This window comes from Alnus glutinosa, chromosome 9, assembly GCF_958979055.1.
Source record: "Alnus glutinosa chromosome 9, dhAlnGlut1.1, whole genome shotgun sequence".
NCBI lineage: Eukaryota > Viridiplantae > Streptophyta > Magnoliopsida > Fagales > Betulaceae > Alnus > Alnus glutinosa.
Window position 1 is genome coordinate 9,205,150 of NC_084894.1, and position 142,442 is coordinate 9,347,591.

The 142,442-nt window shown below is 37.1% G+C and overlaps 12 protein-coding genes across 15 annotated transcripts; 7 read left to right on the top strand and 5 right to left on the bottom strand.

Annotated features, from left to right (window-relative positions):
- The first annotated feature begins 6,486 nt into the window (after nt 1–6,486).
- LOC133876739 (uncharacterized) lies at nt 6,487–9,593 on the top strand. The gene is made up of 5 exons (XM_062314987.1): nt 6,487–7,815; nt 7,925–8,887; nt 8,991–9,095; nt 9,166–9,243; nt 9,321–9,593. The coding sequence occupies exons 1-5, from the start codon at nt 6,487–6,489 to the stop codon at nt 9,591–9,593; spliced, it is 2,748 nt and encodes a 915-aa protein (XP_062170971.1).
- Nucleotides 9,594–10,298: 705 nt separating this feature from the next.
- LOC133877198 (uncharacterized) lies at nt 10,299–11,959 on the bottom strand. The gene is made up of 2 exons (XM_062315452.1): nt 11,501–11,959; nt 10,299–10,647 (listed from the first exon to the last, which is right to left on the bottom strand). Exons 1-2 carry the CDS (start codon nt 11,630–11,632, stop codon nt 10,354–10,356), a joined length of 426 nt encoding a protein of 141 aa, XP_062171436.1. The 5' UTR covers nt 11,633–11,959; the 3' UTR covers nt 10,299–10,353.
- A 6,100-nt stretch (nt 11,960–18,059) lies between these two features.
- LOC133878295 (uncharacterized protein At1g08160-like) lies at nt 18,060–18,907 on the top strand. The gene has a single exon (XM_062316828.1). It carries the CDS (start codon nt 18,070–18,072, stop codon nt 18,679–18,681), a length of 612 nt encoding a protein of 203 aa, XP_062172812.1. The 5' UTR covers nt 18,060–18,069; the 3' UTR covers nt 18,682–18,907.
- Nucleotides 18,908–22,757: 3,850 nt separating this feature from the next.
- LOC133877644 (eukaryotic translation initiation factor 3 subunit I-like) lies at nt 22,758–36,900 on the bottom strand. The gene is made up of 8 exons (XM_062316033.1): nt 36,532–36,900; nt 36,214–36,429; nt 33,880–34,007; nt 33,483–33,602; nt 33,280–33,369; nt 27,252–27,338; nt 27,075–27,154; nt 22,758–23,056 (listed from the first exon to the last, which is right to left on the bottom strand). Exons 1-8 carry the CDS (start codon nt 36,713–36,715, stop codon nt 22,981–22,983), a joined length of 981 nt encoding a protein of 326 aa, XP_062172017.1. The 5' UTR covers nt 36,716–36,900; the 3' UTR covers nt 22,758–22,980.
- Nucleotides 36,901–47,115: 10,215 nt separating this feature from the next.
- Nucleotides 47,116–56,400, top strand: LOC133877724 (uncharacterized). The gene is made up of 18 exons (XM_062316106.1): nt 47,116–48,418; nt 48,507–48,593; nt 48,682–48,886; nt 48,980–49,088; nt 51,764–51,856; nt 51,974–52,055; nt 52,139–52,198; nt 52,278–52,330; nt 52,587–52,753; nt 53,835–54,045; nt 54,433–54,487; nt 54,589–54,645; nt 54,744–54,992; nt 55,287–55,351; nt 55,473–55,529; nt 55,609–55,702; nt 55,778–55,918; nt 56,002–56,400. Exons 1-18 carry the CDS (start codon nt 47,423–47,425, stop codon nt 56,080–56,082), a joined length of 2,862 nt encoding a protein of 953 aa, XP_062172090.1. The 5' UTR covers nt 47,116–47,422; the 3' UTR covers nt 56,083–56,400.
- A 314-nt stretch (nt 56,401–56,714) lies between these two features.
- LOC133877785 (cyclin-dependent kinases regulatory subunit 1) lies at nt 56,715–57,613 on the top strand. The gene is made up of 3 exons (XM_062316198.1): nt 56,715–57,025; nt 57,116–57,176; nt 57,298–57,613. The coding sequence occupies exons 1-3, from the start codon at nt 56,973–56,975 to the stop codon at nt 57,439–57,441; spliced, it is 258 nt and encodes an 85-aa protein (XP_062172182.1). The 5' UTR covers nt 56,715–56,972; the 3' UTR covers nt 57,442–57,613.
- A 2,932-nt stretch (nt 57,614–60,545) lies between these two features.
- Nucleotides 60,546–62,290, top strand: LOC133878324 (uncharacterized). Its single transcript, XM_062316853.1, has 3 exons — nt 60,546–60,703; nt 61,828–61,941; nt 62,029–62,290. The coding sequence occupies exons 2-3, from the start codon at nt 61,859–61,861 to the stop codon at nt 62,153–62,155; spliced, it is 210 nt and encodes a 69-aa protein (XP_062172837.1). The 5' UTR covers nt 60,546–60,703; nt 61,828–61,858; the 3' UTR covers nt 62,156–62,290.
- Nucleotides 62,291–63,612: 1,322 nt separating this feature from the next.
- Nucleotides 63,613–70,388, top strand: LOC133878644 (pheophorbide a oxygenase, chloroplastic). The gene is made up of 7 exons (XM_062317218.1): nt 63,613–64,261; nt 64,628–64,863; nt 65,025–65,151; nt 65,961–66,097; nt 67,823–67,982; nt 69,242–69,520; nt 69,820–70,388. The coding sequence occupies exons 1-7, from the start codon at nt 63,818–63,820 to the stop codon at nt 70,072–70,074; spliced, it is 1,638 nt and encodes a 545-aa protein (XP_062173202.1). The 5' UTR covers nt 63,613–63,817; the 3' UTR covers nt 70,075–70,388.
- Nucleotides 70,389–70,405: 17 nt separating this feature from the next.
- Nucleotides 70,406–71,173, bottom strand: LOC133878645 (uncharacterized). Its single transcript, XM_062317220.1, has 2 exons — nt 70,798–71,173; nt 70,406–70,679 (listed from the first exon to the last, which is right to left on the bottom strand). The coding sequence occupies exons 1-2, from the start codon at nt 70,847–70,849 to the stop codon at nt 70,408–70,410; spliced, it is 324 nt and encodes a 107-aa protein (XP_062173204.1). The 5' UTR covers nt 70,850–71,173; the 3' UTR covers nt 70,406–70,407.
- A 5,082-nt stretch (nt 71,174–76,255) lies between these two features.
- On the bottom strand, nt 76,256–79,294 carry LOC133878161 (pentatricopeptide repeat-containing protein At1g71210, mitochondrial). Its single transcript, XM_062316669.1, has one exon. The coding sequence runs from the start codon at nt 79,092–79,094 to the stop codon at nt 76,443–76,445; it is 2,652 nt and encodes an 883-aa protein (XP_062172653.1). The 5' UTR covers nt 79,095–79,294; the 3' UTR covers nt 76,256–76,442.
- A 1,509-nt stretch (nt 79,295–80,803) lies between these two features.
- On the bottom strand, nt 80,804–84,168 carry LOC133878578 (RINT1-like protein MAG2L). 2 transcript variants are annotated; one of them, XM_062317146.1, is made up of 4 exons: nt 83,837–84,168; nt 83,650–83,736; nt 82,948–83,042; nt 80,804–82,831 (listed from the first exon to the last, which is right to left on the bottom strand). In XM_062317146.1, exons 1-4 carry the CDS (start codon nt 84,129–84,131, stop codon nt 80,852–80,854), a joined length of 2,457 nt encoding a protein of 818 aa, XP_062173130.1. In that variant the 5' UTR covers nt 84,132–84,168; the 3' UTR covers nt 80,804–80,851. The 2 variants fall into 2 exon arrangements, with proteins under 2 accessions (XP_062173130.1, XP_062173131.1); XM_062317147.1 differs by having other exon boundaries at nt 82,897–83,042.
- Nucleotides 84,169–120,375: 36,207 nt separating this feature from the next.
- On the top strand, nt 120,376–135,285 carry LOC133877356 (transcription factor GAMYB-like). 3 transcript variants are annotated; one of them, XM_062315627.1, is made up of 5 exons: nt 120,376–121,146; nt 122,495–122,861; nt 132,329–133,319; nt 133,413–133,550; nt 134,951–135,285. In XM_062315627.1, exons 2-5 carry the CDS (start codon nt 122,502–122,504, stop codon nt 134,977–134,979), a joined length of 1,518 nt encoding a protein of 505 aa, XP_062171611.1. In that variant the 5' UTR covers nt 120,376–121,146; nt 122,495–122,501; the 3' UTR covers nt 134,980–135,285. The 3 variants fall into 3 exon arrangements, with proteins under 3 accessions (XP_062171611.1, XP_062171609.1, XP_062171610.1); XM_062315625.1 differs by lacking the exon at nt 134,951–135,285 and having other exon boundaries at nt 120,377–121,146; nt 133,413–133,867; XM_062315626.1 differs by lacking the exons at nt 120,376–121,146; nt 134,951–135,285 and adding an exon at nt 121,194–121,544 and having other exon boundaries at nt 133,413–133,867.
- The last annotated feature ends 7,157 nt before the right edge of the window (nt 135,286–142,442 follow it).

Below are 142,442 nucleotides of genomic sequence, written 5' to 3' on the forward strand. Positions count from 1 at the left end.
TGGAGTTTAGTCATAGTGAAGCCAAACCAAAAATCTCATTACATGCCATTATTGGCAGTGTCCATCCTAAGACTATGAGGATAGTGGGGAGGGTAAAAATCAGAATCTGGTTATACTCATTGATAGTGGGAGTACTCATAATTTTCTAGATTCTTCAGGGTAAAGAAAACTAGATTGTTACTTAACAGAAAATGTCAGATCTGTGTGAAGGTAGTTAATGGGGAGGAAGTACTAAGCGAAAGCAAGTGTAGTGAAGTTAAAATACAACTCAAATATATGTCTTTTAGAGTGGATGCTTATGTAATCATATTAGCTGGATGTGATATGGTTGCAGGTATATATTCAATGGTTAGTAACTCTTGGTTCGATTGTGTGGAATTTTAAAGCTTTAACTATGGAATTTACCATTGCCAAAGAAAATTTTCTATTACAAGGGCTGGTTGCCCCAACTTGTGGGAGGAAACTAAATTTCTTACTTCTAAATTAGAAGGGAAAAAAGGGTTATTGTTAGGGTTGAGCATGGGGCGGGGATTGGGTTTTTTTGCCCCCGCCCCGCAGAGGTGCGGGTTCCCCAAAGGGAACCCGCACCCCGCAAATTACCCCCTGCACCCGCACGGGGCGGGTGGGGATAGGGCAGGGTTACGGGGCGGGGATCCCCGCGGGTATGTGTCCGTACATCTTTGGCGACCTCAGGCAAGGTCAACGCTGGAGGAGAAGGAAGAGACACGGTAGCCGGTGGAGAAGAAGTAGAAGAGGAGGAGAGAGCAATTTCCATGGAGGATTTGGAGGAAGAGTGATGTAACTCTCCGTAGCATTTGGAACAGAGGTTCATGGTGGTCGTGCTGCCGAAGAAGCCCCAGTTGTTAGCGCAGAGCCGGTGCCCTACGGGAGCTTCGCATCTGTGCTCTTCCGCCATCAGATCTCTTCTCTCGAGCTGGTGACTTGGTGAGGCGACGACTAGCGAGCTGGCTAGTGGCAGGGCTGCGGCGCTCAGGGCAGGGCAGGGCAGGGCTGGACCGACTTGTGACTGGGTCCTGGGCTAGTGGCGCTCGCCGCTCAGGGAGTTGTCTGTGGCTGGGTGGGTGCCTGGGTCAGTGAGACTGTGAGGGAGTGAGGGACGAGGGTCACCTGCGGCGCTTAGGGAGTTAGAAGATAAGTCATAAGTGTACTGTGTAGCCATGTAGGGTTTTGTTTTTCGTGTTTTTCGCCCCCTTTTTTTTTTTTTTTTTTTCTTCAAAACCTACGGGGCGGGGACCCGCAAAAATTTAAGGGTCCCCCCCGCACCGCGCGGGGGGCCAAAAAAAGCCCCATAACCCGCACCATGGGTGCGGGTTTTGGGCTCTGCGGGGCGGGTTGGGGCGGTTTCTGTGGGGCGGTGCGGGTTTTGCGGGGATTTGCTCACCCCTAGTTATTGTTACAGCTTTTGGAGAATGTAGGAGATTCTGCAGAGGTCTTTGTTGACACAAAATTAGTACAAATTTTGGGAGATTTTGGGGACATTTTTGCTGAACCTACGGGTCTACCTCATTGTAGGTCACATGACCATGCTATTGTGTTAAAATCTGATGCACAACCAATGTATGTTCGAACCTACTTTTACCCCTATATTCAGAAGGAGAAAATTGAGAGAATTGTTCGAGAGTTACTTGAATCAGGGGTTATTAAACCATCTCAAAGCCCCTTTTCCTTTTCCATTTTACTGGTCCGAAAAGCTAATGGATCGTGGCATATGTGTATGGATTACCGTGCCTTAACCAAGGAGACAATAAAGGATAAATTTCCTATTCCGGTAATTGATGAACTCCTGGATGAGTTGCATGGCTCTAGAGTGTTTTCTAAGCTTGATTTACGATCCGGTTATCATCAAATACATGTCAAACCAGAAGATATTCCTAAGGTAACATTTAGGACACATGAGGGACACTACGAGTTTTTAGTCAGCCCTTTGGCTTAACAAATGCTCCATCAACTTTCCAAAGTTTGATGAATGACATATTTCGGCCTTACTCAAGAAAATTTATTTTTGTGTTCTTTGATGATATTTTGGTGCATAGTCAAAATCTGCAAGAACACTTACAACATCTCAAGCTCACTTTAGACGTGCTGAGGGCACATCAGATATTTGCTAAAAAGAGTAAATGGAAGTTTGGTTGTGCTGAGATCGATTACTTGGGGCATCTCATTTCAGCCAAATGAGTCAAAGTTGATGGGAAAAAGTTGATTGCTATGGTGGAATGGCCAAGACCTAAGTCCTTAAAGGCTTTGCGGGGTTTCTTCGGTCTTACAGGGTACTACCACAATTTTTTCAAGGGATATGGCTCCATTGCAACCCCCTTAACATATTTATTAAAGAATAATGCTTTTCATTGGAGTGAAAGGGTTGAAGAAGCTTTTACAGAGCTTAAAAGGGTTGTGACAAATCCTCCAATGCTAATTCTACCAGACTTTGGTAAACCCTTTCTGATTGAATATGGTACTTCAAGCCACGGTATTGGAGCAGTTTTAATGCAACAACAAAGACCGATAGCCTTTTTCAGCCGCAGTGGCTACCATTAGCAAAATATGTTATAACACTTCCTTTCATCATTCTACCAGAATAACTCTATTTGAAGCTATCTATGGCTACTTACCTCCCCGACTGCTTACCTACATGATGGGGACTACGCAGTTGGCTATGGTTGAGACTCAATTTCACTCTTGTGATGAAATCTTGAAGCTTTTACTGGAAAACATTCACAAGAGTCAGAATTGGATGAAGAAATATGCCGATCTGAAACGTACAGAATGCCATTTTAAATAAGGGGAGTAGGTTTACTTACGTTTGCAACCCTACCGACAACTCTCGGTAGCTTGTCTCCTCGCTTCTATGGCTCTTTCCAAATTCTTCAAAAGGTGGGTACAGTGGCGTATCGTCTGGATCTACCAATGGGATCACTCATCCACCCTGTTTTTCATGTTTCTTAGTCGAAGCTCAAGTTGGGTAGGTCTGTTGAAGCGATTTTCCCAACTTCCTCCCGTCAACGATCACGGTGTCATTCAACCTGAACCTAAACAGATTTTAGACTGTCGCTCTCGAGGGGTCCATGATCGCGCTGTGGAGGAACTTTTGGTTCGTTGGCAGGGACAACTCACCGAGGAGGCGTCATGGGAGCCTTTCCATCGTCTGAAAGCATCTTACCCACACCTTGTGGGCAAGGTGTTCTGAATGGAAGAGGTATTGTCATAGGTCTGATTAAAGAGAACCATATCTGGATGTAGAGCAACACGCGTGAGCTTGGGGAAGAGCATAAGCCTTTTCGTGTAACGAGGAGAATGCTGTCTTGAGCCAAGCAATTCACAGCTAGCAGATTATTCTAGAAGCCAAGCAATTACACAACTGGTAGACTATTCTAGAAGGACGCATGGGTATATCTGAAGCAAGTAGAAATAATTCAATCACATGGGCTTTTTTAGTTTGTTATAACTGAATGGGCTTTGATAGTTTGTTATAACTTAAATGAGCTGTCAAAGCTATTGAGCTAACCACTTGGGCTGAGCTGGTATACAAGTGGGCTATAGAATAAAAGGCCCAATCTATTTTGTATTTTGATTCATTCAGCCAATTGTATTCTCATTAGTACGATTAGCTTAGCAGATATAATTCTAGAGAAGTTTAGATCAAACTCGAATTGATCTGTAAGGGTGTAATCAGTCTTTCTGTTATACAATTCACTCATTTTAAGTCTCTATTTCTTACAAATTCATCATAAATACCTAACTCAATAACATACTTGTTACAGGCCATGGCTTGCCCAAAACTGTTAGAAAACCCTAAGCCCTCTTAGAAAAAATGAAACAATAAATAAATAAATCTTTCTTGATCCTTAAAAAATTGGGGTAATTACCTTTTCCCCCCATGAACTACCGGCCAGTGTCATTTTGCCCCCACGAACTACCCCTTCGACCAAAATAGAGCATCCAACTACCAATTTGACACCGTTTGCCCCCTTCCGTCAGTCAGACCCGTTATGTCCGACGGTCAACTGCTCACGTGCATGTCAAGTGCCGTCTACCCCATTTTTATTCCGAAAATGCCCTCCGGTACGATTAAAGGCGAGAATACCCTTATTAGCGTGGAATACCTCAAATGCCCTTGAATTTTGTTTCATTCTACCCTAATCTGCGCCGCACACTTCACTATTTTCGGATTCAAACCACACTTCACTTTGAACACTGAAAACCCTAGAACTCAATCCTCATGCAATCTTCAAACATCAAAATCAGCCTATAACAACTACCAATCTGCTACAAGTAACTCTGTTTGTTGGAGATTTTCGGAATTGTAAGTACTTTTTATTTAATTTGTTTGTTTTCATTGTCTCTGATCAATGACCTGTTGCTTTGTTATTGTTGATTTCTTTTTGTTGTTATTTGTTGGTAGTACCCGATAGATTTGCTACTTGGGATTTGGTTTTATTTGTTTAGGGTTTCCTCTTTGCCTTAAGTGGTCCCGCAGTGGTCGGCCCTTTGTCGGTCAGTGGTTCTTTTTTTTTTTTTTTGTTCGGAAGTGGCCCCCTTTGTTACTTTGTTCCCCTTTGTGTGTTAAAGTTCACCAATTTTCCCCTGAAGTGGTCCCCTTTGTTCCCCATTTGTTTGTTGTGTGTGTTTTGAAATTGTTTAAGGTTTTTTTTTTTCGATGAATAAAAACTTTATAAAGCACAATCTCAACATCCAACAAACACTCCAGTGAAGACTGGAAGCACTCCTGCACTACTCCTCAACGAAACACAACTAATAAAGCAACAAGCTACTACACACAACCAAAACAACAGAACAGAAAACAAACACTGCAGCAACCACAAACACCAGAATCAAATATCAAAACCAGAAAACCTCCGGGAACTTCATCTAGTACATCCGAATTATTGAAATATAACTAAAGATATTAATCATTTGACTCTACAAATTACAATTTATGTAAAATGTAAAATAATTTCATATGTAGGGTTTATATATACTTTTGAATTAATTGAATTAATAAATACTGTTATAAAAATATGTGAAAATAGGCTCTGCCCTATCAATCTTGACAGGGCAACGATCATCATACTTTATTTATCATTTAATTTACTTTGGTATTTCATACATTACATATTTGATTTAGCGCATCTTAGGGTGCATCTTAGGGTGCATCTTAGGGTGCATCACAATACTCAAGAGTCTCGTTATATTTTCAAATTCTCTTAGAAAAAATTTATCAATAGAAAACATTCAGAAAACATAAAGTTTTAAAATCGCATTATCAAAACCATCTTCTACTTAGTGACTAAAGCATCCCTACAAGCCAACCAACAAATAAATGAATGCCGAGGAATGGCTAAAGAAAACCAAACCAAATTCAGTGTTGGTTAAAATAATTGATCATCTACAACAGCCAAAGCATAAAATTTCATGCATTGGAGAAACTACTGTAAATATAACTATCTACAACAGCCCAACCTTCTTTTTTACCAAGGTTCTTTTTCTTCAACAATTCATGTGCCTGAAAGAGCAACAAATATGCAAATTCTTAAATGGACAATCTAGCACTCATGAACTTCAAAATCAAAACTGCATTTAAATTGAACAGGAAGACATTACCATGTTTATCCAGTTCAAATAAGATATTAGCAAGCCTCAGCATAAACCAAATAATATATATATATATATATATATATATATATATATATATATATATATATATATATATATATATATATATATAGAGAGAGAGAGAGAGAGAGAGAGAGAGTTCTTTAAAGGAGCGACACTGTTCAAAATCTGAAAATTCAACAAAAACATAATAAGCATTCTATTTGTACCAAATGCAGTAAGTTGAGGAAAACACAAGACAAAGACTCATATGCCTTGAAAAACCAAGTAAACGCAAATCCCCTCAGGCTCATCCAACACAAGCACTAGGCATAGGCATATAGGATCATACATGCAAATATTTGCCTTCACTGAAGTGTATGTGTGTGTGTTCTTGTGGCTTCACTTGGCATTAGAGAAAGTACTATTTTCCGAATAATTTCAAGTCACTAATCAACAAAGTAGTTTGACTTCATTGTTCAGAAGTGACCGTGAAACTCTTTGTTAAAAAGTTTATGACCTATAAACTTCTAAGTTTTCGAAATAAAATTTAAAATTTAAAACTCAATTCAGTGTTTGTATGTTTTATGTGCAGTGTCAATCAATCCTATCACTTGAACAATGGCAAACAACGATGTCATTTTTAGGGTTCATTACGGGGGCCGGTTTGATCGGCGATACAAATGCACCTATGTTGGAGGGCAAATAGGGTTGTATGAAGAGTCGTATGACCTAGATTGTTTGTCTTTTTTTGAGATCGAAAGAGTAGCTGAAAAATTTGGATACGAACCAGGTGACCTGGTGTACTATCGAATACCCGGAAGAGAATTAGATGATGGGTTGGTTTTATTAACATCTGATGAGGATGTCTCCAGAATGGCCGATGTCTTATTAGGCCATACACTTGTATTACTGTACACGGTGTCTTTTGCAGATGCTGGTGCTGAAGTAGGGGCAAATGAGGGTGAGGGTAAGGGTGAAGATATTGTGGAAAGTGGTAATGAGGAAAGGAGGTTGAAGGTTGTAAATGATCCATACTGGCATGCATTGATGAGTGACGATGACGATGCATGGGATGGGGCTGATGAACCAGAAGCTGGTGGTTCAAAACGTGATGATGATTATAGTCCTCATTTTGATGATGAGGGTGATACTGATGAGGAGGATGGTGGTCATGGGGAGGGTAGCCATGAAAAGGCAGCTGATGTTGGTGGTTTAAGTGGTTCGGCTACTATGTTGGATGATGAGGAAGAGGATGAGGTATCCTCTAACTTAGCTAGAAGTGATATCCTCATAACTCCCCCTAAAAGTGATGAGGAGTATGAGGCGAGTAGTTGGCCTAAGTGTGTTACTAGGGTTTCCCAGTTTCAGGATGTGGACATGGAAGACCCACATTTGGATGTTGGCATGTCATTTGAATCTGCTGCTCAATTCAGGAAAGCTGTGAGAGAATACAATTTGTTTAGGGGTAAGGATGTTGTGTTCACAAAAAATGATGGGGATCGGGTTATTGGAGTTTGTAAGAGTAGGCCCAAGGGTTGTCCTTGGAGAGTTTATGGTTCACTGGTTACGGGTGAGAGAACTTTTATGCTTAAGTCACTGAACCCTAAACACCAGTGTACACGATGTTACAAGTCTTCGATTGTAACGTCTAGATGGATTGCAGACAGAATGACCCACAAATTTAGGACACAGCCAAACTATCCAATTGCAGCTCTCTTTGATGATGTAAAAAGGAAATGGAATGTGGATGTTACTCCTAGACAACTGTACAGGGCCAGGGTTAAGGCGAAAGAACAGGTAGAAGGTAAGCACAAGGAACAGTACAAGCGGCTATGGGATTATTGTGCAACAGTAAGACAAATGAATAGAGGGAGTACACTGTTGATGAAAGTTGAAAGGCCTACGTTAGACGTCCCACCTACTTTTCAAAGGTTGTATATGTCTTTGGCAGCATGCAAGGAGGGTTTTAAAAGGGCTTGTAGGCCCGTGATAGGTGTTGACGGCTGTTTCCTTAAGGGACATTTCGGGGGGCAATTGTTGGTTGCTGTGGGAAGAGATCCAAACGACAATATTTATCCGATTGCACTGGCTGTGGTTGAAGCTGAAACCAAGGATAGTTGGTCCTGGTTTCTAGAGACTCTAGTGGGGGACCTTGGTCCAAATGGCTGTACTGGGTGGACATTCATTTCTGACAGACAGAAGGTATATTAAAATATTGTCTTTTCATACATTTTCACTTGTGCATTTACTTTCATTGACTCAAATCTCTCTTTATTTATTTTTAATTTGTCTTCTATTGTTCTTTGCCTAGGGGTTGATACCAAGCTTCGAGGAGGTCCTACCAAGTGCACCGCATCGCATATGTATCCGACACTTATATGCAAACTTTAGGGGTGATGGGCACAAAGGATTGGTGCTAAAAGACAAGCTGTGGAAAGCAGCTGCTGCATATAATTTTTATGGGTATCAAAGGGAAATGGAGGCGCTGAGGAAATTGAGTCCAGCTGCCCATGCTTATTTGGAGAAGATTGACCCCCGTACCTGGGCTAGGGCTTTCTTTGACACCACCCCAAAGTGCGACTTGATCATGAACAACTTATGCGAGTGCTTCAACTCGTACATCATCCATGCCCGAGACAAGCCAATCATTACCATGCTGGAGATGATTAGGAAGAAGTTGATGATGCGATACCAGAAGAAGAGGCAAGGAATAAGGGAGTATGTCGGGGAATGGTGCCCGAAGATATTGGCAAAGTTAGACCAATGTGGAAAGGATGCTGCGGAATGTACTTCAACTTATGCTGGGGATGGAATCTATGAAGTGTTGTGCAGTTATGGCACATTTGTGGTTAGCTTGACGGACCGTGTTTGTGGGTGCAGGCAGTGGGATATGACTGGCATTCCATGCCCACATGCCATCTCAGCCATTTTATATCATTCTGCCAAACCTGAACAGTACCTGCATCCGTATTACAGTGTTGAGAATTACAAAATGGCTTATGACCCAATGATATACCCAGTGCCAAGTGAGGACCAATGGGTCAGAACCGGGCAAGATGAGGTTCACCCACCCGTTATTAGAGCTACCCCAGGCCGGCCCAAGAAGCTCCGGAGAAGGGGTCCAGATGAGCCAAGAAACCCACATTGCATGAGGAAGGGTGGTGTAAGCATGAGATGCTCGAAGTGCAGGACAGTTGGCCATAATGCTAGGACTTGCCCTAGGAGGAAGAGGAAGTCCACTCCAAGCACTGCAACAGAGTTGAACTTAGATGATGTAAGTACATATATCTTAAATACCACTTTTTATTTTTTTATAACAAAAGACAATTGCCAACTTTGTTAATAATTTTCCTAACCTTGGTTGTTTTGTGTCGCAGATTCCTTCTCACCCAATTGCTGATGATTCACAGCCTACGGAATCATCTACAGCTGCACAACCTGTTTCACAGCCCAAAAAGAGAGTTCCACCTACTACTGTTGATGTAGGTATCAGTAACATTTGTTATTACAAATATATATGTGTTATTTCTAATGACGATGTTACATATGTAGCCTACTTCAACGAAAAGGAGTAAGACAATGGCTCCCTCAATGCATACTCGGGCATCACAAAGAGCAAATTCCACAGCTGTAAGTAAATACAGCTTTCCACCCTATACTTTATATGTAAATAGACTTTGAATTACTAATAAGAGTGTGTTGCACAGGCAAAATCTGTTGCTGCAAGGCCTATTAGGAGGTCTGGTAGGTTGATGGCAGCATTTAAGGAGCCCGATCCCAACAAAGAGATACCCACTATTGACCTAACATGTGATGATTCACAACCAGCAGTATGCACTCGGGAACCGGCCAGGGCACTCGGAGTTGTCATTCGAGAACCAGTAAGGAAGCCAGCAAGAGTGGTGGTACCAACAGTGGAGAAGGGTATACGAAGAATGGAAGCTAAAAACAAAGGGAAAAAACCAATATGGCAGCCTTGATGTGTTTTTATAAACTGTTGTTGGAAATATGATAGTCGACTATGTTGGTTTGTAGTTGGAAATATGATAGTCGACTATGTTGGTTTGTAGTTGGAAACTGTGTTTCGTTTGTTGTTGATAGGAACAGTTTCTTGATGTTGTAGTGGGAAATATGGACTATGTTGGTTTGATGTTGTTGGAAACAACTTGTTTAGGTTTGAAGGAAAATATGCAGGAACAATACTATGTTTTCTGATTTGTATGTTGGAACCTATTTGTTCAGGTTCCAAAACAGTGTAGTTGGAAACAATTTGGTTTGTTGTTGATAGGAACAATTTTTTGATGTTGTAGTGGGAAATATGGACTATGTTGGTTTGATGTTGTTGGAAACAACTTGTTTAGGTTTGAAGGAAAATATGCAGGAACAATGCTATGTTTTCTGATTTGAAATTATGCAAAAATACCAAAATGTTATGTTGATGATGCCAAAATGCAAAGTTGTACAGGAAACTATTTGTTCAAGTTTCGTATGTTGGAAGTATAGGTCAGTATTTTAGCATATGTACAAGGAATAATGAATCAAATTGGGGTTGTCAAAAAGCTATTTTGATGATACCAAATTTCATGCCAGGAAATTATACACATTTTTTACATTTTCGAAAAGAGGGAGACAAACATTACAAGTACACTACACATTACGAAGTTTACGAATACACTAGTTACAAGGTTTCAAAGTTACAAATACACTAATCATTACAAACATATTAGTCATTACAATTTTTCAAGGTAGCTGTTTGTAGGACATATGTCCTTGACTGACACCATACAAGTTGCCCCAAAACACAGCTAAGAAGACAACAAAAAAAACCCAAGAAAATGCCAAAATTCGGCTATTTGTCTTTGCAATTTTCACTTGCATGTCATATCGAATTGCTTTGATCTCTAGCTTGGCCTTCAATTCTACAACTTCCTTGTTCAGCATAGCGTGCCTGTGTTGCACACGAGTCAATGCTCGTCTAGCATGTTCACACATTTCAGAATCTTTCCATTGGAAGAATCCGCAAGACCGACCAACCTATTCAATTAGAGGTCTCATGAACAAAGTTAGTTTTTCAACGTTAAAAAAAGTTCAATGGAAGGCCAAGTATAATTAAGAGTTGATACCACTTTACTTACTAACATAATTATATTATAGGGGTAATTAATGTGGAAACAAGCATACAATGCAATTATGATACATATAGAAATGATGTACATATTAATCTGGCTCTTTTGGAATTTAAGCATGATCATATCTATAAATTAAAAAAATAGAAATCTAACATACATGACTAAGCTCACTGACCTCTTCTCTTTCGATTTGTTAAGATACAGTACATGCATATCACAAAAAGTGGTGCTTTCAATTTGCTTATCATTTAACCAAACCAAATACAACATAATGCTACTGAAATTATTTACAATGCCAAATAGTGGTGTCATTATTGCTAAAGTCCTCAGCAAATGACGAGAAGAAAGATATTAATGCTCTGATTTCATGAATTATCTAAGAGGTATTCATCATGCAATCATTGTCCGAACACAACTAAATAATAACCAATACCTCATTTCAGGATAATTTAACCAAAAACCACTCGAGCAAAAGAAAGAAAAAACGACCCATTGTCTTCAGTTACCCATTGTCCGAAAACAATAACCCCAAAACAGTTCAGGCAAAAAAAAAACACCTCATTGTCCAAAAACAGGAAACCAAGGAACAAAAAAAAAAATAAAATAAAATAAAATAAAAAAAATCCTAAGACAATAATCTAAGATCTAACTTTCAAACCCTAAAAAAATTACCCATTATCTATAAAATATAAGAGAATAAGCAGACGAAGAAGAGGTACTACACATTATTTACAGATCCATTAAAAAAAAAATCTTACCTCATAGTTCACACAACCGTAGAACAAGCGGCCGAAATTTTCATCGGTAAAGGAAGTCTTCAAAGGTGCAGGTACTCCACACCGGCAGATGGGCTCTCCGGATGTTGCTTCGCTCTTCCATGAACAAGACATTGAAGCTCTTCAAGGACGACTCTTTCAGCGGGCTACTGCTTTGAAGTTGAAGTGGAACACCAAAGAAAATGACGTGAAAGAAGCTTCTGTTGCTTAGTTTGAATTGTTTTGTTTTGTTTTTCTTTTTTTCTTTTCATAAGCTTTAATCTACTGTACCGGAGGGCATTTTCGGAATAAAAATGGGGTAGACGGCACTTGACATGCACGTGAGCAGTTGACCGTCGGACATAACGGGTCTGACTGACGGAAGGGGGCAAACGGTGTCAAATTGGTAGTTGGATGCTCTATTTTGGTCGAAGGGGTAGTTCGTGGGGGCAAAATGACACTGGCCGGTAGTTCATGGGGGGAAAAGGTAATTACCCCTAAAAAATTTATATAGAGACATGCTATTTCTTTGACTCTTATTCATCTTTTGCCTAACTTTTTTTTAAATTTAGCATTGAATTTGTGAGTCTTACATATTCAATTGTAGATTTGAAAGAAATATGGATGTAGTTTGACAAAATATGGTCATAAACAAAGAAAAATAGCATTTCTGATTTAAAATATCTCTTACTCCAATTCCTTCAAAATATGAAGGTTAAGTTGAGAAATGAACAAATATTGGAAAAAAAAAAAAAAAAAAGTAAATAAGAGAATGTTAAATCTGTTGAAGTGCATGTGCATTTATTGAAAAAGTAGTAACTAAAGTAAAGAATTGTGGTTTTTAAATATCTAAAAAATGAGAAATTCTATTTTTTTCTTCTCATGTCCATCTCTCGTCCAACTCCATTCATACTTTTTTAAAAATTTATCATTGTATATTTTTTTTCAAATTTATCAATATTGGATCTCTAGGACTCACGTACATGTTTCGATAAAATACATGTTTCGGTTTGAATTTGGTTTACCTCATGTAGTTGTGTGGATGTAGGCCATAGGCCAAACCGGCCACTTTAATTCTATATCTCTCTTCCTTGTTCTCATCTCTTTCCTAGGTTATTTGATCTTATAATCCCAACTCATGCTCTGAAACCCAAATCCAAGAAAGAAAATTTCACTAGATTTATATCTTAGCTGATTATATCCACATTGGCAGTATAGCAGGAGATTTCTTATTAGCTAGCCAGCTACAGGAGGTAAGTTGAATCCGGTTTGGGTTTCTTAATAAAGAGAACACCTTTGCCAAAGCATCCAAAGGGATTATGAGAGATTGAAAGGTATTCTAGGCTAGTTTGGCAACTCTCACTTTTCTCTAAAAAAAAAAAAACTTCAAAACATTCTAACTTTTTTCACATTTTATAGCACATTAATCATTTTTTTTTTTTACTATTCAAACAAAAAAATCCACTACAAAACATAATGTTTTCACTTTTCCTTACAAAAAAAATCAATATTTTTTTTTCTACTTTATATCACATCAATCACTTCTGATTACTATTAAGAGAAAATGAAAACTTTACTTATAACCCATAATCTTTCATCACTTTAAGGTACTTAAACTTTAAAAAGTGTCAATTTATGGTATCCATCTTTCAATTTTTTTTTAAATTTCAACCCTACGTTAAAATTTTATGTTAAATCCTATCAAAATTCTCAAAATAACCATGTGTTTATTTTTAAAAAAAATATATAAAATTTGTCAAATATTCAGACATAGGTATTTTTGCAAATTCCATTAAAATCTGACTAACACCTAAAATCCTAGCAATTTTTTTCCCCTAAAAGAAATTATGGGTATTTGGAAATTTTGATAGGATTTAATGGAAAATTCTAAAGGGTTGAAATTGAAAAAAAAATAAAAAATTGAAAGATCGATACCCTACTTTTAAAAGTTTGGGTATCTTTCTTCAAAAGTGATTAAAGATAAGAGGTTATAAGTGAAGTTTTTCTCCCTTAAAAAAAATATTTACCTCAAAAGGTTTTATCAAACACATCCAGAGTCTATACTTTACATAAATCAATCGAGTGGAGGCAACCATCACTACAAAAATTATGTCAAATTGCCACGTGCATTTTGACACGTGTACGGCACTGTACACGTGTCAAAATGTTTGCCACGAGTATTTTGACACGCGTAAGACGCGTGTCAGATGTGTAAGACTCTAATTGCACATTTTGACACGTGTATTGCAAATACACGTGTCAAACGGTTTGACACGTGTATTGAAATACACGTGTCAAACCGTTTTGACACGTGTATTTGCAATATTCGTGTCAAAACGGTTTGACACGTGTATTTCAATACACGTGTCAAAACGTTTTTTTTTTAAAAAAAAAATTAAAATTGAATTTTTAAAACTTAAATTTGGAATTTTTTTTCAATTTAATTTTGTTATTGTTTATTTAAATTTATTTGGGTTAATAAATTTTTTGTTTTTTTTTTTCCAAATTTTATTATTTTCGACGACAAAAATACAAAAAAAAACAACCGGGAAAAAACATAGAGAGAGAGAGAGACGTAGAGATCCAGAGAGAGAGGGAGGCAGAGAGAGATAGGGAGAGAGAGAGAGAGACATAGAGATACTGAGAGAGAGATAGGGAGAGATACACAGAGAGAGAGAGGGAGAGAGAGAGAGAGAGAGAGAGGTAGAGAGAGAGAGAGAGAAAGAGATACAGAGGAAGAGAGAGAGAAAGAGATAGAGAGGAAGAGAGAGATAGAGAGAGAGAGAGAGACCGAACCGAGCAGAGAGAGCTGGAGAGAGGGCGGCTCACCGGCGGGAAGGGCGGATGCGCGGTGGCCGGAAGCTGGCCGCTGCGGCTGTGACGGAGAGGGAGAGAGAGAGAGAGAGAGAGGTAGAGAGAGAGAGACCGAGAACCGAGCAGAGAAAGGTGGAGAGAGGGCGTCTCACCGGCGGGAAGGGCTGATGCGCGGTGGCCGGAAGCTGGCCGGCGCGGCTGTGACGGAGAGGGAGAGAGAGAGAGATAACTCAGATCGAAAATGGGTCTGCGATTTCCGATCTATATATATATATATATTTAATCTATTATTATATTATTATATTATTTGAATTTTAAAAATTTTATATATATATATACACATATAAAAGCGGGAAAAAACACATATAACCGGGAGAAAACACATATACACGTTCTGGCCAAACAATTGGGCACGTGTACTCAGTACACGTGCCCAATTCGGGACGTGTATTTAAATACACGTCCCCAATTGTTAAAATTCTATTTAATAAAAAAAATTAAATTTGAAAAAAATAACAGTTTGACACGCGTATTTAATACGCATGTCTAATTGTTGAAATTCTATTTAATAAAAAAAAATTATATTTGGAAAAAAAAATAACAGTTTGACACGTGTATTTAATACACGTGTCCAATTGGACACGTGTATTAAATACACGTGTCAAACTGGACGCGTGTATTTAATACGCGTGTCTAATTGTTGAAATTCTATTTAATAAAAAAAAAATTATATTTGGAAAAAAAATAACAGTTTGACACGTGTATTTAATACACGTGTCCAATTGGACACGTGTATTAAATACACGTGTCAAACTGGACACGTGTATTTAATACGCGTGTCTAATTGTTGAAATTCTATTTAATAAAAAAAAAAAATTATATTTGGAAAAAAATAACAGTTTGACACGTGTATTTAATACACGTGTCCAATTGGACACGTGTATTAAATACACGTGTCCAATTGGACACGTGTATTAAATACACGTGTCAAATTGGACGCGTGTATTTAATACGCGTGTCTAATTGTTGAAATTCTATTTAATTAAAAAAAAATTATATTTGGAAAAAATAACAGTTTGACACGTGTATTTAATACACGTGTCCAATTGGACACGTGTATTAAATACACGTGTCAAATTGGACGCGTGTATTTAATACGCGTGTCCAATTGTTGAAATTCTATTTAATTAAAAAAAATTATATTTGATAAAAAAACAGTTTGACACGTGTATTTAATACACGTGTCCAATTGGACACGCGTATTAAATACACGTGTCAATTTGTGACGGCTGTACAATTAGACACGTGTCTCAAACGACACGTGTCAAATTGGACGCGTGTCTACAGTAACGGGTACTGTAGACACGCGTCAAAATGCTTGTATTTTTGTAGTGGCATACAAATCCAAAAATACTGGTGTTGGTGCAAGGACCTACAACCTCGGCACTGTCTTCCGGAAAGAAGCTCTACAAGAGAAAGAAAGGGTTGGAAGGATTCACCGATGAAATTTGATGAGCCCATTCTGACGCTTAAGTCAGTTAATATTATATACGACGAATATGTATTTTTATAAAGTTTATCTAAGGTTTAGATTGTTTACCTACTAGGCTCACTTATTGTAAACTTTATTTTTGATACATGAAAAATGAAGGTATTATGAAAGAGACCGACGAATTGAAATATGTTCAAGACCCCACTTTCCTGCGTAGAGGCAATCTACATGAATATATGGATGTTTTCGGGCTTAAAAACAAATTAGGTGTTGCTATTAAAGTCCCTCTGAGATTTCAAAAAGAAGAAAAAGAAAAAACCATTTTGGAGACTTTCACCATTAGATTACATTGTATCCTCTCTTATAGAGACGTACAAGTTGGCCATGCATTGTATTAAAAACTTTTGTGCCCTAACTTGAATAGAAGAAGAAATGTTTGAATTTATTTTTTTGTATATTTTTTGTCTATCTCTATACAAGATATGTGCAAATCTATCATTAAATTTGTAAGACCATGTGTGAATTCTACATATTCAATGGTAGATTTGTAAAAGAAATGTACAAGAGAATGACACCACACATATCTCAAATAGAAGTACAAGAAAATCTCTTGAATAAAGAATCATTGATATTATTATATTATCAAATACTGAGTTAGCAAAATTGAAGGAATTGATTGTGTTATATATATGGAGAGAATTGCCTAAGGAATTCACTAAGAGTACGTTAATATACATGTTTAGACATCATTCCAACTCAAAAATTTAAGTTAATGAGTTTGGATCCAGATATGTATATTAACTACTTTGTTTATTTATTTTTTCAATGAGTAGTGATTCACTACCACCTAAATATACAACTTTTCACCACCTTGTCTATGTGGCAAGGTAGTCCCCCACCTTAATTTATTTTTAAAAAAAAAAAAAAAATCAAAAAGTAGTGGGGGACCACCTTGCCACATAAGCAAGGTGGTAAAAAGTTGTATATTTGGGTGGCATTGAATCATTATTCTTTTCGTTTTCCTATATATGGGACTATATAACACATATAAGTCTTGAATTTATATACGGATTTTTAAGTAAACGTATTAACATATATTAAATAGACCGGTTCAATTTTCTTTAAAAGACTGGTTCAATACTTAAATGACCGGTTTAATCACTAAAAAGCATAGGTTCATGCCACGTGTCATCATTCTATGTCATTTTAAGGAAGAAGTCCTTCAAACATTTTTTTTCATAAACATAAAAAATAATTTGAATCACGTAAATTTGTGTTTTTTTTTTTTTTAATCGGAATATTTAGAGTTTTTTTATTTATTTACTAGAAAAGCGCATCTTTCACATGGGTCGAGTAAAGCTTGGGCTTTCGCCCGTAGATGTGGCCCCAAATAATTGTTTGCCCTCAAGGTGGCAGGTGCATGTTACGTGCGTGCATACGTAATGTGTGATAAGAAACTAACAAGAAATATAGATTTGTACGATTTTCGATGAATCTTATATCTCTTATGAGCAATTAGAGGTATACTCTCAACTCTTACAAATACAAGATTTGATAATTTACTTAATTCATTAATTTTATTCAATAACAACGCAGTATTTAAATAACTAAATACAATAGAAATAGACCGAGTCCCACATGAAAAACTCACGACTCAACAATTTAACATGTTGTGAACAAGACTCCTAAAAGAGATAAAACTTAATCTTACCAAAATAAAAACATAAAATAATAAATAAATATAAAAGATTCACACCCAATAACTGAGACCTACTTAACCCAACAATGAAATTATAACATGCATAAGATTATAATAAAACAAATAATGACTATCTCGTAACAAATGCCAGACCTTAATTAGATCTGATGCTTTACGAGGCATTAGGACCAAGCGACTTACTACTTGGATCAACCCCTTTCGGTTATGTGTTTAATCAGTTTATTGTTTTCACTATCTATTTTATTAATTTTCTCTCTAATTCTAACTCATCCTTAATCTCTCTTCCTCTCCATCCATTCGTACATGCATGCAGCTAGCTGTATATATGCATATATATGTTATTCAGTGGATCTAACAACGTCCAAGTTTGAAGAAAAGAACAATACAACTCGAACCTGAATCTTTTTAGATATCTTGAGTTGCATGCAAGAAAACAAAAAGACAAAGGTGTTCCGGCAACAAAGAAAAAGGCAAATTAAAAAGCATTCTCTAATCTCTATATTAATTACTTCACACGAACAAGGTACGTAGTACTCTTCAACTCCAATGGCTAATACAGCGTCTAACCCGAGTCAGCCCGCCGGAGCCGCCCGGCCAGGACACTCCAAGCTGCTTCGACTCATTGCTATGGTCTTGCTATCCCTAGTTGTCCTTGTGGGTATAGCCGTGCTCATCACATGGCTAGTGATCCGGCCAAGACGGCTCGTCTACACTGTTGAAGATGGTTCGATCCATAATTTCAACATGAACAACAACCACCTCAACGCCTCCTTCGACTTTGTCGTACGGTCGTATAATCCCAACTCTAGAGTCTCTGTATACTACGACGCAATAGAAGCGTCGGTGAGATACGAGGATCAAACGGTGGCGTATAGCGTGGTTGATCCTTTCTTACAACCCCATCGGAATGTGACCCGTTTGGAGGTGAAGCTCACGGCTCAGTACGTGGCACTGATGGGGTCGGCATCTCGGGACCTGAGGCGCGAGAAATGGGCGGGGGAGATTGAATTTGCCGTTTTTCTCAAGGCAAAGATACGGTTTAAGGTGGGATCGTTCAAGTCTAAACATCGTACTCTGAGGATTTGGTGTTCTCCTGTAATGGTGCCTACCAGTCCCTCCAAGAAGTTTGAAAGGACATACTGTGACCCAGAAATTTGAGCGGCATTGATGTTTCTGTGACTCATCTTGTAACTTTAATTTTCTCTGTTGTTTTTGAATTTTTTTTTTGCCGAGATTGTCAAACGCCGATTTATTTTATTTCTTTTTTCCTTTTTTTTTTCTTTTTTTTTGATTCTGGGTGTTTGTGTGATCATTGTTGCATATTTGCATTGAATCGTTTGATTGTAATACATTTTTCTTTATTATTATAAACTTTTGGCAGCCCCGTGTGTAATTTTGGAAAACTCTACTTATAACTTCTGATCTTTTATCATTTTTAAAATTAGGGTATCCATCTTTCAATTTTATTTTTTTTTCAATTTCAACTCTCTGTTAGAATTTTCCATTAAACTCTATCAAAATTCTCAAAATTTTTAGGGAAAAATAAAAATTCAGGGATTTAGATATTGGTCAGAATTTAACAGAATTTAGAAAAATACCTATGCCTGAATCTTTAAAATTTTTTATAAATTAAAAAATATAAATAAATAAACTGAAATTTTGATAGAATTTAACAGAAAATTCTAACGAATGGTTGAAATTAAAAACAAATTGAAATATGGATATCCTAAATTGACATTTTTTAAAGATAAATACCCTAATTACAAAAGTGATGAAAAATCAAAAATTATAAGTAAAATTCTTCCGTATACTTTTCTTTTCTATTTGCATTTTTAGCTAAAATGCTAATAAAAAGACCGATCATATATGAATAGTTCATGAACATGAACGCAAAATTATTTTATTGTTTCTCTCCTTTCTCTCTATCATGAACCCACTTTCGGAATCCAAATTTTCTTGGTTGTTGGCGGAGAGGCATTTGCATTAAAATATATAAATATAGTAAAAAAAAAAGTTCAGATAAATCATTGCAGATGTTCTACGCTCCAAAGACCAATGATGCTTGCTATTCTGTTAGAACCACTGCTCTTACTTCTTGTGACATGCATCATCACAACATCTATATGTGAAATATGTTGTCACCATGGTCCTCATTATTGCTAAAGTGTCCCACATCATTAAGATTTTTTTTACCTGAGCACTTTATAGGCTATGATGTTCCCTCATATCTCAAGGCGTCTTTTGAGAGTGTCAATTGGCCTATGGACTTTTCATATGGTATCAGAGCCACAGATTTCTTGCTATAATGTGCATTTCCCTCCCGTTTTTGTCCACATGTTTGGCCATTAGTTGCCACACGAGAGAATGCGTGTTAAAACGTCCCACATCACTAAGATTTCCTTCACCTGGGCACTTTATAATTATCATGGTGTTCCCTTCTCTCTCAAGACATCTTTTGAGAGTGTCAATGAGGCTATGGACTTTTCATAATTATCAACAACCTATGTGCCGTGTAAACTTAAGGTCCTTTTGAGTTTGCAATTTAAAAATAGCGGTTTTGAAAATATGTTTTTTAAAAACACGGTTAAGCGTTTAACAAAATTACAGTTTGACTTTTAAAATTGCAATTTAACCTTTAAAATTTTACGTTTTTAAAAAATCATCTCACATGTAATTTGAAAATGCAAATTTTATGCTTTTTCAAATTACAATTTTTTTTTTTTTTAAAACACAATCTCAAACTATTCATGTATTACAATTGAGTAATGTTTCTTACACAACATTTGCACACACTTTATACAAAAATGCTGACGTAGAAATTAAATAACAATTAACAAACTTAACCAAGAAAAAAATGAAAATCATTTTCACGTCAGCGTTGTTGTACAACATGTGTACAAATGGTGTGTATGAAACATTACTCATTGTGATTTGTTTTAAAATCGTATTTTTTGTATAAGAAAACGCGTGACCCTGACTAGTTATGATTCTCTAGAATTTTTAGAATAATTATTCGAACAAGGTGTTCTTAAAAACTCAACTATTGTTTTTAATTAAATAATTTATATTTTCTATCTCAACACGCAACTAAGTAAAATACACAAAATTTAACCATTTATTTACAAACAATTGATTAAGATTTTAAAAATCCGTTTATCGAGTCATCTTAAAATTAAACCTAAAAGATTCTAATCCAGCCCATCGGCCTGTATACAATCATATCAAGTGATTGCTTTAGTGCTTTTCAATTTTAAAACCAATTAAGAGGGAAAAGAAAAAGAAAAAAAAAAACAAAAACAAAAAGAGATAAAAGAAGAAGTAACTTGTAATAGGGGTTTGGTATGCCTTAGAGGAAGAGCAAGAACAACCGAGGAGAATGTGTTTGAAATTAAGAAGATAAATATACGAGAAACCATTTCTTATGTTTAACAAGTTTTTAACCTGAACTGCCTAGGGAATAAAAAATTTAAATAAATAAAGGATTATTCACGAGCTGAATCTCTTACATGGATCTGAAAAACTATACATACTTCATTAGAAGGACAAGGATCCTCTCCATTTAGTTAAATGGAGAGGGTATAGTTGTCTTTTCACATTTTTACAGAATGTGAAAAGACAACTATACTCTCATTTTTACACTAAATGGAGAGGATTCTCTCCATTTCAAATGGAGAGGATTCAAATTCTTCGTTTTAGAAAGGGCGCCCGCGGGAGCTCGCGCCAAAAAGGTGTGGAGTAACGTCTCACTTTGAAGAGTATACTCCACACTCTACTCCAAACCACATTTATATTCAGTGTGTGCAATTAGTTTGTAGGGGGTGTGGAAAAAGCTTGCAACAGTGTGCGAGTGAAAATGAACCCAAAATCTCTCTTATTTTTTGAGTATGTGAGACACTTAGACTACAGATATTATGGGTGTCGCTCTAGTAGTGTGCTCCACTGCTTGAAAAGAAAATATTGGAGATTCAAAAGCTAAAGCGCGTGAAAAAAATCAGTAAGTTCCAATTTTGGTGCAAGAAAGATATCAAATTTTTATTTCACTCGTATATTTTTCTAACATTAGTATCATAGTATGTTAGTTGTTCTCATGTGTGTATTTGTTTTTTTTTTCTTTTCTTTTCTTTGGAAAAATAGTGGCTCTTAAGTGCATGCACGGTCAACCTAGCCTCCCCTCCGCCCTTTCTGGTGGTTGTTCACGTGCACCACAAGCATCGTCGTGTCGCGCTAGCGCACCACCACATAGCGCGTTGCATGAACTACCACAACAGCACTGTGCACAGTAGTAGCACTAAAGTGTCGCGTGCACACCACACTACTACACAGGCATTGTGATGCTGCAATGAGACCGAGGGGCTGAGATACAACGGAGGAGGAGCGCGAAGGTTATTGGAGATGTGGCATGTCATCGCAATGAGCAACGATGAACAAAGGATCTACCACTATAATCCACGACAAATTTGTTGCAGCGCACAATGGCTATCACCACTTGCGCCACAAAGCGCTACAACAAGATGTGCAAAGGAGCTGCAACCTCATGCGATCGTCGCATGTGTCGAATGCGACCTTCTTTGAGGTCTCCTTGCTGAGCTAGCAGTGGAAATACGCGAACGATTTAAAAAATAAAAAATAATAATAATAATAATAATAATAATAATAATATATATATAAAAAAAATTAAAAAAAATTAAAAAAAAAAAAAAAAATTAAAAAAAAAAAAAAAAAAAGTTTCTAATGAACCCATTTGGGCAGTGAATGAATTATTCAAATATTCTTAACATCTTTTTCTTGAGTAAATATTGGGCAGAGAATGAATTATTCAAATTGCTTGCAAGTTTGTGGTGGGAGATACAAACAAGTAATGCTATAAACTATTTTTTATATCTTCTTTTTATCTTTTCAAAGTTAATGTGACTTTTAAAATCACTTTTAACTTTGAGATAAGCCACTATTGAATTACTCGATATATACCAAAATGAGAAGAACAGGCTCTTTACCAATCCTCGGCGAAATAAAAGTTAATCGCATATGCTTTGTTTCAAAATCCCCTTCCCAGCATATTAGAATGGATGTAATGCCTGTAATGTTCTAATAATAACTCCACACATACCCTAACTAGTTTGTTTGTATGTTTGTTTTATTGTTTTTAACCCCCTTTTGTTGCTGAAGCACACATAAATTATAAAGCTGCCGCTCCAAAATAACACCTTTTTTTTATACCATTAATTAAGATAAGATTGAGATACATCACAGCACTTCATTCTCATGTAGATAGAATATTACATCTTCTACAAAACTGTTTTGAAACAAGCAAAATATTAAGCATTGTTTCATCCAACACCCACCCTAAAAATAAAAATAAAAAAAGAAATGACTGGTGAACATGGAAAATAAATTAAAGTCTACTTTCAATCCGCTCCAAAGCTCGATTATAACTTTAATATATGCTCCACTCCAAATCTAGATCTTGATGTGGAAGTAATCGGGGTCAAAATGATGTAACCGTACATAACCATCTTCACCTCCGCTTGAGAAACTACAAATTGAAAAATCATTTCATTTAAACACTACATTTTTCCTCCAATTTTGGTCAAAATCAGATCACTAATAGGAGAAATAGAATGTGCCTTGATTCAAACAGAACAAATTGAATACGACTGATTTAAACAAAATGATTACAGAAAAGCAGCAAAAATAGGAAATGAGCATAATAAGCCAATTAAAAAGCAAATAGATTAATGCATGCCAATCCACTTCTTTTTTTAAAAATATATTAACTCCTTCCTTCACTAAAGATCCTAAACCACCATCACACAAATACTGTCTCTCCACCTTAAAGATGCCAATACAACCAGGAAAACAGTTAGTACTACTTCAAAATAATCTCCACCAGCCTAAGTTACACCCCAATTTAAGACAAGAGACTTATATTTGTGCAAATAACCCAAAGGCTCCTAGACCTGATACATTTACCAGAGCACCTATATAAACATAACCTATCGCTATTATCATAAGTTTCCACCCAAATATCTCTGCATTTTATACATATTTAAGGTAAAATACAATTGTGGTGCTTCAGCATTAGATAATGTTTCAATTTGGTCCTAATCTTCCAATTGCAGCAATGTCACCCTTCAAGTTTAAGCACTTTCTTTTTTTTGGATGAAAGAGTAATTTCATTAACCAACAAAGAATACAATCACCCTCTAGCAAATCAGCTAGAGCCCCAGGATGCACAACCACCATCCTGAACACAGAACAACAGTAAAGGAAAAGAAACACCTTTACAGACACAACAAACAAAAAGCCCAGCACCTAGCTTCTGAAAGAAGAGCTATACAAATTCTATATGCAAAACGCTAACAGTGACTTTACTGCTATACACTAAACAGTAACTCTATCAAAACCTCAGCTAACAGGAACTCTGCACAAGGAATTTACTTCCAGCATTCGCAGTTTGAAGTACAGCAAAACTGCTCCTCCGCACAAACAAACTGGCAAACTGAAAATAAGCACATTCCACAAGAGGAAAAATCCTAAACCAGAAAAACTCCCACTACTCAAAGCCAACTTCATCTGCCACCAAATATCCTATCCGACAGACCCCAGCTGCAACATAGCTCTTCATTTTCTCTACTTCTCAGTAATCCACCATTAGACATGATCCTCATTCTTAACTTCCCAACTAATTGTCTGAATTAGTTTCTCCTCAGTTTGTAAATGATTCCCATGCCTAATGTTATTTCTCTCCCTCCAAAGATCAAAAACTGAAGCACTCAACAAAGTTTGATCAAAACAGCTCTTAAACTTGCCTTTCCAGTCCTTTACACCTCTCTCAACAATAACATCCCAGTCACTTGGAGGATCAACAATCAAACACTTCCTTAAGTTCTCCAGCCAGACTCTCTTTCAGAAACTACATTCAAAAAATAGGCAACTTCTCCCTTCAATACAACTTCTACAAAAAACACAAAGCACATTACCTCCAAAGCCCCAACTGAGCAATCTCACTCCTGGGGCGAGACTATCATGAGCTGCCGACCACAAGATCAAGGCCTGCCTGGGAATTGCCAAAGAGTACCATATTAACCTCCACCAACTAGCAGTATGCTGTTTATGCCAAATGACATTCCAAGTATCAGCACAATTATAGACCCCTTTTTTTGAAACACTCCATGTAGAGGCTGATCCATATCACCATTACTCACCATTGGCAATTTACTTTGAATCTTAACAAGATCATCAGACCTTGCCGCCTGCCAATACCAACTATTATTTCTGAGAACACTAGACAATTTTGCATCTAGTTTACTACCTGCATCATAGATGACTCGATGACCATAGGTTTCATGAAGAACCCAATCTGGATGCCAATAATCAAGCCATAGGAAAATATTCTCACCATTCCCTACATTAAACAATATGAATTGTCTAGCAATACCACACAAGTTTAGGAGTTTCCTCCAACTCCAAAACACCCTTGACAGATTTTCAGTTGCCAAAAGCTTTTACCTTTTAGCAAGCACTCTTTCACCCATGCCACCCACAAGGAACCAGCCTAGCAAAAAGGTTCCAAATATGCCTTAACATGGAAGCCTTACATTTCATCATTGTCTATATCCATTTAAACTCAGCTAACAGAAGTAGACACATGCAAGCGATGTAAATTAATGTAAGGAAATGTATGCTTTGTAGCATGTAATCCTTCTTAGTGATTATAGAGCTCAGAGCTTATGTTTGTGGCAGATTTTGGCAAGTTAATTTTTTAGGTATTATTAATTGATTATTTATCCCGTGGGTTCAAGGGAATCCTTTATCCCCCCCTGCTGTTTGTTTTTGTGACGGAGGCTCTAGGTAGAATGTTATCTGTTGTGGTTAGTGGGGGGTTGCTGGATGGTTTCTCAGTGGGCAATGATGCTTTCTCTCATCTTTTGTTTACTGATGATACTCTGATCTTTTGTGATGCTCTTCCTACTCATTTGCGAAGCTTATTCCTGTACTTTGAAGCTGCGACGGGCTTAAAGGTAAATTTGGCCAAATCATAATTGGTTCATGTGGGGAATGTTACACAGGTGGGACCGAATTCTAGGTTGTGGGGTCTCCACTCCGCCAATCAAGTGTCTTGGTTTACCATTGGGGGCCTCCTACAAGGCTAAGCATATCTGGGACAACGTTATTGAAAAGCTAGAATATCAGTTAGCTATTCGAAAAATGATGTATTTGTCTAAGGGTGGCAGGTTACCCTCATCAAGAGTACCATCGCTAATCTGCCTACGTATTACATGTCTCTCTTCCCTCTTCCGGCGAGTGTTGCTAACCGCATAGAGAAAGATCCAACGTGCTTTTTTGTGGGGTGGGTTAGGTGAAGAGTTCAAATATCACCTTGTGAGTTGGTCCAAGGTTTGTTCACCGATCTCTTAGGGAGAGTTGTGGCACTATGGGCTTGAGAGAGAAGCTTGGTGGAGAATAGCAGTACACTCTAAATATGGTAATTTATGGGAAGGGTGGTGTTCTCTTGGGCTTGTAGGAACCTTTGGGGTGGGGTTGTAGAAGAATATCAAGAAAGGGTGGGAAAACTTTTCTAGCTTTACTAGATTTGAGATGGGGGGTGGTTCCAGGATCAGCTTTTGGCTTGACCAGTGGTGTGGGGAAGTGCCTCTAAAGGTAGCTTTTCTAGTTTTATATGGTCTCGCTTGCGAAAGACGCCTCTATTGTGGCTAAATTGGAGTTTCTGGGCAGCTCCAACCGGTGGAATGTGAATTTTGCTATAGCAACGCATAATTGGGAGGTGGATGTCTTTGCTTCTTTTCTCCAGGTGTTGCATTCAGTTAGAATGAGAAGAGGATGTGAAGATCAACTGTGGTGGGCTCCATCCAAAAGAGGAGTGTTCAAGGTCAAATCTTTCTATAGCTCTCTGGCTTCTCCTGAAGGTAGCCGCTTCCCTTGGAAGAATGTATAGCGGACTTGAGCTCATTCGAGAGTGGTCTTTTTTGTTTGGTCGGCAGTTCTAGGAAAGATCCTCACTTTGAATAATCTCAGGAGGCGGCACATAATTGTGATGGACATATGTTGCATGGGCAAGAGGAATGGGGAATCTATTGACCACCTGTTGGTGGTCCTCTGACAGACCAATGAGTGTTGCGGTGAGGAAAATGATGCCTACGTGCCTCTTTTGGTGTTTGTGGAGGAAAATGAATGATAGAAACTTTGAGGACATGGAGAAGATACTGGGGTAAATTTTATCCTTGTTCTACGAAACGTTGTATTTATGGATGACAGCGTATGTGTCTCCTCTGTCGATTAGTTATAGTAACTTCATTATTCGTTTTGCTTTTTTTAGTTAGACAGTTCATTTTGTATACTTCATATGTACTTAAGGACGCCTTACAATTTCAATAAGATTGGTTTATCACTTATCAAAAAAAAAATGATTATTTATGAAAAAATTTATTCTGATTTTTCATTATAAATGGTTGAGTATGGAGAAGCCTTTAATCAGCAATAATTTAGAAAACCTAATTTGCTAAAAAAAGAAAAGAAAAGAAAAACTATACCTTTTCCCATCGGGGTTGAATGCCAGAGCATTTATTGGTCCAAAATGCCCTTTCACACCTCCAATTTCTTCTTGAAGAATCTATCATATGAAAATGAGAGCACATCATATACTGAAGAGACTAAACAGCCACAAACGGTTATATTATTAGAGAACTTAAATGAAAATATGATTTTACCTTATCAAAGAATTTAGCCTCAAATTTTCCAGCACGATGATCAGTAGTTGTGACATTCGATGCATCCTGACCACCTCCAAGCACCACCTAAGAAAGCATAAAGCAATGAAATTGATTAGATGATGTAAATGCATAAATAAGAAATATAAACCAATCAAACCAAATTGTATAAGAACATATCACCAAGATATCTTCGATCTATCAGATTAAATTAATCTCATAATTTGTCTGTAATATATACTTCACTGCGAGAAACATTTTGTAACACTCACAGTCATGTGCCTCCCCTCCCCACTCAAATAAAAAGCGCAAAAGTACACCTTTTTAATGTGAGTGGGTGTTTAACCTTAACAACAACCTAGACTAGGTCAATGATTCTTCCCTACACATCAAATGACAAAGATCCTTCACCTCGAGGGTACCACAAAATCATTTCTATCTACATAGTTAAAGGTTTTTAACCCAAAGTCAATAAATTCACGACCTCAGAAGAGAGAACCTTAAGAGCGATCTTAAAGAACAACGAAACTACTTCCATGCTCAAAGTGACATGATTTAACCTAAGTTGAAAGTTCAAGATCTTATTTTCAAATTTCCCCACATTAAATTTATGTTTGTCACCAATAACATAGAAATAGCGCTAAATCCCCCATTGAAATACTAACTAATGAAAGGTCCAACCATACTCCAAAGCCTTAACACAACTTGAACACTTGGCCTGAACAATTAGGGAATATTAATTTTGAAAGGAAGTTGTCACGATTGCTTGGTGGTTTAAGCTGACTTCAAGCTATCAATGTTGTAATAGCCTTGCTACCGATACCACATACTCGTGGTGAACTGTTGAAGGACGTGCATATTACATCAAACTAGAGTAGTTGAACCACGATAGTCCTCAAACAACAAGAAACTTTATAACTGATAGAACATAGGAATTATGGAAGTTGAAACCGTGCTCTTTACCGAGCATTCATTGATCATATATAGAGTTTGATTACAGAGTTTAAGCTAAACACTAACTCTAGTCTAGCAACCGGTTTCTACCTCTAAATACATTCAAACTATAACACTTGGCATCTTTATCTAGTTATGAGACTATTGCATTAGGACTCTATAACATGTCTCGGCTTTTGGATAGAATTAGAGAACTTCTTAGTAGAGTCCCGGTTGGACACCTCCACAGAGTGAGCTGCACAAGACTCCTGCTGAGACTTTGAGTCTTGTGCGAGAGGTGTTCTAATACCCTCCCGCAAGCTCAACGGGGGAGATCGCACGTTGAGCTTGAAACAGAGTTGTTGAAACTTGGCCGAAACAAGTGGTTTTGTAAGGACATCGGCAAGCTGATCGGAGCTAGGAACAAACCGAACCACCAATGACTTATCAGCAACGCGATCTCGAACAAAGTGGAAATCAATTTCCACATGCTTGGTACGCGCATGGAATACCGGATTAACGGACATGTAGGTGGCACCAATATTATCACACCAAAGAGTTGGGGGTGAGGAGGTCCGAACACCAAGTTCTTGAAGGAGTGCCTGGATCCATAAGAGTTCAGCTGTGGTGTTTGCAACAGCCTTATACTCGGCTTCTGTAGAGGACCGAGAGACAGTGTGTTGTTTGCGGGAGCTCCAAGATACCAAATTTGAACCAAGAAAAACACAATATGCACCGGTCGAATGACGATCGTCTGGACATCCAACCCAATCAGCATCCGAGTAAGCTTGAAGAACATTGGAAGATGAGCGATGAAGAAGAAGTCCATGAGACAGTGTATACTGCAAGTATCTGAGAATTCTTTTAACGGCCTGCCAATGTGGTTTAAGTGGTCGATGCATGAATTGGCACACGCGGTTTACAGCAAAGCTTAAGTCTGCTCTTGTGAGAGATAGATACTGTAGGGAGCCGACTATACTGCGATAGAGAGACGGATCTTCCATTGGGTCCCCTGAAAAGGCAGAGAGGACAGATGAGGAAGCCATTGGAGAAGTAATAGGCTTTGCTTCATGCATGTTTGTCTTCTTTAAAAGATCCATAATGTAGCGCCTTTGAGAGAGAAGAAGACCTGAGTTCAGTTTGTGAACTTCAACACCAAGAAAATAGTGTAAATCACCCAAATCCTTAACTGCAAATTCAGCATTAAGGAGGTGAAGCAAGTCCGGGATGGCAGCTGGATCTGAAGCTGTGATGATGATGTCATCAACGTAAATAAGCAGGAATACGGTGACTGACTGTGTTTTGTAGAGAAAAAGAGACGAGTCGGCCTTGGACCCGACAAAACCAAGTTGGATGAGCTTTGTACTTAACCTGGAAAACCAGGCTCTAGGCGCCTGTTTGAGGCCATATATAGCCTTGTGAAGCTTGCACACATGATGAGGAAAGTTAGGATTGGTAAATCCCGGTGGCTGAACCATATGAACCTCCTCGGACAAAAGACCATGAAGAAAAGCATTTTGTATATCGATCTGTTTCATTGACCAACCAGCAGAATATGCAAGGGACAGCACTGTTCGGATCGTAGTGGGCTTAACAACTGGACTATAAGTTTCTCCATAGTCCACACCTGCTTGTTGATGGAATCCTTTGGCTACCAGCCGAGCTTTGTGTCTCTCAATGGAACCATCAGCCTTCCTTTTCAGTTTGAACACCCATTTGCAACCTACTGAATTTTGGGAGCCATGTGGAGGTACAAGAGACCATGTCTGGTTATGTAGAAGAGCATTAAACTCAAGTTGCATTGCATTTCTCCATTCTGGAATATTTACAGCATTTGAGAAACAGGTCGGTTCCTGAGTGGCTGAGGCATGTTGTGTTAATAAACCCCGAGGAGCAGGGTATCGGACAGTGCCATCTGTGAGCTGTCGTGGCTGAACTATATTGTTCATAGACCTGGTATGCATGGGATGTACTCGGGCAGGAGGAGTTTCCTCATAGGAACTGGAACAAGAGCCGTGTGGTTCTGCAAAATTGGAAGAAGAAGGTGGTGGTGCAGGAGGTTGTGTTGAAGATGGAGCGGGTGGAGGGACAAGAATAGGAGGAAAATTAGGAGCTTGAACAGAAGTGGAATTAGGAGGAGTTGCAGAATCTTGAGAAGCATAAGGAAATCGGGATTCATGGAAGATGACATCCCGAGAGATGTAAACTCGGCCAGATTCTATGTGAAGGCATTTATAGCCTTTGTGATGTTGACTGTATCCAAGAAAAACGCATTCTGTGGAGCGTTGGGAGAATTTATGAGTGTTGTAGGGTCTGAGATTTGGAAAACACGCGCACCCAAAAACTTTAAGAAACTTGTAATCAGGGACTTGATGAAATAGTTTTTCAAATGGGGACTAATTATTGAGCAATGGAGTTGGCATTCGGTTGATGAGATAACAGGAGGTAAGGCAAGCATCCTCCCAGAATTTTTGAGGGAGCGAACTCTCGGCCAGTAGGGCTAGAGTGGTGTCAATTAAGTGGCGATGCTTGCGTTCGGCACACCCTTGCTGTTGGTGTGTATGAGGGCAAGAGATACGATGTGTGATGCCTTGAGATTGAAAATAAGAGTGAAGATTACGATATTCACCCCCCCAGATAGAACATAGGAATTATGGAAGTTGAAACCGTGCTCTTTACCGAGCATTCATTGATCATATATAGAGTTTGATTACAGAGTTTAAGCTAAACACTAACTCTAGTCTAGCAACCGGTTTCTACCTCTAAATACATTCAAACTATAACACTTGGCATCTTTATCTAGTTATGAGACTATTGCATTAGGACTCTATAACATGTCTCGGCTTTTGGATAGAATTAGAGAACTTCTTAGTAGAGTCCCGGTTGGACACCTCCACAGAGTGAGCTGCACAAGACTCCTGCTGAGACTTTGAGTCTTGTGCGAGAGGTGTTCTAATAATAACAATCCTTATATTATTGATAGGTAAACACAATCATGTTCTCATATAGGATCGAACCTCTTGACTTCACCACCCAACTTTTTTTTGTGGGGTCAGAAAATGCCATTTGGTCCAAACACCATTGATGACTTCACATAACTACAAGTCATCAATAGTCTTTGCACCTAATACGGGTACGTGAGTGCATGTACTATCAAAAAACTTTGTGAAGTCATCCCTCTATATGAATGTTGTGAAAGTCATCAATGGTCAAATTCCAACCACTAAAACTTTTGTGAAATTTTGTGTCAAAAAGACTTGCACTCACTCATTAAACTAATCTTTTTTGTGTTCGAACCCTTGAAGATGTAAGGTGCTATGGTGCTATGGTGCTATGTATCATTCTGCCTGACCAAAAAAACATGACAAGTGGGTACAATCGTAAGCGTTCCCCTTGAGATTCAACTTCTTAAACTCAACCTAGACCACTAAATGACAAAAATCCTTTGCCTTCATGATGCCATCTCCTTTTCTCTTTCTCTTCGCACAGCTACTCAAAGGAGAGGGAGACGAGGTGGTTGTTGACTTCCAACCCTACCCATCATGAAGACGTCATCCAGTCCCATGTCATCAACCGACTGAAGACTTTACCAGAAAGCTAAGGACTTTCACAACCCACCATCCAAAACCACCCAATTGCTTTATCCAAGTTCCAATTCCATTCAAAACTTTCAAATTCCAGCCCAATTTCATTCAAAACTTCCAAATTCCAGCCCAATCAAACCACGTTCAAAATAAGCGCTACTTCATATTTCTTCTTCCTTTTTTCTTTTTTTGACGAAGAGGAACCTCTCCAAATGCAGGGCCACTTCGTGTACCAACCCCTATCAGGTAAACTTCGGACCCGTGCAAAGCGCCCTCTCCACACGGATCGGGTAATACTCCGGTTTCACCGGCAGGCTAGCCCCAAGGAATTGTTTGCACCCAAGGAGATTCGAACTTTAGACCTCATGGGACTACCACAAAGACCAATGCCCTTAACACTTAAGCCAACATAATTTACCTACTTATAAACCACAAGTATAGTATGGGAATATAAAATCAGTAGATTATATAATACTATTCATATCTGAATTTCAAATTACCAAACTTGAGCATGCATTTAACAGTCCATTGAAAAATAAAATATAAAAACCAAGGAGCATAATAAGTGATAGGGGTATTAATGCAGCAAAATAAAGTGCTTTCCTAAGATTAAAGTCATGAAAGAATGAGTGGTAAAGAGATACATTCATTGTTCCTCAATCAGCAAACCATAATAAAGTTCACATTTATTGAAGGATTAATACAATGACCCACATGCCTAAGTGGAATATTGACACTTGCACTCACATCACAATTCAATATAATATTCACGCAGGTATCTAAAGAGTACGAGAACATATGTGACCAATGTTTCTATGACCAACATTAAGGTGTTCCATCTAATGAATCCTTAATAATTTCTCTAAACATTTCATCATTTGAGTTTAGATCTTAAATCCTCAACTACATTTTTTGGGAAAGCAGCAGGTTCTAGGATTGAAGTAGCAACAGCATTGATTTACATTTCCAAGAAAACTTTGTGAGGTAAGCAAGCAATATCACTGGTTCAAATGACACTGCTATTTGGCTTCACGAATACATGACAACATTAAATATTACTCCCTCTATCCCATTTTGTCACTTAAAAGCAGGCTTTACAGAGACAAAGCATTTCACATACAAGAAAAACTTCTTAATTTCCCAAATTACCCATGTTTTCCATATTATTTGGCTTTTATTCCAAAAAAGTACAGGCAATATGGGAAAACCTTAAACTAATGGATACTCTCCGTAGTAAGTCGACAAACAACTTCTAAAATCGTAGAGAAAAATATGAGACTAACAAAATAGGACTGGGGGAGCATACTTAGGATAATGTTCTCCTCTTTGATTGGTTTTTAACAAATATCTCTCTTGTAATTTAGTTATACTTGACAATCTTTCAAGCTAAATCTTATGATTCCACATTTAAGTTATTCATTGTCTATGTACAATTATCATACATAAAAAACTGCAATCAAAACATACTAGATCAAGAGTGCAAAAGTTTGCCTTTAAAAAACAATACATACATGATCAAGAAGTGGAGACATTGCAACTGCATTGACTGGACGTTCGGTCAAGTACGTCTTGATAAGTGTCAAAGTTCGGCTGTCCCAAAGCTAAATATTCACAAAACAAATAAGAACAGGTAGAAATATATATATATATATATATATTTGATAATAAACAATACGACTGAAAGAATGGAATAAATGGATTGTGAGATCAGTACTTTAGCAGATTTATCAAGCGAACCAGTGAGGAAATGAGAACCATCTGCAGATTTTGTAAGTGCAGTAATTGTTTTTTTGTGGCCAGATTCCTTGTCTGACTCTTTAAGCAGTTTTCCTGTCTGCATGTTTGATTAAAAAGAAAAGAAAAGAAAAGACAAAAAAAAAAAACAAAACAAATTTAAATGCTAATCAGTCAATCAGTAAACTTCAGAGAAGAATGATGACCAAAATGGAGTAACTGAAGAGTAGCAAGAGCAAATTAAAACTTAAGTTACCCAAAGAATAGTAGAATACCATAGAGCCATAAATAGTGAAATGCTAACCGTAACCAAAGCACCACTAAAACAATTTCTTTGAAGATAACAAGGCAACCATAAAATTAATACAGCCACTTACCTCGGAATCCCATATCCGAACCACAGCATCTTCTCCAGCGCTTATGATGGTCCTGTTCAAAGGACCCCAAACAGCTCTATTAATTCTTCCCTGAGGGCCCTTGATGGTAAGAACAGATTCACCAGTCTCTGCAAAATGAATGATTGATGATTTTAAGTCGGCATAAAGCTCATTTGAGATATTAAAGCTTCCAAAGATCTTACGATACAGAAACACATAACATTCTTCTAACACCTTTATTCAAAGCAAGACAGCTAAAGAGTCAAGGCATCTACGATTGCAAGACCAAACTTTTATAGTATGAAAACGCAAGGGTACGGAAAACAGCTACAACCAGGATATATCAATTAAAAACACAACACAAATGCAGAGAACAAAATTAAAAAAAAAAAAAAAAAGAGAGATTCTCCAATTTGTTTGATATAAGGGCCAGTTCTGAAACCTAAAACAAGTGAACGCAAAGAAACAAATTAAGCAATCAGGAAATATCATACTGCAAGTTATTCAGGTAAGCAATGAACAATGACAACGTTGCCCGCTCATCTAGGCCCCTTCTGACTGATGCCCAACAGATAAAGTAGTACTATGAGTACTACTATGGTTACATCCGGGTATGGAGTTCTAGCCTCCAGTTACCCCCTACCTTGTTTGGTCAGGAAAATACTTACGGATAAAAGTGTGAAAAAAATCATAACTTTTATTAACTGGCAACAAGACGATACAGGTGAGTGCATGATACTGGAAACAGTGCCCATTACTCAAACTGTTGATTCCTGCAATTTTTGGAATTTAGTCCCCCTACTCCCCCATTTTGGTTTTAAGAAGCAGTAAGTTAAAGGAAAAGAGACTGCATAAAAGTGGTTTCTTTTCTTCATAAATTTGAGGGAACCACATGGAATAACAATGTCTTGCTCAGCAGTGCAAGTAGGCCAAGTTTTTCATTTTGGGGCCTTAAAGAAACCTCATTGAAAACTAATCATTTCAACTTTTTTTCCTGATTGTTTAATATCATAATGCATCACTTGAATGGATCTCTCACAAAAGAAGATTTAGAGAAAATGAAGTAAAGGCAAGTCTTGAGATTCTGAAATGAATGTTAAATAAGCATATTAAAAGATATTATTTGCCATAGGATACGGCACTGTTTCAATACCTTGTGCTTGCTTCCATTCATTCTGGGAGTATTTTTGTTTGCTGGGTAATTCCATGCGGTTCACTGAACTAAAATTTTTACCATTTTGGGTGTAAAGGATCCCTTTTTAGGGTTGTGAACTACAGGTTACCTTGACTGGTGCTAAGTCCTTTTGCTTGTAGGCATGCAAAGGTCTATTTACAGTAAATTGCACATCATCACAAGTGCACTAGTTAAATAGAAAAATCATAAAGAACTGGAACTACACTCTTTCCTATTTTATACTGTAATCATGTACATAAAACTTCTATACATAGTGGGTTGCTGGTCTCTTTTTTATTTTATTGTTTTTCAATTCAATTTTTGACTTGTAATGGATAGTTGCCTGTTTTGTATCAAAAATATACTATCAAGGAAAAATCAAAATACTTGTGATGTAGATTTTGAAGCTTCCCAAGAGCTTTCACAAACTACACTCACAGCACCCTCTAACCAAACTCAAACTAATTAAACATCTTTTACACACTACTTATTTGGCAGAGAAAATCCTTTCCTTCTACACTGAGGAAATTCAAATAAGCACGTCAAAATAGGAACTTGAGTCAGCTTCCAACAACTTCAAATCTTCAATATGCGGAGAGCTCATAAATGGCATTTGGTAATTGGTTGGGAACTAAAGAGATGCTGTCGGTAAGGAATTCCAAAAAATACTAAAACGTGTAGGAAAATCAAAGCAGCGGTTAATCTAAGACTTACCAAATGCAATTCTCCTAAACTAGAATCTAATATCCTACATATCAAGAAGTATCCACGAACTACTCACATATATTCCTCAATAAATAACAACTATCACCCGGTTGATACACAAAACATATGCCAACAGCACATTATTTTTTTTTTTTTTTTGAATGAATGAATGAAATTTTTTATAACACAAAGATTACAAAATCCCTCCAGCAGGAAACCTGCTGGAACACAAGTTGCTTAAAAGCAACTCACAACAACAACATATAAAGCTATAGAGACAAATCTCAATATACAACCGGTTCCTAAATTTTACATTATTCCAAAAACATGGATTTTATTGGTAAAATAAACTAATGTTGATTTTATTGGTAAAACAAACTGACATGGACTCGACAAACAACAACAATTAGACCTTTCGAGCATAAATTCAAGAAACGAAGCATAATAAAGCTTACGGTCAGCGGGGTCTCGGGCGAGAATTTTAACGTGAATCGCAGAAGGCGAGTCCATGAAGGGATCGGTGGTAATGACGGCGAGCTTATCCCCGACGGCGAGGTCCACAGCCCTAGCCGGAGAACCGAAATTAAAGGAGTATAATTGCTCCCCCGACTGAACTGACCACAGCTTCGCCGTCTGATCTGCGCTCCCTGTAATCAGCCTCATTGAATCCCCTATATTTCAAAACCAAAAAAAAAAAAAAAACATCTTATTACAGAAAACCAAAGAACACGCGGTGAATGAATCAGAGAGCGAGCGAGAGAGAAAGGACTTGCTTGAGACGTCGCAGCACCAGACTGCGCCGTTGTGGCCGCGGTAGGTGCCGAGGCGCTCGCCATTGTCGGCAAACCAGACGGTGGGGTCGTGGTCCTTCCCACACGAGAATAGGAGGTCCCCGTCCCGGTTGTACTTCAAGAATGTCAACGGCCTTTCATGGCCTTTCATCAAAATCGGCCTCATCTTTCACGCAGAGTTCCAAAGATGAGAACCTAGGGTTTTTGAAGGTCGATGCAGTCGGTTTCGCAGGTGGAGGATACTTGAAGCTCAGAAGGTTTCCGAAGGTTTTTGGATTTAAATGTGATGTAGCCGGTTTTGATTTGCTTCACAAGTGGGCTGCGCATCCAATTTGAAGCCTGCTTTTTTAACACAAAAGGCCAGTGAAGGTGAAACGCCCTAAAGTTAAATAACAATATGGGGACATGTTAGATATTCATTTTTAATTATCTTATACACATTGTTTAAAAATAAATAAAATTATCTTTTACACAACATTATATAACGAAGTCATGATTGCTTCAGGACAATCGTTTTATCGTAGTTTCATCTCCTATTGTTTTATAGTTTTTATGCTCTAGTTTTATTCATATTATAAATGAGATCAGTACTATTTTTTAAAAAAAAAATTAAATTAAATTCATCATTAAATTTGTAGAACTTACAATGAAAAACAAGATGTATAGGGAATAAATTTATATTATTTTTCAATTATATTTACTTAACTTAAAGTATTACTCATAGCGTTATCGATTAATTAACTAGTAATTATCTGGTTTCACTACATTATATTAATATTCGGCGTATACTAAAGTTAAATTGATCTAATATTAACAATAAACCTTCGAAACATAATAAGTGTTAAGAATAATTCTACTCCAAGTTGAATTGGGATAGGCATCTCAAACCAAATCAAACTCTAGGCACTCCAAGTTTAAGTAATAGTAGTAAACCCAAATCAGGTCCACCTTTTTGCTTATAAATAAGCTCATACTCAGGTATAAACGATATAATGAATATTTTATGTATAAAACATATTTTTCTCTCATAAGCTAATTTAGGCATCGGAGCGAGACCCTCGGAAGGGTCTCTTAATTTTAGGTTTTTTACAGTATTCTTTGGAAGCGTGAAGAACATCGAAAAACGTGTAGTTCACGCCGTACCGGAAACTGTCCCAGCAATAAATATCGTCAATTATAGACTCAGAGCTTCCAAACAAACTTTACAACTACAACTAACACAACATGTCAAAATGAGTAATTCAATTGGCATATTCATTCGAGTGAACTTTTCACTTTACCTCCCGAAAATAATATAATCTGCAAAATACCAAGGTGTTTTACAGTGGAATATAAATATAACAACATAAGCCAACGACATTGTAAGCAAATTATTACAAAACCAATTATGTACCGAACCTTAATTGATAGTACATAACTTTGAAATATTATACGTGAGTTTTAACAAAAACAACGTGTATTGCATCCATTATTATGCCATAAAAATGTAGTTTATTTTGAATAAGTGATGAGACATAATTCCGATAACAATTACTGATATTTTAATGATATATATATATATATTCCATCTAAGCATAGTTATCCTCCTTATGGTATATCAAATCTCTTAACCCATTATTGGTAGGGTTGACGATGTTCTGAGTGACCTGTAAACAACATCAGTACCCCGGATATTGCCGCATACTGTCATATACTAGCAGTCTGACTAAATCCGACATCGGGTGGCTCATGATACTAGCAAAGTCATAATCATAACCTCATCTATATATAGTGCGCCTATCACAAAACAACCATTAGATTCAAGTACAAACATAAAATTAATATCTACAACCATAGGGTCTAGTCCATATAATAGTAAGTTCATGATCATAATACCGCACGTACCAGTGTACCATATCATACGATACAAATATTGTCTATTTACTTTAAGAAAATCATATATATATACATTTATCAATTTGAAGCAGTCTAAACATGTTATAAACTTAATAAGCCCATGACATATTATTTTGAAAAGTAAAGCATACTCAGTCCTCTAACATATCGCATGTTAAAGTAAACTCAGTTTTGTAAGCATTTACTTTCCTCAAACGCTCATCCACAATCTCAGACATCTTGAACTCTCATTACTGTGAAACATACCATAATATTAAACAAAATAATAACAAAAGTTCCAACCTATGCTCGAAAAAGCCCTAATAACGCACTAAGTAGTCTAACCTATCATCAAAATCCTGATTAATCATTTATGGTCGCTAGCAAACATTCGGTATCGAGGTCGAGCGTTTAATCAGCAAGGTGAACATTATGTCAAATACATTGAACGTTCGATAAGTATCGTAATGCATGAAAAATTCAAAAATCCTACACATACCACATTCAAGGTTAACCAAAGCTCATAAATAACTTTATAAACGCATGTTAAACCAAACAACTTTAAAGTTCATGAAAAATGAGAGCTAATTTATCAATTTTTTAGAAAACTATTCATTTTAAGAAAGATAAAGTATGAACATATAATGGCATGCTTGAAGCTTATGTTTTGGTAAATCACTTTGACAAAACACCAATAATATAAAATAATAATAATAAAAAACAAATTTAAGGTTTAAGGTTTACCTTAATGATGATGGAACAACACCAAAATCACTTCATTCTCTCTCTATAATTTTTATCTCTCAAGGATTGGGCGGCTGAGATAAGACAAATTTCCTCCAAACTGTGTTGGAGGAAATTTCCTTCAACTTACTCCAATAAATGCCAAGTGTCATCTGACATGTAAGAACTACATATTGTATTTAACATCCTTAACATCAATTAACTCTCATTCTACTAACGTCTTCCAAAAATGTAGGAGTCCAAGAGTCACTACAGCAACATCTTTCTACTCACTTCTATCTTTCTCACATGTTACGAAAATTTAAACTTTTCTACTTCTTTATTCGAACCATCACATTCTACACATACTGCTGAAAGCTTCATGCTTAGTTCATTACTAGAGCGTGAACTTTCATGGTATTTTCTAAAGATTATATTCTTTAGTCTAAAATTCGAAGAAGTCCTTGGAAACAACATCCCACTAACCTATAAATTAGCATGATATTTTCCCTGCCATATGTATAAGAATCGATTAGTAAAACTAGGTAGTTTTTTTCCAATTTTTTTTTTGCCATGGTTCGCATTAGACATAAATCATATAGAAGTAAAATCAAAATCTATACCCACTACGCTCCAACCCAGTAGTTATCCCTTTCCCTTGTGTTCCACCGAATCCCTCCATGCTTCCAAAAGCATAGAAACACCACAGATGAGATAATCTGATTGTTCACCTATGGACAACTCAATAGTGTCCACTGATGAGAGTAAATGTAGTACTCTAAATCTGAATGCCACATAACTGAAGCTTGGGCTTCCTGAATCTCAGTCCCCTTAAAGAGATCCAGAACTCTGCTAGCTAAGCTGAACTCAACTCAACGAGAAAACCCTCTTCCCCTTGCATCCTCTGAATGATGGTCACTACTCTTCGTCGCAGAAGACTGCTGATTCGGGTGGTAAAAGGATTCTTGGATGCTATGGATGGATTCTTTGAGGTGAAAATATTGTTTTGGATCTAGTTATGATTGCATAGCTATCTTTGGTGTCGGGAAAATATCGGGAAACATGTGAGAAAGATAGAAGGGAGAAGAAAGGCGTTGCTGTTGTGGCTCTTACATTTTGGGGAGACGTTAGTGGAAGGGGAAGTTAACAGTTGTTAAGAATGTTAAATAAAACATTTGCTTCACACTTGTTAATGACACTTGGCATTTATTAGAGTGGGTTGGAGGAAATTGCGTGAGGAATGAGGTCTAAAGGTCGTGAGTGTGCTTTTATAGGCGTGGGTTGGAGTAAATAAGGATGAATGTTGTGGATAATAAATTAAAATTGCTTTTTAGGCATGGTCAAAAGTTCGGTGTACTATTGGACTAGGGCCAACTTTAGCCTTAGGTGGATCAGACGGCTGCCTAAGGCCCCCAATTAAAATACATTAATGGAGGTTTATTTAAAAAAATAAAAATAAAAATGAAGGCCTTAATTATTGTCAATATTCTTTAATTATGGTAAAAAAGAAATTAAGAAATACATTAATATCATTGAATGAGATATGCATTATTATTATTATTTTTAATTAAGGCACAAAATTATGTAAACAAGTAATTAAGAAATGCATTAATTTTTGCTATCTCTCTTATATGTGTTGCTTCAGTATACTCACAGTGTTAAAAAATAATGCATTTATAATTGGAGTCCAACGTTCAAAATACAATGGAAAAAAAAAAAATTAAAAAGATGGAAAGTCTCTAAATACTCTCTTTATAAGTTTTTCATTTTTTTTATCTTAATTTTCCTATTCAAGTCCAATTTAAATTTGAATTCATCTCTTTTTCTCCAATTTCATTATTTCCCAATAACTTACTATTCAAGTCATTCAAATCATTTCATATCTGATCAGTGATATATATTAAAAAAAAAATGTTAGTTATCAAAAACTTAATCAATCAATCAATTACATTAAGTTTTTTTATTCGATTTTAGGAAATATTTTTACACTAATTTGTCTTTCATTGTGCAGGTTAAAAATATTAGATAATCATATCATAAAGATTAAAGAGAATTTGAAACACTTTATTTGAATAAGGTTTTATTGTTCTATTTTAAGATTTATTTTATTCTAGTCATAACATGTATTTTATTATTATTATAAATCGTGTTTATTAAATTTGTGAATATTTTTACTTATAGATGTTTACTAAAAAGTATGCTTCTATATAAGAAAAGCTTAAAACATTAAAAATAGAAAATAGAAAATAAAAGAAAGAAAGAAAAAGAAAAAAAAATGTAGAAAAATTAATTGAATCTAAAAAATGATCTCTAAATAAATTTGTTATTATCAATAAACAAAATATAAATGATAATTTAGTTGAAAACTTATAAATGATCAGGAAATTCATCAAAAAGAGTTATAAGATAATGAAAGAATTCAACAAAAATATGACATTGAAAATAATGATAATGAAGTTCAAATATGCAATATAACAATTATTGATGAGGAAGTTAAGGAAAATTTTGAAGAAAATAAAAATATTAATGATGTATCTCATTCTATTGTTACAAATATTTATGGCACAGGTCTATGGGTGTACAAGCGGGGTGATTATTAACCGCTAATAACCGACAACAACCGAAATCGGATAATCGTATTACCGCAACCAGATAACCGGATAATCGCATAGGGATTATTCGGTTGCGATTTTGGTTACCAGTTATAGGGATTTATAAATCCAGTTAATAACCAGGTAACCGGTAACCAACTTTTTAATATATATAATTAAAACCTAATTCTAGCCTCTAGGTTTAATTTTCTTCGCTTTTCATCGCACTGCTCCCCACTTTCTCTTCTTTTACACCGCCCTCCCTACTTTCTCTTATTTCCTTCATATTTTCGTCATTCTCACTCCTTCAAATTGGTCCATATTAAAATTGTTGATTTTAATATGGATTTATTTTATACTTTTATGGTTTAGCTTTAGTCTGTTGTAAGAAACGTGTACAGTTGTGTTTCATGAACTTCAACAATTAATTTAAGTCAAACTGTTGAAAACCTTTTATAGGACAAATAAGCATTCACTTGATTCATAAATGCTTGTAGATGTTGTTGTTGAGCAGATAATGATATGAGCTAAGGGACTTCACCAGGCCTTGCTTGTTGTCCACCATGCCAAAAGTAAATTATATCAAAGCATCATAACTATTAATTCTAGCATGTTGAGGCTAAAGCACCATGCAGTGCTATGATTTGACTTGAAGGAACTACGTATGTTGACAACTTAAGTGTGCGAACTCAAATGCAAGTTGTCAAAAAGTAGTAATTCTTGGAAGTCCAAAAAAATAAAATTAAGAAAAATCTATCATAGATGATTTAATTGAATGACGCAAATATAATATATAACGGAAATAACAATTAAAAGAAATCGCTAAGGCATTGGGGTTTTACTTTTAACAAAATTATAATATTTATTTCGCAACTCATGTGATAATTGAAAAATAGATCAGTGAATACTAAAAGAAAATATCATCAAAATATTAATTTTAAAATTGATTGATTTTATTACGCGAAATTGGTTATTTGATTTGCAGGGAATTCAAAGCATTCACTGTACCCGTAGTTAATAATGAATCAATGAATTTTGCAGAACAAAAACCTTTTTCTAATAATAAATCATGCAGTCAATTAAAAATATCATAAATTAAAAACCATAAAAAAGTTGAGAAATAAATACTACAATCTTATTAAAAGTTTCACCCCTAACCTCAATTAGAGATTTAGCTAGACATGATTATGTAAATAAATTTTATTGTTAAAATCATAAACATCATGCTAACAAAATAAAATAACTAAGAAGAAAATAAAAAACAAATCTTGAACCGTCACCGCTGTCTTATTCGATCTGGAGCTGAACGTCTTCTTATCTTTTTTTGCAATTTTCGGCTCTCCAACCTTCTCCACAACGTCTCCTATTTATAGAGATGTTCTCTTCAACTTTTGTGTGTCCAACAGCTAAAGAGATGTGATTCTCGTGCAAGTGTGGAGCAACCATTATCCTCATCTTTTCATTTGCACAATTCATGCATGTTGGAGTCTTCATGCATCTAGGAGACTAGGACTCTAAAATACATACTTCAATTCAATTTTGGCCTTTTGTTCTCATTTCTTGTGTAGACTTCATTTGTCTTTGACTCTACTTCTTTTCTTTAATACTTTTGTCTTTTACTCAACTTCATTTTCACAATCTTCTTCTACTTTATCTGAACAAGTCTTCTTGGTCTCCTTTTGCTTTATTATCTCTTTTTATAATTCCTACAAAAGCACAAACTCTTGCATTAATATATCATTTAAGCTTAAGATTAATAATTAAACAATATTCCATAACTAATCCTAGTGGACGAGTTATAGTCTCGTGAGGTTTTGTTGGCAATTTACTTACTAAGTCATGTACTTACGTGATTATTTTCACCTGTAAATGGTTTTACAAACTATGTAACGACCCACCCCCAACGATGCAATATTTTTCGCTTTTGACTCCTTGGAACCAGACTTCCCAATAGGTCTCTCATCCAGTACTACTCTCATAGAAGTACGCTTAATTGTGAAGTTCTAGTAGGGTCATGACCATCATGGCTTTAAAACGCGCTATATCAAGAAGGGTGCTAATATACATATAAGCACATACCCATTCTCATACACAGACGATATAGGATGTCACAATCACCCTCTCTTGGGACCCATCGTCATTACTGGCGACTCTCATGAGATTATCCCATTTTTGGCGTCCCAGCGAGTGCCTACTGGCGACGTTCATGGGCTTGGGCATGCTCCTTCCATCTCAGGTTTGGCACTAGCTCTGATACCATTTCAAACGACACACCTCCAACGACACAATATTGTTCGCTTTTGGCTCCCCCAAACCAGACTTCTCAAGAGGTCACCTATCTTGGTGCTACTCTCGCAGAAGTATGCTTAACTACAGAATTCTGATATGATCATGACCATTACATTTTTAAAACGAGTTGTGTCAAGAAGGGTACGGATATACATATAAGCACATCCCAATTCCCATACCCAGACGATGTGGGACGTCACATTTGTAACAACCTAGCCCAACAACACAATATTGTCCGCTTTTGGCTCTTTCGAGCCAGACTTCTCAGGAGGTCACCCATCTTGGTACTACTCTCACAAAAGCATGTTTAACTGTAGAGTTCTGATAGATTCATGGCCATCATTGTTTTAAAGCGCATTGTGTCAAGAAGGGTGGGAATATACATATAAGCACATAACCATTCTCATATCCAGGCGATGTGGGATGTCACAATCACCCCCTTTTAGGATCAAGCGTCCCCGCTGGCGACCCTCATGGGATTACCTCATTTTTGGGGTCCCAGTGAGTGCCCGCTAACGACCTTCATAAGCTAGTGCACGCTCCTTCCATCTCAGGCTGGACAATAACTTTGATTCCATTTGTAACGACCCACCCCAACGACACAATATTGTCCGCTTTTGGCTCAACCGAACAAGACTGCCCAAGAGGTCACCTATACTGGTACTGATATCGAAGAAGCACGCTTAACCGTGAAGTTCTAATAGGTTAATGGTTATCACGACTTTAAAACGCGTTGTGTCAAGAATGATGCGTTTATACATTTAAGCATATCCCTGTTCCCATGCGACGTGGGACGTCACAATCATTTTATTTTGGGACCTATCGTCCATGCTGGTGATCCTCACGGGATCACCCAATTCTTGGCGTCCCAGCGAGTGCATACTAGCGACCTTAATAGGTTTGTGCACGCTCCTTCTATCTCATGCTGGACAATGACTCTAATACTATTTGTAATGATCCACTCCAAATGACACAATATTGTCTGCTTTTGACTCTCCCGAACCAGACTTCGTATGAGGTCACCCATCCTGGTATTACTCTCGTTGAAGCACGCTTAACTAAAGAGTTTTGATAAGTTTATGGCCATCACGGCTTTAAAGCGCGTTGATTTTGGCTGCCCCCATGGGGCAAAACCCAAATTTTTATTTTATTTTATTTTATTTCTTTTGGCCTATTGGGGTTAGTCGAACCACACCCATGGGGTTTGTTCGTCTACACCTAGATTGCCCGTAGGGGGTGGTTTCAATCACCCCATGCCCAAACGATCGTGGCACAGGGGTGGTTTTGGCCACCCATATTTTGCCATTTAAGGGTGGCCGAACAACCTCAAGGGCCTATATTAGCCGTGGGGGTAGTTCAACCACCCCCATTGGCCAAAATGGGGGTGGCCATCCACCCCATTGGCCCTTGAGCAACCCCTTCAGATTTTTTATTTTTTGTGTTTTTGTTTATTTTTTAATATTATTAATATTTCCTTAATTTTTTTTTTAATAAAATATATGACACATAGCAAAGATATTATATGAATATAATAAAAAAGTTGTATTTTTGGCACAATTTGATAGTTTTATGCGTTATTTTAGCATATTTAAAAATTTAGGGACTATTTTAAATTCGATTGTTAGTTAATGAGCTTTTTTATATTTTTTACCTTAGATTATCTATGTTAGAGGTATTTTTTTAATTGTTTATACCTTTAAATCCAGTTAATTAACTAATCTGCCCCCAACGGCCGGGGCATTACAAATTTACGATTATACAGCAAGTCATTTATGGAAAGCGAACGTATTATTATGATTGAATGATTGATGTACCTAACTTCATTTACGACTTTGCTTTAGTGATGGTTTATGATTGTCCCAAACCCTTTGAAATTAGGAGGAATAAATGAGGGTTGCAACGGTAATAAACTAAAAGTCCAAACCTCCACGTGAAAATGACAAAAAATGTAATTGTTCATGGCTACAGTAATTGCAATGTTCTTTTCGTTAATGGTTTTTAATTGGAGTACTTAATTTGAAGTGTTTGAGAGGAATTTTTTTTATTTTTTATTTTTTATTATTTTTTTTTATCCTTTTTACGGTTAAGAGTTAAAGTTGATATTTTGAAGTATGTATAAACTCATTATTATCATATATTTTAAAAAATATAAAATCATACACAATTAAATATATTAATTTTAAATTCAATAATAAAATGGAGATGATTCTTATCTTTTTTAAGTTTTAGACTATTTTGTGTTTTAAATTATTTATTAATGTTTTTATTTTTTATTGGCCTAATCCTAAAAGGTGTTTGTTTTAAATGAAAAAAAGGAGTATTTTATGTTTTTAATTATTTGTTAATATTTTTATTTTTAAAAAAAAATAAAAAAAGAAAAAATTTTAAAAAATCACCAAAACTAGCATCCGGATTTTAAAATAGTCATCTAAATTTTAAAGTGCTTTAAAATGATCTATCAAACTACTAATATGTGTAAAAAATGCCATTTTTTTTATTATATTCTTATAATACTCATATTCTCTTTAAAAAAAAAATTAAAATAAATAAATAAATGCATAATCAATCTATGTGGTTGACTTGAATTTTAAATCGCTCATTGTGAAATAAAAAATAAGTCAAAAGTTTTTAGGGTAGGCAAAAATTAATAATTTAGTCATTGTAGATAAATTTTTTCATAAAAGTTTTTTAATTTTTTTTAATTTTTTAATTTCTAATTAATTTTTTTTTTAATTTTTAATTTTTAATTTTTAATTTTTAATTTCTTTAACCTTTTTTAGTTTTATATTAATATATTTTTTTTAAAATTTCTTTATTTGTTTGTTTAAAAAATAGTTATTATTATTTTTTATTTTAATTTTTAAGAGAGAGTATTATACGAATATACTAAAAATAGTGACATTTTTTTTTTCACACTATGATAATTTGAAGGGTCATGTTAACAAACTTGAAAATTCAAAAACTATTTTAAAATTAGTTCAAAGAGCTTTTTTTTTTTTTTTTTTTTTTTTTTTTTTTTAATAAAAAAACTGTCGTAAAATATATTGCGAAATAAGCCCTTTTGTTTTGAAGACAAAAAATAACAAAAAATAAAACGAAAAAGCGTCATGCTCTCTCCCGACTCCCGAGTCTTCTTCTCGTTAAAGAAACTGACCTGTACCGTCTTTTCCTATTCTCTCCTCAACCAATTTGTTCGTTTTCTTTCTCGGAACCCTAATAGGTTTTCCGTTTTCCTATCTCTCACGCAAAACCACAATACCTCCATGTTTGCTCTCTAATTTAAGCTTTTCCACAGCAGGATTCGACCTTTCTTTTCCTTTTTTACGTTATTGAATTCGAATTTCAAGCTCAGCGAATCAGAAATTGCCACGGTTTGAATCGATTCGTGCTGGTCCATGGCGAATGGTACGGATTCTGAGGAGTTCGTGTTGTTGTCTCGGGTGCGGGCGGGTCACAAGCGCGAGTTCGCCTTCGCCCTGAAGGCCCAATCCGAGATCTGCGGGTCTCTGGGTCGGACACGGTCCAAGAAGAACCGGAATGAGGTACTGGCGACCTATTCCAGGAAGAGATTCAAGCGCTCAGATGCGAAGGAGGCCAACAACGATGCCGTACCGGTCCAGAAGAAGGCCAACAACGATGTCGTACCGGTCCAGAAGAAGGCCAACAACTATGCCGTATCGGTCCAGAAGAAGGCCAAGGATTCGGAGGATGCGATGAGCGAAGAGGAGGCCAAGAGCGACGTGGTGGACCTCGTGAGCGACGACGAGCCGAAGAGCCTGGCCGGTGAATCCGAATTGGTCTGCAAGAGGGTGTCCAAGGACGACGCGTCGTTGCCAGTTTTGGACGAGGAATTGAGGAGCGGAGTGGTAGAAATGACGGGGAATGTGTTGAAGGAAGAAGAGGAATCAAAGGAGGATTCGGCTGCAGTCGCGTTAACCCACGAAAGCGAGCGGAATGAGGATCAAGAGAAGAGGAGCAAGCCGGGAATGGTTAAAACAAATGAGAATTTGGTGAAAGATGAGAGGAATGAAGGTAATTCGGTCAATGACGATGGTAAGGCCGGAGATAGAGTGGTGGAGAGGCCTCCCAGGCGGTTTACGCGGTCGGTGTTGAAGCTGAGGGTGGAGGAAAAATGTGCGGTGGAAGAGAGTAATAAGAAGGTATCGGTGTTGAAGCCGAGAGTGGAGGAAAAATGTGCGGTGGAAGAAAGTAATAAGAAGGTGGGTGCCGATATTGATATTGATACCGGAGTGCGTAGCCCATCGGTTGTTACTATGCCGGTTGAGACAGTGAAAATGTTGAATTATAAGAAGTTTCCGCACAAGTTGAAAGATTTGCTTGAGACGGGCATTCTCGAGGGAATGCCAGTGAAGTACGTCCGGGGTGCCAAGGTATTACTTTTGATATTGCTTGTTAGTTGATAGTACTGTCAATGGCAATGTGTATGAGGTAAATTCATTATGTGTCTGTGTATTGTAGGCTAGAGTCCCTGGAGAGACCGGGCTGCAAGGTGTGATTAAAGGTTCTGGGATATTGTGCTTTTGCGGCAAATGCAAAGGAGTTGAAGTGGGTATTGGATCTTCTTATTTCAGATGACCCGTTATCATTGTTCTATGAGTAATTTTTTCTGTGTTTATTTTTATGTTGAATGTAGGTTGTTACCCCTTCATTGTTTGAGTTGCATGCGGGCAGTGCAAATAAACGTCCACCTGAGTATGTTTTCCTGGAGAATGGGAGCACTCTCCGTGATGTCATGAATGCGTGTGTAAAGGCTTCGTTGGACTCGCGGGAAGAGTTTGTCCGAAATGCCATCGGTTGTTCCACTCTAAGGAAGTCTACCATCTGTCTGAAATGCCGAGGTTTCTTTTACATAATTTTTATATGTTATAATGTTTATCTGCATGTATATATGCAAAGGAAATGTGACATTTTGGCTGTTTAATGCATTACAGCACGCCGTCCTGAAGCTGACAATGGGAATTCAATGCTGCTATGTAAATCATGCGTGGAGTTGAGAGAGTCTCAAGCTAGCCCTGCTCAAACTGCTGTAGCTCGTGATAGGTACACGTTGTTAGAGTTTATTTCCTGCTGTCGTGGTTATATGTTTTATGTCACCTGAGTGACCTTTCTGGCATGCTAGGTAGATTTTGTTTGTAACATAGCCTAAACCGGTTAGTTATCTTGAACTATAGAGTTCGTTGTGATCATAGTGTGGAACATTTTATCACATATTAAATTAACATACTATTTACTAATTACATGTATTATACCATCAGTAGAAAAATGTATGAAATGAAGCCTACTGGTTTACCAATTAGCAGATACATATACATAGGAAGGATTGAGTTCAAACATTATCCTTAGGGCCATTATGGAGTTGTGGCTGCATTTTGAAATTACAAGTATAGGTTCTGCCCTGAGCCTTGGCACAAGTGGTTTAGGTGTAGAGTGGTGATGAGATAGGCGTTAAGTTCAAATGGATTTCGGTATGTCTAAGGCTCGGTTAAATTTGCATGATTTGGGGTTTGCCATAGTTAATAATACTGAGGCAAGGTGCATGAATTGCTTATTTCTCAATTTTTTTTTGATAAGTAATAAACTGCTCTTATTAAAAGCGTAAGGCACCTCTAAGTACTCTAGAAGTATACAAGAGAAAGCACCTAACTAGAAAGCGAAAAACGAACAAGAAAATCTTTTTTTTTTGATAGGTAAGAGATCAATTTTATTAGAAAAGCGTAAGGCGCCCCTTGGTACACTGGAAATATACAAGGAAAACACCTAACTAGAAATAGAAAAGCGAGTGAGAAAGTCAGAAAAAGAAATAAACAAAAGATGTACATAAGCCGAAGTCCAACAAGAAAATCGCGAAAACTAAGCGACAAAGGGGACACAAAAGCCATCGTCCAAAGATACAAAGTATGAAAAATAGACAAGGCCATTAGGTTGTAGGGTTGTATGCCTTGGGGGTTCTTGTGGGTTGTTCACTGGTGCTCTTTCGGTTTTTCTTGGTTTTTTTGGGTGCGTTGTTTGGGTTCTTTTGTGGGTTGTCTTTTGGGTGTTATTTTGGTTTCTAGGTTTTGTCTTGGGGGCTTTTTGTTAGGTTTTTGTTCGGGTATTTTCGGGTCAGCTTTGGCTCTCCTGTGTACGTAGGGGTGCCTTGCGCTTTTATTTCTATAAAATTTTACTTATAAAAAAAAAAAGTATGAAAAAAAGAAGTTAAAATATCCTCCAAGAACCTCTCCAAATCTTCGAAATACTTATTATTTCTTTTATTTCAAACACACCAAAGAAGGCATGTTGGCACCATCTTCCAAATCGCAGCAACAAACAAACAAGTCAATGGCTCTCCTAGGCAAAACCCAAGACAAACCAAAACGAGTAAAGAGAGCACTCCAATTAGTGTAAGCCACGTCGTAGTGAAGAAGAAGATTATCCACCGATTCCCCGTTTCGCTTGCACATGCAACATCTATCAATCAAAATAACACGCCTCTTCTTGAGGTTGTCCATTGTAAGGATCTTATCTAGAACCGCCAACCACTCAAAGTAAGCTGCCAGCAAAGGAGCTTGAGTCCGCCACACACTCTTCCAAGGAAAGTGACTCCCCACAGAGCAAGCCAGAGAGCTAAAGAAAGACCCGACCTTGAACAACTTATTTCTCAAATTACCAGGCTAATTATGTACTTTCCTTTAACAACCATTGAAAAAGAAGACGATGAACCCTAGTAGGTGGGGAGGACACAAGAGAAACACAACTAGATTCTTTCCTACAAAAAAAAAAAAAGAAAAAAAGAAAAAAAAGAAGAAGAAAGAAACACAACTAGCCTTCATTATGTTGGGCAGTGCTTTGAAGGCAAGCATGGGACTACTAGGTTGCTTTTTGGTAAGGTTTTGTTGTCCTCTTGCAAGTCCTAGTGAGAGTATATTATTTTGAACTTTACCTTCATTGTGGTTCAACAAATTTGGTTATAGTATTGACTTAAAACAGAATTGAATGCACTTTGCTTGATTAAACGTGCAAGCGGTTGTGTTCATGTTGGTATTTTTCGCATGAAATTGTGGCACTTGCCTTTGGTACATAATACTATTGTCGTACTAGTAGTTATGGGGCATGAAGATTGTTGTGATCTTACCTATAATTCTGTAACAGGTTTCTATTATGTAAATTTACAGTTGTATGTGCTGTCATGAGTGGAACAAAAATGAAATTTATTCAGTTTTTCTCATTTTACATACATATGTTTGCTTCATGCAAAAAGTTGTTGTTTGCAGTGCGTTCACAAGTACACAGACTACCAAGGAAAACATAGCAAATATCTAAATACATGAATGTGTAGGGTGTGACGTGTGATTTGTTTTTTTCTGCAAAATAAAATGTTTAGAGCGTGGAGTGTGGCTCCACTTTTTTCCTGTGCGGGTCATTTGGCACTCAAGACTTTCAATGGTATTGTGCTCAATCAGAACACCCTAAAAGTCTATGTCTTTACAATCTTTGTATGATTGGATGACCGTTCTAGGCAGCTCTAATGCTTTTTCGTTTCCAGATTTTCTTGCCCTTTGAATTTTAAATTGTAAATTTAGGTGGAATTTTTGTACACCTACTGTTACTTTATTTTTTGGGTATTCTTTTATATAATATCCTTTATTTATGGTAAAAAAAGAGAGATTTTATTTCCCCAACTTTTTTAAAAAAAAATCAAGGATACTAAAATTTTGGTTTTATTTGGATTATTTTAGATCACCAAAGCCAGTCTTGGTTCCAAAGTCATCTGAGAGTGTTTTAAAGTGTAGCTCATCTCGAAGTAAGAGTCAAGGAAGATTGACAAGAAAGTAAGTGTTTTTCTAATAATATATTATTCTTTTCAATGTCATATTGAGTCTTTTGCTGTTTCATAATGATTCTGATCACACCTCTAACTTTCAACTTTCTCCCACATTCTTTTATAGAGATCTACGCTTGCATAAGTTAGTTTTTGAGGAAGATGTGTTGCCAGATGGGACCGAAGTAGCATATTATTCTCGTGGACAGGTTATAGCAATAAAAATGACTAAACCAATTGTTTTGTTTAATTAATTGGTTGTCTTTTCTGAGTAGTGATTTGTTGTGTGCAGAAATTGTTAGTCGGTTACAAAAAGGGATTTGGAATCTTTTGTACTTGCTGTGACTCTGAGGTACATTTACTTCTGCTGGAATTAATGTTCTGTTTGAATATCCTGTTAGCTATTGATTTCATTTACATTTACCGAGCAGGTTAGCCCCTCACAGTTTGAAGCTCATGCTGGTTGGGCATCACGTCGCAAGCCGTAAGTGTTTCAAAACATTTGGGTGGTTGGGGTCAAATTATGTGGTATTGGCTTCACAGTGTTCCTGCAATTGATGTCCAAAATCAATTGTTTTTTATTTTTTTTCTAAATGGCATGATTCAGTTAGCAAGACCTCTGTGGGCCAGGTCCACCCAAACTCTCGGGAGGATTTTTGGAACTTAACAAGAAATAAGTTGTATTAGCTTTCCTCTTTTGTTTCTTTCTTCATTTAAATTGGGGTTGTTTTGTTTTGCAGTTACCTACACATTTACACGTCTAATGGAGTGTCTCTCCATGAGTTGTCTATATCCTTGTCCAAAGGTCGTAAATTGTCTACCAATGAAAATGATGACCTCTGCTCCATCTGTCAAGATGGAGGGGATCTTTTGTGCTGTGATGGATGTCCACGGGCTTTTCACATAGGTGTGTTTTTGTTTTTCTTGAATAAGTTCTGTTCTTGAAACCTTCTTTTTTTTCCTGGTTGTGAAGGTCCAATTACTCAGACATTTTTTTTGCAATTATTTTCTGAAACTCAGGGTTATTTCATGGAAAATTGTAAGAAGAGACGTTGTTTATTGAGCCAAAAAAAGAAGATAAAAGTTACATTATAAGAGATATTGCAATGAAAAAAAGCAGATTAGCTACTGGTATTTTTTTGAATGTCAAGAGATTGCAAGATTGGAAAGATAAACTTAGATGTCCTTAGCCATCGCTAGGTGCACTATTCACAATCAATGGCAGATTCTGTTAATTAAGACAGCTTAACATAATTCTGCATTTTTTTTTTTTTGAGAAAGGATTTATTGCAAGCAACTCTATAGGAGCATAAAGGGTATAAAAGGAGAATAACAATCCCCCCCCAGTATTATTTTTGTCCACTTTTTTGCTCTTCTCGTGTCTCTTCCACTCTTACTGTATCTTTGGGCTTCTCATTCAGTTCCTAAAGTCATTGAGTAGGGGAAATAGTTGGAGAGACACAGCTCCAATCACATTTGGTTTATACTACCTTGTAGTTTTCATGTATTAACTATATATTGTATCTAAGAAAGCAGGAGAAACATTTCACACATTTGGTGTATGTTCTTATACTAAGATGTGATAAACAACTAAGGTAGGTTCATTAACTTCCAACTCTTTGATATGTGGGATGCACTGGGAAATTTTTTTTAAAAAAATGATTAACTTACTGCCGACCTATCAAAAAACAATTAATAACTTACTACCTACCTATCAAAAATAAATTATTAACTTACTGCCTTATGCACTGCTATTCCCACCCCCCCCCCCCCCTCCCCCTGTTTCCTTGTTCCTGTTGCCTATATATACATGCAAAATTGTTGTCTTTATGTGTATATCGTGTTTTTAATTGCAAATAAATGTATTGTGAATTTCTTTGTTTTCCTTTTTTTTTAAACAAAAGAAATTTGGTTAATTTTGTCGTACAGCTTCCTTCAATCTGCTTGATTTTTCCATTCATGATGTTAGTTATTTTGGCCAATTGCAGAGTGTGTTCCTTTACCAAATATTCCCACTGGTACTTGGTACTGTAGATATTGCCAGAATGTGTTCCAAAAAGAAAAATCCGTGGAGCGTAACGCTAATGCTGTAGCAGCTGGAAGGGTTGCTGGAGTTGATCCTATAGAACAGATAACCAAGCGATGCATTCGTATTGTCAAGACTCCAGAGGTTGACTTTGGCGGATGTGCATTGTGCAGGTTCTATAGTCACTATTCTTGCCATCAAAGTTTCTATATATTAGATGCTTCATTATTTTCTTCTGGCCATAAATTTTTTTGTGTATGAATCCAAAAAAAATTAGCTCTGCATCTAAGACCAAATTGTAGCTATACCTGATGATATTATGTCATCTCGTCCGGAATTGAACCTTAAGGCCCTTTCAGCGATTACTCCTTGTCGCATGTATTGCTGATGGACTAGTGTGTGATGTAACTGGGGCCTTATTTGCTTGCTGCTGTGCATCAGGATTTTTTTTTGACTTTATATATATGGTGTTCATTGGTGTTTATTTTTTGTTGTACTAATTTTAAATTTACAAGGTCAGCTTAACATTTTTTAATCGTTGTTGCTCTTTATGCTTGCAGAGGCCATGATTTCAGCAAAAGTTTTGGTCCTCGCACGGTTATTTTCTGTGACCAGGTAGTTTATATTCAGATCATGTTGTCAAATCTTAATTTTGAAATGCTTTGCATTTCTAGTTTGTTTATTTACATACCTAATTGTGTGCACTGTTCCTTCAGTGTGAAAAGGAATATCATGTTGGCTGTTTGAAGGATCACAATATGGAAGACCTTAAGGTGAGAATTATTTTGGGTTATATTTTGCAGTTCTATTGCAACCAGAGTATCTTTGCTGTTTATTTGATCTGCAAATGTTGACAAGATTTATTCACCAGGAATTGCCAAAAGGGAAGTGGTTTTGTTGCACAGATTGCAACAGAATTCATTCTGCTTTGGAGAATTTGGTAGTTCGTGGAGAGCAGAAGCTTCCGGAGCCACTTCTGAATGTTGTAAGAAAGAAGCATGAAGAAAAAGTGTCAGACAGTGAGGGTAAAGTTGATATAAGATGGAGGGTTCTTAATTGGAAATTGGCCTCTTCTTATGAAACTAGACAGTTGCTTTCAAAGGCTGTTGCCATTTTCCATGTGAGTGGAGTGATTATCCATTGCTATACTTGTGGTTTTCCATTACATGTGAAAAAAAATTATGATTTTCCATTATAGTGAGCACCTGGAAGGTCAAATGATATGAAGTCAGTTTTGACAATGAGATAACTTGTTACATCATTTATTTTTTGGGTACAACATATGCATATTCTCACATAGCATTGACGCATTGGTTATGCCTTACGTGCTTTTAATTGTCTGATATCTTTATCTTGAAGGAGATGTCATTAATTAAAATACTCGTTTGGTTTTCTATTCATTTTTGTGCTCTAGGAACGTTTTGATCCTATAGTTGATTCCGCTTCAGGCCGCGACTTTATTCCATCAATGCTTTATGGGTGAGCAATTCTCTCTGTCACACACACACACACACACACACATATTCTACAACCCTGCTTGCTTTCCTTGTGTTATAATTATTTAGCACCTTGTTGAATTTTATTTTAAATGTTTTTGCAGAAGGAATATCCGGGGCCAAGACTTTGGTGGGGTTTATTGTGCAGTACTAACTGTCAAGTAAGACTTATGGCTCTCTGTGTTTTACCAATGTTGTAGAATAAATTTATTATTCTGATAATTGTTCCTTATAATGCAGTGAATCAGTGGTGTCAGCTGGAATGTTTCGTATATTTGGGAAGGAAGTGGCAGAGCTTCCTCTAGTAGCAACAGATACTGATTATCAAGGACAGGTAATTTTAATCTACTGGGATTTTTACTTTTGGGATGGTGGCACCTATTCTAAGTTGATGATGTTGTTATTGTAGGGTTACTTCCAGTCTTTGTTTTCTTGCATTGAGAGGCTCCTTAACTCTTTGAATGTGAGAAACCTTGTGCTACCTGCCGCTGATGAAGCAGAGTCAATATGGACAAATAAATTTGGTTTTAACAAATTAACCCTAGATGAGGTGCGTGTTTGCGTTTGTTCACATATTCTGTTTGGGAGCACAAACAACTTAAAGCTTGACGTGTGCGCCTTTTTATGTTGCAGCTTAATGAGTTCAAGAAACATTACCATATGGTGATTTTCCAAGGAACCTCAGTGCTGCAGAAGTTAGTGCCTGCATGTTGAATTGTTGGTGCTTAGGTGTTGGAACTTGGAAGTAGCTGGAGAATTTTGTGAACTGGAGAAGGCGCACTATTTTGGCAGAGCCTTTTTATTCAAAATGTATAGGGTGTTTGCGATTTTGGTGTACAGAAAGTAGACATTATACCCATCCTACGAGTTGATATATTCTTTTTGTAGCACAGATATGAGAGAAGAGAGATCTACTGTAGAAAATTAGAGCAGGTTTTTGGAACAACTTTCCAAAATTTTGAAATATAAAATATATGTAAACTTGGAAGGATGTGCTCAATAGTAGTAGTCTTGCCATGCTTGTTTTCGGAATGGAATCCCATAATTGAAAGTAGAAAGTAGTACATTTCATAGGTGAGTGTTAGTAAAAGCGACCGGATTGAATTTGGAACGTTGAAAAAATTATTTTTACACCCGATCCTTGGCGACCAAAATTACATAAATGCCCTTTCATGCAAAATATGAGAAAATATTGCTGAAACTTTTTGGTCGGTGCAAAAGAAAAGGGGCAGTATCATATATTTAATCACTGCAAAATTTTCAAATGTATTCTGATTATATAGCCGTTGCGCAACCAAATTCTTTTCTTATAAGTAACGGTATCTACTATCTAGAGTCCTAGACCCATCATCAAACTTGAAAAGCGGGGAAAATTCAAAATTTTGAAATTTACAAAAAGGCACAGAATCTCCGTCAAACATCCTCCTTTAGGAAGCAAATTTACATTCTGCCCCCCCCGAGAAAAGTTCCCCTATTGTGCCGTTCTCGCCTTCTCGGTGCACTTGTCAAATACTCTCTGCGTGAAATAATTCCATTTACCCTATCATTGAATTGGCGTCTTTTGAGTCAAATCGAGTTGCGAAGGATAACGCAGCGAGAGAGAGATGGGTCAGATCCAATACTCCGACAAGTACTTCGACGACACCTACGAGTACCGGTAACCATTTTCTTTTTCACAGATTTTCTTTTTCCCCTTTCGTTTGTTCAATATGGTGAATTTTTTTTTTGTCTCTGGTTGTCCTTTCAGCCATGTGGTGCTCCCTCCTGAAGTGGCGAAACAGCTTCCCAAGAATCGGCTCCTCTCTGAAGTATGCAATTAGGGTTTCTGATATTTTTCACCTTTTTTTTGAAATTTAGTGAACCTATTCTTTGCGTCTTGGTATACATGGATTGGATTTCTGAATAGTTTAAGCGATGATTTTGATTCAGAATGAATGGCGTGCGATCGGGGTTCAGCAGAGCCGTGGGTGGGTCCACTATGCGATTCATCGCCCCGAGCCACACATCATGCTCTTCAGGAGGCCTCTGAACTATCAGCAGCAGCAGGAGAACCAGGCCCAGCTTGCCAAGTGATATCCATCATCCCAAACAAATTTGCTCTTAAATTTCTACAAGTGAAATGAATGATTTCTAGTTGACTTTGTGTCTGTTGTATTTGTTAATTCTCCTGTTTGGGGAATTTTATACTCGTCATCTGTGCTGCTGCAGAGATATATGTTAGTTTACCTCTGGTGTGCTTCTTTGATGTTGTGGATTTAGTTTCGATGGTGGGTTTTTGTGCTCATTGTGGTTCTGGTCTTTCTCTTGTTGGAGATCACAAAATTAGGATACTTTTTTAGTTTAGATTGATGATTTTGGGATCATTTCGTTGCTGATATAATGTTTAATCGGGTAGAGACTTTGCTGTTTGGTGTTTGTCCTCATGGTCATAGTTTCTATGGATAAGATAATCCATATTGGATTCTTAGGGCACGTTCCATATGGATAATAGACCATTATAATGGAATGGTTATTCTTGTGGAATACACGTTCTTTTGTTTGGTTGCACATCATTCCTTGAATGCTCATCGAAGGCGGTGCGATCATGTTCTGTTAGGGTGGCCAGTTACCCATATAAGTTTAAGATGTTTTATTTTAAAAAATTATAAATCGAGAGTATATTAAATTTTTTGATTCAATACCAATGAGAGGGTAATGAAAGAATAAGAATGATCATTTCATTCTAACCTTGTAAATTCCCCGTAATAGTCATTCCTATTATTAAAGGAATCATCATTCTGTGTGCTACACACATGCCCTTCAAATTCTTTTGGTATTGTTTGTTGTGTAACTTGTGTTTGATTACTCAATTGAGACAATTCTGCCTATATTACATTTATGTGCTTGATCCACCACACCAGTTATATGCTGTAACCGTGAGATTGGCTCTGATAGAAGCTAAATTTGATGTTTCTAATTGTGACCAAAGTTGAATTCGTGAACCAGAAAACTGCATCTTTATGGATATTTAATTTTTCCTCAGCTGTTGGAAATTGGGGGTTTCGGCTGGGGCTATCACTGTAACAATAAATTGAAGGGTAAATGATTGCTGCTCAAGCCAACTCTGGACTATTTCACGGTTTTCTTGACTTCTGGACAACAATATTGATACCAACTTGCATCTATTATACCAATTAGGATTGATAATTTTTTACATAATTTGTGAATTTGATACAAACCTAAAACGAAATTAGTGAGTTTGAGTTGAAGGGTCTAATCATTTAATTAAATGGGTTGGGTTACAATTAATCTATATAGTCTTGTACTCATATTTCAACATGATTCAAACTTATGTGTGAACACAATTTGTCACTCCTAGTTCTAATTATACAATGGGATGCTCTTTTTTTCCTTGGGCGAGTGAGATGGATAAATTTTAAATCTAAGAGTTCACCAAGGGTATTTGCAGAAAATGAAAATGTTGGAAGAGTGAAGGATTATGGACTTTTTATCATTTGAATTTCGAGGTGTCAAAAAGGATTAAGATTGGAGGAATATTGCTCAGTTTTCTAGAAGCTCCATGGAGCCTATGGATAGGTACTTTGGTTATTTGTTATAATTCTAAATGTCTTAAGTATACTTTAGCCATGTGTATATAAGTTCTTAAATACATTTCCTTCACAAATCAATTTTTAATGGTGAGCTTTATTTCAAGTTTGTATCATTTGCTATTATAGCATTCGAGTATGAGATTGAATGAATTACGACTTTATGGCTGAGTCTTAGAGGGGGTGATTTATAGGCTGAATTAAAATGTCTTGGTATTATGTATGAGTATAATGTTAAGTTATTGAATACTAACAGATGAGTAAAGCCACAAAAAGAGAAATAGTTATTATCGGGTTAGTATCGATAAAGTGGGCTGTTGTAGACATCGATTGGAGAGCGTGATAATATGTTATGATTTTAAGTCTCCTACATAACTTAAGTGCGATCTTAATCTCGTGTATATTAACTTTTGGACACACTTTCTTTGTAAGCCAATTTTTAAAAGTGAATTATATATGAGGTTTGTATCAATAATCATGGTATGTTTAGTAGGCAAAATAGAAAGCTAATGTCTTGTTTTCTCAATTTTGTGCTTTTTTTTTTTTTTTTTTGTTTGAAAAACTTCACTTATCACCGAAGTGTTAAGGGTCTTCCAATTGTAACTTCGAATTATCAAAATTTACAATATCAGTATTCCATGTTTCAACATCTTTTAATTTCATCATTCTATTAAGATTTTATGTTAAATCCTATTGGAGGATACCAAAATGATCAAAATAAATTTGTTTGATTTAACCCTAAACTATAATGGTAAGGGTGAAATTAAAAAAAATTAAAACATGGGATATTGACATTACAAATTTTGATAATTTGAGATTAAGATTGTAAAACCCGTACACTTTGGGGAGTAAGTGAAATTTTTCCTCCTTTTATTTTTTATTTTTTATTTAAATATTTTTTAATAGAAACAGCACATTAAATTACTTGTAGTTAATCTAAAAATAAATTGTTATTTTGAGAAAGTAAACAAATATGTCGTTTACTTTTGGGGATTAAAATCAGCCTATAACACGTTACACGATTTATTCTTTGTGCCATCCATAAAAGGGGTGCGTTGGCATTACGATTTTGTAGATAAAAGAAATATAATTTTAAATTAAATTATAAAAAATAAATTATTTGGAATTACGTTTTTTTAAAAAAATTATAATTCGAAAATATAGAAAATTTGTTTTTTTCAAATTACAAGCAATGAGATTTTTTTAAAAAAAATGCACAATTTTAAAGATTAAATTGCGATATGCTAAACGATTAACTACATTTTTAAAAGTCATGTTTTCAAATTGTATATTTTTAAATCGCACATTTTGAAATCGTAAACCCAAATAGATTATAAGAGCCATAAAAGAAAAGTTTCTAAGGGATAGTTCAATCAGCCGGAGGCCACGCCTTATAAAGAGGAGGTCATTATTTCGAATCCCCCTTCTCCTCTTATTTGAACATGTAAAATAAAAAAAAAAAAAAAAAAAAAAATAAAAGAAGAAAAGAAGAAAAAAAAAGGAAAAAAGAAAAAGAAAAAAAAGAGAGAGGGTGTAGTGAGTCTGTGACTGTTGTCATGCCTCTAGCACGCGCGATCCAGTTGCCCAATTTTTTTTTATCTTTTTTCATATAAATTTGGTGATTACTGATTATCATACTTCCCGAGTCTGGCCGATCCGACTCAGAACTAGCAGAGCCTCAACTCGCCGAGCATCTCAACCGGTCGAAGTGACTCAAAAATTTTCGGAGCTCATATAATTCACATGAGGTAACTCATTCGTGATTTAATATGCTTAGTGCGGTGTCGTTTCCCGTTAGGGTTTATCAGATTCGTTCAACTCTCTGAAATTTTACCTTTTCATTTCCAAATTGAAGAGCGTATTGCGTGTTTAAAATTAGGGTTTGTTGATTAAATGATTTTCCTTTATCAATTGAAAATATGCTCAGTGCTATTTCGTTCTATGATTTTTGTTCTTAGTGCCATCATTTTTTCGAAGTTAGTTTTTTTTTTGTTAAGTCGTAATTGTTGCGGCGAGAATTTTTGTTGGGATAATTTTTTTTTTCTTGGAGGAGGTATAATCTGTGGGTGTTTTAGCTCATATAGTTTGAATTAGATTCTTTGCTGATTTTCATAATGTTATTGTATCTTAGTCTTCTGGTCTCCTTGCAGCAATTTGATATTGATCATGTTCAATGATTTTCTAGATTAGAGAGGTTCTCTGGAATTAATGCGGGTAGTAGAACACTATAATTAGCGACTAATTTTTGGAAAAAATCCTGCAACAAGCAACATAATGCTGCCACATGTATTGGCCCTTGGTGCAGACTATCAGCTGGATCATCACGTTAGCTCATTACACATTCTAGCGCTATAAATTTTAGTGCTTTCTCTTCTTTCTTTGCCTAGTGATCTTGGTTAAAGCTGAAGATTTATGCACACATTATTTCTCAGAAGTTAGAATCTTCATAAGCAGGGGCAGGGATTGCATGTCAGAGAAAAGCCAGTAATGGGTTGCTGTTGTATATGTCTTGACTCTTTGGAAATACTATTTAGTTGACTGCTATACGACTGCCATACAACTTGATGATGTGGCAGTGAAATTTAGTTCTTGATTTTTATTTTTTACAAGCTCGTATTGATCCAAAGGTTAATTTTTAGTGCCACGTCATTTCAATTGTATGATAGTCGTATAATAGTTTACTAAATAATATTACTCATATGTCTTACGTATACAATTTTTTACTGTTATACATTTTATAGCATGCTATGCAGTCTAATTGAAGACCCAGCTTTCTTATCTGTGGCATTGTTTTGTATTTGTTTGATTAGGAAGTTTGTTTGGTGGATGCATTAGTTGTAACAGAGATTTAATTTCCTGGTCATTTTTTCAGGTCATACTTTTAATTTGCTATAGTAACCTCCATGTCGAGAACACGCAATATCTTTGTTGCCACTGGCTTAGTAGCTTTTGCAGGTGCAGGCTTGGCATTTCCCTTTTACATGGCGTAAGTAAACTGCTATTTTTAAGGTATATACTGTGCAGGTTTGTATTCTATTGCGTCAGTTGGAATAACATGGTTTCTATTATTCAGATCATCAAGAAAGCCTGTTATTGACCCATCAAAGCCACTGCCACCACAGGCAACTTTCCGAGGGCCGTATATAAACACTGGCTCGCGTGATGTTGGACCTGACCATCGAACTTACCCGAAGAAATGATTTATATTGTGAAGGTACTCCAGTGTATGAGATTTCCTTTGTATTTGGGACTGATAGGGGAAAAGATATATGTATGAGATAGACCATCTTCTGATATAGATTTTATGCTTCAATTTGAACACAAAATAAATTTCATTTGTTTTTCTCCCAACGAGGGACAAATAAAGGTTCAAGCCCTCAACAGGGCTGGCTGATTGGGTGCTGCAATGTTGTTCCCTGTTCCTGCTGGAAACAAAAGTTTGGCTTGTGGACTTGTGGTATATCTGTCTGTTGTGTGGGTTAATCACCAAAACATTTGTTTCTAGCCAAACTTTCTTGATGTTCCTGCTGCAATGTTGTTCCATGTTCCTGCTAGAAACAAAAGTTTGGCTTGTGGACTTGTGGTATATCTGTCTGTTGATATACAACATTGCAGCACCCAATCAGCCAACCCCTGTTGAGGGCTTGAACCTTTTTTTGTCCCTCGTTCGATTTTGATCAAATTTGTGTATGAAGTTAAGATCGATCATACTAAGTGGTGAAACATGACCGAGGGTTTTATTTTGCTCAGTTCAATGGAACCAACCTTTTTAAGTTGGACTTTTCAGCAGCCCTACAATGCAAGACTGGGGAAACAAGAAAAAAAGGGGGGGAAAACTGGAAAAGTATTAAGCCGTTAATGATTCCAGACTGGAGCCAAATAAAAATGCAATCACAACCCAGTTTGGAGAAAATTTGTGTACGTAAGAAGCCTTATCCATGACCATGAGACAACTTTTTTAAGGATCCACAATGAGAAGAAAATTATGGCAAAAAGCCATGAAAATGCCTCTGCGTGGCAATTCGCTCTCGTTTTTTTTCTTTGGGCGGCAACAGTTTCTGCAATCGAGCTCGTGCAAAACTTGACGTGGTGAAAGAAATCCAATAACGGCTTTGCCCTAAATGCCACTGGGGTTAGAGGACTAGTACAGAGCATAGATTTCCAATTCCTTGTGGGCAATTTTGTCATTTAATTGATCTTCCTAGTAGCAACGTCCCTCAAAATTGTGGACGTCATATTTTGCTGCCAAAACCTAATTGCTTACGAAGATAAGCCAATGAGATTTGGACAACTATTAAGAAAATGACATTCAAACAAGCGATTTTTAAAAGTGAGAAAATAAAACATGGATATGATGAAAAAATAAATCTTATTTTTCTTCAACTTTTTCTTCGGAATTTACGAGCAATGCTAGAAGGTTTTTTTTTTTTTTTTCATTATTATTATTAAATTTATAATTAATCATTACTAAATTTCAATTAAATAGTAATTTTAGAAGACATTTCATTTCATTTCATTTTTTAGGGACGCCGGGAGAGTTTTAGAATTACTAAGAATTTACCGTTAAGCTCCTTTTGGCCGTGCCGTCGCCACGTGTTGCTAACGATGTTGAGTGTGGACGACTCCCTTGGGACTCAGTTTCACTTCTGGAAGAAGCCCAAAGAGACACAGCTCTCTCTCTCTCTCTCTCTCTCTCTCTCTCTCACGCGCGCGCACACACAGACAAGTACACAGCCATTTCAAACTTGCACGCAAAGCTCTAGACCAGCCTCCAAGAGCAAAAGCAGCGCAACCCTCTCTCTCTCTCTCTCTCTCTCTCTCTCTCTCTGTGTGTGATAAAGTTTTGAAAGAATCCAATAGCAATGGCAGCGCTACTCCTGGCCTCTGCTTCTGCTTCAATTGTTACATTATCATCACCGTCATCACCGACCAATAAAGCCCTCAAGACCACCGCCCTTCCCTTCATCTCCACCAATAATACCCCAAGCCTCTCTTCAAGAAAATCACCCAGTAGAAATCTTTCTCTTCCACGTGTAGCTGCTCCTCCAGCTACACCAACGTCTTATGAGAATCAAGAAGAAGAAGAAGAAGAAGTTGTGGATGAGCACGGTGAGGAAAGCTCGTCTAGTTCCAAGTTCTCTTGGAGGGATCACTGGTACCCTGTTTCGTTGATTGAAGATTTGGACCCTCGCTTCCCAACCCCATTTCAGCTTCTGGGTAGAGATCTCGTGCTCTGGTTCGACAGGGCTACCCGTGAATGGGTTGCTCTCGACGACAAATGCCCCCACCGCCTCGCCCCTTTATCTGTAACTTTTTTTTTTTTCTTTTCTCCTTACTTTTTACGCTCCAATTGAAGTCGGGATCTCTTTGTTTGCTAAGAAAATTGAGGAAAATTTGAACAGGGAAACGATGTTTTGAAGCTCACCCTTTATTCGGTTTTTGACAAATGAATGAATAAAATAAATAAATAAATATTTATTTTATTCATTGCCAAATGGAGGGTTTTTATTTTTTATTTTTTTTAGAAGGAAATCGTGCTTGATTGGGTCCCGCAGTAATAGAATATGTAAAATTCAGTGATTGAATGAATTCTTGTAAAATTTCAACAAACGAGTGAGGAATTGGGTTCTGGAAGGGTTTTTATGATCCTAATAAGTTTAAATGGTTTGTAGGAAGGGCGGATTGATGAAGGCGGCAACTTGCAGTGTTCATACCACGGTTGGTCATTTGATGGGCGCGGATCTTGTGTTAGAATCCCTCAGGCTTCACCCGAAGGTCCTGAAGCTCGTGCTCTTCAGTCTCCGAGAGCGTGCGCTACAAGGCTTCCTACAATGCAGTCTCAAGGCCTGCTCTTTGTTTGGCCGGATAAGAATGGCTTGGAAAGAGCTCGTGCTACCAAGCCTCCCAGGTCATTGATTCACTTTAATTATACAGTTTCTTTATAATATTTTATGTTCATCTAGTCATTGAAGTTGATGATAGGGGTTCATAATGATATCTTTAATCTTCATAGTTGTTGGATATAATTCGTTGTAATGAATATTTTGATAAACTTGTGATGTTATGTAGGCTGCCAGATGACTTTGATAAACCTGAGTTTTCATCAGTGACGATTCAGCGGGATCTGTTCTATGGCTATGATACCCTCATGGAGAATGTCTCTGATCCTTCCCACATTGATTTTGCTCATCACAAGGTATATACGTTTAATTTAATAAAATATTGGTCGTTTGTTGCACATATTAGTGGATGACTTTATGTGGCTTGGGAAATGTTAAATTGCAATGCTGCCCTTTGCAAGTGTTTGTGTCCATTCCGATGCTTTGCCATTTTAAAAATCAAATATTAATGAAAAAAAGTATGATCAAACCTGACTCTCATCGTGGATATGTGCTTTTAATGAACTGACTGTTCATGAAATAGCAATGATGAAACAAAGGTAACAGCTTGGCTGTATTTGGATGAGTGATCATGGTTAAGCTTCTCTTTATCCTAATATTACTGCAGACAACAAGGCTATCTAGATGGAACCTTTTTTGCTTCTAATTCTTTTTAAAGCCTGAACAGTAAGTCAACTCTGGTTGTAAGGGCAGAAATCAATTGGCTTATTGTTGGAAGTTGTATGTGCCTGTGGTAAATCTGACGCTCTATACTTAAGCTCATCAGTCTGAGTTATGACTCTGTATATATGTGGGATTGTTGCTTTCTTACTTGATCGCTTTGTGCTTTTCTTCTTGATCAATGGTTCATGAGTTTTTGAAAATACCAGCACTTCTATGGTTGGCAATCTTCTTCGACATGAATATTGTAGTGGAACTAGTTAGATAAGGAACGGTGGTAGATGTTTGCACTTGTTGTATTGGATAAGTGTTTTTCTTTTCTTGGTAGATTTACTCATACACCCAAGGGGACTTGGACCCTAGACATCATCCACCACCCCATTCTTAGCCATTGGCTATAATGGAAGGACTTTCCATGTTGCTTAAAGGATAAGTTGCTCTACAGGTTACAGGAAGGAGAGATAGAGCCAAGCCTTTGCCTTTTAAGTTAGAGTCTAGTGGTCACTGGGGCTTTGCTGGAGCGAATGATGGGAACCCACGGATCACTGCTGAGTTTATTGCACCTTGTTATTATATCAATAAGTAAGTTCATCAGTCTTACTTAAGCAGTCAAAGCTGCATAGATCTTGGATGTGACTACATACTTCTCATACTTGATAGTGTTTGTTTGTGTGATACTAACAGAATCTCATGCCTATGATTCTTGTATGTCGTCGCATAGGAATCTTGAGCAGCTTCTTAGTTTCATTATACAAGTTTTAAGCATCACTAACACGTATTTGAGAAAAGAAATATGTGAGCTTTAAGCATCAAGGGAGGATTCTTCAACACAGATGAATGTCAATACCTCAAGACTACCCATAAAGGCTTGCTGTTAAAGTTTGATATAAATATGTTCCTTTTGTCCCATTAGTAAGCATTGGACCTATTGTTCCCCTCCTTTGTGGCCAGCTAAAAGAGTGTGGGTTCTTCTTCTTTCTTTCTTTATTTTTTTTCCTCTCTCAATCATGTTGAAAATATATGTAGAACTAGTGTGTGGCCGACCACTCTATAATAGGGAATTTGTAGAATTAGGGAAGGAACCTAAAGGAGACACAAATCCTAGATCTAGTAAGCATGCAGTTTCTGTTTATCTTATAACCCCTTCGAAGTCCTGTTAATTCTAAATTATTCTACTATAAAATTATAAGTATACTCTAGGATTTATGTAATTACAAAAGAGCTCATTATTCTACTAGAAGCCTGTAAATAGACTCTTTCGTGAGATATCCATATATGGGATAAGGTACTTTAATTTACTGTCAACTTTATCCAATTCTATCTTAATCCTTTAGTCCCAATTTAATTACATAATCATCATGAACACTTCCCATCAAAGAAATGAATCTTTAAGAGTATTTACTTTTGTAAAAAATTTTTGCTAAAATTAACAAGTTTGAACTTAAATGATCAATTCCATTAAATCACCTCAAGGAGATATCTATATCACTCTTCGAAACTATAGAGTCCATATTGAGTATAAGTATTCCAACGATCCCCAATGTTAGTTACTAAATATACCGAGATATTGACTATGCAAGATTTCACTCGTTGGAAAATCAAAGCAATTAGAACTGCACTAACATACTAACTAGAAGTTTCCACTTCAATGGCCAAAACAAGCCATTCTATCACATAATAGTTTATATATTATAGCCTTATCAGATAAAATGTCTAAATATATCTCTGACTATGAACTCAAGTTTAAAAGTTATAAAGAATTTGTAATTTAGATCTTGTGTGCATGAGTTACACTCAATACACCTAAACTACATACAATATAATTTGGGGACTTCAATTTATCTTACAAATTATAACTTTTCAAATAAAATATTATTATTCTCTAAATAAAACAGTTTTTTTTTTTTTTTTTAAAATAATGTCAAGTTCTAGATTGGCTTTTAGGGCAGTGATTGTAACACCTATAGGCTACACGACAAGACATAGCCTGGGAGTTGATCCCAGGTCCTGACATCAAGAGGCTTAGTAGCTAAGCCAAGTGGAACCTTCTGTTTGAGATCAATATGAGATGCACTAGAGGAGTTTTTGTATTCTTTTGTGTATCCCTAATTCATGACCCCATGCAAAGTCTATTTAGAGGACTAAGTTGTTCTGATACCTAGTCAAGTTAAAATCTATAATATAGTTTCTTGCCCTATTGAAATCAGTTTCCCGGGATATCATTTTCTATTCCTAGATTCTAGAGAATTGTTATATTTCTTTTACACATATCTGAATCCTAACCATGCTTGCATTGATTTTTTACAGAATAGAAATAGACACAAAGCTTCCTATAGTTGGTGATCAAAGATGGATAATATGGATTTGTTCCTTCAATGTGCCAATGGCACCTGGGAAGACCCGATCTATTGTTTGTAGTGCTAGAAACTTCTTCCAGTTCACGATGCCGGGGCCTGCCTGGTGGCAGGTAAGAACTCTTTGAGCAGTCTTCTTATGTAACTTATAATTTGACAGCAGTAAGATGTGTATTCTGATGATTTCTCTCTTTTAGTTATGATCTGACTATAGCTTGCTATTTTCTCATGTAAATTATGAAAATTGCTTCTTATCAATTTTAGCAAACTTTGTATGTTTCATCATGTCCTCTTCTGAAAAAAATTAAACCTCGGCTGGTTCTTGTTTTAGAGTTGCTTCTTGTGGTATAGACACCTCCTTTCAATCAGGTCAATTTTGAATGATAAGATATGGCTAACATTATCTGGGAAGTGACTCAAGAGCTCTGCTCCCATATTATGAGGTTTAAGCTGATCAATTTGTCTTTTACTCCATCTAAAATGCTGACCAAGAATAATTTTCTTTATAAGATGAAGGGGGGTGCTTATAGAATTTCCTTACTCTTGACTGATGAATTTCCTTACTTCTTTAGCTCTAGCTTTTATAAGGATGTGCAGGCTTAGCCCAAAAACAAATAATAATAATAATAATAATAAAAAAAAAATAAAATAAAATTAAATTAAAGGATGTGTAGGTGAAATACAGTATGGTTTGCTTGATTTAGCTTTGTGATTGCCTCCCAACGGTGGAGGATAAAAGGTTGCTGTTGTTTCTTGGACATCTTCCAAAGGCATGTCCATGATTTCCAATATTCATGGATACGAGATACTACTAGATATATTGAGTCCTTATTTCATATATATTCACCTGTTTCTTCTTTTTCTTTTTTTCTTTTTCTTTTTCTTTTTATTTTTAATTTTTAATTTTTTTAATTTTTTTAAAATTTAAAATTTTTAATGTTTGTTTGATGCATGAAATCAGCTTTACTTGAGAAGGATCTTTTGGTGCTAAGCATATGAGGTTATATCTGCCATTATATTTCTAGGAGTCAACTATCCACGCACCCACATACATCCACACACACACACACGCCGTTGTGCACATAGAAGCAAATTTGTGTTGGGATGTGCAGTTCTTTAGATTTAGTTAGTTGTGTACGTCTGCATTAAAATTTCAAGCAGCTCATCTTACTTTCTTTCATTCCCCATTGTTTGCTTATTTTTCAACTTCAAGTTATTCATTTTAACGAAAATTCCATTTGTTTAATAACTGAGTAATGCTAAATCTTGCCTTCAAAGTGAGTTTGAAATCAATATCTGATTTTTCTTTTCCTTTTTGAATATGATTTTATCCTTGTATATTGAGTTGCTCTCATGTATGTGGTGGTGTTAGGTGGTTCCTAGATGGCATGAGCATTGGACTTCAAATAAGGTGTACGATGGTGACATGATTGTCCTTCAGGGTCAAGAGAAGGTCTTTCTTTCAAAGACAATGGAGGGTTCTTCTGATGTTAATAAGCAGTATACAAACATCACATTTACACCTACCCAAGCAGATTGCTTTGTCTTGGCATTTCGAAATTGGCTGAGACGACACGGCAACAGCCAGCCTGAGTGGTTTGGCATGAGCAACCAACAACCTATACCATCAACAGTTCTATCAAAACGTCAGGTGTGAGAAGCTTATTGTCACTGACCCTCTTGTCATTTCCTTTTTTTTTTTTTTTTTTTTTTTTTTAAAAAAAAAAAGTTCTGAAGAACAAGAAAATAGACATATTTCTGAAAGTACATGAAATAGTTTCAAAACATACACGCACAAATACATATATGCATATGTATTGTATTATATGTTTTATAATGTCCCCTTAATCCCACCAATAAAAAGAATATCGTAACATGTCAGCACATCCTACAGGATACATTGATGTTGTTACTGATTTGTTAGTTTTCTGTTTTCATTGTAATGCGCAGATGTTGGATAGATTCGAGCAGCACACTCTCAAGTGTTCGTCGTGTAGAAGAGCTTATACATCATTCCAGGCATTGCAGAAGTTTCTAATTGGTGCAACGGTGCTTTTCTGTGCGACAGTCGGGATTCCTTCCGATATAAAATTACGGATTTTCTTGGCCGGGCTTGCACTTGTTAGTGCTGGCTTGGCTTTTGCTTCGCACGAACTACAAAAGAACTTTGTGTTCGTCGATTATGTACACGCTGAAATTGATTAGAAAGAAAGAAAGATGATGCTCGGGCAGAGTCTGAAACTGTTTGCTAATACACATTTATAGGCATTAGAAACTACTTTTGAATCAATCTTTGTCCAAACGTTGAGAATTTAAACAGATTATATGCCCAAATTGTACAGAGAACTTATATATAGTTCAAGTTCATAGGTATTATATTATACATTGATGCATCAATCTCAAGATTTCTGATTGGACCTCAAACATGTTAAAAGTTAGTTGGCAGTTGGGCAAGCTAGGATGTGGTAGCACTTATATTGGTCATATCATATATTCCACATGCAAAAGATCTTTATTGATGCGTTTTAAGCATTGGTCTTACACAGTACTAGTGTCATTGATAAATATAGCAGCAGGAGGTTTGGGACATCTTGGAGGACCAATTGGGTTGCAAGGGGCTCCATTCTTAAACACACAAATACATTCATCGAATGGAATTCCTCCACCGGCAGGGCGGCAGAATACCGAGATTATCCCGTAACCCCGGTAACAAGGACGACATGTCTCAAGGCATGCTCTGGTATCAGGACAACCACCGCCAATTACTGCTAGTTGACATTTGGCATTCACAGTTGGAACCATTGTTTTCACTGCAAATTAATACCAACAAAACAAATTAATTAATTAATTAATTAAGCCGTACATACATATGTATGTATATATATAAACAAAATAAAAAAAAAATACCCCTCAGTTAATCAAGCATACCTGAGATGAATATGAGTAGCAGCAAGTAAAAGGAAGCACATAACTTGGCCATCTTTGTCCTTCACAACTGCAAAAAGCTTTTGGACTTGGCCTTCCTGCATGCGGTTGGGTATTTATATTCATATTCGTGGACTTAATTTGTTTCCTTAACCGGATCAGTACTAGATTGTGTTTCCTTAAAAAAAGGGAATATTCCTTAACCGGATCAGTACTAGATTGTGTTTCCTTAATGGGAATATTGCCCCTATTATTTGTCACATCTATAACCTAAGGAGGATCCACATTTGTTTTTTAGTTAAATTATTCAAATTCTTTTACTTACGAGAATTTTTTTTTGCATTTTGGCGTTTATCTCGCGTACATCTTCGCTGAGTTGGCATGCTCCATCCACTCTTAATTAAAAAAAAGAAAGAAAAGAAAAGAAGAGAAATGTATGGTTTCTATCTTTTGTTACCTCTTGTCCAATAGTAGATGGAGTATGCCAACTCAGCAAAAATATACGGGAGATAAATGTCAGAATACAAAGAAACATTTCTTCTAACTTTAACATTTATCATTTTTAGAAAAAAAATAAAAAATTCATAATACTTGTTTAATTCATTGTATCTCACACGCTATCAAGATCTTCTAAAATTCTGAAGTACTCTATTTATGTCAAATCTGAATAATTGTTTTCAAATTGAATAGCATTTATTATTAAAAGTAAGAGATGGCAAAAATTCATGAATGTATTTTCCTCATGTTAGGAGACATCCTAATCACAAATAGGAGTAGTGATACATAAAACCAATCCTACCTGGTATTGATACGCCTTTTGCCCTTTATGGGATTGCATGTACTTGGAAATTAAAAAAGATCAACACCAAGAATTTAATTGCTCCTTCTGGTGTCTTAATTTTATTTTATAGAAATAAACTGTTTGGTTCGAAACTTTTTTAATATTCTAATCGGGTTTTATTTAAAAACTCGGAAACCCACGTCCAATCTGAATAAAAACCCGAATAAAACCCAGATTTAAATATTCAAATGTCAATATACAAATGTCATGATTATTTCATTCATTATCAACATTAATTTTCATAACACCAATCATTATACATAATTTTTCATATAATCTAATCATTCCCTACCATTTAAAAACATATTTTTTTTCCGATCTCAAAAATTTTAGGGATAATTACACTACTGGTCCTAAGGGTATGCCATAATTACAAATCATTCTCTATGGTTTAAAAAGTTCATAGAATGTCCTTGTGGTAAACTATAATTACAAATCGATCTCTGAAGTCAAATTCTGTTAAAAAATTTGACAGATTCTGTTAAATGTCAAGTCAGCGCCACATCAAACCAATAAGATGACGACATGTATCCATATGAATAAAAAATTATAAATTTATTAAAAATAAATAAATAAACTTATTTTTTTTGCCAACCTTTCCCTTTTTTGTTTTTTGTTTTTTTTTTTTTTTTAAAATAATTTTTTTTATTTATTTTTTAATAAATTTATATATTTTTTATTAAGATGGACGTGTCACCATCTTATTGGTTTGATGTGGCGCTGACGTGACATTTAACAAAATCTATCAAAATTTTAAATGAAATTTAACTCTAGGAATCGATTTGTAATTATAGTTTACCACAAGGATCTTCCATGAACTTTTTAAACCATAGGGAATGATTCGTGATTATGACATATCCCAGGGACCAGTGGTGCAATTATTCTAAAATTTAACACCAATCATTATACACAACTTTTCATGCAATCCAATCATTTCCAATAACTTCTTATCATTAAAAAACACTTTTTTTCAATCTAAAAAAATTCAACACCCAAACACAAATTTATAAAGAATTTGAATTCTATTCAACATCCAAACACATTTTTATTGTCTCGAAATTCGCAAACAGATTCAGAATATTATTCTTATTCAAAAATCCAACACCCAAACGGATTTTCGTAAAATGTTTTTGAAATCAAATTATCAACCAACCCATGTTCAATTTATTTTATATCGGATTCATGCCTAATTGTTCTATCTTCTGATTATGAGAGTTTATTTTCTGCTTAGTTGAGTTAAAAAAAATGTCTTTGGAATAAGTAATATAATGCTAGGTGAATCTCTGAAACCTTAGCGTTTCCCATTAATTTTCTCTAATTCTATTTTTATTTAGTTAATTTAATTTTAGTTTACCATCTCTCTATTGCTCTACTTTTTAATGAAAAAACAACAAAATCAATTCAATTTACTTTTTTGCATAATAACATGAATTTTATTTAATATCCACCGTTCCCTATAAATCGACCTCATATTTACCGAGAATTTATTACTTGTGAAAGTCTGCACTTGAGTTTGCATTCTTTTTGACGCAGCACCTTGGCTCACCAAACAACATATGCAAATGATGCACTAGAACGTACCCTTCCCTTTGCATATGTTCCAAACGGTAACAATTCTATAAGGAAGGAATTATATCCACCAATTTATTGACATGCTCATCTAAGACTTGCGCGAATCCAGTCGATAAGGGCGAGGAGCTGTTGGAGACAATATTTGAAGGAATGAATTCACAAAGATGCGCCACTTTCTATATGGGTCCCCCTTCACCTTCGACACTTGCCTAGTTGAGCCCGCTTGTCCGTTAAAAGACGAAAAACCTCTATGAAAGGTAAAGTGGTCCACGTCACAAATACACAAGCTCTCACACATCTCTTGCTTTCATCTTGTTCATACGCCCTTTCAAATTCACTCTCGCTAATTTATTGTCACTAGTCACTAGTCAAAGTATGATATAAAATTATTCATTCTCACCAAAATTATGTAAACTTTGTAGATCTTTAATTTGACCCATTTAATACATGAGTGTGTATGCAAATTTTGAATTTAAGACTTCTAACTATTTTCTTTCAATTGATAACAAAAATGACTTTAAAAATACTATTCTGCCCTTCTTGTTTTTAAATATTTTTATTTTTTCTTTTTAAAAAAATAAAAATAAACAAGGTGACCATGAGCCACCCCTTAGTTGGGCAAGCCACAAGTTGGGACACACACGGAGCTAAAAAAATTGTTCGTAGGGAGCAAGATTAAAAGATGGAGTTAAACAAAAATTATTTAAAAATATTAAAGATCATAACTAACGAAATAAATAAACTATTCAAAAAAAAAAAATGTAATTATCACTTAAAACATATAAATTAACTTAAAATTTATTTGTTCGTGCCTAACATTAATTTATTCAATTCTCCTCGACGAGTTTTCATATTTTGAAATCGTTGTATGATTTCTACAATGCTAATAATTTAGAGATTACGTTCATGATTGGCTCATTGCTCTTAATACTCCTTTAATGATTTTTATTAGTTCAGCCTACTTTCTTCTCCTTCTTTTTTTTTTTTTTTTTGTTACCAATTCTTTTTTCCTGGCCTAACAGCATTCCTAGTTGCCCTATCAAATAACTTTTTAGCTATTTTGGTGATGCAATTTGATGAAAACACACAAAAATCACTCTCAGCAACCTCACTACTTTAACCATGGTGAATACTGTTCACTCACCAAATCATTAAAAGACTATAAAAATTGTCATTTATCTCTTTTTTTTCTCACACGAATCAGTTAGTACAACACCACTTTTTTCCGTTCTTTCTTCCATTTTCTTCTCCCAACTCTCACGCACCATTTTCTTTCTCCCAACTCCTACTTCCAGGATTCCTATGCCTTTGCTTTCACCTACAAAAATTGATTCTGAAATAGCAGTCCTTCCATCCGGAGTTGTGGAATTTCAACAGATTTGAAGGCTCACATTTATCATTCAAATAAGATCTATTCAACTTTCGCAATTCGGCAACTTTCCAAACTATCTCTATATGTTCATTTTGATTCAACTGTCTGTTTTTGTTGCTCGGAAAATCACAAGTAAGCCCCATTACCGTTTCTCCTTGGAGCCATTCTTGAGTTGTGGGTTATTTGTTAGAATGATTGTCTGAAGTGCTGTTTTCTTAATGACCAAAGACCTAGGATTTTTTGTGGCAATAGGGAAAGAATAAAGAAATCTGAAAAAATATTATTTTTAAGGATGCTGAGAGTTCTTTAAAAAAATGGCTCACCAAAATAGAAAAAAATGATTTTTAACTATTTTGACTAATAAAATTTGGTAAGACTACTAAGAAGACTCACATTAGCTTAACATGCGTGCTCAATAGAAGACTTTAGAAGTCTATCAATGCCTATCACTAAGAGGGAGTCGGCATTAAAACACGACAGTAGCTAACGACACTCATGCCAGTTGCCAGTTGAGCCCTCGGTGGAACTGAATGGTCTGTTTCTCAAATTAATTTGACGTATAACATGTTTTCCACCTGCTCGAGATATCAAGATATCTCCTTTTATAATGTCTTACTAATAAGCCTGACCCAAAAAGAAAATGGTTAAACACGCCTATAGTCCCTGAGTTTTAGAAACTTTATTTTTTAGTTATTGAGTTTCAATTCGCATCACAGATGATACCTCAATTTTGCGAAAAAACCGAATTAGTACCTCGATTAAGTTTTCCGTCCAAAAACTAACGGTCCGCCATGTGAGGGTTGACATATGTCACAATATAACAAATTACAAAAAAAAAAAAAAAAAAAAAAAAATCATTAAAATTAATTATAAAATTAAAAAAATATTAAAAAAAAAAAATTGAAGCGTTTTTGCCCTTAGGGTGGCCGGACCACCCCAATGGGCCAAAACCCTTGATTTTTTTTTTTTTAATTATTATTTCTACCATGGGGTGGCCGAACCACCCCCCATGGGCCACGAGGGTGGTTCGACCATCCCCAAACTGGCCGGCCTGGGGGTGGCCGAACCTACAACACATGTCAATCTTCAGGGGTTGACACGTGGCGGGCCGTTAGCTTTTGGACGGAAAACTTAACCGAGGTACTAATTCGGTCTTTTTCCAAAATTGAGGTATCATCTGTGATGCAAATTGAAACTCAATGGCTAAAAAATAAGGTTTCCAAAACTTAAGGACCAGAGGTGCATTTAACCTAAAAGAAAAAACAACCAAGCCTCTTTATAAAAAAAAATAAATAAAAATTAAAAATCAAATTAGTTTGCCAAATACTGCATCAGGAGGCCCTTTTCCTAATTATGTTGAAATTATTACTTTATTAGTAGGAAAGACATAATGATAGTTTCATAACATTGTTGCTATTTATTTGAATAAAAAATGAGTATTAGTCTTATATTTAAAATCTTTGTAAACTCATATATTAAATTGGTTAAATTAAAAATTAAGGTTTAAAATGTAAAATCCGAAAAAGCACACAGAGTTCTCAAAATATATATATATATTTTCTCATCTTTAAAATCAAGTAGCTACAGGATACTATTTGTAAAAATATAAAGGGATTATTAACAGTTGGTGAGATGCTCCCACTGAAGTGCATGTCCATATGGATATGAGATATGAGGATATCAAATAGAGCCTTAGGCCCTTATAAATAGAATTCTAAGCCAGCTTCTGATCAATAGAACATGAAGAGGTATCTTCTTAGTTTTAGTGACCTTATTCTTTCTAATCACCGCTTCAATCATAATGAGATTTTAGTTTTAAAGCAACAAAACAAATATGGCAAAACTGGTAGACGAAAATACTCACTAAATGAATTGCAGGGTACGCTCGGATGGATCAAACCCTCTTCGGAACATCTCTTCTACCCACCTCTTAGCCTCAGCTTTCCTCCCATGTTTGAAAAAGCCATGCACTAAGGTGTCATAAGTCCATCGATTAGGTTCATACCCTTTCTGACACATTCGATTGAACAACTCACAAGCAAGGTCCATCTCCCTCATGCATAGCCTTCTCAACAACATATTGTATGTGTATGTGTCAAGCGGGAAGCACTTTTCAACCACTTCTTCCAAGTTCTCAATGTCTTGGCTAACTCTAACTCGGCCAGAAAATGCACCAACCAGCAGCCCAAGAATTGAAGTACGAGAAGATTTATTATCCTGCACCTCCCTCCAACGAACCCAAGTGTCATAAAGCTCTCGGCTCTTCAAAGAGTGCAGCAAAAGTACATTGCCCATAAAAGAAGTTATCTGGCGCCCAACTTTCTCCAATTCATCAATAAGATTTATCACCGTATCATACTCTCCACTAGAGCACAACAGCTTTATGAGATACTCGTAAGATTCAGCGCTTGGAACCACTCCATTATTCCTCATTTCCCTCATGAAATCCAATGCAATATTCACCTTGTTCACTTTGCAGAGACCAACAATCATGGAATTGGTTATTTTTCTCCCAATCCTTCTTCTCTGGCGCAAATCAGTGAAGAAATTCAAAGCATCTGCAATTCTTTCACTCCTTATATAACTCTGCAACATAAGAATGTCAGAACTCACATTGGGCTCAATCCCACTTCTCCTCATCATCTCAAATACTTCTCTAGCCAGCTCAGGCTTTTTGGCATGCCCAGCTCCATCAATAAAGAAGTTGTAAATCTGACAATTGGGTTCGTGATGAGACAACTGCATCTCCAACAAATTAAGAAACTGCTTTTCCGGATTTTCCATATCACACAGACAATGAATAACAGCTCTGAACAAGGCTCGAGTCGGGATGTAACCCTTTTCTTGCATCTCAATAAGAAGCCTAGCTGCAATATCTCCCCTGTTCGACTTGTTAAAACCGTGTATCAAGTTAAAGTAAGTATTCTTTTTACTAACTTTATTTATTCTGTTGAGTTCCCCGTGTATCAAATACCCATCTTCTACCCTCCTACCCCTACACAAAGCAGATATAAACTTGTCGTATGTGGAAGTGCTTGGCATAACATTCCTCTCCAAGGCAACAAGGACCAAGTCCTTCATCTTATCAAGCTTTCCTTCTCTGCACAAAGCATCTGCAAGTATAGAAAACGTTTTTCTACCAGGGAAATAACCTTGGTCAATAGAATTCTTCAACACGGAATACGCTTCATCAATGCTTCCATCACCACACAGAGTATTGATCAAATAGTTATAAGCCATGCAATTAGGAGAGAGCGAAAATTCAGACCTCAATTTGTACAACTCAAGCGCAACATCCACCATCCCAGCTTTACAAAAAAAACACAATGCAGCATTCATGGTGACCTTGTCAGGGCATATCTGACCCTCCTTCATTTCCATCAGCAAATCGCACAACTCCTCGAGCCGGTTCTCCCTCAAAAGCCGACATATCAAAACATTGTACCGGAACACTTCAGGAACATACCCTTCCAATGACTTCTTGCTCCGCAGGAACTCCAAAGCTTCGCTCAACCTCCCAGCCTGAGCAAGATCCCTTATCCACACTCCATACGCTTGCTCCATTGGCACCATCCCCGACTCCTGAAACTCCTCCACCAACTTCCCTGCTTTCTCGAACATATTATTCTTACAAAATGCATCCAAGAGCACGCTCACTACATGGCCATTCGTATCCCGTCCTTGACTCACCAACCCGCGCAAGAAAGCTTCAGCCTCGTCCAACCGATTCTGCTTCCAGTAACACTTCACCTTAATCGAATGCGTGATCTCACTCTCCAAACCCCTCATCTGAATCTGCTTGAGAATGACCTCAACCGCGTCGAAACAACTCTCCTCCACCAAAGCATTCAAAAGCACGTGATAAGCAAAAGAATCCAAGTCAAGACCTTGAAACCGCATTTTAGCAAACAGTTGGAGCGCAACTTCGGGCTTACCCGCAACAGCATAACCCATCACTAAAGTGTCGTGGAAGCGAACCCTGTGAAGGTAGCGTTGCCTCCTGTAGTTATCGAGGAAGTCCAGCATGAGGGACATGAGCTCGGCCTTGGAGAGGATCTTCAATATGGCGTTGAAGGTGGCGCGGGTGTGGTAGAAGCCCGGCTGGCGGCCAGCCCAGTCGAAGAACTTGATGCAGGCGAGCACGTCTTTGCCGTAGCTCAGAACCTCCAACACGAAGGCCTCGGAGAGGCGCAGGCCGAGCTGAGAGAGCGTGAGGTCGGCGGCGCGGCTCGAGGCCAAGTCGTCGTCGACCTGGGTGCCTAAGATGGCGAAGATTTGATCCAAAAGGACGTTGTCGCGGCGCTTGAACCAGTCCTTGAAGGAGGAGACCAAAAGATCGGGGGAAGCATGTAGGAATGGATTGCTGTTGGTTGAGGCCGAGGAAAACGATGCTGCGTAGTAATAATACAAATGGGGATGTAGGGACAAGGAAGAGGTTGTCGGAGAGGTGGAGATTAGGATAACAATTGGGGAGAGCAAGGCCCTAGATTTTGCTACATGTTTCAGTGAAAGCATTCTTGGGGATTTCGGATTTGGATTTAGATTTCCAACTACCAAAGTTGTAGAGGTCTATGCTTATTGCTATTATTAATCTAATTTTTGTTGTTAATAAGCTTGGCTTGCTTGATCGTCTTCTTCTTCATCAGGCAGCAGAAGAAGAAGAAGAAGAAGACACTGATTCTGAATTCCTCATACTGATGATAACATAACCCATATGGGTATCCAAACAAAGTGAATTGGTAATGAAATATGGTCGGATAGGTTTAAAGCGTTTAAGTAAATGGATCGGGTTAATATTCATTTATATAATTTTATATTTATATTTTAATATAATTTGAATTCGACACATAATATTAAGACTTGTAATTTTTTATACGATCCATGAGCTCAACAAGAACTCAATAAAAAGTTAACAAATTAAGAATTGAATGTCTAATCCATTTATCTCATATTTTGACACGATGTGAACTTGTAACGTAAACATGAATTGTTACCTTTAAAAGACGGGAACAATTATATACAATACATGTGAAAGATAAATTCTAAACTTACAAAAATTGGAGGCGGCTGGTAGAGGAATAAAGAAGAAAAAGAATTGCATAATGTATAATTCTTGGAACATCAATCGTTATTTAAATAATCAATTTTTTTTTTTAATTCTATTTTGTATTTTTAAAATTATAATAACACATAATAATAAATACTAATGTTGTAGATATCAAATTAATAAAAATAATGCACACTAAGTAATATAATCTTCACTATTTAATACGAAAAACAATGATTATATACCATAAAATACATAGGACTTCTAGAATTCAAAGAATTCTAATTAGGAAAAGTTCACACTCCCTCAAACTACGACCTAATTGATAATGTCCTCCTAAATTTTAGATTGTAACATAAAATTGTCAATGTCCTTCAAGGCCAAAAAAATACTCTTAATAAAAATAAAAATTTCTAAAAAAAACTATTTTATTATTATTATTATTATTTTTAGTTTTTCTTTTTTATTTTTGAATTTATAGGTGTATTTTGTCTTATTGAAAAAAAAAATATTAGGTCATTTTTATCTTTTTGTTGGCCTTTAGAGACATTGATAATTTTTAATAATTTGAAAAGACATTGTCGCAATTAGGTAATAGTTTGAAAGAATATGTAAATTTTTCTCATTCTAATTCTCTGGGGGAGGTGACATTGTCCAAGGGGAAGGATGTTTGGACCACTTAATTAATTGTATGATTAAGGTTAAAAATATATTCTAATATATACTTGAGGGGTTCCATATGATGGCCAATTTAGCTGCGCAATAATTTTAGGAATTTGGGGCCAACTCACCTGCTTTATAATTTTATTGCCCCATCCATGCCACCAAAAAAATAATTGGTGATTCTGTCTTTCTGTTTGTATTGCTTCACCTTGGTTATCCACCCCCACCAGTGATAGCAAAGCCTCGAGTGATGGGTGAAAAAACTATCTACTCCAACTCAGTTTATCATCTTTCAACATCACCTCCCTCTTCTCCACACTAACATCTTATTCTTTCTTTGCATGCTCATCTGTTGGTGGAATGAATCTCCATTACCAGTTCATAAACAGTAAAAATCATAATGGGAGGAGTATCTCAAGTTTACTGTGATCTTTTTGTATACCATTTGATTCAGATGCATTCAAACAAGCATTGGTAAATTTAATAATAATATAAAGAAAGTACCAACCAAATCTAACTACAACAAGCTCGAAGGAAAATAGATAAATAATCCTTGTGAATATCAAGTTCCAAACTTCCTGTTCCTCAAAAGTTTATCAACTTGATCAAAAGGGAGGTGGGAAATTCCATGAACATGCAAGCATTTCATTCCATTTTCACCAGTGGATAAAACCACCCGCAAATGCCTTACCTCTCCCTTGTTCATATTTAACAGCTTAAGAGTCTCTTTAATACATGGGAAAAATGCTTGGGGCCGAGCACAAAACGGCTGAAAAATACATAACAATGCTTGCATATCAGTTTCAAACTGACTCACCCCACAGTCAGAAAATTGAATCTTACTTGTGAGACTGCTGCAAGAAACGAAATGGTCAAGCCCTTCAGCAACACTTCTCCATAAATCCAAGAAGTCTCTTGGATTGAGACTCGTTTTCAAAACATTCAGCTGACTTCTAAGAACGTCTAATGCTTCAACAAAATCAGTTGATACAGGTAGATCCATGGTTGCCGATAATCTAACTGGAGTTAAAGCTGCTAGCTCTTGCTCAAAATTTTCCTTATTTTGGACATATTCCAAGGAAAGATTCTCAAATTCGCGAAGAATAACAGCAATTATCTCCATAAGCCAATTGGTCTCAAACTCAGATAAGTTTTCTATTTCTTCTACAAAGAAGCAACTGTTGTCAATACTTTCATCTTTGTCATGATGATTAGAATCATTTTCAGCAATTCTCATCTCGAGAATCTCCACATCATCACTCCATTCTTGCAGTTTTGATTCCACGTATCTGGCAGCATTAATTAATCCGCATAATCTGATCAATGCATCATCATTAGAATATTCAGGAGGGAATTCGGTCCTCTGGAACCGCAAAAGGAGTACTTCAAAAAAGTACCAGAGGAATTTGACTGCAGCTGATCTGATAAATTGTAGACGTGGTAATGTGGCTGGCAGAGTTTGACATCGCTCAATCAATTCCCATGAAATTTTAAGGGCAGATTCTGCAATGGATGGAGCTTTATGGTCTTCTCTAGTAGAAAGAAGATATTGCTCAGTGTTTGTATTGATGTGCAATGCAGATCCATGTTTGTTATCAATTATCCAAGCTCTCTCATCTTTCAGTTCTGCTTTTAGCTTCTTACAAGCAACCCTGAGCTCTATCTTTGCCCAAATCTTTAGCCAATCAGGCCTATCACAGAATATCATTAATACTGACATGCCTCTTGAAAGCCCTTCATACTTTTCAGACTCTGCCAGGAAGAGACATGTTTCCAAATTTACAAGCGATTGCATCCGTTTATCAAAAGCAACTATGAGGTCTATCAGATGAAGCCATGAAGTCATAACTTCAGATTTCATATGTATTTCCCTGTATCTTTCAGCAAGACCAGAGAAAATGTTCTTTGCTAAAAACCCAGACAGCATTTGGATCATTGCAGAAAGCCAAGCTTCTTTAGCACTACAACTTACCAATCTTGCTCTATCAATCAAAGGCTGCAACACATCATCCACTCCCACGATAAAATCCCGTGTAACTTTATACACAAGAGCAAAGATAAACTCAGGCTGATCAACCCATTTCGCAAAGTGGTACTCCATCCGGGATGCAATAGGAGATACCAATTCATCAATGGCCCAGAGCTGCATATTGTACTCCTTTCTTCCTAAAAGATTAAACTGTCGCTCTTCCCTTTGTTTCTGCAGATGCTGTAAAGCGCAAAGAGCGACAAAGCTATGAGAATAACTCTCTCTTTTGTCTCCTTGCATCAGACCTAGAGGGTTAGGGATGCCAGATATTTGTATGCTTTCGGTTTTAGATGTCAAAAGTTTTGGTGGCCAACCAAGGGAAGCAAGAACAGCTCGGTGATCTGCAAAAACTTGTGGCCTGAGAGCACCCAAAATTTTATCTACTCTAGCATCAACAGATTTCAAAAGATTACACCACTGAGGCTGGAATTTCCCAATGTTGATCAATAATTTTTCAATATCATTCATGGCTTTTATGGCTTGAAGCAACTTCTCTTGCTTTGGTCCAGAGTCCTGCATTCCAAAAACATATTCATGTTCAACATTTTGGGACCCATCAACCAATCTACCATTTGAACATGCAAGCAGGAGTGGCGAAACCATTTAGAAGCAATTGATGAATTTGAAACCTTTGCTGAGAACAAAGTCCCGGAATGCCGATTCATGACGCGGAAAACAGCATCTTCAAGATCCCCAACCAGAGCTTCCAATCGTAGAGCAGTCTCTGAAATATTTATGAAGATAAGCTTCGCTACTGAAGAAATACATGATGATAAAGAGAAAATGAAAGGAAATAAAGAAACAGAGACAAAGTATTTACGGGTGATTCAGTGTTAGACACTGACTACATTTTTGCTCTTATTGCTTGATTTACAGTACAAATTAAGAATTGAGATAGGTGAAAAAATACGAGTATCATACGTGAAGACAAAATCAAATATGATTACCTAAAGTATAGGAGATGATATTTCAATCATATATTCTAAAAGCATCTCGCTCGGTAACCCCAAAAAAAAAGAAACAAAATTTGGGCAAATGAATTAGACAACAAAATCAATCACGATGAACATGTTTTGTCCGACAGGTATGCATGGCAAGAAAGAAAGACATACACCATTTACTAAGAAGAAAAGAGGTGGAAGTAAAGACATTAAACGTCTCTGTCTTCGCCTCTGTCTCATGACGCATACCCACAATTTCAAATTTGAAACCCATAAATAATCTAGCATCATAATCGTTTGGAATTACGGGATTTGACAAAGTTGATCACATTCATTCCCACAAAAACAGCACTTTATCTTTCAAATAGATACATAAAATTCATAACTCACCAACATAATTGTGAATACCCTCTATTTGCCTTACTTTCTTAGCAAGCTGAGGCAGCTCTTCAGCCCATACCTTGGAACCCACCCCATCTACAATCCCAAAAAAAAAAAAATTAGACCCAATTGTAAAATTTATTCAAAAGTTCAAATCAAACTGTATAGTTAACAGTACAGAGAGGCAGTGACCAACGTGGAGCACAGCGGAGGCTGAGATTCTCAATCTTAAGATTGAGATGGTGAATGGAGGTCCTGGCCGCGAAGGAGCGAGAGATCCAGGAAACGGCGCGATTGGCCAGGTCTCTTCCGAGGTGGAGGAGATCGGCGTCCAGATCGGCGCAGCGTTCATTGAGTGCTGCCAAGACATGAGGAGCTCCGACAAGCAGATCTTCACGGGCCCGGAAATGTTCCTCCAGGAACGCAAACTGCTCCGGTGAGAGCTCAGTGTGTTTGGGCAAGACAGGATGCGCTGGCACTGGAGGCTCCATTTTAACTGCTTTCTCTGTGAATTGAAATCTCGTACTACCATTATGACTCTATGAGAAGTATCGAATCACTTCTACAGTTTTACCACTATTTTAAAACGTCTGAGATAATTAAAAAAAAAAATTAAAATTATAAATTAAAAGCTTGGTGACCATATGTATTTTAGAACGACTTAATGAATTACTAAACTTTATATGAAAAAGTTATTTAGAAGACCCATTCAATTGGGCTGATGTGTCATTTTTTAGCTTGATTCAGTCATGTAATGTCAGTTATGTCACATCGGCTGACGTAGCGTATTTTCAATGATTAACACTTCTGTTTTTTTTTTTAAGTGATGAACATAAAAAGCTATTTAAAACACGTTACGTCATTTGGTGTGAAAATACAATTTATAATTAATTTTTCCAACAATAAAATATGAGTTTAACATTAAAATTTTCTTTTAAATCTTTATAAAGGTAATTATGCTACAGAATCTTGTTATGGGTTTTATCTCTATCTTTTTCTCCCATTTTCTCCTCTAACAATGTGAATTATTGGGGGTTTAATGGTTGATTAAAACAGATAGAGTAACGATATTTAGTAATTTCTTATACAATTGTTATACGGCTGAATGATATGGCAGTAAAAATAAGGCTTTAAATCAATACTTTTTCTTTCTTTCTTTTTTTCCTTACAATTGCTAATCCAATATTGATTTTTACTGCAACGATCAATGGCAAAGCCAGGAATTTATGTTTGATGGGGCCGAACTGAAGTATGAATTCATAGCTTCGCTACTGAAGGCGCTTGCTTAGAAACTGGTACATACAACATGCTCCACTAATAAGGACATGGTAACACCATTGTGACTTATTCAGCTACTTTATACATTTCAAGCTACAAAATTAAATTCATATTACATTATACAGTAAACACATTAATCACATCTCCCACAATACTTTGTTTATGCAATCTAATATTATGAATTACCATCTAAAAAATAAATAAACAAGACTATAAAGGAATAAAAAAGAAAAGAAAAGAAAAGGCATCTATCAATTAATTGGAAAAGAAGTAGACTTCTTTTTTCTTTTTCTTTTTTTAACACTAGTCAAACTTTGTTTACACCATGTCCAATCTTCAAGATTTTGTTTTGTTCACTTAAGGTTTAAACTTTTCAATAAAAGAGTTAAACAAACAAAATTTTGTGAACTTTTGTGTGGAGTCATTTCGAAGGGGCAACAAAATCTGTAAGCACCCTTAACTCTTGCATAGATGAGTTTCCTAGGAATAATTTTTTTTTTTTTTCAACTATTGCAAGGACCATGGCCCCTGGTGGCCACTTCGCAACTATGTATTTATATGCAATTGTAGAAGACTCTACTAAATAAAGCTCATCCATGTGAATTATTAAGGGTTTACTTGTTGATTAAAAAGAGCTCGTGAAGTAGATTCTTCAAGTTGGCTCTGCGTGAACGGTAAACGCTCTGTTCTCTTTCTTCGTTTTTTTTTCATTGTTTCTTGCTTCAGCTGGTTGAGGGAACTTCACTCCTCTCGTTCTCTTCTTTCCTTTATGCCTTTTATTGCTTTTGTTGCTGTTTGGCTAGAGGTTTCTCTAGTCCTCCTCACATTTGATGAGGTTTTATCCGTCATCTTGTATGACTTATCCCACCCGGAATTGCAACCTCAGTGTTTTGGCTTCTCCACCGCGCCGTTCATGTTCGCCACCGTCCTCCCGCGTTGGTGGCTGGTTTTGTCAAAGTTCTTAGATTTGGTTTTTTAAAAGCTAGATCTGCGTTCCTCCGATGGTCTCTGCCTCCCACGTACCTCTCCACCGCACTCATCGACGTTCCAGCTACCCGACGCCACCTGCCGCATCTTCGTCCGCCTTTCACTCGCTGGACTGCGTGGCTCCCATGCGCCGAACTGCGGTTTTGACGCGCCGGCGCTAGGTCTCTGGTTTTCCTCTGCACTGCCAATCGCCGGAGTTGCTATTTTTTGAGTTTTTTTTACTGTTTATTTATTATTTTTTATGTTACTTGGGTTATTGTTTCCCTTTAGCGGAGACTCTTGTATTTGGATTTGTGTTGATATCTTTTTTTTATTGCAGTCTTATTTTTGGACTCTAATAGTGTTTTTACTACTTCAGCCATCTTCTGGTGGTTGTTGTTGTTTCTAAGTAGGGCTACAGATTGGCTTGCCCTAATCTGTTCCCCTTTAGTTTTTTTAACTACCTTGTGCGGCCCTTTGAGATGACCGGGTCACTTGTTTGACCCATTTCATACTATTTGTATCTATTTCAGCATAGTCAATTTTAGAGTATCCATATTTTAATTTTTTACAATTTCAACCATCCGTTAGAAATTTTTGTTAAATCCTATCAAAATTCCTAAAATACCCATATGTTTTGTTTATATTTTTTGAAAATGGAGATGGTTTTATTGGGATTAATGAGACAAATGTACATCTAAAAAGTGATGAAAGATAAGAAATTATAAGTGAAGTTTTTTCACATATAAAATATGTTAAAATTTTGGTTGCAAAATCCAGAACATTCTAAATGCTCCACCCGAGGCAGCCAATAAAAATAGGCAAAAAAATAAAAAAATCAAATATGCTTGTGAATAAACTTCCTAGCTTCGTCCCCTGTCAAAGACGAGTAATTTTGGCCGAGGAATAATCGAACGGCTGCATCACATGCTCAAGAAAACCATGTGTCAAATCTAATATTCCTGTCACCCTATCTCTATCATAAAAATCATCCTAATCATAGGGATATCATTTTGTAAATTCAAAAAGCATAATTTAAAAATAGGCAATGATTTGCAAATATACTTTTAAAAAAAGCAGTTAAACGTTTGATAAAATCGCAGTTTAACATTTAAAAATGTGTATTTTCAAAAAAACACACATATTTGAAATTGTAGATTTTTTGGTATTTTCAAATCGCATTTTTTTGAAAACACAATTCCAAACGGTTCATTTTTTGCGATTTAATTTAAAATCACGTTTTTTGTCTATGAAATCGCAATGTTAAATGCACTTTAAGTTTTTGTATAATTGGTATATATATATAATGAGAAGAAAAACTTAAGAAATGATACTAGTTTTGATAAGCAATTAATCATAATATCAAGGGCTTAAGAGTGGAGAGAGTTTGTGTGAAGAAAAACAAAAAAGCTAAAAAAAAATAAAAAGTAAGAGACTAGATGGTGATCTCTCATCTCTTTTCTCTCCTACTTGGGTTCTGCTTATCAGTGTCAGCTCTTCCCCTAGGCGACTTAGGCGGTCGCCTAAGGCCCCCAGGGGAAGAAGGCCCTAAAAATTACATTCTCCCAAGGAAAGAAGGCCCCAAAAATTACATTTGTTAAGGCCCAATTATAGTCTAACGGGATTTTGAAAAGAAAAAAAAAAAGAAAAAAAGAAAAAGAAAAAGCATTATCTATTTATCCCCAATTTATCTCTTCTTTGGGAGACTCTTAAACTCCCATAAAAAAATTCAGATGCCAATAACATAACAATTAATACCAAAACAAACAGTCAATAGTTAGAACATAATAAGTTGGCAAAAAAAAAAAATGCATTATCTCATACTTACGAAACTCTAGAACTTCCACATAGAAAAATCAATCATCAGGCCCAAAAACTACAAATATGATTTTTTTTTTCTTTAAAAAAGAAAAAGACGCAAATCTTACTTGAACAATCTCTTTAGCAAATTACCAAAACCACTCTTTGTGCTCTACAATTTCCTCCAACAGTCAAATGATAGGAAGCCCAAGATCGCCGTAGCCACCTCTCGCCTCCTCTTTGTCTCGCCTTCGACAATCTCTCGTGACCAAGGTCAAATTTGCAGGTTTATTTTCGATTTCTTTTTTGATATTTAGACGTCTTCTAGTCCTTTCTTCCTCAATATTTTATGCTCTCGTGAAAGCAGCACGCACAACCACCTTTTCCTTTTGTATTTTATGGTCATCCTCTTGATTATTTGATAGGAACGCATGGTTGTTGAACAACCACGTTTCTTCTTCTTTTTTTGGGTCATTGGGGAGTGGGGATCGTAATCCAACTTGGGGGTATTTTCTCTCTTTTTTTTTTTCTTTTTTTTTTTTTCTTTTTTTTTTCTCTCTCTTATATGATAACTTTGTCAAAAAAAAAAAAAAGAGAAAACTTTTAAGTACTTAATAAAAAAATTATAACAGGCGTGCCCCCATATGCGCAAGCCGTGTAGCTTAAGCTGGAGACAAACATTCAATAGACCAAATTGATGTTTTTTAACTGCCAGTTTCTTCAGAGGGCGAAAACACTCTCCTCTCCAAATTCCCTTCCCTGACCATCCTTCCAGCCAAACCACCATGTGTGCTTCCCTCCTCCATCTCCTCCCTTTCTTCTTCTCTTCTTTCACTCCCTTTCCCCTCTGCTAGCGCCTCTCCAAAGGTCCCTATCTTGCTAGAGTTCACTCTAGCCCTCCTTGCCTCTATGGAGGCCTTATAGGCAAATGCTGAGAAAAATCTAAGCAGTTTCCTTCAAGCATTGGAACCCAACAAGACTAACATAGAATTCTTCAAATTCAACCTTTGTTCAACCACAGGGAAAAAGAACAAGTAGATGAATAAATTAAGAACCAGCTCGAAAACACACATTTCGCTTAAACAAACAGAGTAAAAAAAAAAATCAAACAAATCAAAATCACAAAAAGAAATGGCCCCAGATCCAGTTAACAAAAACCCATCTCAGGAACTTCAAGAAATAAAATTAAACAAAACCCAGAAGTGAAGAATGGAAAACAAGGTGGAGCAAAAAGACAGAGTAAGAGAGATATGTTAGTATGTGATTGGCTGGATTCTGTTTGACAAAATCACTTTTATGTAAAGTTGCTACATTATCAAGGATCCCGTTTATTTCAGATTCTTCGTTTCAGAAATGTGCTTCAAAAAGTTCAAAGAAGATTCTGTGCAGATTCCAAGTCAAAGAAGTCGGATGCCAAGCTTCCGTCCGGACGGCCCAGTCATGCATTCGAATGCCCATCAGTGTCCAGAAGTTTCGAACTGTTCAAAGTTGCATCCGTTCGGACGCTCATCAATGTTCGGCAAGAATTCAGATTTCCTTCTCAGACACAGATATGAGAAGACAGTTGCATCCGTCTGGACGTCCGGTCTACACCATCTGAACGCTATCCTTGATAAGGCAAGACTTGAAGAAGAATTACAACCGTTCGGACGTCAATGCAACACCGTCCGGACACCGGTCCTTATTATGGAATTTACATGCAGCAGAAGTGCAACCATCCAGACTCTAGGGCAACACTGTCCGGACGCGGCCCTGATTTGGTATTGCATGAAGTGTGTTATGGAAAGCCGGTTGCGTAGTTGTCGGTCTGGACACTTTCAGCTACCTTCTGAACGCCGCCTAGAGAAATCCGGTCCAGAGTCAATTTAGGTCTGCTGAGCCTATAAATAGAGGTCTTTAGGCATGTATAATTTACAAAATTCGGTATTGAATTCTTTAGAGCTTAGATAGTATATTTTAGGGAGATATTGTGTTGATCTATTAGTTCTCAAGTCATTGCCGTTGTGTTGTTATTGTGCTCGTTTATTGAAGTCTATCTTAGGGAGGAGCCCTAAGGTAAAGAAATCCATAGAAGACCCCTTCAAGTAGGAGACTTGGTTGGGAGGTGTTCACGTTGGGTTACGTATCAGAGTGCTAGATACGATAAATGTATCGGGTATGTGAGTGTTACTGTCTATATACTACATTTGCCTTCTAATAGTGGATTTCTTGGGTTTGGCTGCCCCGAAGTAGTTTTTCTCTTAATTGAGTTTCCATTTCGTTAATAAAATAATTGTGTTATTTAAATTCCGTATTTACATTATTTTGTTACACTTTACACACGAACACGGTTAAATTAGAAGTCATCTATTTTTTTCAATTGGTACACTCTGCTAAGATTTATTTCTTGATTGTAATCCTTTTGACTTCTACTCATTTTTTTGCTATGTCTCAAAATATTAATATTGTTCCTACCTTTGATGGTATGAACTGTGACTATTGGTAAAAGCGTTTCTTTTTAAAATTCATTGATTGTTGGCAAATTGTTGAATCTGGTTGGACTAAACCAAATGATACAACTCTCGAACTAGTTCCTGCAAGAAACGCACAACTTGCTAACGATAAAGCTCTGCATGCTCTTTGTCAAGCCCTTTTACCGTCTGAATTTGCAAAATTTCAAACTATGAAATCGTTCAAGAAGTATGGCAAATCTTATAAACAACATATGATGGCACAAAACTTGTTAAATTTGCCAAGCTCCAAATGTTGATTTCTAGATTTGAAGAGATTAAGATGCTTGAAGATGAGATATTCAGAGAGTTTTACACTAAGATGAGCGACCTGAGAAACTTAATGGTGAGTCTCGGGAAGACCGTCTCGGATGTAAAGCTCATCCGAAACATTCTAAAATCTTTGCCTGAGCGTTTTAAAATTAAGATGACTGTCATTGAAGAAAGCAAGGATCTAGAAGATATGAAGATTGAAGAGTTTGTGGGATCTCTTCAAACATATGAGCTTTCCCTGCCTCCAGTCAAGAAGGTCAAGACTATTGCTCTCAAGGCATCCAAGAAAAATGCCAGAGTCTCATCTGAAGAAGACTCTGATAATGAAGAAGATGTTGTGGCAATGCTGGCTAAAAATTTCGGGAGATTAATGAAGAATGATAAATTCAAGAAGAAATTCTCCGAAAGACTGAAGAAGGACCCCAAAGAATCTTAGCCTGAAGAAGTTGAGAAGAAAGACCCAAGAGGCCCCAAATGTTTTGAATGCTCAGGGTTTGGGCATATACGGGTTGACTGTGGGAATCTCAAGCAGGGTAAAGGGAAGGTCTATAATGCGAGTCTCAGTGATGAGTCAGAAGAAGAAGAAACTCTTGCTCAATATCAATTTCTAGCCTTTGTGACTCCACATGTGTAACGCCCCAGATTTTAAGACATAAAATATAATGTCTTAAATTAGAATTTAAGACAACAAAGGAATATATATATATATATATATATATATATATATATATATATATATATATATATAAGATTAAATATTCATTGATGATTTTTAGTTCAAATGGAAACCCACTCCGTATCTTAAATAATAGAAGACTAAGAAAGAAAGAAAAAAAAAAACTAATTAAACGAGGAACCCAATTTATTTGCACCTAACTCTTAAATATTACAATAAAAACTCTAAATTGAAAGGCTTATGGCTATTGGGTTAATATAAAAAAATAACCCATGATCAGTTTAAGCCCACGTCCGTTTTACATTTAGTCTCTTCACTTTTACAAGTTAAACTTTAAACCCAAGCCTATACTTTACACCTTAAAACAGCCCTGCCTGAAACATTAGAAGAAAAGAAAAATAATAACTAAGCAAAAACTAAATTAACACATGAACGTCAGCTTATTTAAAAATCAGGTGTTCGATCTTAACGAGAGATTAGAAGATGGTTACTTAGAGATAGGCTAAGTAGGATATTTGGAGAATCAACGGCTTGGAATGCCTTCGAATCGCCATGCTCAACACGACTAACAGCTGTCTACTCCCCAACCATTGATCCAAAAACATCTGAATTCCATCCAACCGTTTACGGTTCTATAAATAAGAAGCTAAATTACACCATTGCTCTGCACCCATCAAAGAAACTGAAAATCTCAAGCTTTTCTCTGTAATTTTTCTCAGTTTAATGCAGTAAAACCAGAAGATTGCTCTCCTTTCTCTGCCTCTCTACTGACCAGAACAAATAAAGAAAAACTTAGAAAAACTGTCATCTTCCCCTCAAACAACACTGAACCGAAAACAGAGCACCATCTTCTCTGTGTTGTCCCAGTTTTGTGAAGAGGAAAACACCTTCTTCTCTTCTATTTTGTTCGCACAATTGCACCTTATTTGTTAGAAAAAAATTGGTAACAGTAAATCAACAGAGAATGTTCCTAATAACCTGTAAAATCTGCACCTAAAATTGTGGAAACTGGGAAGAAATATTTTCACTTATCTCTTCTCTCCTTCACTCGGTCTGCGTCAAAAATTGAGAGGTTTCCTCTCTTTTTCGGTAAGCCATGACTTCTCCTCTGTAAGCTGTATTTCTTTTGGTTTTTAGTGTTATCTTGCTAAAGAAGAACTCACATATCTCTGTGCCTTTTATTTGGGCTGAACCAAGCAAAAGTCTCTCACACTCTCAGTCAACATTCAGTAAGGAAGAAGAGGACAACATCTACTTCATTCTAGAAGCACCTGTATGCTTCTAAATTGAAGATAGGAAACCGGTTGCTTTTTGTTATATATATGAACCGAACCATGCGAGTATATATATAATCTGAAAGATATATGTATATAAATAATCTGAATGATATATAACTGATATTTGGTCAACTCTAAATAAGGAAAATGAAAATATTTCCAAAATGCCGCTATGTCGCCCAACTGTGTTAAAATGTTACTAGACATTTAATATATTATTGTCATTATTCTACCCGATTTAAAATATGAAGTATTAATATTTATGCCGTTGCTCCATCCATTTATATAATTGACGTAAATGGAACTATTCTACCTCTTTTTGTTTGTAAACAAATATAAGGACAACTATGATATCCACATGATTTGATACATAACTGTTATATAGTAGTTATAGTGCCCTAGTAATTAATGGTGTCTTAAATAAATAACACTAAAGGCTACAATAAATCATTTAAAGGATTAAATGTTGCAATAATAATAATATCATTCTCTAAGCATCTTATGCTAATTTATTATTGCATGTACATAACTATGCAGTCAGTATTTTTATGGACATCTTTTTGGAGCAAAAAACTGTAAGTATTTATTACTTATTGAGGGTGATGCTGAATTTCCATAATGTTATGATTTCTGCTTTATTTAATTGTTTGCGCATGTGGAATTTGCATATTTTGTTATTTTAATTAATGAATTTATCTGGCAACGGACCAGAGAATGACGTCTGCCTGTGCCAAAAATATTAATAAATAACAAAGTTTGGAGTAATGTCTGCCAATGGACTAGGGAGTGACATCTGCCTATGCCAAAAAGATAATAAATTATTAGAGGAGTGACGTCTCCTTAAAACTCGCTAAACGGGAGTTACGTCTCCTATAACTCGATAAACGAGAGTTACATCTCCTATAACACATTAGACAGGAGTTATGTCTCCATATGATGAATGCAAGAAGAAAATGGTTATTTAAATAAATAAGACTGTGCATATAAAACTGTCATTTTATTTTGTCATTGCATTGTATTCTTTATTTCTAATAAATCAGTAATCATATTATTATTGAAAACAGTAAACTCACTTTATGGGTACATGGAATTGTGGTATTATGAATGATTGTGCAGGGACTAAGGATGAGGAACACCAGGATTACCAGTATTATTGTGCTAATCCTGATAAGTGTGGATGAGGCTATCTACCGCCTCTTAGGTGTGATGGGCTACTATGATTAGTTTATCCTTTATTTATATGTGACAGACTCATTTTTATATGTTTCTTTGGTTCTGTAATATTTATTACAGTAAGGTTGATATTTTATAACAGTGCCGTCTGTGGCACATATGTTAAATGCTTTGTGTGTATTTATTATGTTAGAACGCCAAATTATATTATTTATATATTGAGGTAATTTAGTCAGCTCTGATGCGTTATATTCCCAAGTTATTAAGAAAAAATACATTTTGCTGTCAAATCTTAATTCTGATGATATCGTAATGTCATGTGGAAATTGAAATTTTCACTTACGTGTTTTTGTAAAAGGTGAGGCGTTATAACATGAAGACCAGGAGGATTCTTAATCCTACTACTCTGAGCATAATGGTGAAGACGGGAAAGAACTCAAAGAAGCCTATAAAATCCTCTATGTAGAGTTCGAGAAGTTGAGGGAGACTCGTAAGTAGCACATCCATGAGCTGAACAGTCTACAGACAGAGAAGAGTTCCTTGCTGCTTAAGATTCAGGATCTAGAGGAGAAGCTACGAGAGACACAACTACAGTTGGAAAGGGTTACTGGTGAGAAACTAACCCACATGTTGTCAATCCAGAAGAGCCTAACAGACAAGACCAGACTCGGGTACGTAGTTTCTTCATCTGATATCCCCTCTACTTCAAGGACTATTTTTGTCAAGCCCACAGTTCCCGAGCCTCCATCCGTCGACCTAGATAAAGGAAATGAAGTTATTGATGGGGATGTTCCGGCTAGTGCTAAGGCTACTTAGAAGCCTCCTATCATAAGAAGGCATTTTATATCCAACCATTTTGGGTTAAGTGGCCACATTCAATCCCAGTGCTCCCTTCTCAAAGTTCAGAGATCAAAGGTCAAGAAATAGGTGCCAAGACAAGCTACATTTGGCACTGGACCTCTGGCCTAGCATTAGGTTGCACGGCATCAGGCTCCCTAGTATCAGGCTCCATGGCATCAGGCTCCTCAGCATCAGCGGCATCAGCAACGATTTGTTCTTGCCAATCAAAATGACAAACACAAGAAAAACAAATCAAGGCACTACATGAATACGCCACAGAAGCTTGAGGATGATCAATTCTATAGAAAGCTGCCTATATGGATGCAAAGTATGATACAATGGATGGATCACCAGATGAAGGCCTGTCAACAACCATCACCAGGAAGGCAGACATGGGTCAGAAAGGATGAAGCCGTTCACCCCTTGAGGGGGAATGGTCACACCTAGATGGTGAAAGTACACATGCCTAGGATTTGGTTCATAATCCTAAAACATCAGGTTTGATTGCATTGCATTGCACTGTTTTCTCTGACATATTTCTGCTTGCTTTGCAATCTAGGAACCATTATTATTTTCCCCCTATTTTTGTTGTTCTTGAGAAAATTCTGCAGGTACTATTTGGAGATGACAGAAAAAGCATGTCGGGCGGCTACTTGTTTGTATTGGTAATTTTGATCATTTCTCCTTGAGAATAGGTTTGATCTTGCCACACATGCTAGGTTTAGTTTTTATTTCTTTACCTTTGAAGCATGTTTTTGTTATTTAATTTTTTTTTTTTTTAAAAAAAAAAGGGGAGAAGATGCAGAATTTTATTTTTCTTTTGATAGCTTTTCAGATATTGCGCGTGTTTTTACCTAATATCTCAATTCATTGTGCATTGATTACCGATGCTTATATATGATTGAAGTTTATGCCTTATATTTGCTAAGTTTTCCTATTCATCTTAATGCTAGATAATTACTTTTCTCATGCGATGATTTTTGTGCATTATCCAAAGCTTTCTTTAAGGTACATTTTTTTTTTTTATCTCTGACTTTTTGTTTTTGAAGATTCTTATGAGATAGATTTTTTTTTGATAAGATGGTCAAATTGACCAACTTGTTAGTTGAACCTAGAACCTATAAATTATGGCATTCTTTATAGGTTGCAGTACCAAGTGATAAAAAGCTTTCAAAAATCAATAAATATGAATAAATAAAAAGATCCATTGCTTATTGTGCTATAAATCAAAAGCAAAAAGTTAGAGAGAGAAAAAAAATGTACCTTAAGGGAGCTTTGGATAGTGCACAAAAATCATCGCATGAGAAAAGTAATTATCTAGAATTAAGATGCACAGGAAAACTTAGCAGATATAAGGCGTAAACTTTAATCATATATAAGCATCGGCAATCAATGCACAATGAAACAAGATATCAAGCAAAAACACACACAATATCTGAAAAGCTATCAAAAGAAAAATAAAATTTTGCATCTTCTCCCCCATTTTTTTTTTTAAAAAAAATAACAAAAACATGCTTCTAAGGTAAAGAAATAAAACTTAACCTAGCATGTGTGGCAAGATCAAACCTGTTCTCAAGGAGAAATGATCAAAATTACAATACAAACAAGCAGCTGCCCGACATGCTTTTTTTGTCATCCCCAAATAGTACCTGCAGAATTTTCTCAAGAACAACAAGAGAAATAAGGGGAAAATAATAATGGTTCCTAGATTGCAAAGCAAGCAGAAATATGTCAGAAAAAACAGTGCAATGCAATCACACCTGATGTTTTAGAATTAGGAACCAAATCCTAGGCATATGTACTTTCACCATCTAGGTGTGACCATTCCCCCTCAAGGGGTGAACGGTTTCATCCTTTCTGACCCATGTCTGCCTTCTTGGTGGTGGTTGTTGATAGGCCTTCATCTAGTAATCCATCCACTGTATCATACTCTGCATCCATATAGGCAGCTTTCTATAGAATTGGTCATCCTCAAGCTTCTGTGGCGTATTCATGTAGTGCCTTGATTTGTTTTTCTTGAGTTTGCCATTCTGATTGGCAAGAACAAATCGTTACTGATGCCGCTAATGTCGAGGAGCCTGATGCCGTGGGGCCTGATGCCATGCAGCCTGATACTAGAGAGCCTGATGCCGTGGAGCCTAATGCTAGGCCAGAGGTCCAGTGCCAAATGTAGCTTGTCTTGGCACCTATTTCTTGACCTTTGATCTCTGAGCTTTGAGAATGGAGCACTGGGGTCGAATGTGGCCACTTAACCCACAATGGTGGGATATAGAAATCCTTCTTATGATAGGAGGCTTCTAAGCAGCCTTAGCACTAGCCGGAACATCCCCATCAATAAATTCCTTTCCTTTATCCAGGTCGACGGATGGAGGCTCGGGAACTGTGGGCTTGACAAAAATAGTCTTAGAAGTAGAAGGGATATCAGAGGAAGAAACTACATACCAGAGTTCGGTCTTGTTTGTTGGGCTCTTCTGGATTGACAACATATGGGCTGGTTTCTCATCAGTAACCCTCTCCAACTGTAGCTGTGTCTCCCGTAGCTTCTCCTCTAGATCCTGAATCTTAAGCAGCAAGGAACTCTTCTCTGTCTATAGACTGTTCAGCTCATGGATGTGCTACTTACGAGTCTCCCTCAACTTCTCGAACTCTACATAGATGATTTTATAGGCTTCTTTGAGTTCTTCCCCGTCTTCATCATTGTGCTCAGAGTAGTAGGATTGAGAATCCTCTTGGTCTTCATGTTATAACGCCCCGATTTTTACAAAAAGACGTAAGTGAAAATTTTGATTTCCACATGACATTACGATATCATCAGAATTAAGATTTGATAGCAGAATGTATTTTTTTCTTAATAACTTAGGAATATAACACATCAGAGCTAATTGAATTACCTCAATATATAAATAATATAATTTGGTGTTTTAACATAATAAATACACACAAAGCATTTAATATATGTGCCACAGACGACATTGTTATAAAATATCAACCTTACTGTAATAAATATTACAGCACCAAAGAAACATATAAAAATGAGTTTGACACATATAAATAAAGGATAGACTAAGCAGGGTAGTCCATCACACCCAAGAGGCGGTAGATAGCCTCATCCACACTCATCAGGATTAGCACAATAATCCTGGTAATCCTGGTGTTCCTCATCCTCAGTCCCTGGACAATCATTCATAATACCACAATTCTATATACCCATAAAGTGAGTTAACTGTTTTCAATAATAATATGATTGCTGATTTATTAGAAATAAAGAACACAATGCAATGACAAAATAAAATGATAGTTCTATATGCACAGTCTTATTTATTTAAATAACCATTTTCTTCTTGCATTCATCATATGGAGTCATAACTCCTGTCTAACGTGTTATAGGAGATGTAACCCCCGTTTATCGAGTTATAGGAGACATAACTCTCGTTTAGGAAGTTTTAAGGAGACGTCACTCCTCTAATAATTTATTATCTTTTTAGTACAGGCAGACGTCACTCCCTAGTCCGTTGGCAGACGTTACTCCCAACTTTGGTATTTATTAATATCTTTGACACAGACAGACGTCACTCCCTGGTCTGTTGCCAGACGTTACTCCAAACTCTTTTATTAAAAAATTCATTAATTAAAATAAAAAAATATGCAAATTCTACATGCGCAAACAATTAAATAAAGCAGAAATTATAATATTATGAAAATCCAGCATCACCCTTAGTAAGTAATAAATACTTACAGTTTTCTGCTCCAAAAAGATGTCCATAGAAATACTGACTGCATAGTCATATACATGCAATAATAAATTAGCATAAGATGCTTAGAGAATGATATTATTATCATTGCAACTTTTAATCCTTTAAATGATTTATTGTAGCCTTTAATGTTATTTATTTAAGACACCATTAATTACTAGGGCACTATAACTACTATATATATATGAGTAATGATTGAATACCACATAAAGATACAACTTTTCACTACCTTACCTATGTGGCAAGGTGGTCCCCTACCTTAATTTATTTTTAAAAAAATAAAAAAATTCAAAAAGTAGTGGGGGATCATCTTGCCACATAGGCAAGGTAGTGAAAAGTTGTATCTTTGAGTGGTATTCAATCATTATTCTATATATATATAACAGTTATGTATCTAATCATATGGATATCATAATTGTCCTTATATTTGTTTACAAACAAAAATAGGTAGAATAGTTCCATTTACGTTAATTATATAAATGGACGGCACAACGGCATAAATATTAATACTTCAAATTTTAAATCGGGTAAAATAATGACATTAATATATTAAATGTCTAGTAACATTTTAACATAATTGGGCAACATAGCGGCACTTTGGAAATATTTTCATTTTCCTTATTTAGAGTTGACCGAATATCAGTTATATATCATTCAGATTATTTATATACATATATCTTTCAGATTATATAAATATCTTTCAGATTATGCATAGATACATATATCTTTCAGATTATATCTTTCAGATTATATCTTTCAGATTATTTATATGTGACGACCTGTTTTTTTTTTTTTTTTTTTTTTTTTTTTTTTTTTTTTTTTTTTTTTTTTTTTATACAAACATAAACGAGTCATCGCAGTGGCATGACTACGTGTCGCTCAGCCAACATATGGCACATGTCCCATAACATGCACCAGATAATCAGAGTATAACATATATCTATCTATGCAGCGGAAAACATAAATCTGAATAGCGAAAATTACAACTTATACATCTATCACAAATTAATTACAACATTGAGCCATTTAACATCTATCTGTTTGAGTCTTATTAACACAATATTTACATAACAATAATGGCTTAACAAAGAATAAGTGACACAAACGTCACAAGCCATACCAAACCTATAAAATGGTGGACAGCCCGCGGTCCGACAATTACAACTGTTGCGGCGAGCTTCAGTCATAATATCCCAAGTACACTACTACCAACCCATCAACTATACCGAAGTACCTGCAGCCAAAGAAACATCATCTACACGGTTGTGGTGGTATCCACATCCGCATAGGTGAAAGAATGAGTTCACTGCCTTAGCATGAAACATACTAAGACCTCAGTGGTATAAGACTAACTGAGTTTTCACAAAGAACCAACCCTTATTTTATTTTTAGTCGTGCGAGCACTATATTAGCCACAATTTACCAATAGTTAATGCAGCAAACACCGACTATCCAGAAAACATTTAAAACATACTATATAGCTGTGAACATATGTAGAAGTTCCAGTCATCCCTCCTTGGAAGTTTTTACATATAGACCCCTCTATAATAATACTTTTCATCGGTCGCTCAGACATATGTGCATACGATCACTCCATCACAGATATCACGCATACACATAGGTCATAAGCAAGGAACATGGCATCTTACTCTTCCATACTAGGATAACATTCGTCAACAAAACACTCGCAACACCATCTCTAATTGTATTTCAGCTTCGTGCCTTGACGTCAGTAGATCATGAGAGCATTAGAGTTCAACTCAATCATGCTAACACGTCTTTCCTGAAGAACAAGAACAGTCAACCTTCTTACTTATAGACATGCCATTACTCGCACCTGGGCAATCATGTATCCATGTACTTTCAAGTTCAATGTATGATCTTAACACATGACTATCCGATAGAAATATACATAAGATCTTTTTTATGAAGACTCTTATGCATACCAATACTTTTAGTAAAACTACTCATAGCATAAAAACATCACTCATAAAACAATGCTATATATGCTATGCATGAACTGGGGCTAATAATGTTGCCGATACTGATATGCTGCCGATACTGATATACTGCTGATACTATTATGCTGCTGATACTGATATGCTATTGATACTGATATGCTGCTGATACTGATATGCTACTGATATTGCTGGTATGTATGCTCTATACTACATGCTCAATGTTCCGTGCTTGGCCAGTATATATTTCACTACTGTATCACGCTGAAATCATGCAGTTGTTAAATCACGTTCTCTTAAAACTAAACAAATCCAGCATTTTATCCAACACTTTGAAATCATTCAAAACTTAGTTTCTTTATAAAATCGAAACAGTTTCAACATGACATGTTCTCAAACAACTTGCATAATTTAAATCTCAACCGCAGAACTTAACACTTTAAATCTATTCAATACTTTTCACTCTTGCACTATCTCTTAAATATCATTGATATAGTTTAAACATAATCGAAACTAATCAAATCTGTTAGTATTTTGGCCTCATTCTGTGTTTGGACAAAATCAATTATATGTAAGGATGCTGCAAACAGGGATTCCACTGTTCAGAGTGAAGTCAGAAGAATTTCAAAGTTCCTTGTCAGCCGTCCGGACGATGTGTCATCCCGTCCGGACGCCAGACACTTCAGCATCATCCGTCCAGACGACATGCTTCTTCCGTCCGGACACTTCACTGTATCGAGAAGCTTCTGTGCCAGCTCGCTCCGTCCGGACGTTTCAGCAGCACGTCCGGATGCCTATCAGTTCTCGAACGGTTCACTGATTCTTTCCAAGTTCCAAGAAAGGGAAGATCAATCAACCATTCGGACGATGTGTATACCGTCCGGACGCGTATCTCCGTAAGGCAAGAATCGCAGTTCAAAATGAACTGTCCGGACATCTGACAATTGTGGTCTGGACGCTGGTGCATCATATATGGTAACTGATGATTTGACTTCAACCGTCCGGACGTCTCCCCGTTATGGTCCGGACGCACACGCATCAGATATGGAAATTGCGTGCTGAAGTTTAGCCGTCCGGACGTCTCCCCCTTATGGTCCGGACGCACACGCATCAGATATGGAAATTGTGTGCTGAAGTTTAGCCGTCCGGACGCGCGAAGCCTGTTATGGAAATTACTTGCAGCGGACGTGCGTCCGTCCGGACAATCGAGCCATCCCGTCTGGACGATGTTCTTATACAGGAAAGATTTCTCCGGGAAAATTTCGTAAAATCCTGTCGCACAGTTGTCCGTCCAGACGGTCATGGTCCACCGTCCGGACGGCTCACAGGCTTATTTTGCCTGACGCTCATTCTGACCCCCAGACTATAAATAGGGGTCCTTGGGCACTTAGAGCTGCAAGAATTCGGTGTGAATTCCATTAGAGCTCAGAGACGTGTTATTTCTTCTAGAGCCGTTTTTCAAGTGTGCTGCGCTATAAATCGAAGTCTATCTTAGAGGTCGACTCTAAGGTAAGAAGTTCCATTGAAGACACCTTCAGGTAGGTGAACCTGGTTGGGAAGCGTTCATGTTGGGTTACACGTCAGAGATTAAGGTACGACCACTGCATTGGTACATGTGAGTGTTACTATCTTGTATCTAGCTTTGTCTTCCGAATAGTGGAATTCCTGGGTTTGGCTGCCCCGAAGTGGTTTTTCTCTTAACTAAGTTTTCACTTCGTCAATAAAAATCTCTATGTCATTTACTTTCCGCTGTACTTTAATTTTTGTTGACACTTATGCACACACTTTTTTTAGAAGTCATTTCAATTTTTCAAAATCATTTCAAACCATATACATTTCATCATATGGTTGGTTCAGTTTCATAAACAATATATATATTTTTATCAATCCAATACATATAAAAATATATATTTTCTCAGTGAGTGGAATACCCACCTTGGCTGCATTGGACTTTTGACTCGAACATCCCCTTGGACTCCAATCACTTGGACTCTACATTGGAGAATCAATTGAAGTCTCCAATCCGAACATGATCCTGCAAACATTGGTATCGTTAGACTACACTATTGAATCCCATATTCTATGACATCCTAACTACCCGCATGCTCACACGTCACGTCACTCGCTTCTAAGCTATCTAGATACCTTAAGCTATTATTAGATTAGACATTGGTTATAGGTTGGTGTCTTATCTTGTTTATTAACTAGAAAATGCATCTACTATTTCATTAGCTTATTTGTTACTGTTGTGTCACATTATTATTCCTAATCCTTTTTATAGCTTGTTGCTATTTACTAAGTTCACAATATTTATACTTAAGCCATATACATGTATTTGTATACATATATACATACACATATAAAACGCTTAAGCCTAACTGATAATACACTAAAACACTTAGTGTACATGGATAGGTGAATTAGGTACCAAGTTGTCTTGTTATCATTATTAACTATTAAGTCTTATAGTTAGTTTATCTATTTAAGTTAACTAAGTATATTCGATCCCTTTATATATACTTATTGACGTAAGATTATATTAGACATCACAACTCTATGTTCTTTTAACCTTGACCACTACATTAATACTTTACTAGTTTCTAACCTTCCAAGAAATTTAGATTATAAGACTTAGACACACTAGTAATCACTTATCTTATTTCTCATTCCCACTTAGTACCAAGATGGGGACTTAATCAATAATTAGCAATTCATCCTCCTCTAAACATCCAAATGGTTTATAATAAAGAATCCAACATTAATCAATTCCACTTTATCCAACCTATACCCAAAATCCTCATAGATGGTCTCTTAATCCATCCAAGCTTTAAAGCATACTTACAACACTAAAATAACTCATAGTAGAGAACCTACTAAGTTCCAATAAATCATTTGCACTCTTTTTTGTATAGTACCATTAACCCATTCTCTATTTCCACCTCATTCGCCATTTACACCAAAAGGATCTAACACATTAACTTCAACATCATAGTTCACTCCAAATCAACACCAAATTTGGATTCAACAACATACATACATCAAAGCCATAAAACCAACTCTAAGGGTACCAATTTGGTAATTCTCAACAAAGCCCTCAAAATCAATCTCCAACAACTCTAGGAGACCAATCCTAACTAATTTCAGCACCCATACACAAGCCATCTTTGGATAACACCCAACCATTTCCAAATGAAATTAACCGGAACCCATCCTTAACCAAGTTCCACCAACAAGACTCAATAAAACATCATCAAATCAACCATCAATAAAAATCCAGAATTTCATCAATAAACCCAACAATTTCCATCCTGAAACTAACACCCAAAAATCACATCTCAAACAAAACCCCGATTTAGTAACTCTATTCACAACTCAAGCAATATCATCAAATTTGCCAACAACAAAATCCAGCATCTCTACCAATCAAAGCCAAGCAAAACGCCCATCCAAAATGATAACCCATCACCAACAAACCCCATGAAAATCAAACCCAAATGGATGCTAAAAAGGACCTAAAACAGATTCTAAAATAATCCATCCAAGAAGAAATTCCAGAATTTCCCACAATGCCCATTCGGTTCTATAGCAAAATCAAATTGAAATATTTTAACTAAACAAGAAATCTACCACAACCAAAATAAGAAATCATTTATGAAAAATTGAAATGACTTCTCAAAGTAAAGTGTGTGCATAAGTGTCAACAAAAATTAAAGCACAGCGGAAAGTAAATGACACAGAGATTTTTGTTGACGAAGTGAAAACTCAGTTAAGAGAAAAACTACTCCGGGGCAGCCAAACCCAGGAATTCCACTATTCAGAAGACAAAGCTAGATACAAGATAGTAACACTCACATGTACTGATGCAGTGGTCGTACCTTGATCTCTGACGTGTAACCCAACACGAACGCTTCCCAACCAGGTTCACCTACCTGAAGGGGTCTTCAATGGAACTCCTTACCTTAGAGCCGACCTCTAAGACAAACTTCGATTTATAGCACAGCACACTTGAAAAACGGCTCTAGAGGAAATAACATGTCTCTGAGCTCTAATGGAATTCACACTGAATTCTTGCAGCTCTAAGTGCCCAAGGACCCCTATTTATAGTCTGGGGGTCAGAATGAGCGTCAGACAAAATAAGCTTGTGAGCCGTCCGGACGGTGGACCATGACCGTCCGGACGGACAACTGTGCGACAGGATTTTCCGAAATTTTCGCGGAAAAATCTTTCCTGTATAAGAACATCGTCCAGACGGGATGGCTTGATCGTCCGGACGGACGCACGTCCGCTGCAAGTAATTTCCATAACAGGCTTCGCGTGTTCGGACCAAGGGGCAGGAGCGTCCGGACGGCTAAACTTCAGCACGCAATTTCCATATCTGATGCGTGTGCGTCCGGACCATAAGGGGGAGACGTCCGGACGGCTAAACTTCAGCACGCAATTTCCATATCTGATGCGTGTGAGTCCGGACCATAACGGGGAGATGTCCGGACGGTTGAAGTCGAATCGTCAGTTACCATATACGATGCACCAGCGTCCGGACCACAGCTGTCAGATGTCCGGACGGTTCATTTTGAACTGCGATTCTTGCCTTACAGAGATACGCGTCCGGACGGTATACCACATCGTCCGGACGGTTGATTGATCTTCCCTTTCTTGGAACTTGGAAAGAATCAGTGAACCGTTCGAGAACTGATAGGCGTCCGGAGGTGCTGCTGAAACGTCCGGACGGAGCAAGCTGGCACAGAAGCTTCTCGATACAGTGAAGTGTCCGGACGGAAGAAGCACGTCGTCCGGACGGATGATGCTAGAGTGTATGGTGTCCGGACGGGATGACACATCGTCCGGACGGATGGAGCAGTAGACAGATGGGCGTCCGGACGGGATGACACATCGTCTGGACGGCTGACAGGGAACTTTGAAATTCTTCTGACTTCACTCTGAACAGTAGAATCCCTGTTTGTAGCATCTTTACATATAAGTGATTTTGTCCAAACACAGAATGAGGCCAAAATACTAACAAACTCCCCTTTTGGCCATTCTGGGACAAAAATCACTTGACCGGTTTGGAAATACATTCTTGGTCCAAAATGAAAATTACTCCCCTTTTTTGTCACAAAGGGACAAAGGGTAAACAGAGTAATAAAAACTAACTGTCATAAAAATTACTCCCCCTAACGGTCTCAGAAGGACCCGAGAAACGGAGTAATATAGGTTCAACAGTTGTTCAATTACAAAGACTGAAAAGAATTGCTGAAGAAAACTTCCGAAGAGCGAGAGATCAGCAGAGTGAGGACTGTCACAAGAATAGTAGCACATGCAGTATTTGTCTGAAAAACTAGTCATAGAGCAAGTCAATATTATGAGAACATAGAGGTGATAGATAAGCATACCATAGACAAAAGTTACCCTGCCAAAATAAAGAAGATAGCCTGCTCAGCTCATGTAAAGCGTGTGTGTGTGTGTGTGAAGACTCTTATCCATAAGGTTTGCGTTTTACAAAAATGACATGAAACCACCAGATTTTTTAAACAAGAGAGAAGGTCAAAGACACATAAGCCAAAAGTCAAACCTTATAACTTGCTAGGGCCTAGACACCCTCATCTGATACACTCCCCCTAAGTGACAGCACATATTCAGTTTTACTTGTACCATGAAGGACAAGGTAAAAATTTTTTACTTGCTCATAGAGGGCAAGGTAAAATGAAGCACATAAGCAGTGATTAAACAAATTAAAGCACAAAACTTTTGATGAATTACTGCTTGTGACTTATAATACTGCAGTTTGTAGGGAGTGCCAGAATTTATAGGTGCTAGGTTCAACTAGCCTGTGGTCAGTTTTGGCCATCCAAACAAGAACCTCTTCTCTTATCCAAAAAATTCTAGAAGCAAAGAGTCAGAGAAGGAAAATACGCACCTTCGGGGAGTCTAGAATAGTGCATGAGGTCATCACATGAGACAAGTTACTATCAAACAGAACAAAGAGTAGGAAAAACTTTTGCACAAGTCAGACTAATGTTCTCACCCACATGTAAGCATAATATATCAATGCTCAACAAACTAGTAAGGCAGAGAGAATACACGAAATAGCTGACATACCTTGTGAAAGACTTAACCTGCTACGAAAAACACCCCCTTTGCCTTTTTTTTTTTTTTTTTTTTTTAATACAACATCATGCTATCAGAGGACAAAGAGTTCATCCTAGCATGGAAACATCATGTCTAGGACATGGCACAAACACCAATGGCTTTTCGAAGAGACTCAAACCTGCTACCATCTAGAGGTTTGGTAAGAATGTCAGCCAATTAATTTTCAGTGGAGATGAATGAGAGTGATACTACCTCGGATTCCACAAGATCACGCAAGAAATGATGCTTGATATCGATGTGCTTGGTCCGAGAATGCTGAACAGGATTCTTGGAAATATTGATTGCACTAGTATTATCACAGTTGATAATCATAGTATTTTGAGAGAATCTGTAGTCCCCTAACAATGTCTTCATCCATAATAATTGGGTACAACAGCTACCCGCAGCAATGTACTCAGCCTCAGTAGTGGAGAGAGATATGGAGGCTTGTTTCTTACTCATCCAAGCTACAAGATTGTTCCCCACATAGAAACATCCTCCTGAGGTGCTTTTTCGATCATCAGCATTTCCAGCCCAATCTTCATCAGAGTATCCTGCAACAACAAGATTTGTTTCTCTAAAATACCAAATGCCATAAGAAAGGGTATCATTTACATACCTGATGATACGCTTTACTGCAGTAAGGTTGGATTCCTTAGGATTGGCTTGAAAACGAGCACAAACTCCCACACTGAAAGCAATGTCTGGTCGGCTGGCTGTAAGATACAGGAGGCTCCCTATCATGCTTCTGTAAAGGGATGGGTCAACTGATTTTCCTGTAAGATCACTGCTAATCTTGATACTGGTGCTCATGGGGGTGCGAGCACGACTCTTTCCATCCAATCCAAACCTTTTGACCATATCCTTGGCATACTTAGATTGAGAGATGAAGATGCCCTCAGTAGTTTGCTTGACTTGGAGACCAAGGAAGTAGTTCAGGTCACTAATCATGCTCATTTCAAACTCTTGCTTCATTTCTTCAGAGAACTCATGTGCAAGAGAGTCTAAAGTAGCTCCAAAAATGATATCATCAACATATATTTGAGCAATCAGTTTATGAGTACCTTGATTTCTGATGAACAAGGTTCGATCTGCTTGCCCCCTTGCAAAACCTTTGCTTAAGAGATAAGTGGTGAGACGCTCATACCATGCTCGAGGCTCCTGTTTAAGCCCATAAAGAGCCTTCTTCAGCTTGTACACATGATGGGGATGATGAGGATCTTGAAAACCCTTCGGCTATTCCACATAGACTTCTTCTTGAAGAACACCGTTCAGAAATGCACTCTTTACATCCATCTGGTACAACTTGAAATCAAGGTGACAGGCAACAGAGAGAAGAATTCGAATGGATTCTAACCTGGCAACCGGGGCAAATGTTTCATCAAAGTCTACTCCCTCTATCTGAGTATATCCCTGTGCAACAAGACGGGCCTTATTTCTAACCACAGTACCATGCTCATCAGTTTTATTTTTGAAGATCCACTTCGTTCCTATGATATTCTGTTCTGCAGGGCGGGGAACCAAGGTCCAGACATCATTTCTGGTAAACTGATGTAGCTCTTCATGCATTGCAGATACCCATCCTTCATCTTGTAGGGCTTCATCTACTTTCTTGGGCTCTGTCTGAGTAAGATAGCAGCTGTAGGAGACTTGATTTGCTACTTCATTTGCAGGTTGAATGACTCTGCTTCTCAATCTGAGCCCTTCATCTAAATTCTCAAAAAGCTGCTGAGGAGGATGATTGTGCCTCACTCGTGATTGCCTAGGAGGATTAGCTGGAATATCCTCATCTTTGGAATTAATGGGAGTGGAAACCGAAGTGGTAGGAGAAGATTCATCTAGAGATTCTTTTGAAGAGGGCTCAATGATAGCAGTTGGAGCTGCTGAAGAATCAACTGAATCAATCTGTTTTTCTTCCCCGCTGATAGATCTCTGAACTTCTTCATCATCAACAATCACATTTATTGATTCCATCACAGTCTCTGTTCTTTTGTTGAAGACCTGGTAAGCTCGACTGTTTGTGGAATATCCCAAGAAGATGCCTTCATTACTCTTGGTATCAAATTTCCCCAGATTTTCCCTGTCATGAAGTATATAACATTTACTCCCAAAAGTTTTGAAATACTTCACTGTGGGTTTCTTACCTCGCCAAATTTCATAGGGAGTTTTGTTTGTTTCAGGCCTAAGGTAGACTCTGTTAATGATATGGCAGGCAATGTTTACAGCTTCTCCCCAGAAGTGTTGAGCAAGATTCTTTGAGTGGATCATTACACGAGCCATCTCTTGAATTACCCTGTTCTTCCTTTCAACAACTCCATTCTGCTGAGAAGTAATAGGTGAGGAAAATTCCTGCTTGATTCCATAAGAGAGACAAAATTTTTCAAACTTGAAATTTTCGAACTCTCTTCCATGATCACTACGGATTCTCATAATCTGGCAATTTCGCTCAACCTGAATTTTCTTGAACAAATGCTGAGCTACATCAAAAGCATCATATTTTTCTCGAATAGGAATGGCCCAAGTAAATCGAGAGAAATCATCTACAATAACCAGAATATATCTTTTCCCACCTAGACTAGCAGTTCTAGTGGGTCCCATGAGATCCATGTGCAGTAATTCTAGATTTTTGGAAGTACGAATACCTGAGGTCTTCTTATGAGCAGCTCGAGTCTGTTTCCCTAGCTGACAAGCCCCACAGACTCCTTTTTTAGCTTTCTCCATTTTGGGCAGGCCTTTAACAACATCTTTGCCTGCAATTTTGAACATATCGGAGAAATTGAGATGCCCTAACCTCTGGTGCCATAGCTCACTGTCATCTATGGTTGCTTTGTTACAGAAGATCCTAGGGTCTGCAGTCAAACCAGCAAGGCCGTAGCAATTGTCAGCAGTTCTTTCTCCTCCCATGAGCCATCTGCCACTGCTGTCAAATATATTACATTCCTTCTTGGAGAATTGCACCATCAAGTCATTATCACAGAACTGGCTGATGCTGAGGAGATTCGCCTTGAGCCCTTCAACATACAAGGCTTCTTGAGATGTTCCGAGGCCTGGGATGTCGATGATCCCTTTACCGATGACTCTGGATTGGCTCCCATTTCCATAGGTGATTCGCCTGCCTTTTCCCATCTGAACTTCTTTGAGCAGAGTCTTATCACCTGTCATGTGCTTAGAATAACCACTATCCAAATACCACAAACAAGTATCAAGAATTTTTAGTGCAGTATGAGAGACTAAACACAGATTATCTTCCTTTTTAACCCAGACTTGTTTGGAAGATTTTTGATTGTTAACCAGGTCAGATTTTAGCTCATTAGGGGTGAGGGATGCTAACTTCTCGCTAATGAGTTTCATTTGATCACTCAACATTCTAACTTGTTCTTCCAAACTTGGTTCATCTTTTCTAGGGATCAGGGTTTTCTTCCAAGGTTTCTGAGACCTAATTTGAAAACAATTTGAACGAGTATGACCAATAATACCACAGTGATTACAACAAGTAGGTATAGATTGACTTACTGTTTTTCCTTTAGGACCAGATTGAGTATGAGACATGATAGGTTTAGTAAACATGGTTCTATGACCATTCATATCATGAGAAATAGAAACAACATTATCCATACTCAATTCAGACATGATAGAAGTCAAAAAAATAAAAACACTCAAGAAATTAATCTTCTCAGAGTGTACCAGGCTTTGATACCAATTGAAAAATTGAAATGACTTCTAAAAGTAAAGTCTATGCATAAGTGTCAACAAAAATTAAAGCACAGCGGAAAGTAAATGACACAGAGATTTTTGTTGACGAAGTGGAAACTCAGTTAAGAGAAAAACCACTCCGGGGTAGCCAAACCCAGGAATTCTACTATTCAGAAGACAAAGCTAGATACAAGATAGTAACACTCACATGTACCGATGCAGTGGTCGTACCTTGATCTCTGACGTGTAGCCCAACACGAACGCTTCCCAACCAGGTTCACCTACCTGAAGGGTTCTTCAATGGAACTCCTTACCTTAGAGCCGATCTCTAAAATAGACTTCGATTTATAGCGCAGCACACTTGAAAAACGGCTCTAGAGGAAATAACACGTCTCTGAGCTCTAATGGAATTCACACTGAATTCTTGCAACTTTAAGTGCCCAAGGACCCCTATTTATAGTCTGGGGGTCAGAATGAGTGTCAGGCAAAATAAGCCTGTGAGCCGTCCGGACGGTGGACCATAACCGTCCGGACGGACAACTGTGCGACAGGATTTTCCAAAATTTTCGCGAAGAAATCTTTCCTGTATAAGAACATCGTTCGGACGGGATGGCTCGATCGTTCGGACGGACGCACGTTCGTTGCAAGTAATTTTCATAACAGGCTTCGTGCGTCCGGACCAAGGGGCAGGAGCGTCCGGACGGCTAAACTTCAGCACGCAATTTCCATATCTGATGCGTGTGCGTCCGGACCATAAGGGGGAGACGTCCGGACGGCTAATCTTCAGCACGCAATTTCCATATCTGATGCATGTGCGTCCGGACCATAACGGGGAGACGTTCGGACGGTTGAAGTCGAATCGTCAGTTACCATATACGATGCACCAGCGTCCGGACCACAGCTGTCAGATGTCCGGACGATTCATTTTGAACTGCGATTCTTGCCTTACGGAGATACGCGTCCGGACGATATACCATATCGTCCGGACGGTTGATTGATCTTCCCTTTCTTGGAACTTGGAAAGAATCAGTGAATCGTTCTAGAACTGATAGGCATCCGAACGTGCTGCTGAAACGTCCGGACGGAGCAAGCTGGCACAGAAGCTTCTCGATACAGTGAAATGTCCGAACGGAAGAAGCACGTCGTCCGGACGGATGATGCTGGAGTGTCTGGCGTCCGGACGGGATGACACATCGTCTGGACGGATGGAGCAGTAGACAGATGGGCGTCCGGACAGGATGACACATCGTCCGGACGGCTGACAGGGAACTTTGAAATTCTTCCGACTTCACTCTGAACAGTGGAATCCCTGTTTGCAGCATCCTTACATATAAGTGATTTTGTCCAAACACAGAATGAGGCCAAAATACTAACAAATTAGCAACCTACCCATAAAACTTACCTAACCGGTTGCTACAAAAACCCTAGGATTTCTACTTAGATCAAACTCAAAAAGACCCATTCGGTTCCTACCAAAAACCCACATAGAAATTGCCACCAAATCCCCAAGCAAACGGTCACCAAAGCATAAAACCCACTCAAAATTCGAATCTAAAAGCTAAATGAAAGATGATTATTACCTGATTTCCATGGGCTTTCCTCCATAGCCGAACTCTCCATCTCAGAATCTCTCGCACGATCTCGGTCTCTCAGTGTTTCTTCCTTTCGGGCGTGTGCGTGCATGGCAGTGAGACGAGAAGAGGAAGAAAATGGAAGAGAAGGAAAAAGGGAAAGGAAATCGGGTGCTGGAACAGGGGAGGGGCAGCAGTGTGCGTGCGTGGGAAGAGAAAAGAGAAAGAAGATAGAAGAGAAGATGGTGTCGTGGAAAGTTGTCCACCGAGGAGAGGAAAGAAAGGAGAAAATAAGAAAAGAAAAGAGGAATAAGGGGGGCCGGGCTGTGCATGAACTTAAGGGAGAAGGGGAAGAATGAAAATGAAAGGTGGATAGAGGGATCAGGTGACATAGGGGATAAGGGAGAAAAAGAGGGGAAAAATTACTGAAATGCCCCTCAACTTTAATTCTTTCATTTGTTAATTGGTATTTAACCCTCACATTAAATCTAACTACATTTTACCCCTTACCTTAAACCCTTTATTTTTCAATTATATAAATATAATTACTTAAAATCTATTATTAATCCCATCTATTTAATAAACATAATTTATAAATCACTAAATTTCATATTTAATTTCTTGGTCTTTACAATATATATATATATATATATATATATATATATAATACTCACATGGTTCGGTTCATATGTATAACAAAAAGCAACTGGTTTCCTATCTTCAATTTAGAAGCATACAGGTGCTTCTAGAATGAAGTAGATGTTGTCCTCTTCTTCCTTACTGAATGTTGACCGAGAGTGAGAGAGACTTTTGCTTGGTTCAGCCCAAATAAAAGGCACAGAGATATGTGAGTTGTTCTTTAGCAAGATAGCACTAAAAACCAACAGAAATACAACCTATAGAGGAGAAGTCGTGGCTTACCGAAAGAGAGAGGGAACCTCTCAATTTTTGACACAGACCGAGTGAAGGAGAGAAGAGATAAGTGAAAATATTTCTTCTCAGTTTCCACAGTTATAGGTGCAGATTTTACAGGTTATTAGGAACGTTCTCTGTTGATTAATTTACTGCTGCCAATTTTTTCTAGCAAATAAGGTGAAACCCGTGCGAACAAAATAGAAGAGAAGAAGGTGTTTTCCTCTTCACAAAATCGGGACAACACAGAGAAGATGGTGCTCTGTTTTCGGTTCAGTGTTGTTTGAGGGGAAGATGATGGTTTTTCTAAGTTTTTCTTTATTTGTTCTGGTCGGTAGAGAGGCAGAGAAGGCAGAGCAATCTTCTGGTTTTACTGCACTAAACTGAGAAAAATTACAGAGAAAAGCTTGAGATTTTCGGTTTCTTTGATGGGTGCAGAGCAATGGTGTAATTTAGCTTCTTATTTATAGAACCGTAAACGGTTGGATGGAATTCAGATGTTTTTGGATCAATGGTTGGGGAGTAGACAACTGTTAGTCGTGTTGAGCATGGCGATTCGAAGGCATTCCAAGCCGTTGATTCTCCAAAATATCCTGCTTAGCCTATGTCTAAGTAACCATCTTCTAATCTCTCGTTAGGATCGAACACCTAATTTCTAAATAAGCTGACGTTCATGTGTTAATTTAGTTTTTGCTTAGTTATTATTTTTCTTTTCTTCTAATGTTTCAGGCAGGGCTGTTTTAAGGTGTAAAGTATAGGCTTGGGTTTAAAGTTTAACTTGTAAAAGTGAAGAGACTAAATGTAAAACGGACGTGGGCTTAAACTGATCATGGGTTATTTTTTTATATTAACCCAATAGCCATAAGCCTTTCAATTTAGAGTTTTTATTGTAATATTTAAGAGTTAGGTGCAAATAAATTGGGTTCCTCGTTTAATTAGTTTTTTTTTTTTTTCTTTCTTTCTTAGTCTTCTATTATTTAAGATACGGAGTGGGTTTCCATTTGAACTAAAAATCATCAATGAATATTTAATCTTATATATATATATATATATATATATATATATATATATATATTCCTTTGTTGTCTTAAATTCTAATTTAAAACATTATATTTTATGTCTTAAAATCTGGGGCGCTACACATATGGAGCCACAAAGGCTAGAAATTGATCTTGAGCAGGAGTTTCTTCTTCTTCTGACTCATCACTGAGACTCGCATTGTAGGTCTTCCCTTTACCCTGCTTGAGATTCCCACAGTCAGCCAGTATATGCCCAAAGCATGGGCATTCAAAACATCTGGGGCCTCTTGGGTCTTTCTTCTCAGCTTCTCCAGGCTAAGATTCTTTGAGGGCCTTCTTTAGTCTTTCGGATAATTTCTTCTTGAATTTATCATTCTTCATTAATCTCCCGAAATTTTTAGCCAGCATTGCCACAACATCTTCTTCATTATCAGAGTCTTCTTCAGATGAGACTCTTGCATTTTTCTTGGATGCCTTGAGGGCAATAGTCTTGACCTTCTTGACTGGAGGCAGGGAAAGCTCATATGTTTGAAGAGATCCCACAAACTCTTCAATCTTATGTCTTCTAGATCCTTGCTTTCTTCAACGGCAGTCATCTTAATTTTGAAACGCTCAGGCAAAGATTTTAGAATTTTTCGGATGAGCTTTACATTCGAGACGGTCTTCCTGAGACTCACCATTAAGTTTCTCAGATCGCTCATCTTAGTGTAAAACTCTCTGAATATCTCATCTTCAAGCATCTTAATCTCTTCAAATCTAGAAATCAACATTTGGAGCTTGGCAGATTTAATAAGTTTTGTGCCATCATATGTTGTTTCTAAGATTTGCCATGCTTCTTGAACGATTTCACAGTTTGAAATTTTTGCAAATTCAGACGGTGAAAGAGCTTGACAACGAGCATGGAGGGCTTTATCGTTAGAAAGTTGTGCGTTTCTTGCAGGAACTAGTTCGAGAGTTGTATCATTTGGTTTAGTCCAACCAGATTCAACAATTTGCCAACAATCAATGGATTTTAAAAACGCATGCAAGCTTTTCAATAGCCATAGTTCGTACCATCAAAGGTAGGAACAGTATTAAGATTTTGAGACATAGCAAAAAAATGAGTGGAAGTCAAAAGGATTACGCTCAAGAAATAAATCTCACCAGAGTGTACCAAGCTCTAATACCAATTGAAAAAAATAGATGACTTCTAATTTAACCGTGTGCGTGTATAATGTGTAACAAAATAATGTAAATGCGGAATTTAAATAACACAATTATTTTGTTAACGAAGTGGAAACTCAATTAAGAGAAAAAACCACTTCGGGGTAGCCAAACCCAGAAAATCCACTATCAAAAGACAAAGCTAGTACATTGATAGTAACACTCACATACCCGATACAGCGATCGTATCTAGCACTCTGATATGTAACCCAACGTGAACGCTTCCCAACCAAGTCTCCTACTTGCAGGGGTCTTCTATGGATTTTCTTTCCTAAGGGCTCTTCCCTAAGATATACTTCAATAAACGAGCACAACAACAGCACAACGGCAATGACTTGAGAGCTAATAGATCATCGCAATATCTCCCTAAAATATATTCTCTAAGCTCTAAAGAATTTAATACCGAATTTTGTAAATTGTACATGCCTAAATGCCTCTATTTATAGGCTCAACAGACCTAACTTGAGTCTGGAACGGATTTCTTTAGGCGGCGTTCGGAAGGTAGCTGAAAGTGTTCAGACGGACAACTATGCAACCGGCTTTCCATAACATGCTTCACGCAATACCATATCAAGGCCGCGTCCGGACGATGTTGCCATAGAGTCTAGACGGTTACACTTATGCTGCACATAAATTCCATAATAAGGACCGGTGTCCGGACGGTTTTGCCTTGACGTGTAGACGGTTGCAATTCTTCTCCGCGTCTTGCCTTATCAAGGATAGCGTTCGGATGTTGCAGACCGGATGTCCGAACGGATGCAATTGTCTTTCCATATCTATGTCTGAGAAGGAAATCCGATTTCTTGCCGAACACTGATGAGCGTCCGGACGCGTTGCTGAGACGTCCGGACGGATGCAACTTTGAACAGTTCGAAACTTTTGGACACTAATGGGCATCCGGATGCATGACTGGGCCGTCTGGACGGAAGCTTGGGATCCGACTTTTTTGACTTGGAATCTGCACAGAATCTTCTTTGAACTTTTTGAAGCACATTTCTGAAATGAAGACTCTAAAATAAACGGCATCCCTAATAATGTAGCAACCTTACATAAAAAGTGATTTTGCCAAACAGAATGCAGCCAATCACATACTAACATATCTCTCTTACTCTGTCTTTTTGCTCCACCTTGTTTTCCATTCTTCACTTCTGGGTTTTGTTTAATTTTCTTTTTTGAAGTTCTTGAGATGGGTTTTTGTTAACTAGATCTTGGGCCATTTCTTTTTGTGATTTTGTTTTGTTTGAATTTTTTTTTTACTCTGTTTGTTTGAGCGAAATGTGTGTTTTCGAGCTGGTTCTTAATCTATTCATCTACTTGTTCTTTTTCCCTGTGGTTGAACAAAGCTTGAATTTGAAGAATTCTATGTTAGTCTTGTTGGGTTCCAGTGCTTGAAGGAAACTGCTTAGATTTTTCTCGGCGTTTTCCTATAATCAATTTTGTTAACTTTTTTTTAAAAAGTATTTTATGCTTAAATTCTACCTGGGAATTTTGGATTTTTGTGAAGTTTGTGAGGTTTTTGGGGCTTTGGAAATCATCAGTGGCTGCTACAGCTTGTTTGAGCTCTACAACTATAGTAGTCTTCAATTACTTGAGGTAAAAAATAAAATTAGAGCTTCTATGAGGAATTCTATTCATCATCCTTATCATTGTTATTAGTTGTTGTTGTTGTAACTATGATTGTTATTTGTGTATTAGTTATTTTGTTGCTATTGTTGTCGTTGACGGAATGGGAAGACGGCAGGGAGCACGGTGGAAAGGCGGGTGTCGCGTTGAATTTGGCTGAGAAGGCCTCCATAGAGGCAAGGAGGGCTAGAGTGAACTCTAGCAAGATAGGGACCTTTGGAGATGTGCTAGCAGAGGGGAAAGGGAGTGAAAGAAGAGAAGAAGAAAGGGAGGAGATGGAGGAGGGAAGCACACATGGTGGTTGGGCTGGAAGGATGGTCAGGGAAGGGAATTTGGAAAGGAGAGTGTATTTCGCCCTCTGAAGAAACTGGTAGTTAAAAAACATCAATTTGGTCCATTGAATGTTTGTCTCCAGCTTAAGCTACACGGCTTGCGCATATGGGGGCACGCCTGTAGATTTTATATACTATATGTTCTATATGTTTAATGCTTGTGTGAACACGAAAATGACAACTTACGCTTGGTTAAGCAACAAAAACATTTGATTTCCTCCAATAAATCAAATTTGTAAGTAAAAAGTTTGCATTGTAAAACTTTAAAAATAAAATTTTGCATTGTAAAAATTTCACGATACATATTTATAAAACTACAAGATATTTATAGATACTTGAACCAAATATCATTTGTAAGGATTTGCATTGCAATCATTTTGTTGTGGTCAAGTAGAACACATTTATTGTTTTTCAAAGTGAACGCATTTATTGTTTTTGTTAGATCATGTTATACACATTTTGGACGACTTAGGGGTGACAACCTGGTTGGCCAAAATCACCAACCGGCTCCGGTAATCGAGTAGCCGGTTAACAGGTTTTTTAATAACCGGCATTTACCGATTGATACCCGGTTATTCGGACCGGTAACTAAAAAATTTAAAAATTGGGTTTTTTGGGCCTAATTTGGATATTGGGTCTCATTTTTTAGCTTAGTTTATACTTTTTTAGCCATTTAAAAAAACATTTCAATCTTTTTGGCCCAATATGCTGGCCTAAGTTGAAATGGAAATAAAAGTGTAAAACCCTAAATTTTATTATTTTAGTTTATATATATATATATACCCAGTTATCGGTTTTAATATTTTTTTTGAACTGATAACCGCTCTAATAGGGCCGGTTACTGGTTATTTCCAATCGGGTATCAAACCAGTTGGCCGGTTACCTGTTGGTACCCGGTACAACTAGCTGACTTTACACCCCTAAGACGATTGCCAAAACTTTTGAACTATACATAAACTAGCTCATAATCCGTGTTGTGCGTGAGATTCTTTATTATAATTTAATTTCAGAATTTAAACACATCATTTTCATTGTACTTTTCATTATAGATTATAAACTGTGTGTAAAAAAAACTATCTCACATCTTTCAGTAAAAAGACATTTAAGATTAAGACCTTTAATTTTATTTTAATCCATAAAAAGTAAAACTTTTTTAAAATCTTTATTCCTATTAGTGTAGTTTATAGCAAAAAGAAGTATATATAAAAAAAAAAGTAACAAGAAGAAAATTTAAATTTCAATTATTAAAGCATTAATAGAAAATTAAAATAAATTTGTGATAGTGTTTGTGTGGTATTAAATTTCATTACAAATAAAAAAAAGTGCAACCAATTATTTTGTAATAATCTAATGTAAAATAAAATTACGTGGCAGAAAATGATGGCGTGTAATAATCTTAATGTAAAATGTAATAATCTATTAAATTTCTGGTGCATAATGCATGTGGGGCACGCCTGTCGCTTCTTGTTCCGGTTCAACACTGATAGTGGTGCTCACCCTCTCACGTCTATTGTCTCCTTTTGGCATGCCAAGTACATGAAAGAGAGGTCCTTGCATGCACGGGACGTAACTATATGTGACTGGGGCCTCCTCTCCTCTTTTTTTTTTTTTTTTTTTTTTTTTTTTTTTTTTTTAAATATACATATTATACAGTTAAAATATTTATATATTTATAGTTAAATATATAAATATATAGTAGTTTAAAAATTAGTTTGGTCTATGTCAAAATTAGATTTGGCCGCTAATTAGTGCTTTAGCCCCTTCCGATAAAAAAAAATTGGATTTTGCCCTGTTTGCATGACCCACTTTCATCGCCTTAATGAGTATCTTAGGAAATAAGTGTGTCACTTACAGCCTGTTTGGAATTGTATTAAGATGTTTAAAAAATTGTGCCAAGCAAAAATGAGTTTTTTTGATAAAAAACTTAAAAACACTTTTCACTTTTTCACTCTTAAAAAAAAAAAAAAAAAAAAAAACCTATTTCTAACTCAATTCCAAACGGGCCTTAGACCTAAAGGAATATAAAATTCATACTATAATTTCTATTTTTATATACGTTTGACGAGTTCTTGTGAATTAAAGATTAATTTCTATCACTAAAAATAACAAAAGGATATGATAGTGATATTTGATTAAATCTCATTTAAATAACAGCAAATATGATGCTCAAAGTCGTAATTTTTCTTTCATTTAATTACTTTTCACAAAAGAAGTATGATAGTATTGAGCATAGAGCATGTGGCAAGATACTTTTAGAACCAGTTTTTAATAATTCAATATTTCTTTTAAAATATTTTCATATGTCTAAAATTTTTAACATATAGTGTGATGATAATAAGATTTATGAGAATACTTTCCATCAAATTACATATTCAAAATTAACCCCCTTCCACCAAATAAGAGGATGATGGTTTTTTAAGGATATGTTTGGGTGAAATCTATTCTTTAAAATTCAAATTCTACTCATATTTTATCTATTATTTTTTTTGAGTTTTATCTCAAATTTTTTAAATAATCCAAACATAATTTATAAAAAAATCATACACCCAAACCATCTAAGGATTGGATCTAAAAATCAAGCAAATATAATATTAAAAGTTGAATATTCTCAACAACAATTTCCTAAGCCAAATTACACTTTTTAGATGTTCATTTGTCTCATTAATCCCAATAAAACCATCTCAATTTTCAAAAAATATAAACTATATATATTAAAATTTTGGTTGCAAAATTTAGAACATTCTAAATGCTGCACCCGAGGCAGCCAATAAAATAGCCAAAAATAAAAAAATAAAAAAAAAATCGAATATGCTTGTGAATAAACTTCACAGCCCCGTCACCGGTCAAAGACGAGTAATTTTGGCTGCGTAATAATCGAACGGCTGCATCACATGCTCAAGAAAACCACGATTATACATAAATAATTTCCTTCCCAGTTATGCATGTGTCAAATCTAATATTCCTCGTCACCCTATCTCTTTCGTAAATCATCCTAATCATTGGAATATCATTTTATGATTTTAAAAAGTAAAATTTAAAAATTAGATTTATAAATATGATATTTAAAAAAGCAGTTAAGTGTTAGATAAAATCACAATTTAGCCTTTAAAAATGTACGTTTTCAAAACAATACCTATTCGCTTATGGTTTGAAAATATAGATTTTTCGACGTTTTCAAATCTCAATTTTTTAAAAACATAATTCAAACGGTTCATTTTTTACAATTTGATTGAAAATCACATTTTTTATCTACGAAATCGCAATGTCAAATACAGTTTAAGTTTTTGATTAATTGGTATATATATATTTTAATAATGAGAAGAAAAACTTAAGAAATGATACTAGTTTTGATAAGCAATTACTTATAATATTCCTATCAGGAATAGGATCTTTTCCATTAGCTGATTTATGATAGAGACAGGGTGAGGAATACTATCCATTTTAAATAAAAGGTCAAAATTTGAAGTTGGTATATCTAACGGTGTATATGAAATCAATATTAATACGTCTTTTTAAAATTTAAAATAACGTAAAATCATGTACATCATTAAATATTAACTTTAAATTTTAACCGTAAAATAAATATTATCTATTTCATTTGAAATGGAGAGTATCATATCCCATAATTTCAAGTGCTTAAGAGTGGAGAGGGTAGATGTTGGTCTCTCCTCTCTTGTCTCTCCTACATGCGCTCTCCTAATGCCATCACATTTTTCTATTTAACTTGGGTTTCTTCTAATTTTTGTTAAAAATCTGACATATAATTTTTTCTCATTCAAAAACTTCCCAATTCCCAATTCCCAATTCCTATAGGCTATAGCCCAGCTCTGCCTCTCTGACTCTCTCTCTCTGTCTCACACACGCACACACGCGCGCACACAGAGACACACTTCCTCTCTCTTTCACATCACAAACTCGCTCTTTTTCTCGGTCTCTATGGTTCTATGGTTGGATCCTGCAATTCCTTCTTCACGATCACTGACTATGGCTAGAGTCAGGGGAGAGCCAGGGGGTTTATTTATAATATAGTCATATATGTATATATAGATATATCTCTCTTGCTCTGTCTTTTTGCTCCACCTTCTTTTTCATTCTTCACTTCTGGGTTTTGTTTAATTTTATTTTTTGAAGTTCCTGAGGTGGGTTTTTGTTAACTGGATCTGGGGCCATTTCTTTTGGTGATTTTGTTTTGTTTGAATTTTTTTTTTTCGACTCTGTTTGTTTGAGCGAAATGTGCGTTTTCGAGCTGGTTCTTAATCTGTTCATCTACATGTTGTTTTTCCCTGTGGTTGAACAAATCTTGAATTTGTAGAATTCTATGTTACTTTTGTTGGGTTCCAGTGCTTGAAGGCAACTACTTCTCGGCATTTGCCTATCATTGGTTTTGTTATTATTATTATTATTTTTTTAAGAAAGTATTTTCTGCTTCAATTCTACCTGGGTGGATTTTGTAAAGTGTGTGAGGTTTCTGTGGCTTTGGAAATCATCGGTGGCTGCTACAGCTTGTTTGAGCTCTGCAACTGTAGCAGTCTTCAATTACTTGAGGTAGTGCTTCTCTGAGGAATTCTGTTCATCATCTTCATCAACTATTATTGTTTTTAGTGTATTAGTTATTCTTGTATTGTTGTCGTTGTCGTCGATGTTGTTATTATTGAGCTTCTGATCTTTTCTGGATTATTGAATCTGATGTTCTGTATTGGTTGTTAAGGTTTTTCCTTGATTGAGTTTTCAATCAGCTGAACCTAAAGCTACTAATAACTTACATCCGGTTGTGTTTGGAATAGGATCCAGCTTCCTTCTCGTCGCTGTGCTCGTCGGACATGGCCAGATGGCGGCACGTGTCTGCCATGTCCTGTCAAACACGTGTCAGCATCTGGCCGAGCTCAGTCCGCGCAGGAACTGGACAGAAAGCCAGACCCTTCAGCATAAACTAAAAGCTAAAAGTAACTAGAATCATGCGACTTAGAATTTCATTTATATGTTTTAATTATAGGGATCATGCTTTGAATATTTGTTGGTCTTTGCCAATAAGATCTCATATTTTTGGGTTGAAATGAGTCCATCGCTCCTGAATTTTTTTCCTAGAATTTTTGTAAGTTCAGGAAATGGAGGGAATTAAAGACTTTGAATGAGTCCTACGTTTGGCAAATTAACCAATCTTGTATTCAATTGGGCAACAGTTCAATTTTTTTTAAGTTTTTTCCTGGTTTGAATTTGCAGACGTTATGGTCTGCAAGGTTGTGACAAAAGGAAAAAAGAACATAATAAAAGTTTTTGGGGCCTAAATTATTTCCCCCATTTTAGGACATATCAGAAACCAAAAATCTCTCAATGCCTTAAGTGGAATTACAAAATTTCTTCCATCTCTCCTTAAAAATCTGCTTATATGAAAATGAAAATGTATGATAAGTGTGCTCATATTCAGATATGCTAGTGTAAAATGTATTCAAATGCTTTATAGTTTGGGAATTTTCTGCTTGCAAGTGTTGGTTTTAATTTTTTGGTCTTTTATTCCTTTTTTGGTTTGCGAGGAAGCCTTTTTTGGGGTAGCATTAGTTTTCTTTGTCTTTATTCAAATCTAGAATGCAGCAATTATGTGTCAAAATTAATTTCAAGGATAAATGTCTGTTGAAATACAATTGTTTAAATTCTATATTTGGAGAAAGTTTCTCCTTCGTTTATTGTCTTTCTATGGCCCAAAAATCATTTTTCTTTGAATTTCATTTCATGGTTATTCTCTCTTTCTGATAGAAAAAAAAAAAGCTGCTGCAGCTAATATTTTCTCATCAATTAAATTTGCATGTTTTACTACTATATGTTCTTATATGCCAGCTCAGTTGCTGCATTTTACTTGTTGGAATGTTAAATTACCTGATCTTTTCGGCACATTCAGGGAGCTGATGGGTACAACAAACAAGAGTGTGAACAAAAAAATGTCTAAGGGTAACCAAGATCTGGCATCAGTTGAAGAAACTAAAGATGGAGGAAACTTGGAAGGAGGGGGTCCTTTGAAGAAAGGCCCATGGACATCAGCAGAAGATGAAATTTTAGTGGAGTATGTTAAAAAGCATGGAGAGGGGAACTGGAATGCTGTCCAGAAGCACTCAGGACTTTCTCGGTGTGGCAAAAGCTGCCGTCTACGATGGGCAAATCATCTGAGACCAGATTTGAGGAAGGGTGCATTCACTACAGAGGAAGAGCGCTGTATCATTGAACTCCATGCTAAGATGGGAAACAAATGGGCTCGAATGGCTGCAGAGGTTAGTGGCAGATTTCCACCTTCATTTTTTATTTTTCAATAAGTATATAATGTTATGGGTCTATTTACATCTAGTTACATTTAAATATGAATTGTATGTTCAGTTATAGGGTACTACACCTCATGCCTATGTTTCACAGGCAGGGGTTGGAATCTCAAAATCATAAGTCATTTTCCTCAGCATAGTAGCTTGTTGTATACTATGGTAACCGCTCTCTTTTTTAACTATCAAACACTTATTGTCCTCACTGATAAATTAGATAAGTTGTGCAGAGATAGTATATATATACCTCCAAATGAAAAAGAAAAAACAAATACATGTTCCACAACACATATATATACATAGCAAACAGGCACCAAAATCCCCTCAAGGAAGCTGCATGCTCATCTCTTTGAGCAAATATGGATATGTACACACTTTGGCGATTTTTGTGCCACAAAGTTCAACAATACATATATATATATATACAGAGATACTTTCCTTTAAAGTTTTTCTATGTTAAATTTCGGATCATTACAATAGACGAGGGGATAGTGCAAGAGAAAATTTCGTCTCTTTCTCTGGTTGAGAGACCAAGCAAAGATCCAAACGACATTTTATGTTTTTGAAATATCTAATTAAGCGAAATTTTGAAGTTTCCAATCTTTTTTTTTTTTTTTTTTTTTTTTTTTTTTTATTTAAACAAGATTGGATTAAATATAAAAGAACAAGTACATAAACAAAGAAAGGGTGAGAGATCTACCCCAACATTCACCCCAATATAGTCGGAACAATATTTGGCCCGGCCCAATGACTTCTTGGCATGTAGGCCAAGAAAGGAGCTGCTTAAAATAAAGGTTTTTTAGGCAGTCTTAAGGATAGGCTGCATAGAGAAATTCTACTACTGTAGAGTGCGGTAAGAAAACTTTGTAGCCACAATAAGATTGGGCTGTGGTTGATTGGACTGAAGCCACTAAAGAATAACCCCACTTCAATATCCAGGGGGTGAGTTGCCCTGTTGTTGATGCTTAGGGGACACCAAATGTGGATATGCTTAGTTACCGCAATGGCATTCTGTTGGTTGATGCATGGCTATAATCATTCTTGTAGCTAGATGTTTGTATAATTGGCTTGCTTTTAACCTTATTTCATCTTGGTACTAACTAATGAGATACATATGCCCAAATTAATCTTATTTCATAACAACTACTCTTTTTAGAACGTATTTGGATGTATTATGTTAGAGATGGTGGCTGATATTCGGAATGAGAAATGTTCACTAGTCTTTAGTTCAAAGGCCTCATGGGAGGATCGTAGCAAATTGAGCGTAGGGAATATTGAGGATTTTCAATGTACCGGGTTAGGGTTGGTGATGGTATATATATTTAGTAACTATATTCTTTGTTGAATATAGTGAGAAAGCTGTCCACTCCCACGCCGAACCATGTAAAATTCTCTATGTGCTGTTCTCTCTTTGTCTTTACTTTTAACCGAATTGCATGGTTTCAACAATCTCAACATGTCATATGGACATCTTCCTATTTTATGCTGATAACTTATGTTCTTATTATCTTTTGAAGCATCTAATCTGCCACTTTTCTTGGTTAAGTTCACACTAGAATTCTGTTTGGTATTGAGGGATGCTAGTTCAAAAACGTCTTCTAGAAAAGTCAGACTACCATTGTTTTTGTTGCTTGAGAAAATTGATACCTTGTTAAATAGATTTTTAAGTAAAGAAGAGCTTAGGAACCTCTTTCTGTGAAGAGGATGTGTGATGTGTCACAGAACCAGGGAGACCTAACAGGCTGTATGTCTAAAATTAGGGTTACAACTGAGGAAAATGATTTAGGGTTTACTGAATTTAGAATGAGGATTGGTTTGGGCTAAAAGTGATGGATTTGTTAGTTTACTGGAGTGTTTGTGATCAGAAAAAATAGAGAAAGAAAAGGGAAAATGATGTGGGCCTGGGTTTGGGATCGTGTGATGGGTTTGTGGATGGGTAAAGCTGCAGGATTTGACTTCCTGAGTTTCCCTATGGTGGAAGGTGAAAGATGGTGAATGGATATGAGGTATTCGAGGTACCTCTGCCTCCCAATTTCAACTACAAGAGTTGTGATTTTTTGGATAAATTTCAGCATCCATTCTTCTTATTCAGAATCACTACTTATAGAATACAATATCAATACTGTTTTGGCTAATGCCTTATTTTTAGGAATCCTTCCCTTATTTCTCTCCCTAAAAATCCTGCTATCAATCCCTTAATTATTGGAATACATAATTCCTTATTTGTAGGAATTTCCCTCCCACAAGTCTTGCTCCCCACGCACAGACTTGTGCCTTACTTCTTTCCTAAAATACATCAGCCGCCGCTTGGATTAGGTTTAGAGTGTGCAACAGTTAGGGTTTCATCATGTTGCTGCACTTGTTTGGGCCTCCTAACATAGGTCCGTAACACTCCTCCGCCCTTAGAATGACCCTTGTCCTCAAGGGCAAAAGTGGGAAAACGCAGCTGGAAGTCTGCGAGAGGCTCCCATGTGGCATCTGCAGGTGATAACTCCTTCCAATGCACTAACACTTCAGTACTGCCCTGCTGAACTCGTTGATCGAGAATGGCTTGAGGAGTCAGCCTGCTATCCTGAGAAAGAAGGGGAAGATCATCCTGAACTGGTACGCCAACACCCACCCATTTTTTAAGGACCGATACATGAAAAACGTTATGAATTTTAGCCTTCGGAGGCAAGGCTAATTGGTACGCCACAGGGCCTATTTTCTTGATGATTCGGTAGGGTCCATAGAACTTAGGAGCTAGTTTCTGGTGCTGCCTCTTCTGTACAGAATGCTGCCGGTACCCTTGTAGCCTCAAGTAAACCCATTCTCCCTCCGAAAAACTGCGTTCCGTATGATCTTTATCATAGACTTGCTTCATTCGATTCTGGGCTGCAAGCAAGTGCTGACGTACCTCCTTAAGAACTTCATCTCGGGCCTTCAGGGTGTCCTCAACAGCGGCGGACTTGGTTGTTCCCGGAACGTAAGGTAGCAAGGAAGGCGGGGGTCGACCGTAAACGATCTCGAAGGGAGTCCGCTTAGTAGCTGAGTGGAAGCTGGTGTTGTAGCAATATTCCACCCACGGCAGCCACTTGGCCCATAGTTTAGGTGAAGAACTGGTGAAGCACCGTAAGTACATTTCAATGGTGCGATTCACAACCTCCGTTTGACCATCCGTTTGGGGGTGATAAGCGGAACTGAAATTGAACTTGGTCCCATGGAGGCGAAAGAGTTCCTTCCAAAAAAGTCCGGTGAATACCGGGTCTCGATCACAAACAATTGAAGAGGGAATGCCATGTAAGCGGAAAATTACCTCAAAGAAGGTTTTCGCTACTTGGGCTGCTGTGTAAGGGTGCTTGAGAGGGGTAAAATGCCCATATTTGGAGAGGCGATCAACAACGACAAAGATAGTAGTTCTACCATACGAAGTGGGCAATCCATCTATGAAATCCATGGATATATCGGTCCAAACCTGCTCTGGAATGGACAGGGGCTGCAGCAGCCCGGCAGGCTTGGTGTTGTCAACCTTGTGGCGTTGGCAAGTATCACAATTTTTAATAAAATAGCGGAGTTGCTGCTTCATTTGCGACCAATAGAAAACTGATTTGAGACGTTTGAGTCCCTTTTGATACCCCTCGTGTGTACTGTTATGGAACTCAGCAATGATGGTGGCTGTGATAGGTGAGGCAGAGTTGAGGTAGATCCGATTTTTGAAGTAGATGAGGCCCCCTTGCAAACTCCAAGGACCTGTGATATTTCCCTGCTTGATCTTCTCTGTTAGGACTATAAGGTCAGGATCTTGTTGGAGTTCCTGCTGAATGGGCATGATCCAGTGAGGAATTGGGGCCGATACAGCCAAAAGAGTGCCTTCCATTTGCCGAGAAAGAGCGTCTGCTGCACGGTTCTCATAACCCTTCTTGTATTCAATGCTGAAGTCGTACCCCATGAGCTTGAGCAGCCACTTCTGCTGTGTCTCGGTGGCTATGGTTTGGTCCCATAAGAACTTGAGGCTGCGGTGATCAGTCCTCACAACAAACCGGTGACCCAGGAGGTATGGCCGCCACTTCTGGACTGCTGTGACTAAGGCAAGCATTTCCTTGTCATAGGTGGAAAGTGCAAGGTTGCGGCCATGGAGGGCTTGGCTAAAATACGCAATGGGCCGGTGTGATTGCATCAAGACTGCCCCTATGCCAAGGCTGGATGCATCACATTCTATTATGAAAGGTTGGGAGAAATCCGGTAGAGCTAATACCGGTGCCTCGGTCATAGCCTTCTTGAGCTGAAGGAAGGAGTCTTCAGCCTCTTCGTTCCACCCAAAGGCATCCTTTTTGAGGAGTTGCGTCAAGGGTCGAGCAATGATGCCGTAATGCTTGACAAATTTGCGGTAGTAGCCCGTGAGACCGAGGAAGCCTCGGAGCGCCTTAAGAGATTGGGGCTTCGGCCATGCCAACATTGCCTGGATTTTATCGGAGTCTACCGCAACACCATTCCTGTCGATAACATGGCCCAAATAGTTCACCCTCTGCTGCCCAAAACTGCATTTATCTTGCCTCACATACAAGTGGTTAGCCCTCAAAAGCTCAAAAACAGTAGATAGGTGCTGTAAGTGTTCTGTCCAAGACCTGCTATATATTAGGATATCATCAAAAAAGACAAGAACGAACTTACGCAAGAGGCTGCCAAATATGTCGTTCATCAATGACTGGAACGTCGAAGGGGCATTTGTGAGGCCAAATGGCATCACCAAGAATTCGAAGTGCCCATGGTGCGTGCGAAAAGCTGTTTTCTCTATGTCTTGTTGTTGCATCCGTATTTGGTGATATCCGGAGCGAAGGTCAAGTTTGGAGAAATACTGGGCCCCTTGCAGTTCATCCAGCAGTTCATCTACCACGGGGATGGGAAATTTGTCCTTAATTGTAGCCCGATTGAGGGCTCGGTAATCTACACACAACCGCCACGAACCATCGTGCTTCTTGACTAGCAATACCGGGGAGGAATAAGGGCTGGTACTAGCCCGAATCACACCTGTATTCAGCAATTCGACCACAATTCTTTCTATCTCATTTTTCTGGTAATGGGGGTACCTGTAGGGGCGCACATTGACCGGAAGAGAGCCCTGGATTAGGGGAATTTTGTGGTCATGTCGACGCACAGGAGGGAGGCCGTGTGGTTCCTCAAAGAGCCCCTGGAATTCCTCCAACAGCTGCTGCAGGTCTGGGTCCTTGATGCTCGGACATTGCTGTTCCATCCCCAATTCGACCGCCAAAAGTTGAAGTAAAATACCCTCGGGACAGCGACGAAGTTCTCTTTGCATTTTTGGCCCCTCCAATACTCTATTGCTGGGTGAGTTCATACCGATCAGCGTTACCCTTCTCCCTTGCCACGTGAAGCTCATGTGCAAAGAGGCAAAATCCCAAAGGATAGGACCGAGTGTCTTGAGCCATTGTGCCCCGAGAACGGAGTCATACCCCTGAAGATCAATGAGAAAAAACTCAAGTATGAAACAAGTACCTTCTAGTAAAACCGGTACTGCTGAGCACTTCCCTTTACTCAACAGTCTCTCCCCGTTGGCCACCATTACTTCAAAAGCCGTGTGCTTGTCGGGCACCAAGCCCAATTTTTCCGCCAACTTTGTGTTGAGGAAATTATGCGTGCTTCCCGTATCAGCTAGCAGAATTACTCGTGCCTTTTTTATGGTACCCGGGATACGCATGGTCTGGGGGGTCGGTACTCCAGAGATGGCGTGAAGAGAAATTTCCGGAATCTCGAACTCCTCCTCTCCCCCTGCTTCTCCTTCCTCAGTCAGGTCTGGATTCTCAACTTCCCCCTCATAAATTCCTTCAATAAGGAATAGCTTCTTGCACCTATGGCCGGGCGAAAACTTGTCATCGCAATTGAAACAAAGGCCCCTTTCCCTTCGGTCTTTTAGTTCTGTTGGGCTCAGTCTTCGGACGGCTGGAGTTCGGTTCCGCACCAAATTTGCGGACGGTAAGGGTGGCGCGCTAGGCTGGCCAGCAACCCTACGGGATTCGAAAAAATTGGGACTCCTTCGTTGGGACATCAGCCGCCCTTCATACAGCCTTGCGAGCCCCACAGCTGCGGTCAGGCTGGTGGGTCGGGAAGCCTGAACTTCCGGTCTGATACTCTCCTTGAGGCCGCTTATAAATCCCCCCACTTGCTGTACTACCGATAGTCTCCCTGCCCTGCTTAACAAGCGCTCGTATTGCCCTTGGTATTCACGCACCGTCCCTGTTTGGCGCAGTTTTGTGAGGTCCCCAAAGAAATCGTCGAACTGCGTAGGACCATACCTCACGTGCAGGCCGTCCTTCAAGTTTTCCCATGACGCAGCTTCCTCCGTTTCCTTAAAGAGCTGGTACCACAATTGCGCTTCGCCCTCAAGGTGGTATGCCGCCAAACCCACCTTGTCTTCTTCCGCAGTGTTTTGGAATTCAAAAAACTGCTCCGCACGACACACCCAACTGGTTGGGTCTTCGGTGCCGTCAAACTTGGGGAAGTTCAGCTTTGCAACCCTTGGGAAGGAACCGCCAGATTCAGTCCGGCTAGAATCCCCGCCGACTCGGCCCCTAGAGGAACTCGCCGCATTGGTCTGATCTTCCTCTCGATGACTCTGACTTTTGGAGAGCAATGCACTCAACATCTCCTCCATACGTTTCTGGGTACCGAGCATCTTCTCCATCTCCTTCTGCATCCGATCGTCCATGGCTCCTATCTCCTTCTCCACTCGCTCAATCCTTTGCTCCATCTCTTCGGAACTTGGCTCTGATACCAAGTTGATGTGGGCCTGGGTTTGGGATCGTGTGATGGGTTTGTGGATGGGTAAAGCTGCAGGATTTGACTTCCTGAGTTTCCCTATGGTGGAAGGTGAAAGATGGTGAATGGATATGAGGTATTCGAGGTACCTCTGCCTCCCAATTTCAACTACAAGAGTTGTGATTTTTTGGATAAATTTCAGCATCCATTCTTCTTATTCAGAATCACTACTTATAGAATACAATATCAATACTGTTTTGGCTAATGCCTTATTTTTAGGAATCCTTCCCTTATTTCTCTCCCTAAAAATCCTGCTATCAATCCCTTAATTATTGGAATACATAATTCCTTATTTGTAGGAATTTCCCTCCCACAAGTCTTGCTCCCCACGCACAGACTTGTGCCTTACTTCTTTCCTAAAATACATCAGCCGCCGCTTGGATTAGGTTTAGAGTGTGCAACAGTTAGGGTTTCATCATGTTGCTGCACTTGTTTGGGCCTCCTAACATAGGTCCGTAACAGAAAACAAGAGGAAGAAGCCTAGATTTTCACTAGTATTCACTCCTAGAGTTTGCATGCTTCACATATGCTTTCATAGTAAAGTCACTGGACCCTACTTGAGAAAAGGTACTATATATTACCACCAAAAGAAAGCACAACACTTCAAATTTAAAAAGACAGACTAAAACTACAAAACTAACATTAGACCCAACTACAGAAGAAAACTCCCAACAAAAAAACTGGCTTGATAAATTCAAGGTTGTAGTCCCAGATTAAAATTGGTGCTTAGATTTCAGATTCCCATCTCTTGTTCTGAACCGTCAATATGTGTCCCATCAGGATAGTTATCCTCATCATATATATTTCTGACAATACAGTAGGGTGCGTTTGTTTCGATTCAACACAGCCACCAAGTGTTGAATCAATTCCTCTTCTTCAGGTGGTTTGCTTATTCTTTTTTAGTTTTTCTTCTTCCTTTTCAGTTGAATCAGTTCCTCTTTTTCTTCAGTTCTTTTTTGTTTGTTTGTTCTATTCTTCTTTCTTCTTCGTCAGTCTCCTCTTCGAGTCTTGAGTCTTCCTATTCTTCTGCGATCTTTGCTCGCCTCTTCGGTCTGCCTACAGGTCATAGCTCAGTAGCTCAGGCCTCAGCCTTAGCCTCAACATCGTCACAGCTCACTGGTTCGGTCACAGACTCACAGCATTGTTTGGTCACCTCTCTTTTAAATCCCACGCCTCACTGACACCTCACTTTGGTTCCTCTTCATTGTTTTTTTTTTCTTTTTCTTTTTTTCTTTTAAGTAGTTCCGCTTTATTCAATGGTTGATACTTGTACACACTACACATAACACATTACACTAAAGGAGGCAAGGGTGTTGAAAAGTCAAAGGCACCATTTAAATAACAACAAATAGTGATAAAAAAGGCTCATGGATTGCCACGATTGTCAAAACACATGATGTCCAGTAGTCATCTGCAAAATGAGTTCAAGAAGAGTCAAGATTTATTGACATTTCTTTAAATACACACAGTATCTAATAATTATTTGTCTCAAGTTACAAACTAACTGACTAAAACCTAATAGAGTTTCTGGTCATTGTTCTCCTTCAGGTGAAATTAAAGTCTTCTAAGTGACATGAATGCCATTGACCATTGTTGAATCTAGAAATGGACTAAGAAATCATTTTAAAAATCTTATTTTATAGCTCAAAGAAGATAAAATAGTACTCTTCATTTATTGTGAGAGATTACCCATTAACTTATGGGGATGATTGGATAGCCAGTTCTCCTATAACTCTAGATCTTAATGTCACTACGAACCCAATTTAGTTGAAGTGACGTACTGATGTTGCAATTTACAAAAGAAGCGAAATGAAAGAAAGTACAAATAGAATTATAGATTAGACAAATAATAGCAAGGAAGTGGCATTTACACTACATCAAAGAGTTCTTCCTATCAAGATCAAGAAGAAAAAGTATGAATCTCATCAAACACTTGTTCATTGTTTTGACAGCAAGGAGTTAAAAGTGATCGTATTAATCTCATCAAACGCTTAAATGTTCCTAATATAATGGCTCGAGAGACATACATTCTAATTGTCTCATTTTCCGTTGACTTTGAAAATTATTTCCATTGACTAATGTTTTTCGTCTGCTCCAAATATTGGAAAATATGGAATATTTTTGGGAAAAGCTTTTATGTCGAAACAAATGGAGTCTAATTGAGTAGTATAGCAAACATTTTGTTTTTGTTAGTCATTACATGATTCATCTATCAGCATTGGTTCCATAATTTTCCAAGATTTCATTTTCTTTCTATAGAAATAGAGACTTAGTATTCATATTGAAAATTAAATCCACTTGGTGTAAGTTTGTTTTTTTAATTTTGGTGAAATATTCATTGTTGTTGTACCGCAATCCCACGTTTCTAATCCTTGCAGACAAAGATAGCTGTAGAGTGAGCACAGTGTTGACTATGTTTTGCCTTTTACTATGAATCCTTGCCTCACTACATTAATTTTACTTTCTAGTTTCTTTTGTAAAGACCTCACTTGTTTGTTCATTTGTTTATTCATTTTGGTGATGTATGCCCTTACCAAAATGAATGCTCATGTGTTCAGAAATAGACTGACCTATCAACCTTTTTCACATTCTTGCTTCGCTCCCTGTAACAGTTGCCTGGCCGCACAGATAATGAGATAAAAAACTACTGGAATACAAGAATTAAGAGATTGCAACGATCTGGCACACCAATTTATCCACCTGATGTGTGTATGCAAGTATTTAATGGTAGCCGAGACAATCACATGGGTACATTGGAAACGGCAGACACACAACATGGCGATCTCTTGCAGAGAGATGGTTTTGAGATTCCTGACGTGGATATCAATAGTGTACTCAATAATGGTTATCTTTCTTATTCTCCAAAATTTCTTGATATTCCTGCAACCAGCATGCTCAAACAAGGTGTCAGTTCATCCCTTACTCATAACGTTATATTCCCAACAATGCCTCCCCACAAACGCCCCAGAGAGTCAGAGACCTTATTCCCTTCTCTGGATGGTAGTGACAGCAGCTGTCTCCCAATATTCAATCACTATGCGGATTACAATTGTGAGAAGGCTGCTGAATCCTTTAACTTGTCTTCTTCGTTTGATCCTGATCTTAATACCAATGACCAGTTACCATTCAGTGTTCTTTCTGGCAGCCATGCCTTTTTAAATGGCAATTCTTCTTCTTCCGAGCCCATATCTGGGGCTATGAAGTTGGAGCTCCCTTCACTCCAATATTCAGAAACTCGACCTGGTAGCTGGGGCATGCCTGCTTCCCCGCTTCCTTCCCTCGAGTCTGTTGATACCTTGATCCAGTCTCCTCCAGAAGAGCAGATTTGTGCAGATTGCCTTTCACCGAGGAGCAGTGGTATGTTGGAAGCAATACTCTATGAGTCACAGACTTTGAAAGGATCAAAGAAGAATCAACCCCAGCAAACTTCAGATGTTTCTGTCAGGCCAAAAGACACGGTGGAATGCTCTCCCATGAATCCTTGTCAGATGGATGGTGACCCAAATTCACCTTTAGGCCATTCTGCTGCATCAATATTCAGCGAGTATACACCTGTCAGTGGAAGCTCAATGGATGAACACCAATCAGTTGAAGCCATGCTGGGTGAGAATGCTTTGCATCACATTAATCACAGTGACTTTGTAAAAATGAAACATATTGTTAAGTTGATAAAGTTTACTGTACACTTTTATGCAGGATGTGGTATTATGCCTCAAACATTCCATCGGGATTCAAGCCGTTTTGTTATAAATAAAGAAATTCCAGATCAGATAGACTTTACCAGGCCAGATGCTCTACTTGACCTGGGTTGGTTTGGGCATAGCAACGAGCATGGTAAGAATCAGCAGGCACTTCTTGGTGAAGAATATAGAAATTATTACTAGCAAAAAAGCACTGCCGACGAACATGAATTTGATTTGTGCATGAGAGGACTTTTCTTGTCTATCGAATTTTTGAAGATCGTTGGAATCTTCATGGAACTTAAATTATCTCTAAAACTGCTTCTTATGATTGATCATAGGTTTGTTCTCAAACTTTATGATCTTGGGGGACAATTTTTATGGTAATGCACCTTCACAAGTCATTGTTCTTTGGTGCTGATCTTGGACAATTTAGTTTAAATAATAATTCGATGCACATTTTCAACCAAAGAGGTGCATGGAATTCTTTTATCATAGGCGTATTTATCAGGGTAAGAGAAAAAAAAAAACGTATTGATCGGAGATCATGATGTTAATATTCAGTTGTTTAGCTTCTTGCTTGCATGAGTTTACCATTACTTAATTACTATATTATTCTCTCAAATTGCTCCTGCTCATAATTGAGAACAAAAGACAGCTGATTTCAGATGGCTTTTGATTCCTCAAGAATGCGGTTCATGTCATGCCCTTCCATACATTGAATTGATCAGTGAACATCCCAAGGGTTGATATGGTCAACTTGGTTTTTTTTTTGCCATTCCCTTTGGCCAAATGAGGGCGGTTTTGAATAGAGCTATTAAATAGATTGCTATATGTAGGGGTATAATTTTGGACCGGTTATAACCGGCCAGGAAAACCGGGAAACTGGTTTGATACCCGGTTACAAATAACCGGGTACCGGAGCCGGAGCCGGGTATTAGTTTTCTAGGCACGTGGTTATAAATGGATAACCGGTTCCAGGTTATAATATATTAAAAGAAATTAAAAAATTACCCCCTACCCTTTACCCTAAACACACGCCCCTTAACCCTTTCTTATTTCTATTTTCCACTTTTATTTTCTCTTTTCGTCAGTCGTCGCCTACAACCTACTTCTTCTTCTTCTTCTTCTTCTGCACGGCGCATGCTCTTAGTTCTTCACTTCTAATGATGATTCTCTTCTCATTTCTGGGTCGGATGATGGTATGATCTATGTGTGGTCTGTAATTAGGTAAATGGTGAATTCCTTTTTCTGTTGACACTAAAATTAGATTTTGGAATGATGCATTTTTCTAATTAATTTGATGGAAGTTTGCTAGACAAGGCAGATTCTGGAAGCTTGCCTTCTTTGTTACATTATTCATCGTAGCATAGATCCTTTGTTACCGGTATGTTAAACACATCAGGCAGCTCAAGTTCAGTTCTAGTATCAAGCTCCCTTGATGGCACTTGCAAGGTGGCGACACTATGTGTATCATACTCCCTAGTATCTATATATTATCTTTAAAGTTCAAATTTCATTTTACTATAATGGATATTATTCCATATCTCGTAGGTTTGGGACTTTGTCTCAGGAAGGCTTAACTCGATCAAGTTTATCCACTGGCGATAACTGCAATTGTTCTTGACCCAGGGGAGCAGCTCTTGTTCTTTGGAAGTGTGGATGGAAGAATTTTTGTCAACATGCTTGATATTGGACTATTGGAGGACCCTTTCTTTGTTGCAGAAGACCAACCAGTTGTGCTAACGCAAGTAATGTTTGGTGCTTGATGTTTCCTGTTACTCATTGGAAATGGAGTCTCCTTCTGTCACAGGAATAAATTCTGTATGTTTTGCTGGTCTTGTTTTTTATTTTTTATTTTAAAAGAAAATACTACCCGGTCTAGATAATTGGGGTATCCGGTTCCGGAGCTGGTTATTAAATTTCATTAACCGGGGACTCCGGAGCCGGTTCTCGGTTATTACCCAATAACTGGAACCGGCTCCGGGTTTACACTATTAGCTATATGATTATCATAAAATTGAGATAAGGTGATAGTAAAAATTAGCATTTAGAGTAAATGATATGTAAAAAAAAAAAAATTTAATGGTTGATTTTCATTGTCATGTTATCTCAGTTATATAGTAATTATATAACAATGTACTAAATAACATTTCTCTATTTTTTTTTTTTAGCCGAAACTTCTAATATGTATAATGCTATTTAGTAAGGATGTACATGTGGATGCGATTATTGGCAATAACAACATTTGCATTGTGCGATTATCATTTATAGGTAATTGCATTTGCATTTGCATCATGCGGTTACTAATAGCTATTCACGCGGTTATTAACTGCTCTCTGCATATGAGGCAATGGTCATACTTTAGTCTTTTGGGTCATCTTTGGACTTCTATCAAGGCCTAGTATAAATGATTTTAAAAATGTTTTGGGCTTATTTTTAATGTTTTGTGCCCATTTTAGTTTGGGTTTTTTTTTTTTTTTTTTTTTTTTTTTTTTTTTTTTTTTTCAAGCCATATAGTGTTTTAGATGAAATTCATATCTTGATTTTACATTTCAGCTTAAAAATAACAAAGAAAAATATAAACACCCCATGATGGGTTCATCTAAAAAATACAAGAATACAAATTAGAAAGGGCGATTGTTCAAATTTAAATCTAACAAACACAAAAAAACATAAATTACAAATCGTGCAATCTTAAAAAAATAATTTTACATATTGGTTAATTAGTTGCAGTTAATAACCACCTGCCTGTACAACCTTACTATATAGTACATTGATATATAACTTGATGATGTAATAGTAGAAACTAGCCCTTCAATTAGTACTCGTAAAAATAAATAAATAAATAAAATCAAGTGGTGGTCGAGCCACCTCCATTTGGCTGGCTACTCCCAAATGGGTAATGGGGGGTGGTTTCAGCCACCCCAAATTTTCTTTTTTGAATTTATTTATTTTAAAATTGTTAACACTTTATAGGAACATGTCTAGGACTTCACCCCTTCAAAGCTCACGTTTGAGTCATTTTCCGTCATGGAAGACGAAAAAGGTTAATGGATGTGGAAACTTACCAATAGTTTAGGGGGGTCAATTGCCATTTCTTCAACATGGGACACGAGATCGAAAAAAGGTCCAACTTTGAGGAGGTATTTTCCCTTAAAAAGAAGACAGATAGAGCAATGAATGCCAAAGCTATCCCAAACTAAGTTGACTAGGTAACAAAAGGTGGCTTGGTAGCATCTTCATGGTAAAGAAAGAATCACAACTCATTGGATGTGCTTCCTTTCCAGCAATCCTGATGGATTGCCAAAGGGTTGGAGATGCAGCAACAACTAAAATGTAAGAAGAACTAAAACCCAAGAACAAGGGAGACATAAAACCATTTGAGAATCCAAATTAAGTTTGAGAAACTAAAAGTTGAGTCTAAGATCCAACAAAGAAGGGAAAAAAAATAATACAGAAATTCAAAGAAATTGTGAAGGCAGGAAGATGCATGAGCAGCTAGTTAATCTTCTCAATACCTTAGTCATCTTCCATAGCACAAGGTTCATTGAGATCAAGTTCCATTGTTCTTGGACCAGTCTGACTGGCTTCTCCTGGCGATGCTCCATCATCAGGAATTGGGCATGTCTTGTTGCTTTCTTTAACCTCATCAATTCTGAGGGTGTCAGCAGATGATGCAATGTTAATATTTGTTGCTAATTCTCTCTTCATGTCTTTTCTGTGGCTCTTACGATGACCACCCAATCCTTGGTAAGTCGAGAAGGATCTGTCACAAAAGTAGCATTTATAAAGCTTCTCAGCCACTTTCTCATCATTTTTATCGATGATCAAGCCAACTTGTTGCTTGTTCTTGTCTTTTTTGTGGATGGATCTGTCGATTCTGTCCACGTGACCACTCAAGCCTTTTAAAGTCGGGAAAGATAAATCACAAATGCTGCATTTATAACGCTTCTTCTCAGCCACTTTCTCGTCATTTTTACCGATGATCAAGCCAACTTCTTGTCTGTTCTGGTCTAGATTTTCCGTGGACGGATCTGTGACCACCCAAGCCTTGGAGAGTCGGGAAGGATATATCACAAATGCTGCATTTATAACCCTTCTCACTCTCAGCCTTTTTCTCATCATTTTTATCCACATAATCTGACAAGTTCAAACTACAACTTCTTCTGAGAGAATGTGGAGGAGGTTGAATCCCCTTCCATTCCCTATCTGAGGGAGCTCCCATTGACGGCAAATCTTTCTTACATGGATAGAAGTTGGCTTGATCATTTTTAACCACATAATCGGACAAGTTCAAACTACAACTTCTTCTGAGAGACTGTGGAGGAGGTTGAATCCCCTTCCATTCCCTATCTGAGGGAGCTCCCATTGCCGGCAAATCTTTCTTACATGGATAGAAGTTGGCTTGATCATTTTTAACCACATAATCTGACAAGTTCAAACTACAACTTCTTCTGAGAGACTGTGGAGGAGGTTGAATCCCCTTCCATTCCCTATCTGAGGGAGCTCCCATTGACGGCAAATCTTTCTTACATGGATAGAAGTTGGCTTGATCATTTTTAACCACATAATCTGACAAGTTCAAACTACAACTTCTTCTGAGAGACTGTGGAGGAGGTTGAATCCCCTTCCATTCCCTATCTGAGTGAGCTCCCGTTGACGGCATATCTTTCTTACATAGATAGCAGTACCTCATCTTCGCATTATCGGAAGCCGGCTGACCCAAGAAATGTTCTTTTCTGTTCTTTATGTCAAGCCCTGCAACTTTCTCAGTCTGAAAGTCAGAAATTCTTCCGCCGGTGATTAATATTCTTCCACAAAGGTCACAGATATGTATTTCCTCATCTCTTTCTCTTATATTAATGGCCTTTGGCTTTCCATCCTTCACATTGATCTCCATCTCTTCAACGGGTACTTGATAATCTTCTTCAAACGGCCCAAGCGGGTCTTCCTGTTCATGATCAGAATCCATCGGGAAAGAAAGAAAAAGAAAGAACACAAGAAAACAGATTGCAACAGTTGGGTATTCTCAGAAGAACTGAAAAGAGAGAGATATATATAGAAAGAGATTGGAAAAGTTGAATACGAAAGAGAAAAGGTTTGAAGCTGGAAGAATGAGATGTGGGGAAGAGAGGACTAAATTGTTTGTGGAGAGAATTAATCTCTGGGAAAATATATTTATGTGCAAATAATTCCAAAACTACATATAACAGATTTCCATTGCCTATCAACCTTTGCATGTAGTGAAATTGTATTAATGCTATGGAATTAATAATGGTAATTCTTATGGATCTTATTGAAAATTATAGGGTGGTTATGCCATATATCTCAGAACTTTCTTAATTAGAAATGTGACTATAACTTCACAAAAGGGTATCGAACTATCAGCTGTTTTGAGAAAATGATACTGAACTATCAAACATCTCAAACTAGTGTATCCAAATTTCTAAACGTTTCACTTTAGGGTACTCCGTTAGGATTTGCTGTTAAATCCTGTCAAAATTCTTAAAATACCCTTGTGTTTTTTTTTTTAAAAAAAATTATAAAAATTTTCAAAGATTCAGGCATGGATATTTTTGTAAATTCCGTTAAATTCTCACCAACATCTAAATCCTAGTATTTTTTTTTTCCTTAAAAAAAAAAGGGGGGTATTTATGAAATTTTTTGTGAAGTTATCACTCAAAACGACATGTAGCATAAAAGTTAAGAAACGACGTCTTATTATCGGGGATCATCCTAATAATTTCTCAAACGCAAACGACAATAACAGATTATTTTCACGTCGTTTAATTTAAAAACGACATTAAAAGAAAAGTAAGTTTACGTCGTTTACTAGCATAACGAATTAACGATGAGAAGTTGACGAGAACGAATATATTCACGTCATTTAAGCTAAAAAGGACGTGAATTTGTTTTCCTTCAAAAAAAAAAAAAAAAACGTGAATTTGTTATGAAAAAACGCGCGGCTCTAGTTTTTTCAAAACGCGCGCGCTCTCTCTCTCTCTCTCTCTTCGAAGCAGCCGATCCACCTCGCCGTTGCCGCCCTGGTAGTGGTCGACGCCGCCACCCACCTCGAACCTGCAGACCACCTCCACGCCGTCTCCCATTTAAGCAACTCCAGGTACTCTCTCTCTCTCTCTCTCTCTCTCTCTCTCTCTCTCTCTCTCTCTCTCTCTCTCTCTCTCTCTCTCTCTCTCTCTCTCTCTCTCTATTTGGGTTTTCGATTGAGTGGTGTTTAGATCAATATGTGTGTTTGTGGGTATTGTAGTTAGGTTTACCATTCTACAAATGTGTGTGCAGGTTGTTCGGGTTTGTGGTTTGTTTGGGGGAAAACTACAATTTACCCCCCTGAAGTTTACACCAATTTGCAATTCTAGTACCAATGTTTCGATTGCGTCAATTGCACCTCAAAAAGTTTCAAAAATTTGCAATCCACCCCATTCCGTCCAATTGTGCCGTCTCAATTGACGAAAACTCAAACACGTGCGCAGTACGTGCGTTTTTAGACTAAAGTTGACAAAAATGCCCTTATTTAAAACACAGCGTTTCTTGGGTAAATTTTATAAAGAAGTAAAGCCACGTCGTCGTCGTCTCTGAACATAGCTCGATACTCGCTCTCAGTGCAATCACTCGGCTCGTTCCCTTGCTCCACCAGCTGCAGTATTTGTAAGAAAAAAACTTGTCTTCCTAATTCATTAAAAAGAAGGTACTTTGGGAAAAATCTTGTTGTTCCTGACAAACGTTCAGATATTGGTGGCAGTACTGTTGGTAAATATAGTGATGGAATTTGAAGTACAATCACTGGATCTTTGCTGGGTGTGCTGCAATGAATAGCAGTGACGAGCCCTTGTGGTGTATCCTTTGAGGGTATATGTAAAAGTTATAAAACTTTTACGTGTGGATCCACAAGACTTGCTGATAAATCAAATGCTGAAGTTGACGACCATTGAATCACAACCTTCGCGGAGTAACATCCAACCATTCGGGCCTATGGCTCAGCGGGACCCTTTGTGCGTTGCCTTCGTCGAAGTCCATCCCTACCAAGTTTATTCTCAGTTTCTCTTGGACTTGAGGCTTGCTTTAGATATAGATGATAAATCATTTTGCTAGTGCACTTTGGGTGACAACCAAGACATAAAGCACATGCATTATCCTCTTTCTCTCTCCTCCTCTGTTTATGTTGTGTAGAACAGGGGAGAACAAAGTGATTTCTTCAGCGACTCTCTCAGCTCCTGCTTTGTTATGAATCCGTCGCCGTTTTTGTTAAAGGTGGAGAATATCTTCTTGAGCTCAGCCTTGTTGTGGGAATTTAAAGACGTGGTGGAAATAACTAAAGGATTTTTGTCGGGTGGAGTACTGTGTTTCAACCATGCAAACAACTTCTTGGTGGGAAAATGAAAGAATATATAAAGGAAGCCAGTAAGAAATTGAAGAGCTAATAGGAGTACGGTAATTACCATCATTTCTGTTTGCCTAATACAACCAAAGAAGTAAAAGATAGGGAAGATAGAGAAGTAGTGCAGCACAGAGATAGAAGAGAGCAGATAGAGAAGTTTCGTTCGTTTGTGATGGGATTTTTGGTCTTCAGCATTCAAAAAGATTATGCGGTATTTGGATTATTCAAGAAGCTGCTATATCTTCACTTGAGATTAATGGAGACTATTTTGCTTCCCAAAACCAACAGGTACACTTGGCTTCTAATGATGCAGGCGTTTGGGAGGCGTAAAGCGTTTTGAATTTTTTGGGGTTTTTTTTGGACAAAATGGTGCCGTTCAAATGAGGGCATTTTTGTCCACCTTTGTCTAAAAAAGGCACGTACATGGCACGTGGGATCACTTCCGTCTCTTCAGACGGCACAATTGGACGGAAGGGGGTGGATTGCAAATTTTTGAAACTTTCTGGAGTGCAATTGACGCAATCGAAACATTGGTACCAAGATTGCAAATTGGTGTAAACTTCAGGGAGGTAAATTGTAGTTTTCCCTTTGTTTGGGGATTGACCGAAGTGGATGTGTGGGTTTCGGTGAATGGCCGATTGTGGGTTTTTTTTTTTTTTTTTTTTTTTTTTTTTTTTTATTCAGATTTTTTAGAGGAGTTTTTGTTTGATTTTCTGCTTGGTTTTGATTCCTCTTCATCGAACAGGTGTTGAGAGGAATTTTTGAGTTTTGATTTTTTTTTTTTTTTTTTTAATTGGGCTTCAACTGATTAGGGGTTAGGAAGAAATTCTTGGTTTGATTTCTCCGTTTGCTGAAGCTCCAACTGAATGGGTGTTTGTCCCGCAAGGTTTTTTTTTTTATTTTTATTTTTTTTTTTATTTTTTTTTATTGTAATTAAGGGAAGATTTTGTTTGTTTTTCTCTTCTATTTTCATCCGAATGGGTTGAAATGTTTTGTTGTAGTTTGTTTTGATTCTTTTCTGTTTGGTTGAAGCTCCAACTGATTGGGTATTAAGAAGAGGTTTGGATTTGGTTTTGAAATTTATTTGGGGCTTGATGGGTTGGTTTTGTTTTGAGAGCAATTTCTTCATCATGGTTGATGTGGACTATTTTGAGATAATTGATGGGATGTTTATATGTCATGCGCCCATGTTGTTTTGGTTGAGCTAGTTGTCATGCATGAAGGGGTTGCATGTTTGGTAAGGGACAAGTGTGCTGTTGAGTCAAGAACTTCAGGACTTTTTAAGATTCACAATTGAAGTCCAGCAAAGCACACACTTAAAGCTGGACAGTTTAGTTAATAGATCTAGTATCTGTTGCTGTTTTGGGCCGGACAGCTTCGTTATTTAGTTTGTATGGGTGTTTCTATGGACTTACATGACATGCTGTTGGGTTACACTCAATAAATAAAAATATGCTAGGGAAGTTTATGGGATATGATGTTAATTTGCTGAAATTTTTAGTGAAATTAGGAGTTGTGTTTTCTTCTAGAGTTGGATGAAAAAAGGAGCAATTCTTGACGGTTTTTTTATAGACGGTTTTAAAAACTGTCTAGAATTAAATTTTTAATGACATTTTTCTGACAAGCGTCAGGAATTAATTATTTACA

What these genes read in the sequence shown, in the direction of transcription:
- LOC133876739 (XM_062314987.1), top strand. Translation starts at nt 6,487, where the DNA reads ATGGCCGATGTCTTATTAGGCCATACACTTGTATTACTGTACACGGTG. An exon ending in TTCCACCTACTACTGTTGAT is followed by an intron (nt 9,096 to 9,165) that starts GTAGGTATCAGT and finishes TTACATATGTAG; the next exon opens with CCTACTTCAACGAAAAGGAG. An exon ending in AAAGAGCAAATTCCACAGCT is followed by an intron (nt 9,244 to 9,320) that starts GTAAGTAAATAC and finishes TGTGTTGCACAG; the next exon opens with GCAAAATCTGTTGCTGCAAG.
- LOC133877198 (XM_062315452.1), bottom strand. Translation starts at nt 11,632, where the DNA reads ATGTCTTGTTCATGGAAGAGCGAAGCAACATCCGGAGAGCCCATCTGC. An exon ending in ACGGTTGTGTGAACTATGAG is followed by an intron (nt 10,648 to 11,500) that starts GTAAGATTTTTT and finishes CTAATTGAATAG; the next exon opens with GTTGGTCGGTCTTGCGGATT.
- LOC133878295 (XM_062316828.1), top strand. Translation starts at nt 18,070, where the DNA reads ATGGCTAATACAGCGTCTAACCCGAGTCAGCCCGCCGGAGCCGCCCGG.
- LOC133877644 (XM_062316033.1), bottom strand. Translation starts at nt 36,715, where the DNA reads ATGAGGCCGATTTTGATGAAAGGCCATGAAAGGCCGTTGACATTCTTG. An exon ending in TGTCTCCACTTCTTGATCAT is followed by an intron (nt 27,339 to 33,279) that starts GTATGTATTGTT and finishes ATGCTTTCTTAG; the next exon opens with GTGGTGCTTGGAGGTGGTCA. An exon ending in TTCAACCCCGATGGGAAAAG is followed by an intron (nt 23,057 to 27,074) that starts GTATAGTTTTTC and finishes TTCAATTTGTAG; the next exon opens with TTTCTCAAGCGGAGGTGAAG.
- LOC133877724 (XM_062316106.1), top strand. Translation starts at nt 47,423, where the DNA reads ATGGCGAATGGTACGGATTCTGAGGAGTTCGTGTTGTTGTCTCGGGTG. An exon ending in CATCTGTCTGAAATGCCGAG is followed by an intron (nt 48,887 to 48,979) that starts GTTTCTTTTACA and finishes AATGCATTACAG; the next exon opens with CACGCCGTCCTGAAGCTGAC. An exon ending in TGTGCAGTACTAACTGTCAA is followed by an intron (nt 55,530 to 55,608) that starts GTAAGACTTATG and finishes CTTATAATGCAG; the next exon opens with TGAATCAGTGGTGTCAGCTG.
- LOC133877785 (XM_062316198.1), top strand. Translation starts at nt 56,973, where the DNA reads ATGGGTCAGATCCAATACTCCGACAAGTACTTCGACGACACCTACGAG. An exon ending in GACGACACCTACGAGTACCG is followed by an intron (nt 57,026 to 57,115) that starts GTAACCATTTTC and finishes TTGTCCTTTCAG; the next exon opens with CCATGTGGTGCTCCCTCCTG. An exon ending in AGAATCGGCTCCTCTCTGAA is followed by an intron (nt 57,177 to 57,297) that starts GTATGCAATTAG and finishes ATTTTGATTCAG; the next exon opens with AATGAATGGCGTGCGATCGG.
- LOC133878324 (XM_062316853.1), top strand. Translation starts at nt 61,859, where the DNA reads ATGTCGAGAACACGCAATATCTTTGTTGCCACTGGCTTAGTAGCTTTT. An exon ending in GCATTTCCCTTTTACATGGC is followed by an intron (nt 61,942 to 62,028) that starts GTAAGTAAACTG and finishes TCTATTATTCAG; the next exon opens with ATCATCAAGAAAGCCTGTTA.
- LOC133878644 (XM_062317218.1), top strand. Translation starts at nt 63,818, where the DNA reads ATGGCAGCGCTACTCCTGGCCTCTGCTTCTGCTTCAATTGTTACATTA. An exon ending in CGGGGCCTGCCTGGTGGCAG is followed by an intron (nt 67,983 to 69,241) that starts GTAAGAACTCTT and finishes TGGTGGTGTTAG; the next exon opens with GTGGTTCCTAGATGGCATGA. An exon ending in CAGTTCTATCAAAACGTCAG is followed by an intron (nt 69,521 to 69,819) that starts GTGTGAGAAGCT and finishes TGTAATGCGCAG; the next exon opens with ATGTTGGATAGATTCGAGCA.
- LOC133878645 (XM_062317220.1), bottom strand. Translation starts at nt 70,849, where the DNA reads ATGGCCAAGTTATGTGCTTCCTTTTACTTGCTGCTACTCATATTCATC. An exon ending in GCTACTCATATTCATCTCAG is followed by an intron (nt 70,680 to 70,797) that starts GTATGCTTGATT and finishes ATTAATTTGCAG; the next exon opens with TGAAAACAATGGTTCCAACT.
- LOC133878161 (XM_062316669.1), bottom strand. Translation starts at nt 79,094, where the DNA reads ATGCTTTCACTGAAACATGTAGCAAAATCTAGGGCCTTGCTCTCCCCA.
- LOC133878578 (XM_062317147.1), bottom strand. Translation starts at nt 84,131, where the DNA reads ATGGAGCCTCCAGTGCCAGCGCATCCTGTCTTGCCCAAACACACTGAG. An exon ending in GGGTATTCACAATTATGTTG is followed by an intron (nt 83,043 to 83,649) that starts GTGAGTTATGAA and finishes TAAATATTTCAG; the next exon opens with AGACTGCTCTACGATTGGAA. An exon ending in TTCGCCACTCCTGCTTGCAT is followed by an intron (nt 82,832 to 82,896) that starts GTTCAAATGGTA and finishes TTTGGAATGCAG; the next exon opens with GACTCTGGACCAAAGCAAGA.
- LOC133877356 (XM_062315625.1), top strand. Translation starts at nt 122,502, where the DNA reads ATGGGTACAACAAACAAGAGTGTGAACAAAAAAATGTCTAAGGGTAAC. An exon ending in GGGCTCGAATGGCTGCAGAG is followed by an intron (nt 122,862 to 132,328) that starts GTTAGTGGCAGA and finishes TCCCTGTAACAG; the next exon opens with TTGCCTGGCCGCACAGATAA. An exon ending in ATCAGTTGAAGCCATGCTGG is followed by an intron (nt 133,320 to 133,412) that starts GTGAGAATGCTT and finishes ACTTTTATGCAG; the next exon opens with GATGTGGTATTATGCCTCAA.